The 144,179-nt window shown below is 35.1% G+C and overlaps 7 protein-coding genes and 2 long non-coding RNA genes across 16 annotated transcripts; 4 read left to right on the forward strand and 5 right to left on the reverse strand.

Annotated features, from left to right (window-relative positions):
- The first annotated feature begins 1,301 nt into the window (after positions 1 to 1,301).
- On the forward strand, positions 1,302 to 9,822 carry LOC117930446 (SNF2 domain-containing protein CLASSY 3-like). Its single transcript, XM_034851108.1, has 5 exons — positions 1,302 to 1,305; positions 1,392 to 2,329; positions 4,439 to 4,597; positions 5,148 to 7,184; positions 9,425 to 9,822. Exons 1-4 carry the CDS (start codon positions 1,302 to 1,304, stop codon positions 7,074 to 7,076), a joined length of 3,030 nt encoding a protein of 1,009 aa, XP_034706999.1. The 3' UTR covers positions 7,077 to 7,184; positions 9,425 to 9,822.
- A 1,412-nt stretch (positions 9,823 to 11,234) lies between these two features.
- On the forward strand, positions 11,235 to 14,519 carry LOC117926594 (60S ribosomal protein L37a). Its single transcript, XM_034845747.1, has 5 exons — positions 11,235 to 11,337; positions 13,183 to 13,222; positions 13,849 to 13,948; positions 14,053 to 14,124; positions 14,207 to 14,519. Exons 1-5 carry the CDS (start codon positions 11,335 to 11,337, stop codon positions 14,268 to 14,270), a joined length of 279 nt encoding a protein of 92 aa, XP_034701638.1. The 5' UTR covers positions 11,235 to 11,334; the 3' UTR covers positions 14,271 to 14,519.
- Positions 14,520 to 16,288: 1,769 nt separating this feature from the next.
- On the reverse strand, positions 16,289 to 23,801 carry LOC117934439. 2 transcript variants are annotated; one of them, XM_034856121.1, is made up of 3 exons: positions 22,245 to 23,801; positions 17,884 to 18,145; positions 16,289 to 17,205 (listed from the first exon to the last, which is right to left on the reverse strand). In XM_034856121.1, the coding sequence occupies exons 1-3, from the start codon at positions 23,396 to 23,398 to the stop codon at positions 17,026 to 17,028; spliced, it is 1,596 nt and encodes a 531-aa protein (XP_034712012.1). In that variant the 5' UTR covers positions 23,399 to 23,801; the 3' UTR covers positions 16,289 to 17,025. The 2 variants fall into 2 exon arrangements, with proteins under 2 accessions (XP_034712012.1, XP_034712021.1); XM_034856130.1 differs by having other exon boundaries at positions 17,884 to 18,142; positions 22,245 to 23,799.
- A 4,171-nt stretch (positions 23,802 to 27,972) lies between these two features.
- On the reverse strand, positions 27,973 to 36,725 carry LOC117932258 (putative casein kinase II subunit beta-4). Of its 3 annotated transcripts, XM_034853419.1 has the most exons (6): positions 36,457 to 36,724; positions 36,160 to 36,370; positions 31,347 to 31,565; positions 29,703 to 29,812; positions 29,440 to 29,605; positions 27,973 to 28,523 (listed from the first exon to the last, which is right to left on the reverse strand). In XM_034853419.1, the coding sequence occupies exons 2-6, from the start codon at positions 36,332 to 36,334 to the stop codon at positions 28,393 to 28,395; spliced, it is 801 nt and encodes a 266-aa protein (XP_034709310.1). In that variant the 5' UTR covers positions 36,335 to 36,370; positions 36,457 to 36,724; the 3' UTR covers positions 27,973 to 28,392. The 3 variants fall into 3 exon arrangements, with proteins under 3 accessions (XP_034709310.1, XP_034709319.1, XP_034709302.1); XM_034853428.1 differs by having other exon boundaries at positions 29,443 to 29,605; positions 36,160 to 36,725; XM_034853411.1 differs by having other exon boundaries at positions 36,160 to 36,723.
- A 2,566-nt stretch (positions 36,726 to 39,291) lies between these two features.
- LOC117933298 (coiled-coil domain-containing protein 97) lies at positions 39,292 to 51,835 on the reverse strand. Its single transcript, XM_034854670.1, has 3 exons — positions 51,537 to 51,835; positions 50,782 to 51,332; positions 39,292 to 39,725 (listed from the first exon to the last, which is right to left on the reverse strand). The coding sequence occupies exons 1-3, from the start codon at positions 51,724 to 51,726 to the stop codon at positions 39,465 to 39,467; spliced, it is 1,002 nt and encodes a 333-aa protein (XP_034710561.1). The 5' UTR covers positions 51,727 to 51,835; the 3' UTR covers positions 39,292 to 39,464.
- A 412-nt stretch (positions 51,836 to 52,247) lies between these two features.
- On the reverse strand, positions 52,248 to 64,498 carry LOC117932458 (decapping nuclease DXO homolog, chloroplastic). Of its 3 annotated transcripts, XM_034853715.1 has the most exons (13): positions 64,106 to 64,495; positions 62,973 to 63,205; positions 62,455 to 62,520; positions 62,277 to 62,355; positions 62,090 to 62,169; positions 61,973 to 61,996; positions 58,562 to 58,686; positions 56,921 to 57,137; positions 56,736 to 56,789; positions 53,791 to 53,837; positions 53,385 to 53,469; positions 52,862 to 52,925; positions 52,248 to 52,674 (listed from the first exon to the last, which is right to left on the reverse strand). In XM_034853715.1, exons 1-13 carry the CDS (start codon positions 64,434 to 64,436, stop codon positions 52,571 to 52,573), a joined length of 1,509 nt encoding a protein of 502 aa, XP_034709606.1. In that variant the 5' UTR covers positions 64,437 to 64,495; the 3' UTR covers positions 52,248 to 52,570. The 3 variants fall into 3 exon arrangements, 2 of the variants coding, with proteins under 2 accessions (XP_034709606.1, XP_034709613.1); XM_034853722.1 differs by lacking the exon at positions 62,455 to 62,520; XR_004654184.1 differs by lacking the exons at positions 52,248 to 52,674; positions 52,862 to 52,925 and adding an exon at positions 55,199 to 55,261 and having other exon boundaries at positions 53,442 to 53,469; positions 64,106 to 64,498.
- A 28,431-nt stretch (positions 64,499 to 92,929) lies between these two features.
- On the reverse strand, positions 92,930 to 98,231 carry LOC117928504. Of its 3 annotated transcripts, none has more exons than XM_034848398.1 (3): positions 97,894 to 98,231; positions 97,658 to 97,814; positions 92,930 to 93,536 (listed from the first exon to the last, which is right to left on the reverse strand). In XM_034848398.1, exons 2-3 carry the CDS (start codon positions 97,710 to 97,712, stop codon positions 93,127 to 93,129), a joined length of 465 nt encoding a protein of 154 aa, XP_034704289.1. In that variant the 5' UTR covers positions 97,713 to 97,814; positions 97,894 to 98,231; the 3' UTR covers positions 92,930 to 93,126. The 3 variants fall into 3 exon arrangements, with proteins under 3 accessions (XP_034704289.1, XP_034704283.1, XP_034704274.1); XM_034848392.1 differs by having other exon boundaries at positions 92,948 to 93,536; positions 97,933 to 98,231; XM_034848383.1 differs by having other exon boundaries at positions 92,948 to 93,536; positions 97,911 to 98,231.
- A 3,642-nt stretch (positions 98,232 to 101,873) lies between these two features.
- Positions 101,874 to 103,560, forward strand: LOC117927307. Its single transcript, XR_004653317.1, has 2 exons — positions 101,874 to 102,345; positions 102,659 to 103,560. It is a non-coding gene; the product is annotated as an uncharacterized LOC117927307 (long non-coding RNA).
- A 7,721-nt stretch (positions 103,561 to 111,281) lies between these two features.
- On the forward strand, positions 111,282 to 112,801 carry LOC117928753. Its single transcript, XR_004653655.1, has 2 exons — positions 111,282 to 111,557; positions 111,800 to 112,801. It is a non-coding gene; the product is annotated as an uncharacterized LOC117928753 (long non-coding RNA).
- The last annotated feature ends 31,378 nt before the right edge of the window (positions 112,802 to 144,179 follow it).

Here is a 144,179-nt window from a genome sequence, read left to right on the forward strand (position 1 = left end):
TGATTATAATTCATTTTCTCTTAATTAAATTTTATAAAATATTATTTTAAAAATAATTTTTTAATTCTAATTATTTATTTACTTATTTATATTTATAACATGTATTAAGATAAAAGATATGCTAAAATTTTAAAAATATTTGATTAAAATGGACAAAATAATTCTCAAATTGTGAATTTAACTATTCTCATGTTTTATTTTTTTTTTGAAAAGTCACATATTTTGACATAAAATACCCTTTATCATTTCAAGTATTTACATATAAGTTTTCAAATAAACGATTATGTTTATAAGAAAATAATGAAGACATTTTTGTCAAAATGAGATAAAAAAAGAACAAGAAAGTTAAATTTCAAAAATTGGGTTTTCGTTTAACCTTTTAATCAAATAACCCAAAATTTAATTTCATTTTTCAATAGTAATATATATATATATATATATTAGTCCCTTATAGTTTTATATTTTTTATATAAAAATATTTATATTTTTTATAATCTTTATATTTATATTTATATATTAGTCCCTTATAATCTTTATATTTAATTATTTTTTATATTTCATCTCACTTTTAAGTTTTTTATTTTATTTTATATTTAAATGTGATACCCTAAATTAAAGATCCCTCATAGTAATAATTTATCTCTAAATAATTTTATCAGTCCTTGATAACAATATTGGATTTTTATAATGTTTCATTCTTAATTTTTCTTGCTTTTGTAGGAATTATAAATACATAAATATTTTTATTTATTTTTCAATAAAAACTCTTTCAAAGTTTTTATTTTATTAATAATTAATTATTTTATTTTATTTTGTTAATGATGGCAATAAAGAAGAAAATCAAAACTTTCCTTATCTTGAAAAGGTTTCGGCATGATCGCTAGTACGGGAGTCCGGACTTGATTTGCTTCCCAAATCGTGAAAGTGAAAATGAGATGTAAGTTTCAAAATCAAAGGAATAAATAAATAAAAGCATTGAATTATAATAAAAATAATAATAGTGATGATTGAAAGGAAAAGAGTCCCCACAGAAGCAAGCGCCACTGGAAAGTGGTCAGTTGTCTACCCACGAAACGGCGATTCCACTGCCTTATTCGGCTTGCATGCAATTGGTTTCGCGCCCTTTTGCCATTCTCGGCTTTCAGTCTCACTCCTCTTCCGTTCTCTGTCTACTCCTCTTTCTCTCTCTGAAGTTGTCCGTTGTCTCTCGCTTGTTGCTGTGTTCTTGCAGGCGAGGCGGGTTTTGCTTTATGTTTTTTTGTTCTTTCTTTTTTATTATTTTTATTTTTATTTTTGCGTAAATGGGTGTGTTTATTTATCTTGGTTTGGGTTTTCTTTTATGAGTTTGAATTCGAATTTGTTGGTGATACGTGTATTGTTTGATGTTGTAGACTGGGAAAGACGGAAACTTTGGCGGAAGAGTATGGATTTCTCTTCGCCGGTAGCGAAAAGGACGCGGCTTCAGGAAGCCCTAGTCTACAGGAGGTTGTATGAGGAGAAGAAGAGGAATGCGGGTGTGTCGAGTAGTGGGAGTCACAATGACGATGGTGTTGAGTTTTTGGGTGAGGCGGGGGTTTTTGATTCTGTACAGAAATTTGTTGCTGAGTCAGATGGGAAGAATAGTGATAGAAAGAATAGTGGTAGGAAGAAGAATGGCGGGGAAAACAGTGGCGAGGATGTTACTGATGTAGTTTCCATTTCAGATGACTCAGAGGCCTCTGACTACGAGGAGGAGGAGGATGATGATGATGATGATGACTATATAGTGGATCCTACCATTGACAGAGACGAAAGAGGAAATCAAGCTTCAAAATTAGGGAAAAAGAAAGTGGAACTTGGAACTTCCAGTCATCCATTTTGTGTTGATGTTGATGAGGGTCAGGGTGAGGGTGATGGTGATGGTGAGGGTGAGGAGGAATGGGAGGAAGAGGAGGAAGAAGAGGAGGAGGAGGAGGAGGGGCGTGATTCCTCATCTGGGCATGCTGAATTCCCAAAAACTATTGGTAGAAAAGATAAAGGGGAGTTAGGGAAACACACCAAGAGAAAGCGAATCCGTGCACTGAAACATTGCGATGCTTTGAAGATTCTTGTGGATTCCATTTGGGCAAAGAATAGCGGGCTTCTGGAAGAACTGGTTTCTCCTAGAGGCAGTGATTCCATCGAAGAGACAGAGCCTGCTTTTACGGAGCTTCCGTTAAAATTCAAGTTTGGAGTGGATGAGTCAATACCATTGGGGAAGTCCCAACCCGAGATAGGAATGAATCAACTTTGGGCTGAGTTTGATTTTGTTCTTAGATCGGCTGAAATCGGCTCCAAGGAAACTAATGTGGTAGGTTGGCTTTGTAATTTTATTCATACACTTTACTTTTATACATTCATCTCTGTCATTTCATGCAAATGAGTTGGGTTATATGAGTTTGGTATTAGAAACTCCTCATGGATCAGGTGTACATTTCATCTTCCCACTAAAAATTTCAATTCAAAATAGTTACCAGTCAGTTGAACTAAATAATCTGCCTCTTCAGTTTTTGCTTCTTGGCATAAAAAAGTTCGCTTGATTAGATATCTGATCCTTTCACTTCATCTATTCCCTTTGATTTTGAGTCAATCTTAGAGTCCCAAGCCTAGAATGGATATTATTGTGGCAAATGGCAATTCCATTAGTTATATTATAATTTTCTTTACTAAGATAGATTAGAACATGCTTTGCCTTTTGAGGTAGGAATTCTCGATTTATAGATTGGATATAATTATGGGAAGACAATTTTTTAGTTCATACGAATAAAGCCCGTGAAAGTTAACATAGGCATGCTACCATGTGACACAGTCATTTTCTAGTTTTATAGCTATCTATTAACTTGATGATATCCATTATTTGACCCCTTCCTTAACGGCCTAAGCTTTAGGGACAACTGGTGGTTTAACATGTTATGAGAGTTTTAAGTTCTAAAGTGTCCAATTGGAGCCTCTCCTTCTGTATTTTCCCCTGTTTGTTTATCCTTGATCTATTGTTTTCCCCTTGACGTGAAAGTTGGTCCGTTACATGAGAAACTGTGTTAGATTGATATCCATTATTGATCAATTCCTTAGTATTTCAAGTTTGTAGGAAAAGCTGGTAACTTGACATTTTGTTCAATTTAAGTAGATTTGAGGCAATTGTGGCTCTTTAGTTTAGGTGATTGGTGTAGTTTGGAGTTCAACCCTAGTTGAATCCAATCGCATCTTATATCGAAAGGTTTTCAACCAAAGGTCTGGTTGTTCTGTTTACATAAGTGATTTTTATTTCTTTGTTACAAATTATGTGCTTTGCACCCATTAAAACCTTAGTTATGTTGCCCATAAATCATCCAAAGGTTAGAAGTGTGGTTTACAAAATAACGCGTGTGTGTGTGTGTGTATTTGAGTTGAAATAATTACAGAGAATAATTTAAAGCTAATCTTGAGGCCTGAATGAATTGGCAATGGGTTGGGGTGGGGATGAGCAGGTTCAAGGTATGATACTATTTAGCAAAAAAAAAAAAAAAAAAAAAAAAAGGAAAAACGTGTGGAAAAAAAAATCATAGAACTTGTAATTAATATGTTTCGTTTTAGAATGAACAATCGAAATTAGTTTAACTTTTTTTTTTTTTTTCCAAATCTCAATTGTAACAACTGGAAGCAAGGTCTATTTCTGCTTTGTAGTTCTACAACTGGATGTTTTGTATATATGCATCTCATCATTTCAAAATCTGGAGCATATGTGGCAAAAGTAGAATGAACAACTTACCTTTCTTAAATGTCAGAGGTTATCAGTAATCTGTTACAGATTTAGATTTTTGTATGGTTTTTAATTAAAGCATTAAAATTTGACACAAGGAGATATGGTGATATGATATAAAAATGTATGTAAAATAAAAAATGGTAACATATTTGATATGCATGTACTAGGATTGATTCAGATTTGGTTGCGCAATTCTTAACACAACCCTAAGGGCCTAATCCAATCTTATATAGGGTTGGATTTTTTATCCCAAGTGTTCCTCTTTTCTAGTTGCATTGGATTCAAATTTTACAAATTGGAGTTTTTTTTTTGAATTTAAGGTTTCTAATTGCTAGTATTAGCGGCCTTCTAAAACATTAAATACAAAAATTTATGCTCAGAATTTGCTTACAGAGACTGAGAGAGAGGATTGTTTTATTTTTTTATTTGTCGATAACATGACATGCAATTAAGATATTATTTCATTGTCATGCAACTTTTGTAGGACATGTTATTCCTCTCTATTGATAAGTTGTGACTTGTCTTTTTGTTTCTTAGCTACTTACATGTTTCTCTTTGTTTTGCTATTTGTTTTTTCAATTTTCTTTGAAAGAGGTCTAGCTCCACTTGGCCCTTCAAAACTGATTTATTGTTTCCATCTATCCTCTTGAAATTTAAGGTCATTATGGTGTCCTACAGGATGGCGAAGAGGACTTTGTATCTGCAGAGGTTGAAATTGATCAAGCTGTCCTTTGTCATCAAGGGAATCATCAGCTTGTTCTTGATGAACAAATTGGAATGACATGCAGTTTTTGTTCTTTTGTTCAACTGGAGATCAAGTACATCTTACCATCGTTTGTAAGTTGATCAATCTTCTTATTTGCTTATACAATAAGTACTATTTAATAAGCTCTGAGATTTTTCTAATGTCATTAAATTCCATTAGATTTTGGAGGGTTTGATTATGATGCAATAACCGAATTCAAAGCCTAATTATAAGAAATATGAGATGATATAATGCTATTGTTAATCAAGCTGCGTAGAAGGTTGAAGTTGGAAAGCACTTGCCCTGATTTCTTGTCTAGTTTTATCTTGTGTGCATGGGTTACTAGTGGTCAGCCCATAATTGGAGTATGCTAGGTATTTCCAGCCTGTGTGAAAGGGTCCGGTCTTTGTTCTTGTACCCAATTGATCTGTGTACATTCTACTGTTACTTTTACAATATCTTGGACAATTCCAAAGCTGAGGTGAGGTCTTCTTGAATTGAGTATGTTAGTTTTCATAATAAAAAGTATTAGCTGATAAGTCATTCTGTGCCTACTATTCCTGTTTCTTGCATTCAAAATTTTAATATCTGTTCAACCTCAAATATATGACTCTGTTTTACTTCTGTTTGTGCATGCTAAAGAGTAGAAATCCTTGGGGCAGATCAGAGAAGGGGAATGCAGAAGAAGTGGACTGTAACTCCATTTTTGATGAGCTTCAGTTCCAGAAACCTGGTTGTGGTTCTCAGTCTGGTTCTGATCATGGCCTTCATCCTGAAGGCACGGTTTGGGACATTATTCCTGGTATTAGAAATAGTATGTACAGACATCAATGTGAAGGTTTTGAATTCATTTGGAAGAATGTGGCTGGAGGCATTTACCTTGATGAGTTGAAAAGATCATCCTTTTCTGATGGTGGCAGTGGCTGCATTATATCGCATGCTCCTGGTACAGGAAAGACCCGTTTAACCATAGTCTTTCTCCAGACATACATGGAGCTTTATCCTGCATGCAGGCCAGTCATCATTGCTCCTCGCACCATGCTCCTTACATGGGAAGAAGAATTCAAGAAATGGAATGTTGATATTCCATTTCATAATCTGAACAAGCTAGAGTACTCTGGAAAGGAAAATATAACTGCTTTGAATTTTCTGAGGAGGATTAGCCATCAGGGACAAAGTGCAAAATCTATTCGTATGGTAAAGTTGTATTCATGGAAAAAGGATCGAAGCATCCTGGGGATCAGCTACACACTATTTGAAAAACTTGCTGGAGAACGAGTTCTTGCTGACCAAGAAAATAAGAAAATTAAAGTACAGGATTACACTAAAGTGCAGGTAAGAAAAATCCTCCTCGAGCTTCCTGGTCTTTTAGTGCTTGATGAGGGGCACACACCTCGCAATGAACAAAGTCTTATCTGGAAGGCTTTGTCAAAAATTGACACAGAAAGGCGCATCATCCTCTCAGGAACTCCTTTCCAGAATAATTTTAAGGAGCTTTATAATACACTCTGCTTGGTGAGACCGAAGTTTGCTGACAGGATCGCTGTTGAACAGTATGGAGGCTTTCGTGGTAAGCGTGGGAGGAAAAGTAATGTAGCAAGAGGGAAATGGGATTTATTGACCAGTTCCATTGGCAAAATTGCCGATGATAAAGTAGAGGAACTAAGAGCCATGATCGAACCCTTTGTTCATATACACAAAGGCACAATACTTCAAGAAAATCTTCCAGGGTTGAAGGACTCCGTTGTTGTTTTACAACCATCTGATTTGCAGAGGAGGCTCCTTGAAAGCATTCGAGAAAAAAAGAACCCACTTGAACTGGGGTATTTAGTGTCCTTGATATCTGTACATCCCTCGCTGTTGCCCTCTGATGAAAGAAAACTGTTTTTTGACCAGACTAAGTTAGAAAAGCTTAAATTGAATCCTGATATTGGTGTCAAAACAAAATTCCTGATGGCATTTATCAGGTTTAGTGAGACCATGAATGAGAAGGTTTTGGTCTTCAGTCAATTTTTAGATCCGTTGACCTATTTAATGGACCAACTTAAACATCATTTCCATTGGATTGTGGGAAAGGAGGTGTTGTACATGGATGGACAGCGTGATGTAAAGCAGCGCCAGTCCTCAATTAATACTTTCAACGATCCAGCCAGCCAAGTAAGGGTATTACTTGCATCAACAAAGGCTTGCTCTGAAGGGATCAGCCTGGTTGGTGCTTCTAGGGTCATTTTGCTTGACGTTGTTTGGAATCCATCAGTGGAAAGACAAGCTATTAGCAGGGCATACAGGCTTGGGCAGAGAAAAGTGGTGTACATATACCATCTGCTTACATCAGGGACAATGGAAGAGGAGAAGTACTGTCGACAAGCTAAGAAAGACCGACTATCTGAGTTGGTGTTTTCTTCTAAGGACAAGACTAGTGCTGGGAACAAAATTTCATCCACAGTTTCAGAAGATAAAATTTTGGAAGAGATGGTCCAGCACAACAAGTTGAAAGATATGTTTGATAAGATAATAAACCAACCAAAAGAATCAAATTTAATTGAAACTTTTGGTTTGGTGGATATCTAGTAAACGTATTAGTAGTGGCCAATGGTATCCTCACGGACTGTTTCATTCGTTCAAAAAGTTTGGTGGTCCTTGATCCTGACAGTTTTCTTCATGGAGTAACACAGAATGGTATATTTCCTAACTATTAAGCAGTTCTTTATGATGAAGCATTTATTTATTTTTATCTCTTTTATATATGGTTGATTATGTAGTCTGAATTTTAGTAAAACAAATTCCACAATTCAGGGCTGTGCCGAGAATTGGGACATGTCACCAATTCTGTTCCTCCTTATGGATGTTGTCTGGCAACGATCAACTCCTTATGACTTGTGATGATGATCATCATCCTTGATTACTTGTAGATGTCTTTGAGATCTGATGATCTAAATGTTTGTGTTTTATGGTTTTCCTATATGGGAGTGATTCTTGTGAAAGAACTTTTATATGTAGTGCTTTTGTTAGTAGTGCTTCCGTTATAGTATTTGGATATAAATTTAAAAAAAAGCATGCTTTGGTAGTGTTTTTGGTAATATATTATATAACAAAAATGTAATTGTTGGAAGAATCACATACTGAGTGATTATCTAGGAATCACTTTGAGTGATTTTCCTGATTTTTAGAAGGACTTGCAAGCATTAGGAAGTGCTTTTAACCCTATCAAAATCACTCTCAAACGAACTCTTAATGTCTCTCCCAGCTGGAAACTTGGACCATCTTTGTTTCTATTCATTGAATTTAAATATATAGACAAATGTGTTGCCTATGGTATAGTGGTATAGCAGATATGCTATAACAGTTATCTTCAGAACTCAAGCTATATATAATTGGTCTTATTATATTTAAGTTTATCAGTAAGCTTTGTGCCCACATGTAATGCTGTTCTGCAGTAGGATGTGGTTCTATCACAAAGTCAATTATATGGAACATAGGTAGAGAGGAGACTGAGAGAAGGGAGAAGAGGGAAAAAGTGAACTGGTTTAAAACCCTGTCCCATCATGATTTTTAGAGATCAATTAGCTTAGGCAAGGAGACTTCTGGGAGATCACTGGTTGCATTTGGTAAATGGGATTGTGAGTCAAAAATTGTATTTTGTTACTTGGATATGAGTTTACATAACCCTGAGGGGTAGCTCAGTTGGTCCGGCCTTGGGTTTGCTCCCCAATGGTCACCAGTTCGAGTCTCCTCAGGGCCACTGGAGGTTTACCCGGTCGTTAACTTCAGGGCTCCGTGGGATTAGTCAAGGTGCGCGTAAGCTGGCCCGGACATCCAAAAAAAAAAAGAGTTCACATGGCACCTCTAGTAGATGGGAATGCAAGTCAAAAATGGTGTTCCATTAATAAGAATGAAATATCTTGTAGTTTGCCTGTTGCTTCAACTCTGCTTCTAGCTTAGTGTAGACTCCTTAGGAATTGACTTTTAGATATGCCTGCTTTCTTTATTACTAAGACACAAACTTACTGGATATACTCATCATTTACATTTTAAGATATTTGTAGTTTGCCTGTTGCTTCAACTCTGCTTCTAGCTTAGTGTAGACTCCTTAGGAATTGACTTTTAGATATGCCTGCTTTCTTTATTACTAAGACACAAACTTACTGGATATACTCATCATTTACATTTTAAGATATTTGGGGTTGCACATGTCTGTTTAACTAAAACAAAATGGTCATGTGCACCATTTTTAATCTTCTGTATGAATGGGAACAAATCCTTAGGGAATATGATATTCAAGTTGGGAAGGATTTACCAACCCAAATGCACGAACATGCAAAAGGACTTAGATAGCCATTCCCAATCTCCCTTCCGGCAAGCCAGAAGCATCCATTGCTTAACAAAAGGTTTTGAAATATGGGTGGAGGAGGGCTAAGAGCAGCCAGAAGATGGGTGAAATATTAACTGTATTCAAATCCTTCTCTCTTGTACTCTCATTTATTATTTAGAAACCAAAAAAAGCTTAAAGGACTTGTATTGTATAAACTCATAAACCTATGATTGAATCATTTTATGATGGACTGCTCAACATCTCCTCCACTCCCTTCCTGTCTGGCTGGTGGTAAAAAAGGATGTGATCAAGTAATGGGCAGCATGATAAACATACTGAGAGTTCAAGCCTCTCAACTTCATCAGTGAGGATTGATTTCCTTGCAGCTAAATTTCTAGGTTGGGTTTTATACATTCTTCATATCTGAAACTGTTCTCTTCATATCATATGATTTTTAGCGTTCAAGCTTTATAATATGAAGCAAGTATGGATTTATTACTCTGACCTGCATGTATTGCAATTTCTAATTAACTAGGCCATGATCTTAATGGATTCAAAGTTTTTTCTGCAACTTTTAATTCCCTACTTTTTTGTCTCTGCCATGCAGATTTTTTGAGCCATTCCCATTGCCATCTCTGATATTGAAGAAGATTCTTTAGATCTGTTGAGGGTATGGTTGTTTTTGATATCTGGCCAATGCTTCTCCTATATCTGGTAAATATTTTTTTATCCTCATAGAGTTTTGTAAAGCTTTTAGCATATGATGGACATTAGGTAGCTTCAATTTTTTGTTTACATAAGGTTTCTGTTCATTTGATTTTACTGTAAAGCTACAAAGTCCATACCTTTTAGGTCTTTTCTTTTCTAGCTTCTTCCACCTTTTTGAAGGAGAAAGTTTCCAAATTGTCCTGGAAGTAAATATGCTGACCCCAATTATAGTACTGACATTCTTTTGGTTCAGAAATATGATGGCAAAGTCATAGAGCAAAGGTCATTTATATTAAACAGTCGTTATCTGCTTATCAGGACTAATTTCTAGCTTTTATTTATTCATTTGTCGATTTATTTATTTATTTGCATTTACTTTGTTGCACTCCTCGAGTTGGTGTTGGGCTATGGTTTGCATTGACTATGATCAAGGAGTGTACTCTAGGCCATCTCAATGAATTTAATGCCCTTGGTTATGAAAAAGAAGGGGGTTCAGTTTGTATGAAGAGTCTGTTCTGACTTCTGAGGACCATCAATCTCCATTTTGGAAATTTTGTGCCTGCTGTTTGGGACTTTAGAGAAATGGCTCCAGGGCATTTTGCGCCTGCCTACCCTAGCCAGTCCATGTATCACCGGCAGCATGATTCATTTGAACTGTTTTTGAATACTTTGAAAAACATGTAGTTTCAGACATGACATTATCAAACATGGCCATAAGTTTCCCATGTTTTCAGCAGGATACACAAGATGTGAAGTTGAACCCAGGTGGGAAGCTTTCAAGTCTATTTGGGAATTGCTTTTAAAAATAGAAAACTGTTTCGAAATTTCTTTTTGACACGGTTTTTTAAGAGCTTGTTCTGAAAACATGATATTTTTAAAAAATGTATTTTAATTGTTTTGAATTGTTTTCATTTCTATTTTGAGTTAGATTAGAAAAATAATTTTATAAATGTACAAAGTTATTGAAAATAAAGTATTATAAATAAAAATTATTTTTAGAAAATATTAGAAAACATAGAAAATAAATTAAAAATATTTCAGATTTTTAATTAGACTTTTATCTTATGTTTTATTTATTTATTTATTTGTTTTTTTGAGAACTAGTTTCTAAGCCTGCTTAAAAATCTCAACGGATGATATTATCAAATGGCAACCCTTATGGGATTAAAATGATGAAATAATTCCAAATTTATAAATTTAATCTTTAATCAATTTTTGAACGGCAAACAAGAAAAAAAAAAAAATCATATTTTTTAATAAAAATATCTCTCATATTTTTCTTATAAAAGTGACATTTTCTTTCAAAATTTGTATGAAAATCAGTCCAAAGATAAAAGGGTGTTTATTGGAAGGGATTACCTTTACAATAAAGGGATTATTTCATAATAAAACAATTTTGTAATTGGATCATCAAATCATCTTAATATTTGAACATTTTATGAGAAATGTAAATTAAAAAATAAAAAATAAAAGCCACATATTGACTTTTCAATTTACATGGTATCTTGTATCTAAATGCCATGCCATGTCTAATGTGTAGAAATAATAATAATAATAATAAAAACAATAATTTTGATAAAACTAACGTAGCTTTTATAAATGGGGCAGCCTAGAGGTTTGAGCCCATATGTCCTACCAATTCATGTGGGCCAATTCTCTGAAGCCCACGGCCCATGTGCCTATTTTCTAGGGTTTAAAAAAGGAATGGAAAGAGGGTTAGGGTTTGCACGATTGCATATAGAGTTGCTTCTTAGCCGCTCTTCCTTGGCATCTCCATCACAACTGTAGAGACCCTCCAAGCCCTCCAAAATGGTATGCTCTCTCTCTCCCTCTCTGTGCTATTATGTATGAATAACCTCCGTTTGTTTCCACGGAAAATTGGTCCCAGAAAATTAGACGGGTTTCTATGGGAAAATCACTCCAGTTTGCTTCTCTGGCCGATTCAGTTGCATGCCATATGATTTTTGTACAATCTGAGAGAATTTATTAACTATTCCTTTCCGGGGAAGGAGATCGGGGAGTTTGTCCGGAATTTGTAGCATCCCTCGTTTTTCTATTAGGCTTTATTTCTGTCTATGGATTAAGTTTAAGCTCCTCTTGTTTCCAACCAGAACTACCGAAAATCTTGTAGGAAAGTTTACTTGTTTTTTATTAGGACTCCATTCATCCAAATCCAAAACTAATATCTGCTATGAGGAAATTTACTTCTAGAGGTTGGCATTTGGAATGTGGTTCTTTTCTTAGAGAGGGCCTTCTTTGGGAGTATCTTCCTTCTAAACAAAGAGAATGTTAGCGAAAATGTAATGTTCTTCCTGATTTTTTTGTGGGAGGAGTCTGGGGTTGTGTTGTGGGGGAGTTGTTTTCCTTGAATCCTATGATAGAAGGTTAATAGATAACTTTGAGTGATCTGAACTTGTTTACTTTTTTAAAATGTGAGTAATATGAAGAAAATTTTCCTGTGTATCTAACAGAGCTTAGATTACTTAGTTCGACTTATACTCCATTGAATAGAATTCACAGGCTGATTATAACATCAATGCGGCTTTTATGATGTACCCTTGAGTTGAAGCAGCAAACATGAGATTTCTTTTCTGTACGTTATATATCCTGTGGTTAAAGCTATATATGATAGATTTGGGGGGTTGTGTACTAGGACCTGATTGGTGGACTAGGGCCTTTTATATATCTTATAGAAGGGTATTAAAACGTGAAATGATACGGTTGCCCTGTCCATTGTTTTGGTGCTTTAAGCCATTTCTGACTTCAATCTTCTGTGAAACAACATTGCCCACTTTTTCTGAGTAGTATCTCTTCAAGAACATTAAGGATGACTAGGTGATTTATGCATTTTTCTGGTTCTATTATGACCCTCTTATCTCACTTGTTCAATCTATGAATGTACTAGTTTGGGTTCTAAAATGGCTGTCCTAATGAAGGAAAAAGTGGATGATCTGGAGTGGGGTCTTATATCCCTTTGTCTGTCTTAGTGTTGTTTACCACTGCTCTAGAGTAGTGCAGGAAGGTCGAGGAAAAAAACATTTGACTTAGGTTCCTGTGTTGTTTTATTTCTTAAAGTTAATTTTAGAGCAAGAACTTGCACTCATAGAGACCCATTGGGAGAAAGGGGCCTTTCCCTATGGAAGGATAATTACAAATAATTCTTGTAAATTCATTCTCCCCGCTAGATAAAAGATAAAATTTGATTCAAAACCCTCTCCATAAAGGTTTAATGAGAAATAAATTTAACTATAAAAGTATGTACATGACTGAAGCTAAGGGAAGGGAGGAAGGAACCAAATGATCAGGAGCAAACAGGTGCAAAAGGGGGAAATCTATATATTTATTTATATTAATGATTTCATGTGTCTGTGCAGAGTCTTTGTTGGACACCTGAAGTCACTTGACTCCAATGTCTTGTATGCTGAGTATGGCATCAGTGCATCATATCTTTGTATCAGATTTAGTCCAAAAATATTTTATGATTGATTTAGTTTTAAAAGAATTTGATATTTGTGATTGACTTATGAAGAATGGATGCAGATTTTCCCGATTTGAATTCCCCTATGTTAGTTTGTTCTCATTTTCTCTATTTTCAGGTGGTACTATTATGATAATAGATGAAAAATTTTATATTGATTTGTTTGTTTTTTGGTGCAGACTAAGCGAACAAAGAAGGCTGGTATTGTTGGGAAATATGGTAAGTGCCAAGAAATGTTGTCAAATCAGATATTTCCATCTGCAGGGAATGTATGTTTACCTCAGTCATCATGCATTTAGATTGTTGTACACTGCAGTGAGAAATTTAATTGTTAATTTCAAATTTTGATTGGATGATGAAGATTCTTACTTTGTTGAGGTTCTTACTTGTCTCATAAGTAGCCAATTCTTCACTAAAAAAAAATAAAGTTCTAACAGAATGTTCTCTTTCAATTGTTACCTAAAAGCCTCATGCAATAATATGTAAATGTTTGAGTGCTTCACCAAGGATGATGATAGACTCTCGAGGTTCAGAATGTTATTGTCTTTATAGATGGCATAGGTTCATGAATTAATTAAAAGCATGTGGCATTTCAGTTAGTGCAATAAAAGTTCTAGTTTGTGTGTGTATATGTATATGTATGGAAAATTTTGAGCTATATGCGCAATTCAATATGTTTGCGCTCAACACTGGTTGAAGAGTTTTGAAGTAATTTTAAAAATTGTGTATATTTTGCACATATTATTTATGTGTGTTTGTGTGTTTATAGTTTTTGTTTAACCCCAAGTTCAGATCATCCTTGCTCTGAAGAATTCCTGAAGCACCTATTTTGCTTCTGATTTCAGGTACCCGTTATGGAGCTAGTCTGCGTAAGCAGATTAAGAAGATGGAGGTTAGTCAGCATAGCAAATACTTCTGTGAATTTTGTGGAAAGTATGCAGTGAAGTATATTTAATAATAGTCTTCTTTTCCCTATTTATATCTTGTTTTCATTTTATTTTGAGGGACTTACCTTCCAAGAACCTTTGATTGTTGCAGTATGCAGTGAAGAGGAAAGCTGTAGGGATCTGGGGCTGCAAGGATTGTGGCAAAGTAAAAGCAGGCGGAGCCTATACTTTGAAGTAACTATCCTCATGGTTCTTTTTAAAAATTTCTTTTATAATTCCTCCTAGAACTTGCACTAATTATGTGTTACTTAAACAGCACTGCTAGTGCTGTAACTGTCAGGAGTACCATTCGGAGGCTGAGGGAGCAAACTGAGAGTTGATCTGCCTGTTGGCATATTTTACGATCTTTTATTTGCATCTAGGTCTTAGGTACAAACTACTAAAGCAGATTCTGGGGACAGTTAAACTGTCTTCTTGCTGTTTGTTTTGATTTTTGAAGGGCTACTAAAGGCAAAAGAAACCTATGGAACTTGATTCTAAATTATGAGACAATTATTGGTGATTTTTCTGATTTTGTAAGACAATTTTGTTTGTCCTTAGAGAATGAACTATGCGATTTCTTTAATCTGCTTGTGGTGTGTAGTTGCTCAATTATGGAAATTATCGAGGTAACTGGAGGGGATGTGACCAATGGTCATCACATTCGAGTGTGTTTTTTGGGATTTTGGTGGTTGGTTTTGGTTCACTGTTTCTTACCTGGATTTCTTGATAAGTTTTTTTTTTGGCCTATCTTCTTGGTTCCTGTCTTTATTTATCTCACCGGAGTGCAGAGTACACCATAAGATTATAGAGAAAAATGATGCTCAAGTAAGTATTTGTGTTAAATATTTATATTAATTTTTATTTTTAATTTTAGTGATAATTTAAAATTTTCTAAACAATGTTTTTAAAACTGGATTGGTCATTGAACTAGAAAATTTATCGGATTATGGTTCATTGGTCAGATTGGGTAGTGGAATCGGTGATGTTATAAATATACAATTTATAATTATTAAAAATTAAAATAATTATAAAAATAATAATTTATATATTATTTAAAAATTAAAATTTTATTTAAAATTTAGAAAACTAGTTTTTAGAAATTTAAATTAATATTATAATTTTAATTTAAAATTTAAAATTTTAATATTTATTTTTAAATAAAAACATTTATTTTAAAATGAAATTTATTTAACATTGTATTGTTTTTAATTTTACTATTAAATCATATCGCATATCATCATGTGAATCTATATAAAAGACATTTTTTACATTATCAATTTGAGCTCCCAATCTCCCACCCTTGCATAGCACCATTGCTGTGAAGACTAAATAAATAAACAAAAAAAAGAGAGGGGGGGCGCTTTGACCGCCAAGGGGTGGGATGGTTTTTTGCACAGGGGGGGCTAGACGGGTGAGCAGGGAGACTGCCGATGGGAGCTGGCGTGGGTGTCGTAGTGTGGACGATAGCTATTTCACCTTCGGTTCAAATAGAGGAGAAGGGGTTAAGGTGTTTTAATATCATCTAAAATGACGTCGTTTTGATATTGTAAAAATTACAAAAATAAAATTAATTGAATCGATTGATTCGTCGATCGGACCGTCGATTCAACCAGTCCGATTCAGGTTCAACCTATTTATGGGCCAATTAACCAGACCGGACCAGAATCGTGACCGATCGGCGATTTGACCAGTCCGTCCAGTTTTTAAAACCATGCTTTTAAGTTTTTATTTGTTATAATTTTCAAAGGTTAATTTTATTCATCATTTTTAAATTTGAGTAACACACACATGATCATCATTGATTTGAGATTTTCATCATATACCTAGTGAAAGGAAACGGGAGGTAAAATTATCAAATGAGTATGATAAGAAAGTATTAACAAAATTTTAAATTAATGATAATTAATTATATTTAATCAAATCCGGTGGTGGGTGGGTGGGTGAATGCAGGCAACTACAATGCCCATGCATGGAAGAAATGATTGTGGCTTTCTCATGAAGATAATGAAATAGGAAAAATGAGTACTTTGCCACTAGCATGGACCATGGTGCAACACTAATATATTGATATTTTGAAAAGCATCAACATTAGATATTATTTATATTAGAAATTGACATTATTTTTCTTAGAGATATCATAAAGGCATCATACCAACCTTTCAAGAGTGGCGTGTTCTGACTTGAGGGATATTACTTGAAACTTAAAAGAAAAATTAAAAATATTGCTTCTAGGAATTGGCAACACAACCTCCTCTTAATTTTTTCATGAATGATGAAACCCATAGGCCATAGCTTTCTTTCAGAACCGTACAAGTTACAAATACGACTCTACTTGGATTGCAGTGCAAAAGGACAACCAAGAAGAAGAAACTTTGTATTATATTATTACATTACAGAAGAAAGGAAAGGAATAGGAAAAGGTCAACCGCATCAAGGACAAACCATATTACAAAAGAAGGAAAACAAGAGGAAACCAAGCGAAACCAGATGGAGACAGGGCTTTACTCATTATATCAAACAAGTAGGAAAAACAAGAAGCAACTGAAACCAACCCCCATGGAGAGAGAGGAAGGGAGGTGTGTAACATCACATCCTCCCTCCAGATTTTATCATAAAAGCCCATGGCTTGCATACAACACTTGCTGGGTAGTTTCATATGGACACCAGCACTTAAAACTAATTACATTTACAAAAAGGAACCAAAAAGGACGAGGGGAAAAAAAAAAAAAAAAACCCCTAGATTTAACTCAGGCAGCTTTTAGTCAGTGCCATCCTTCATCCATACACCTCTTACACAACCTATGTACATATTATTGAAGCCAGAAAATGTGAGGAACCCATCCTGCTCCTCAATCAGCCATTTGCTTCAACTGAGTGCGGTTCCAAGCGGGTACCTCACAACTACAACATCTCTCTAAAAAGGAAAGCTAAAAAAGTTAAAAACAGTAGAGTATTAAACAGAACATAAAAGTGAAGAAAGAAGCACTTCTATGGCATTTCCCATTTTTCCTTTTGTTCTCTCTCAGCAGGAAAATTAAAATGCTAGTAGTCAGTTCATAGCAGAACATAATGCTCGAACTGTCTGTGTTGTAATCAGACAATTGGTAATGGTGTGTCACTACTGTCACTGTTATGATGCACTCTCTTTTGTACGGCCTTTACAGCTGCAACTCTTGCTGCATTAGCTGCTTTGTTTGCCAATGCTACGGCTTTGTTCACCCTCTCATCCACTTTTGCGACATCAAATGCTTTCTCAGCAGCACGTCGGGCCTCCTGATAACATAATGAGAAAACTCATTTAGCTGTTCTCTCAATGAATATTATGTTTTTTCGGTCCTGCAACTGAGAAGTAGCTTACTGATTTCGCTTAAAACAAAATAAAGTAATTTTTATGGAAGACACGCATGGTACTCCCAAGGAGTAAATATCAAGAAAAATAATGTTAACACAAAAGGCTAAAATATGCTTTATGGCTTATGACTTGTGCAGGCAGCTCATTGTACTCACATCACCCTCAAAAACTTGCAAAATTTTTTAAGCAAAAATACCCTGCAAGTCATTTTTTTAACCAAACTTCACAAGCAGCAGGTTCTGAGAATTGTCATCACTACAACCTACAAATGGGATAGCTGCTTGAAGTTCAACATAATCTAAACCAAACAAAATCCATGGTTTTGTTCTTCACAAATTTAATTGGTTTCATGTCTCAGACGAAGATTCAATCAGCACAAATAGACAAGACTGTGCCCACCCAATGGGTTAAATATTGACCAGAAATATCACCCTGTTGTTGTAATTCCATTCAACCAATTGAGACATCGCGAAATTTCTCAGTGTCAGCAATCAAGAAATTAAGATTATCCTACATTATGGGTACTAAAAAGCATTGCAATCAGGTTTGCAGATAGTACTTTTTGTGTATTTTGATTTTTATTTATAATTTTCAGTTACCTGGACTGCATTCAGAACTTTGGAATGGCTAACAGCAAAAGGAGATGCAGGATGGGTGTTCTGAGTGCTAGGAACATCAAGAACCCCATTTTGCCAGTGACCAGACTGAGCCTCCCCATTTCTGAAAGTATACATACCAAGCCCCTGTCTTCTTCCCTCATGCCAGGCTCCCTCGTATCGATGTCCATTTGCAAATCGGTATACCCCAAAACCATGCATCTTGTCAGCAAAATATTCTCCAGCATACATGTCGCCATTTCTGCTATATATTACAGAAACTTGGTCAGAGAAAAGAAAACATTAACACCCAAGTCAGCATTTCTGCTATATATTACAAAAGCTGGAGAACATATATTACAAAATATTCTTCAGCATAGATGCTGCCATTTCTGCTACAAATTACAGACACTTGCTCAGAGAAAAGAAAACATTAACACCCATGCATTAGTATTTAATAAGACTTGCTGCTAATATCTATCTTTCTATAATAACAACTGCTCAGTGACTCTTTCGTAAAAAACTTAAAATAAGCTAATACCAAATTATTGGATACAAAGTCTAGAAAAGCATTTGAGTTTGGAAATATCAAGGCTGTCTTCTTCCTACAAATATCATTTTAGATCATTTGCAAATAATTTGGACATTTACAAATATGTAGCTAGTTTTGAATTGTTTGCAATAAAACCAGATTATGTACACCTGATGGGAAGGCGGATATAATTTGAAACAACTGCAATATGTTGGAGAATTTTTATAAAGATCACAATTGACATGAAAACATGGGGTGGTCCTGCAGTTTTGCAACACCTTTAACTTTGTTACCTTTTTACCTTAAGAGGTTGAATATCTCAGCACGAAATCAACATGTAGCAAAATTGTGCAACCAACAATACAAGGAATTGTGTGGCAATCTTCAGGCAGCATGGTACTTGCAGAAATCAAGGTCAATTTATGGGATTCTAGACACATAGAACAAGCAAGGAAAGGCACTTAACACTTCTTGGAGGACACTTACAAAAGGATGCATATGTGATTTAGAATGTAAAAGATATCTATTTCTTGGATTTGCATCACTGAAAGAAAGGAAAACTGATAAGCAAATGGAAACTGCTTTCCTGGAGCACAGTGAGTTTGAAAAATGTTCTCTCAATGAAGTTATCTCCTGCACACTATATATTTTTACATGAGTCTTTCTCTTCAGAGTAATCTCCTGGTTGTTGATTAAATAAAGAGGTTTTGCTTCCCAAGAAAGTTCTAAGACAAAGGTGAACTAGAGGGTTTATTCATAATTTGGAGGAATCGAGGATAGAATCCACATAAAAATACAACAGCAGTTATGCCTGGAGTGAACCTATTGACACTCATACTTTTACACTCCCAATTATCCTAAAGACATGCAAGCGTATTCAGACAGCAAATGAATATTCATTACACTGTATGAAATGTATATATAAATAGTTCAAATGATAATTCTACAAGCAAGTGGTGGGTTGCTTGGATAAAACATGTGATGATTAAAAGCAAGCATAGTGGCTCAATGTCACAAAAAGCAGTGGGGAGTCTGGGACTACCATTGATGAACTAACACTAGTGTTCCTGGAGCTTTTACTTGAGATAAGGACCAGTTCTACAAAAGTGATGACTCCTAGAGCTTGGTTAAAAGTTCTAAATTGCGTAGTTTAAGACATTTTATAGTCAAATAGGGGTTGCTTTCTATTTAAGATATACAAGCATCTTCAACCATTTTTCAAACCTACAAGAATCATCATGCTTATGGAGAGGTTCAGAAGCTGCCTCCAAGAATATGAAAAAGTCAACATAAAAGATGCCTGTTGACTGTCTATGCAACCACATATATTCACACCATGAAATCAACAATTTGATAGCAATGAACCTTCGTATTTAATCAGCTATCACTCAAAACAATACTAACAACAAAACCACATGTTTATCAGATCATCCAAGCATGACTTTTTAAAAATATAAACTAATACAAATTTAATTATTTCAATTGCATTAAAGTTTACCCTGAAATTCTATGGTGGTTTGGATTGCAATTTCCTTCTGTATTTTACACTGACATTAAGTCATTAGGTTACAAAGATGAAGAATGGATTAGGAAATATCATCCTACATTTGGAGCACTCAAATCTCCATCCATCAAATTCAAGTAGATGATTAAGTACACTGATACAGAGTTACTTGTTCTCTAAAGGGCAGTTTTCAGAATAGTTTCCTTGCGAATTGAAATTATGTCATGAACATAATTGTCTCAACTATCCTTTTCCAGTCATTTCAATGAGATGTCTCTTGCTAAGTTTTGTAACTGAAGCCCAAATCTTGCAATTTCTACAACTTTGCAGGAACACAAATATAGACATACTTCCAATAGTCATTCCCTTAAGAAGTCCACAGATTCCCAATCAGAGACATAGGAGAGGGCGCACACACACACAGAGTTTCAGCTTCTTTTTCTCTTATCATGTCAAAAACCAATTGACAAAAAGTTAAGCAGATATTACAGACACAGAGTGTTGAATGGCCAACCCAAACTTCAAACAATCGCCAGATTCAGTATAGTGTAGGTAAACCTAAAGAAGGAAGAGAAGAACATAAAAAACAGTAAATGAATAAATAAAAAATCACCTAGACATCCTCTGCACAGTGTTGGTGCTATAGAACTAAAACCCATTACCCAGTGAAGAGGGTTTGGGGCGGGGTGGACTGATACTGGACATATACATTCAAATTTTCTTTCTTTTCTCCTTTCTTTTCCCCTCATGATGTGACCACTGAAGCCCCATATTCAAGCTTGACAGCCCAAGCAGTTAGCATTGCACTGAGTAATGGTCACTAGGATTTGTACTGAAGAAATACTAAAGCAAATAAAGGCACAAAATATGGAGGAAATAACACAAAAATGCTTCAAATTCTGTTCTAACAAGCATCCTGCTAGTAATGCAAATAAGTGAGATAGTCCAAGTATCTATCAATAAGAACTCTATGTGCATTGGGAAAATTATGAAATCGGGGCCAAAAGCATTCAAGTCATGAATCAAGTAGGAATGCTGCCCATAATCATAAATAGCAATGGTCCAATTCATCTTAATCCATGCAATTTTATTAAGTGAAGCCACCCTCCTATTCTACAGAGGTGTCCACACCAATTTTGTCATCCTATTAAAAAAGAACACCCTTTCTAATGCTTTCTTATGAAGTAAGAATAATTATACAAAGGCAAGATCCATTAACTCACATAAATTATGCGCCCCCCACCCCCCCCCCCCCAAGTTTCAACTCATATAAGCAGATGCACTAGTAGCATGCTTTCTTCCTGTGATGAACCTAGAAATGCAAATGCTCCACGAACAAGAACCCAGTGGGCGTTCAACACATTGTCAGTGATATTTATGACAAAATGAAACACCAAAGAATGTGAAACCACAAATGGAACATGTAACGACCCACACCCAACCGTGTAGATATTGTCCGCTTTGGACCCAAAGGGCCTTCACGGCTTTAAAACGTGTCTACTTGGTTAAGAGAAGCCTCTACATATGTAGCGCCAGGAACATTCTCCCCTATCCGATGTGGGACATCACAAACACCCCCCCATGCAGACACAACGTCCTCGTTGTGTCCCATGGGATTGCGGAGCCAAACAAACAAACACCCCTTACGGAGCCAAACAAACCCCCACACCGGGGTCGGGGATCGGCTTTGATACCATTTGTAATGGCCTGCACCCAACCGTGTAGATATTGTCCGCTTTGGACCCAAAGGGCTTTCACGGCTTTAAAACGCGTCTACTTGGTTAAGAGAAACCTCTACATATATAGCACTAGGAACATTCTCCCATATCCGATGTGGGACATCACAGAACATCCAACAAACTTTAAAAAGAAAAAAAAAATATAATCTCCATAATGATCCTTAACGACAAAATGAAACACCGAATCGCGTCACTCATGGAACATCCAACAAACTCCAAAAAGAAACAAAATAAATTCTAAATCTCCATATGGCTCTCCCTAGCGGGTACAGGAGAACTCAAAACCAACAAGAAAAAACCAGAAACTTCAACAAGTCATGTGAAAACATCAGCATACGAAACAAATTACAAAGTATCAAATCATCCAATATTGAATAAGTTAGATTCAGGCATCAGCATAAGACCAAATAGAAACCTCATAAATTCACAAGTGCATGGAACCAAACATATATAAACCTGTCAGTAGTATCAAAGAATCCAATTCTGATAATCCATATTCAGGCATCAGCATAAAACCAAATAGAAAACATGGAACTCAATTAGTGTTCAATCAATGAAGATAACCAATAAACAAACATCTAAAATTTACCTGAAATGGTAATGACCAAACCCATGTTTGACACCCCACTTGAACTCCCCCACATACCGGCTCCCATCCTCACAAGTGTGAACTCCGCAGCCATGAGTCTGCCCATTCGACCATTCTCCAGCATAAACATCACCAGTGTAAAACCTATACACTCCAATCCCATGTCTTAAACCCTGCCTATATTGCCCCCGGAATCGACTCCCTTTCGCCCAAGTCTCAACACCATACCCATCATACTTCTCATCAACCCAATCCCCCTCATACCTCCCACTCATATAATAATAATAAACCCCACTTCCTGAACACTTCCCTTTGTGAAATTCACCCTCATACACATCCCCATTGGTATACACTTGCACCCAAGAACCCGAATTTGTCCTCTTCTCCGATTTGGGCTTTGATCCAATAGACCAAAGCACGGGTTGAGAAGGTTTCGACGCAGAAGAAGCCGACGAACAAAGCTTAATTGGGAGCGAGCGCGCAAGAAACACGCGAATTGAGGGCAGCCTAGGCAGCGCGAGATTGAGGGAAATCACTACAGCCGCCGAGAAAGCGAGCGCCGATAAGAAATCGAGCACCAGCGAGCGGCGAGGGCTCCAAGTGAAGAAGTAAAGGGGTGGCAGAGAAAGTAAAATAAAAACCCGCAAGTGGATTCGCAAGGAACCCGCATTGCGAAAATGGTGTAAGAGCTTGAAAGCCAATGCCTTTGCGAATGCGACCAAAGAAGTACAAACAAACAACTGAGAAGCAGACGGGAGCGGCGAATCCAATTGTGTCTGATGCTGGTGGTGATGGCGGTGGTTGTGATTAAGAGAGGACAGCGTTGGGGAATGGGAAAGAGCAGAGGGCATGTGAGTCATTATAGGCCTCTTGTGGGGATGCGAAAGAATGGTTTTGGGCGTGGATGGATGCTCATGAAATTGGGTTTGGTGATGACTTTGATGTTGATGGGTTTGCTTCGACGGGTATTGAGAAGAAGAGATTCGGGCGTGAGCTTGTGGCTGATTTGGGGGGAGATGAGTTTTGCTCTGTTGTATCGAATGGGTCTGAAACTGAATTGGAGGAGGAGGAAATCGTGGTGGGGTTGGGTTGTAATCGGAAGAGACGCCACTGCTTTCTTCTCCGATCCGTGCCTGAGATTTCTTCAGATGCATTTACATACAAACCTTCTTTTCTGTCTTTTCACTTTCTCTCACTTTCTCACACTTTTTCTCACTTCCTCTTTCTCTGTCTGGTTCCCTGGAACAGTTGTTATATAGAAAACATATATAAACTTGATATATACGAGTCTGGGTGTTTGGATGAAGCAGTTGCTGGCCGCAGGTGATGATGGTGTGCATAGGTGCCTGGTTTTGTTGCAGAGACAAAGGGGGCAGATGGGGTTGGGAGGATGAGATGATGCCTTCTTATACATTAAGCCTGCCTTCTTCCTTATATTTACTCAAAATGCCACTCCCCACTTTTCAAACAACACTTTCTAATATCACATTTGTGGGGGCAATCCAAGGAAAAATTGAAAATAAATGATGGAAAGGAAAATGGATGTTCTTCTCCAGGTCTGTTCTTCCACCCATTTCCTTTTCTGTATTTTTTTTTTCCTTTTTTATAACATTTGGGCAGATCATAGTTGACTTTTTCTCAATTTTGAATCAATCCAAAATCATTTTGATTAAATTAGAACCGATTAAAACCAATTGAATTATTAAACCAAACATTACCTAATTCAATAATGATTCGCCTATATCTACTTTTTTTTTTTATATTTTTTGAAAAAATGATAACTTAAAAGAACTTTTTTCCGCACCAAATGACTACAAATTTTATAATAATAAAATATTTATAATATTAGTTGTCATTATTAAAACAACGAGAATCAAAATAATAATTTTGACTTTCATCAAATCATACAAAAAATTATTTTGATTTAATTTTTTCTAAGTTGATGTATTTGAGATAATATTGCATCTTGGACAAATTAGTGGATAACTCATGTCTAACCCAAATTAAGAAATAATCAATTTAAGTTCAACTCAACCCGATCTCCAACTCAAAATACTCGATCATAATCTAATCTAATATCATTTTTTTTCTAAACACGGACTTATTAGATTTGGGGTGAATTAGATGATAAAGATTGTGTAAGTGTCGGTACCAAAAGTATGATGAAATTATTGGAATGATGTGTTGGGCTTTTATCCACCTTGATTGAATGGGGGTGGTAGTACTAATCAAGTAATGTTCATATTAGGTTAGAATTATGGTAGCTTAAATGTTTGGAAGAAAAGGAAGCATTAAATTAACTAAAAAGCAAATTTTGTTTAAAAAGGAGATTTAATCCAAACTGCATTGAGCAACTAACTCTAACTTGACCCAACATAATCATTTTTTTTTTTCCATCAATATACCCATCACTTCAAGAAAAAACAACCGTAGGAGGAAATTATTCATCAAGGGTGACTTATACCCTTTTTACCAGCTAATTTATTAGTCAGAGGCATTTCGTAAATTTGGAAGCATGAAAGGGTATTTAGTTAAAGATGTTAACCATGGTCAAGTGAGCAGGTTAGGCTTAGAATAGTAGTGTAAAGTAAAAAGGCCCGTCTTTTTTCAAAAACGGAAGCTCCGGTTAACGGTCAGAATGTCCACGTGGCTTACTCTCGAAAAAGCCACGTTGCAATTGCGCCTTATAGGTAGTCTAATTTCTATAATTGGAAAATAGAAAAGGGTACGCTTCCCGTACGATAATCGCAAGAAAGTCATCCCCACCGCTCCCGGAGTCTCTTGTGGATCAAGAAAATGAAAATCAATGATTTAAGATGGTGGTGAAGTCGTTTCAACCGAATTAGTTGCCCCCTCGATTTGCTAATTTTTCAATCATGTATATAAGATTCACACTTTAATTCATTTTCAAAAAAATTCCTAAAGACACCAGAGGTATAAAGATTATTAAAAAATCGTTTGATAGTAATTTTAAAAAATAATTTTTATCATTTAAATATTAAAAATATTTTTTAAAATTACTTTCAAACCCATTTTAAATATTTATAATTAAAAAAATTAAAAGGAAGCGGAGCAAGAGTGAGGGAGGTGCGTGTAAATTAATCGATCTCGAAGACAAGGAGGAATAATAGTCACGCTTCCATTCATTTTATCTGTCTAAACACGTGCCGTCCAACATGTGCACGCTCCCCCATCAAATCCCACGCCGTTTCTATCCACTAAAGGCTAAAGACCACCCTGGTGATGCTAATCTTCAGCTCAGATTTCACTGAAAAGGAAATTTCATTTGTTTTTGTTTTTGGTCTGTTTTTTTTTTTTTGGAATTTTCGTTTTCAAAACATCCTCAAAATGGTGAGGCTCCATTCAAAGTTGATAACCTAATTGTTTTGTTAAAAACTGAATCGGATTGCTTGAATGTGGATAGATTCATTGTATCTAAGTTATCCAAGTGGTAGATTGTTGGCTGGAGTTTTGTCGCCAACCAAATCAATTCCATTTTTGGTCCTATTTAACAGGATTATTAGGAAAAGAAAAAGAAATCAATAATTAAAGGGTGAAGCTTCCACGTCCATGGTGGCCTCTCTAATTTGTTCTTATCCAGCCTCCAGCTTTGCCCTCTCTTTTTCAAGTAACCCACACCATTGTCCTTGTCATTTCTCTCCCTCCTTCTCCATGTCCCATGGTCCCTTTAAAAGGGCACTTTTTTTTCCCTTTTTTTTTTTTTTTTGGGTTTTCTATTTATTTATTATGGGGTTGAAACCAGCATCATCTCTAAAATATTTGTTCTGATGATTTTTGTTTTAGAAAGGGGAAAATAAGAACAAAATGAGAGGAAACACCCCATCTGTGTGTCAGTGACAGGTCTTTGTACTTATCGCGAGTCAGACTGGGGAAGGGAGAGAACAAAGTTTAGAAAAAGGATGGAAATATGGGGTCATGCAATGGATGCTTGAGGATGAAACCAACTTTTAACTGGTTTCATTTTCACATGGAATAGTGGAAAGCCGTAGACAGATCAGATCCCCGGAAGTTATTGAGATCAGACGGCTGGGATCATCACTTCACCACGTGGATGATTGAAGAGATGAGCCTCACATACGCTACATGAATAGATAGTTATAGTTTTAAGTTATGCAGTCAATTCAAGCATCAGTTGTGCATGCGGTGAGGGCGGTGGAAAATGGGCAATTGGGTATGAAGAATATGGATGTTAATCTCGTGAATCAATGACAGCTTAAGTTTCCATCATATAGTCTTATCGAATTAGGGGCTCGCCACTCGTAGAAACTTTATATGCACGAAAAGAGGTAATGTCGCGAGACACATCGGGCAAGCCTCAATTGTCAACACCAGCCTATCAATAAGCAAAGCGCAACTTCATCTAATGGTCTCATGGCTTGAACGTTTGCCCGCCCACCCTTCAACCGAGAGAAGTCGGCCTCTCGTTCACGCTCTCCCATTGGAGGGTTTTGAACTTTTCTTTTTCTATTCTTTTCTTTTTTCTTTTTAAGTTCATTTTTCCCTTTTTGCGTGCGTGTGTTAAAATAGTTGTCACCTGAAGTTCACAGTTCAAAAGAGAGGAAGAGAAACACAGAGAACATGCTGCTCTTCTATACAATAATAGAAGAAAATCAAGATACGAACCAAGGGAATATCCATGTGCCATGGCCTTCCACACTTGGGCAGCAATCGGAATAAAATCTTAATGCCTATTTAGGAACTGCTTTTAAAAACAATTTTCTATTTCAAACTCCAAAACACATTTAATAATATTTTAACAAAACAATTTTTTTTTTTGAAAGAACAGAGAATTTAGTATATGCTGCTCTTTCATACAATGATACAATTTGTCTGTGAAAACGTTCCAAACAAATCCTGATATTTTCAAAAACTCCATACAGCTTTTACTAAGAGGTTCAATGTGAATGAAGTAGTGGTTCCTAGTGAACTTCCCTAGAATGCAAGGGAACCCAAAAATCCCTGTGCCTCATATTGTTGGATCTAAATACTCCCTAATGATAAAAATCTTTCCCTTTTCAGTCCCAACACTAAAAAGATGTGCCATAGAGAGGTTACTGGAAACTCCTAAATCAGCAATTACTTGTACCACCACTGAAGGATAGGACTTTCAAAGTCTAAGGAAATCGAAATTCTCTAAAATGGTCTATGGCTTCAACGAAATGTCCAAACATGTTCCATAATCACTAGAGAGAAAGGGGAACTTCTTTCATTTCGATCTAGGAAAGAAGAAAAAGGAAAATGCTAAAATTAGCTCATTTAATCATTTTCAAGTAGAAATTGAAATTTTGTAAACTTGTCTGGCTTCAACGAAATGTCCGAACATGTCCCCCATCATCACTGGAGAGAAAGGGGAACTTCTTTCGTTTGGATCTAGGAAAGAAGAAAAGGGAAAATGCTAAAATTAGCTTGAGATTAAAAATCATTATCAAGTTGTTTTAGCACATTCCTTCCCTCTACACTACATATTCTGAGACAAACGCAGAGCCAGAAGGGATTGTATCACACAGATTCAACCAAAGCCAGGCTATATCCGTGTGTGTGTTTGTCAAAAGCAGCGCCAGAAGGGCTCGTATCACACAGATTCAACCAAAGCCGGGCTATATACTCATATGTGTGTGTGTGGTCCTACATTATACACACTTGTCATATTCTGAAAATTGAAATCACTGCCTTCAAAAGTAAATAAAGAAGCACAATGTTTGGAGGATAGTGCAAAATAATGGAATTCATGTGGTAAACCTTTGTGTGCATTTGATGACAATTTTGAAACTGAAAATAGAACAGAGAAATCTGGATGGAAGGTGCTAAAAGACAATTTAAATACTCGCTTAATCAAGAAAGAACAAGGCTTACATCAGCTAAAAATTGAAAAGAAATACTAGCTCCCAATATAGACCAGATTTTGCTATTTTGTATTTTCCTCAACATATAAAAAAGGTGGACCTAGTTTGTGATGTTTTTGGGAAGCTTTGAACTCAGATTCTTGAAATCATTACTTCCAAACAGAAGCAAAGCAAGAGAATCACCAAGTTTCCAGACTGACAAAAACTCACTCAAATGTCAGCTTGGTAAATCCAGCATTCAAATGCGCTTGAACATTGCTCCCACGTCACTTGCAATTCCAGAATTAAGGCTTGTGCATCTTGAATCCAAATACTCTAGGAACATAGCTCTGAGATGCCTTTTGTGGTTTGAGGTGCCCATATGTCATCAAGAACAGGTGAGGAAATGTGGTTCCAAAATAGGCTCCATCAATGTCTACGTATAGTTAAGGAAACACATAAAAAGGACAAAAAGACATCACAAGGAGAAATGCTTGCTTAGGCTGCGATTAACACAATATAAGAAATAAGTAAATAGCAATCTATCGGGCAATTGTCTCATGTATGAATTGAGACAAATGCCACCATATTGTTGTACCAGCTACCACAAAACAATTAAGTATTTTTTTTATGATGCAACAGAAAAATCCAATTTCCCTAAAATCAAATGGAAATAGAAAAAGAAAAGAAAATAAATAATGAGTATTTTTTAGTTCAAATTTTAGGAAGGATGTTTTCCACTTGGAGTTAGGTTTATTATGAAGTGGAAAATGAAATTTATGTCAGTGTACAATGATGGACACTTGCAGGAGTCTACCAAATATTTAAAATCCAAAATGTTATGCATCAATAACATAGACCCATGTAAAACTCAACTCTTTGGGTTCTACATGCTAAAATTAAATGTTTACTTATTTCATATCATCATATCATATCAGAGACCAAGGTTGTATCACAAGCTTGGTTCCTCAGGCCTACATATTGAGATTAAAAACATCGACATTTAAAGGAGTTTTGTTTTGCTTTGTGTGTGCGCACCTACATATTGAGATGACAAACATCAACATTTAAAGGAATTTGTTCGCTCTGTGTGTGTGAATTGTTTGGTGGGAGAAGGGATAAGCACAGTTGAAGACAAGAAGGTATTTACTAAATGGTTTTAGTCAGTCTCCCCTCTTTTCTTCCAAAAGATGTTAATGCAAGCCCGACAAGCAAATGCATGGAGATTAATATGTAAAACAGAAAAGAAATAGCTTTAGAAAAGCCTGATTATGAGAAATGCAAGCTGAAACACTCCACAAGTATATGCAGTAAGAACTTGAAACATTTTGGCACAATGCAATTCAGGATACCACCTTGGGACTTGGAACGAGGATAGTAAATATCTTCGCATTTGGGACAGTAGACATTTACTGTGCTTGATCGAGGAATGTCTGATAAACCTACTGGAAGGCAGGCTTGTCCGCAGCAGTAAACTCTTGGGCATCTACCAAAGTCACAGTCCTTGTACTTGTCCAGCTTTATCATTTCCAATAGCATAATTCAGACATGGTCCAAAATACTATAGTTTTGAAAGCACAGAACTATTTAAAAATAATTTAAAGAAAAATCTCACCATTGCAGCCAGTCCTTTGCTGGTCAATATGTAACGGACATGAATCAAACCATAAAGCATCTCTGCTGCTGATTCCACTAATTCATTTTGTTCCTCTGTGAAGGAATCACCTAGGTATCCATACCAACCCACAAAAATTGTTATAAAGATTCAAAGACATAAAATACTGTGAGAAAAAAAATGAATACGAAACTTATATGAGATGAGCTGTTGGGAAGTGATGTTAATAAATCATCAAAATCAATCACATTCCTTAGAAAAGCTACATCATCTTTGAACTCAATAATCTGTCTCAACAAATACATTATCATCTAGCATATCACAATCTCAATTATGATATCAGCAATTGCTTGCTTTGTAAACATATCCAGTCTTTGGACAAAGAAAATTAACCAACTGGTCACAACGAATGTATGCATACTGCACATTAAAAGTTCTAATATTTTTTTTTTTTTGATCAGTACATTAAAAGTTCTAATATGTCCTCACATGAAATGAAAAGATATGTATTTCCACTACTATCCTACATAAATTGATCCTAAGAATAGTAACCAAACCTGTAGCATGAACCAAAACTCTATAAACCTTTCTGGCATTTCCTAGGCTGACATAAGAACACAACTCTCCACCATTTTTTAGTGATTTCTTCAAGACATCATGTGGATCCTCAAAGTTGGTAGCAACTACCAAGACATGAAATTCCTGAGTGGCTCCAAAAAGGAAAAAAAAGGCCACCTTGCTATCCGCTCAAGAAATGACCACCCAAAATACTGGGCAGTTCTGCATTATTTCTTAGGTAGAGAGCAAGAAGGTTTTTTCCCATGCATCTGTGCTGTAGGGGGAATTTGATGTGGTAATAGGAATTTAAAAGTTAACTTGTAGATTCAACTTTATTGCAGCATAGACCAGGGAAGACTGGACTAGAGTTGTATAAAACATTTCAAACTGTTTTTATGGATTGTACTTAGTCACAAGTATATGTATTAAGATGCCTATTCTGTAATCACTGAACCACATCTCTTGGGCTATGGAATTTAAAATGATCCCTAATACAAATTATATATGCATAGAAAGACAAGTGCTTGTAGATCTGTACAGGTATAGAAAGATGCTCAAAAGCTTCCTTTTTTAATTTTTTTTTAGATTGCTGCTTCTGTGCTCTGGCTCTCTGGCTCTCTTGCTATATGCTCCACTGGCTTAGATCTACCATGCTTATATCTTGTTTGAGGCTATAATCAATTTTCTACCCAAAGTGATTCACTGAATATTTCCTAGTAACTAGTTCAACAGCCCCTTACTCTTTGATTCCGAGTAGTAAAAAATAAAAAAGATTCTCTCTTAGTTAATCAGATCTTTATACAATGGACATGATTGATAAAAAAGAAGTTGTAGCATTTGCCTAAATTGCTTCAAACCTTAGATTTTATTCATAGGATCCCAGTCAGATGCATTTTAATCCAAGGAAAAAACAGACTGTAAATAGCTCCACATCTCTGGCAATAAGTGCATGGCATTGGAACTGATGTGAACAGATTTACAGCACAAATAAGACTAGAATCACATTAATTTATAGCCCAACCATGAGAAGAATAATCAATTTTTTTTTTTAAAAATGCGTAGTATCTAAGAAAAGAATAAGCTTACCATGCGAGGATTCAACATCCAAAATCAAGTCAAGTGCATAATCATAATAAGGAACTTGACTGCTCAAACCACAGAGGTTAAAGTCATCTTGGATGTAATCATCGTCAACTTCACAGAAGAACTCATGCCCTCGCATATGGCAAAACCATGAGATCCATGATGCATCATCCCCATCAGAGCCACTAACATCTGACTCTTCAGTGTCTGTTTCAGATTCCTCTACAATTAATATAAATAAGATTCAGATCAGCAAATCAATGAGAATGGTGACCCATAGTTAAAAAAAAAAGAAAAAAAAAAGAGAGAAACAAACACCTTAAAGAAAATGAAACATATCCTGTGCTATGAGATTAATTTGTCATACAATTCACCGAAGCAAATCCAAAGTCACAAAAATCAAACCATCAAATTGCATAATTTACAAAAATTTGGCAGTTGATTGATCATCCCTAGTGAACGTGTGTTATTGCCCAAACATATGCTTTATTTATTATTATTATTTTTTTCACTTGTCTTTTTCCCCTTGTGAACATGGTTCAAGTTCACTTGTAAGAAGTGACAATAAAAAGGACAACAGGAAATCTTTACCATGAGCAATAGAAACACAGCCATATACAATAATCACTCTCAACGAAACAAACTAGGGACTTCTAAGGAACAAATTGAAGGATCCACTAATTTGAGTAACCATCTAATAGCCAAGTACAATCTAACCATTAGAACTATAAAGACAGCGCCAAGTCCTTATTACAACAGCCATTAGGAAAATAATACCACCACCTTTATCAGGTCCAACCCCCTTTATATCCACTCACCATGTTTAGCAAGGCTCTTACTGCAGGGTTTGGGTACTCCAGTAAATAATATCCCCATAAACATCAGCAGCCGCTCTTACATTTCATAATGTCATCATACAGACTGTGTAATAGAGCATATGTAAATTAGATGGTAATGTTTGGATGTAGTTAACTTTTTATACTCGTCAATTTGTTCACAAGTCATCTAAGGTGAGGGCCAATAGCTTGATGACTACTTGAGGGGCCCCATTATGTTGGTTGAAAGAGGGCTGAGAGTGGAACTCTCAGTAGATATTGATGGGGGCAGGCTCATTTTGCTTTTACACAAGGATGAGGAGGAGAACTGTGGGGTTGATTTCAAGAAGCCAGGCCAGGAAAATGACCCATCATGGGAGACTTTTCGGTAAAAGATCAAGCAACCCATGACTTGGCCCCACCATAGTCAGGCTTTGAGGTATGCTCTCAACCCCCTATAGTTAAAAAGATCAAGCAGATGAGGAACAGTGAAGTGGGTTATATTCAATCCTTTTCTGCTTTTTAGAAATATTCATGAAGAGTTCAGGTGGCTTGGAAAAGAACAAACAGTCCAGCAGCAGGCTTGAATGATAATAGGTCTGGAACAGCATGTGAGATCCCTAGGTCTATTCAAACTGCCTGCCACTGCATTAGAGGGGAGGTTAATCCCCCTTTCCCTGAGGTCCATCCCTTGGTCTTGTTGAATTAACAAGTGCAGAATTAGACTGAAACGGGAAACTGACGACCAGCAAGAAGATCAAGTTAAGAGTCTGAATTGATGTACTAGAAAAACTTCTCTACAATGCTGCCCCTGAGTTGGCTACTCAAAACTGACCGATGGAACTGGGATACAACTTGCACCCCTATCACAATGATTTGATGTGGCAGTGGGGTACAATGCATTGAAGCTGGTTCCTGAAATTTTCAAAAAGGAGCATTTGAAAGATGTGCTAGAGGCATTGGCCTCTTGTGCCCTGATCACCAACCTCTTCAAGTGATTGATTGGAGCACAGCAAACCAAGTGCTATATAAAACACAAATATATACACAAAAAATAGGCTATTGGAGAAAGAAAAGATACACACTTATTTACTCAGTCCCTTCAAACTTGAGGGACATCCACAGATCACAACAAATTCCATTATATAGGCAGAAAGAAGCCAAAATACAATACAATAGCTTGCTGGCAGCTAGGCGATTATACATGACCTGCAAATAATTTTGGGCATATAGAACCAAAGAAAAATAACCAAGATGCCTCTCAAGAACTTCTTGGACTGTTTCTTACAATCCCTTGGTGACCTCCCAGCCCCTTGAACCCATGTAATCCAATTTTCTAGGCCAAACATCAAGCTCAACATAACATGACACAAAGCCATGAAGATTATCAAAATGGAAACCCAATTGTTTATGGCCTCTTTGGGGCTTTCCTCAGTGACTTTGAACAACAAGAATAATCCAAGAAGGCAACAAGTTTGTGCTTATTGTCCCATAATTACTCGCCAACCTTACACCAAGTGGCCTTAATACCTGCAAGAGATGGACCCTAAGTTCGCAAGGAAGTAATAGCCCCATACTTAAAAGGTTGACCTTTTTGTTCTTATTAATGAAACTTAAATATTTAGTAAGACTGTGAAGCAGGCTAAAAAAAACCTGTAATTTCTATCTCTTCCAAATCAATCTAGATGGGAGATTTTACCAAGAGTCCCTAGCTGGAGGAGGACATCCTCCAATGCAGGGTAGACCCATCCAATGTTGCAATAACTGAGTGGATGTCTAGACTCCAATAGAAGCATAAAAGAGTGGAGCCAACTTTTTCTAAGAACTGCTAGAGTAAGTGGAGGCCTCAAGGGAACCATAGATGTGAGATCCTGTCATTTTTAAACCATAAGACTTCAAGCATTAACTAAATCTTCAAAGTTGGCAAACCTATATTTCTTCCATGTCAGGATATTCCTTCTGCCAGGTTTCTCTCTCAGGTAATTATGTAGCAATAGTGTTACTAAAGCATGGAGCAAGATATTTGGTATCTTTAGTAAGATACTTTTTACTTTCATTAGTAGTAGTGGACATTGTAGTAACCAATTTGACCTGTGCAAAAAGATTTGACTTTTTGACCTGAGCAAGATAACGTGTTGCTACAATACATTTATTTTCCTTTTTTAATCAGATCTATAGAGGATTTTGTACTACTCAGAAGAATTTCTTCTCTTTTTCCTACTTACTATCTTAATGTGATTAAATGATTGTTTCTGATAAAAAGAAAAAAAAAAAAATTTTTTTTTAGCACAATGCTATCATCGGGAGGGACAATGGGCACAATGCTATCCTTGTATTGCAAAATCTACTTCATCATGTCAAGAGTAACCTTGGATCAACCCAGAAGAAGAGAGTGGTTTTTGGAGAGTTATTTTATTGTATAAGATGCAGAAGAATTAATTGACATCTCCTCAACCATTAAGGGAAATCTAGGGGGCAGTGACACTTTCTGTTCCCCTTATTTGGCATTTCTTGGGTCCTCTCTCCTTTGGTGAAAGAGTAAGTGAGTTGGCATAGAAGTTTGTTGTGTAAGAAGAGAGGGGAAGACTTGAAGAACAACTCCTCTTTGCTTGTTTAGGATAATCTAGTAGGGGCATAAGTGAAGATCCTTTGTAGGGGTACAACATCCAACCAATCTCTGAGGGATGCCCTTCTTTGTAACTGGTCTCTATAAGATGGTTTTCAAGCTGGTTTTCCAATCTTGCTAGACTTCATTGAGTGGCTGTGCTTTAAGAAGTTAGAATATTGTTGTGGCAGTTGGTTGAGTCTCTTTCCAGTTTTTAGGTCCCTTTGTATACTTCTTGTAAACTAGAGGTGTGTCCCCCTTTTTTAATGGGTGTTTTTAATATATGCTTATTTACCTATCTAAAAGAAAAGTAAATGAACAGGGGGATCAGGAAACTTGGAAATTGTTGAGAAAAATATAAAAGAAAAGGTCATTTCCTTTCTTCCAAATAAAAAGACTTGAAAAATTCATCTTAGCAATATGCCAGAACAAAATGGACCATGAGTATAAGCTAACAAGGACTTTGTGAAGCACTTAGGTGATTACTTGAGTGGTACAGAGAAAAACCTGAAACAAGGTTGAAGCAACTGCAAGAGTTAATTCCTGACCCAAGACCAAAGTGACAGCAGCAAGAGTTAATAGCTGAGCTAGAAAGCTTATATATGGTATGATTCCCAGAGGTTATACACTTGTAATTGTGGTTTTCTATCAGTTCTGGTATTCTAGGCGTGCACTCTTGAGCATCACCAGAAATTCTCACGTCATCCAGCCAACTGAAAGTTGCTCCTTGAAATTAACCATATAGACTATTTTTACATAATTTATCCACTTCTAAGTAGTTCAATGCAAGTTTTGGCGCACTTCAGATTCGCTGATGAAAAAATGTTCACAGTAATTGAGGAAGAAAAGAATTAAAATTGAGCATAAATACCAAGAAAACAGAAAAGTAGCACAAAATCCGTCAATAAATTGTTTACTCAAATACAGTGTTAAACCGTAAATATAACTTGATAGGATACCCATATTCTTGTCGAATAAACAAGTGCAAAACTAATATCAAAGAAGATGAGGTGGTGTTTTCTATTTTCCCTAATCCTCTGTTTGGTTTCTGAGAAATTTGAGTAAATAGGAAAGGAAAAGAAATTTGCATCTCAGATTTCTCCGTCAAAATAAAACCAAAAAAGAAAAGAAAAAAAGTATTTTTTTTAAAAAAAAAAAAAGCAAATTCGATAACTCACTACCAGTGCTTTAATTGAGTTAATCTTTTAAATCCCATTTACTCGGAAATTTAACAAAGAAAACCACAAGAGCAAATCTTGTTTCATTTTCTTCTCTTTTCCTCCAGTTTCTAAGCAACCAAACAGGATACAAGCATAAAGCTATACACAAAGACATATAGAGAAACAATCAGGCATTTGGACAATAAGAGAATCATTGTGATGAGGTGGTGGCTTGCCTATCAGAGTAGACTGCGCCGATACTCTGTCCTTATCCTTGCCGTTCAATCCCTTGGACGTGGAAGGCGACGACCGCTCCAAGTGCTTGTCCAGCGCATCATTGATTCTCTTCCGATCAATTGAGGCCATCTCAGCCTTGGATCCAGCAGCGGCAACACCCCTTTCCCTGTACATGCTCCGCTCCGAAACCCTAGATTTCAGATGCACATACTGGAGCGTGATAGAGGGAGAGCGTTATAGAGTGAGAAACTAGGGTTTGGGAGGATGGAGAAGAGAAAGAGAGAGAAGACACTAACCCATTTTCTCTCTCCTCAAATCCTAGTGAGAGAGAGAGGGAGAGAATGTACCGGCGGGGGCAAGGGCAACTTGGGTGTCTTTCTATTGGGCGTGCATCATGCGTAATGGATTATACTTGTGTTATAGGAATGCGGAACACGTGGCCTTCCAGGAGAGCATCAGGGTCCACGCTGGAGACAATCCACGGTGCGCAAAGGTCTTGAGGTGGGGCAGTTGATTGGAGCTGTTTGTTTTGATCGGGCGGTTTGGGGTAGAGGGGCGGAGGGGATTTTTTGGGGTGGAGTCTGGAGAGGTGTGGCAGAAGCAAAAAGAGAATCATGGGAGAGTGCAGTATTTATACTGACACACAGTAGTAGCGTTGGAGGTGCGGCACATTCCAGGCAACCAAACATTTGGCAGGTGCCACATGTGTTTTACAACACGTGTTTCATCATGGGAATAGACTTCGTTAGGTGGTTTAGGTTTTACGCCTGTTTTTCTCTCGTGGAAATATCTCTTTTTCTGTTTTGGACCAGAATAATAATAATAATTTTTAAAAATCCATAAGATAATTCCCGAGGTAAAGCTTTATTCAAGATCATGTTAATATATATTTTTTAATTTTTATTTAAAACACCTACAATGGGCTAAAACTCTTTTTCTTATCTATTTATTATAAAGCCTTTTTTTTTTTTACTCTAAATTATAAGAATATATTTAAAGACTATTTTTTCTTTAAAATAGAAAATAAAATTTTCAACTTAAAACTCAGTTTGATGTTTCTTATAAAAAAATTTTTTATATAAAAATATTCATTTTGAAAATCGTTGTTTTTTAAATGAATTTAAAATATTTTTTATTATCATTTAGAGAATATTTTAAGTAACAATTGAAATATTTTTATAGAAAATTGGTTGATTTTTTTTTATATTTGACCTTTTTAAATATAATTTTATTTTTAAAACCTAATTTTAAGGGTTGTTTTTGAAAACGTTGATTCTTTGAATAAGATTACTTAGAAGAAAATTCTTCAAGAATAAGTGAAATTTCATTCCATCGTTTTGTCATTTGCTGAATACAAAGAATGATGTTTGTCAAGGGGAGGATCTCTTTTCTGCAGCTTGAAGTTTCATCATCTTGTTTAAGTTTTTTCAATGGTAGTTTCGTTGATCCTCTAAGTCATGGTTTGGGGGTTTTCATAGTGTGTTAGTCTGCTCCGAGGGACGGGCCTTCCACTCCTTCAGCTTTATTCCACATAATGCCAAATGGTAGTTGAATTATTTTCTACAGTATCAGGTCTTGAACCTGAGGTTGGGTAGTTGAAGGATAGTGCTTCCCCCGAGAGTAGTCTCCTCTTCTTCTAAGACGAAAGGCTTGAAGAGTGGAGGCTATTTCTTAGGAGAATAATGCCAGGAAATGATGATTATCCAAACAATTGCTTCTTATGTTGGTCCTCTCTTTAAAAAGAGGGGTAGGTTTGAAAGACTAAGTTGGTTGTCTTTGATGAAACTTGCTCGAACTTTGGTTTGGAGACCTTTGCTTTGAGTTTGGTTCTTGTTATCGTGTCACGAATTTTATTGGACAGCTCTTGGTAAAGTTAGCTTAAGTTGAGGATGGTGGCTTATTCATGTTTGATATTTGAAATAGTTTCTTTCTTTATCACTAGCCTTCTTCAATTTCCTAATTGTACTTGATTTTTTTCCATTTCATTGTGGTGTTTAAGTACTATTATGATGGAGATGCCAAAAATGTTAAGTTAGTGTTGAGTTTGTTCCAAGTGTTATAGTTGAAATTGCTCGAGAAATATATGATGTAGCTTTCAAGGGTTTGGCTGGTGATGATGCAACTCTTTTGAAGTCTACATGATGGGTCATGCTTTTGAAGGATCACGAGATTTTTTTGGTATTTGACACGAGCTTGTCTGTGAATAAGACTTGATCTATTTTGGGAATAGTAATAGAGAGAAGTCCTCTGTGTAAGATATTATAACTTTATCATGGGTTTGATGCTTATTGATCAAGTACAATGGTCTTTCTCCTTTTCTCCTGTATGTATGAAAAAGATTTTTAAGGAAAGCATTTTACACCCTAAAATAAGTTTTATTTCCTACAAAAATAATTAATTAATTAATATTTTTCTAAAGAATGATTAAAATACTTGCTTTATCATTTTTATGCATTTAAAAAAAATATGACATGTTTTCTCTTACATACACTTTGATCTTTGGATTAAACTCATCTTTAGATGAGAGTTTTACCAGACAATAATGAGAATTTTTTATTTATTTCTGATTAATAATTTTTTATTTTATTTTGTTCTATTATTATTATTAATGATAGATTTTCTCTAATTTTTTTTTATAATTTGATCCCACTTGTTTATACTTTCATCCAACCATCAAGATTTCACCACACTTTTTTAACAGTTGAAATTGCAAGTTCTAGTAAATACCAAATCGCCCTAAAATTTCCTTCTAGTTGTATCTTCGTTCAAACAAAAACCAAAAGCTATAAAATCTATGAACATTTTCATTTTACCCCACACAGAAAGGCACCAAATCACCAACTGCTGTAAGCCCCTCTTTAGCTTCTTCCCCCATGGCTGAAAACCATGTCCTTCACCTTCAGCCAAACCTAGCTCCTGATGGTGGACTTGGATGCCTTGTGTTCTCTGCAGTTCTATTTGCAGCAACAACAATAATTTGTTTTTTAAAAATGAAAAATCACTAACACGCAATCATTAGGAATATGTAGTCTAGGAGTCCAACTTGGATAGGTTTCATCCTTAATCCTTGTTCCCTTGGGTCTATTCCCTCTTCCCCCAACTTGTTCTAGCAATTCTCTTAGGATAACAAATGCAGAATCAGAATCTCCAATTGGAGAATAGCAGGCATCTTTGAGAAAGTGCTGGTCACATAAGTACATGAGCAACAAATGAACTTTGGATTTGATAATTACAGAAGAGTATAACTCACCCTTTGAGAAAAAGGAGCATGTAAGGACTGGTTAATTGAAGCTACCATTATTCTTCATTCATCTTCAGCAAAGTACTTATCCTCAGCATCATAGTTCGCCTCTCTTAGCCAGTGATCATCCAAAGTTTCATCATCATCTATTTTTGAGTAGTCTAGATAATCACGATCTTCACCTGACAGAAATTTCTGATGCATAATGTGGGTGAATTGGTCCATCTGATCTTGCATTTCCACTGCAGATAGAGTTGCTTTTTGGTTAGACTCCATATCGGAGGATTGGCTGCCATTGACTAGGCCATCATGATCCATGACCACCTAAAAGAGGTAAGATAAAGACTTCAAAATATTAGAAACAACCCGCTGTTATTCTGTAGCAACTGAAACTCCCATCTGGCAGAAATATCCAAGAATACAAGAATATGAGTCATTTAGAACATCTCATAATACACCTCCAAGAAATTAATTTGAGTTCAAAAGTCATAATTTGAGAGAAGGATTCATGAACACTCACCAGACATTTAGTAGAATGAATTATTTGAATCCATGTTAGATATACTAATAGCATTTTACATTTCTTGGTGTGTACATTGTATTGCAACATACAGGAACCTACTAGAAACACCAAAGATAGTGTGCACAACTTTTTTTCCTCTCATTTTTCTATAGTTCATCCTGCATGACAAGAAACCCGAAGTTGACTAGTAGTGATTTTGTTACATGCAAAGTGAAAAATCTATGGCAATGAGTTTCATTTGTGAGTGAAAAACCAGATTGGCACAAAGAAAAGTGTTGCTGACATTTTCATAGCAAATGGTGGAAGAAATCTTGAGTGGGATGCCAAGCTAATGGAGTAGAGATTCAACCCGTGCACTCAGTTGCTGTGGAGGCCACTGCACGGTACTCAACCTTAACTGAACATTGCTAGTTGAAGCTCTAGGAGATCGGAGAGCTACCAAGAAAGATAATGTATGAATTTGTGGAGCTTCAGTCATCAAGATTACCAACCCAACCAACATTTAAATAGGCATGCAAGTAAAGTGGTGAACCATCAAGGACCGTAATAGATTGTGTGTTTGAGGCAATGAAGCACTCTCTTAGTTGTTTTCCAATGAGTATGAGAGGGTTGGTGCATGAATTGGGCGAGTTGGTTGATAGCAAATTATATATTCAGCCGAGTTGTTGATGAGGATTGGAGAGGCCTAATGACTTTTCACTATTAAGTGGAGTCAGTATGTGGAGATGCATAACAAAGGAATTAAGGCGTCAAAGTGGACAAGGAAGTGGTCATTTCTTTGGGTTCAGTCATGTTGTGCTGCCAGAGGAGATCTCTTATATATTTATGTTGAGAGACAAGTTCATTTTAATAGGAAACACTTCAACCCCGAGAAAATGGTGGAGAGACCCAAGATCCTTGACTGAAAATTGGTGAGGAAGACTTGGAATAAACGTTGAAATGAAAGTGTAGTGGTTGCCTGTGACAATAAGATCGTCCACATAAACAAGGAAGTAGATGATGGTGTTGTGCTTGGAGTGGATAAATAGTGAGGTGATGGATTTGAAACTTTGAAATTCAAATTATACAAGAAACTTACTAAGTTCTTGATACTTAGCACAAGGAACATGTTTGAAACCATAGGTAGCCTTATGAAGCCTGGAAACATGTGTAGGATGATTAGCATCAATGAATACAGGTGGTTGAAACAAGAATACCACTCCATTAAGTGACAGATGGAGAAAAACATTGTTGATGTTGAGTTAATGAATAAGTCAACCATGGGCAAGGGCAATGTAGAGAACTACACAAATTGTGGTAGGCTTCACAACTTGATTAAAAGTGTCATGATAGTAAACTCCCAAGTCTTTGATAAAATCCCTTTGCAACAAGGCGTGCTTCGTAGCAGTTAGTGCTCCCACTAGGGTGTCTTTTCATGCCAAACAGCCATTTGCAACCAAGTTTTGATTTGATGCAAGTGGAACAAGATCCCAAGTTTCATTTTGAAGTTAAGCATCAAATTCAATGGACAATGCAGCTCACCATTCAAAGTGTTTGAGAAACTGAGGTAAGTTTAAGGGTTTCAGGCATTAGGTGTTTGGTGATAATATTTAAAGTTTTAGGCTTGAAAATATTGTTTCTTTTTACCATGTTTGCATGAGGTGAATATTTTGTGATCATGGAAGTCTATAAAGCAAGGTAGGAAGGTAGAATAGAGGGTTGGCATGGGTTAGATGGATAAGAAGAAGAAGTGGATGGAGAAGTGGACAAGTTACCTTTGTTGGAGGCAACATAAGGCAAAGGGTTGAACAAGGTTGATGTTCCTATGGCAAAGGCTTGACCTGAACTTATCCATTAAAAAAAAAAAGGCCTGACCTGAACTTGGCAGAGTAGTGTGCTCAGGTTGTGAAGATGAGAAAAGAAAATGAGTAGGTTGGTCATGGAGACTATACTAATTGAAGAAAGTATCAAGTGTGAATAGGTTGATGAGAAGCAAATGGAAATGAATTTTCAACAAAGTGAACACAAACATAATTTGTGTGTGAGAATCAAGAGATTGAAAGGCACTTTGTGGTTTGAGGAATAGCCAAGAAAGATGCATGGGCAAGATTTGGTTTCAAGTGTGTGAGAGGTGTAAGGTTTTAACCAAGAATAAGACAAGCAACCAAAGACCCAAAGCTTATTGTAATTGGGTGGGATAGAAAAGAACTTTTCAAAGGGTGATTTGAGATTTAACAAGGGATTTAGGAGACAATTGATTAAATAGGATGTTGTTGGGAATGGATGAGACCAAAAATGAAGAGGAATTTATGTTTGATGCAACAGGTTAATACGGTTTCAATGATATGACAATGTTTTTATTCAAATCTCCCATTATGTTAAGATGTGTGAGGTGGAGTGCAAAAGGTGTCGAATACCCTAAGATTCAAAGAATGGTCTAAGGTTTTCATATTTCACCTTTGTCAAAATAAACGCTCACAATAGAATCTTTAATAAACTTTCGACAAGTTTGAAGCATTTGAAAATATCAAAGACGTATAATTTTTTTGTGTATTAAATATAACTAGATATATTTGGTAAAATGATCCACAAAATTACATAATATAAAATCCATCACGTGATTGAATAGAAGTTGTTCCCAAACATTAGTGTAAATAAGATCTAAAGGATGATGATTAGTAAGAGAAGAGATATGAAAAAGGAAATTTATGACTTTTATTGCATAAGCAAGAATTGCAAGAAAAATGTGAAGAAGAAGAATGCAGAAGCTTTTGGTTGGTGTTGGGAATTTTGATAGATTGATGACTAAGTTTATTATGCTATTTAGGAGTCAGAGCCTTAAGGCCAAGAAGAGCATCACAAGCTTTCCCACGATTGGATATGGGTTATGGCCACTCATAAACATCATTTTTATTTTGTCCTTGAAGCTATGGTGCTCCCATGTGAAGATCCTTGACCTAAAAATGAAAGGAAAAATTCAATGCAAGCATTTTGTGAACACAAAAAAAATTAGAAATTGAGATCAAGTTCTTTTGCATTGAAGGAATAGGGAGAACATTATGAAAGGGTAAGGTTTGGTTAGAAGACGAAATAGGAAGAGTGGTGGAACTAGCATATGTGATTGAGAGGTTTGCACCATCACCAAGAACGATATCATCATAACCACGATATCTAGAATGTTTAAGTCGGCAGTGAAATGGTGAGAGGCATTGGAATCAACAAGTGAAGGAGCGGTAGTTGGGCAAATGAGTGGTGTGATTTGTCGTGGCATTGGTAGGGCGTGAGAAAAAAGCTTGAAGAAGCATTTGACAGTGTGACCACATTTTTTTTTATAGAATTGACAATTGTTTAACTTAGGTTTTGGTGATTGGTTGCTGGAATATGGGTTTGGTTTTTTGGAGGAGAAAAAGGAGTTGTTGTGGAGTTTTGGTATTGAGGGGATTTGGAATGTTGAGTGAGGTTTGGAGTGATGGGGACGAGTTCAAGGCAAATGTTGTCCTACTAAATAAATTCTTCATGGTCCACCAATTGATCATGAAGCTCTTCAAAGGACATAGAAGAGGCTTTGGAGTGTAGAAACCACCACTTCCCTATAATCTTTCCCGATACCATTCAAGGCATCCATGACTAGATCTTCTTCGTTCAGGGTTGCATTGGAACGAGCAAGTTGGTTATATAAATCTTTGAGAGATTGCAAAAATTTTGAAATAGACTTATCTCCATGAGGTTGTTAAAGCAAGTTTTTATTTGAGATAAAGGATATGAGTTGCACAAGTTTAGGAACAATTGGCATAAAGTTGAGTTAATTTGCACCAAGCTTGTTGAGAGGCAGTCACAAATGCTATGAGTGGCATAACTGATTGATACCATGAAAGATGAGGTCATCTTAGAAAAATCAAAGGGGAATCAATAACGGGAGAATATGGTAGAGATACATCTGCATAATCTAGGAGATAATATAGCCAAAAAGCAAGACATGAAATTGAGCATGTCACACTGGGTAGTAGTTGGCAGTCAATTTCAAAGGGAGTTGAGCATTGGCATTGATGGAGATGTGGTTAGTTGGAGGATCAATAATGAAGGTGGTAAGGGAGGGCATGGTAGCAAAAGAATCAGGTACTGGTGAATCGCCCACAGTAGATCAACAATCTTAATGAGAGCAACCTAGAGGCTTTGACACCATAAAAAGAAGTCAAATGCAATAAAATGATGACTATGCTATTCATTCTCATATACAATTTTAATATATGAAGTCAGGAAAGTTGACCAGTCCTAAACTACAAGAGAGAATTACAGGATTTACAACCAAATGATGATCACAATTTATGGGGATATATTTGATAAAGCTTAAATAAGATCCACTTCTGAATAATAGGAGACAACTGGAAATTTACATTTCATATTTTAGAGAGTGTAAAAGGATTACACCTCCGCTATAAATAGCTCAATTAGAAAAAGAGATGCATGTACTAAGTGTGCATTTGGATGACTTAAAGTTCTTTTTCCACTTGTGGTGGTTACAATCATAATCAGTCCAGTCTATTGTTTATGGTTTCATAAACTACTGTGCAAACCTACCATCATGAATCAGACCAGTGCAGAAAATGACAGTCAATAGAATGGGGAGAAGTCGTTTTGTGGTGGAGTCCAAATTGTTTGAGATTGAGGTTGAGGAGTCGGGTGGAAAGTTGAAAGGATGCATATGGGAGAGATGCAGAGGCTTTGATTCTTGGGTTAGATTTGGGGAGGCTAGTCTTCGTTTTCTGTTGGAAGGCATTGAAACATGTTGTAGAGAGGCGGATGATCAAAGATGGGCTATTGAATGGTTGGAGGGAAACAGAAAGTTCAGAATGGAGCGACGGATGAACAAAGCAGGGAGATTCATCCTATGCTTGGTCCGAGATATGGAAGCAAAAAGATACAGCATCATCTTCCCTGAAGGGAAGGGTCAAGCCAGTGGATGGAATTTGTTGGCTGTAAGGTTGAGAGGGTTGGGTGTGATTCCGACAGAAGGATTAAAGCTCACCAATATGCCAGAGGCTCCGTTGAAGCCGAAGGGAGTCCTGAAGGTTCAGTGGAAGGAAAAGAGGGTGGAAACGAAATCTTATGCAGATGCTGTTAAATCGACTCCGAGAAGGGCGGGTGAGTCAGTGTGGTTAGAGGTAGGGGATAAAGGGGTGCGTGGTAGACTTGAGCATCTGAAACATTGTCTAATAGGGAGGTGGGGTTCAATCTCAGCTCTTTTTCCTGAGTTGGATTACGTTAGATTTTGGACCCGCCAAAACTGGGAGGTTAAGGGGAAGTTGTCTATTATCGGGTTGGGTAGGGGTATTATGTTGTTTGATTTCGAGCAGGCTCAAGAGGCTGAGAGAGTATTGGCCAGAGGCATAAGAAACATTAAGGAAAATTGGCTCTTCTTGGACAGATGGAATCCTGAGGTGGGATGTTCCCTTAAGGACTCCTTTGCCGCAGAGTCTTGGGTTAGGGTGGTCGGGCTCCCACTCCATCTCTGGAGCTTTGAGGTGTTTAAAAATATTGGAGATGGGTGCGGAGGATTTTTAGCAGTGGATGAAGGCACCAGGTCTATGTCTGAGTTGCAATGGGCGAGGATTTTGGTGAAGCGTGTGGATTGGGAGGTCCCTAGCTCTGTTCATATTGTTCTGGGGACGGGGTGCTTTTCCCTTCATCTATGGTGGGAATCTGCACCTTGGTTCTCGCAGGTGGTTCCGACGGGAAGTTGCTCCGGGAAGGGAGGGGTAAGGACAGGGGAAGAAGACGCTGGGTCTCATCGGGTGGCTTGTTGTGGGAGTCAAAGGAAGGGGGTGGAGCAGTTGGGGGTGTAGGTGGAGGTACAAGACGTGGCGCGTAATGGAGGAAATCCACTCTTTCACTCTGATGAGGCCTCTGCAGAAGGGACTGTTGAGAGGAGATGGGTTGATGGTTCAGCCGTCCTAGTGGGAGGGGGTAGGGAGTCCCCTCCTATTGGTATGGACATCAGTGGAAGTGGGCTGGCAGGCCCTAGCAGGAGCTGCGGCCCTTCAGCTTTGTATTGTGGGGAGGCCTAAGACTGTTGTCTTGTTAGCCGGGTGGACTTGGGCCAGGTTCCAAGGCCCATTCCCTCTTCCTTAAGTGATGGTGTATTGGGTGAGGCCTGTGGGCCTGGTCAGGCTGATGATGGGGCCTTTTATGGAAACAAGTCCTCAGTCTCGTTTCCTAGGGCTCGGGATCTGCTTCCGCCCCCCACATTCAAAGGCGCAAGTCAAGCTGAAAGAGGAGATGTTGATCCCCTAGTCGGGTTGCCGCGAGACTCATTGACGCGAGATTCCTCTCAGTTGATGGATCGGGGGCTCGTGACTGACGAAGCTCTATGCGAAGAGGCTTCCAGGTACGCTGTTCTCTGTCATATTCCTATGGGGGGTCGGGATTTCTCTTCTCCTTTTCCTTCTTCTTTCGGACGGATGCCGTTGAATGAGGGGTCCTTCGGGGTATCGGTTTCTGAGGTCAACGAAGAGGAGCAGAATCCGCTGAGTATCATCCTGGCTGACGGTAGCAATGGGGTGCTAGCCTCTAAGGGAGAGAAGCCAGTGGCTGGAGAAGGCCCGGGGGAGGAGTTTGAGGGGATGCTTCAGGATCTGGATGGGTGCCGGTGGGACGACAGTTACTTGGCGAGGTTTAGTAAATTCTTGGGCTTTTCCACGGACGGTTTTGAAGGCGAAATACTAAATCTGCTCCTAAGGACTAAGAGAAGAAGGGAGCAAAACTTGAAGAAGGGCTCGTCAGGGACCACTAAGTTTGACAGGGAATTGAAAAAACTTGAGTGGTCTATCAATTACTCTGGGGCTAGAAAGGAGAATTCTGCGGCCAGAGTTGGTGGGGATAGAATCTCGACAGTTAGATGAGGCTAAAAATCCTATCCTGGAATGTCAGAGGGGCTAATGACAAGAATAAAAGGAAGGTTATCAAGGCCCTAATCAGATCGCAAAAGGTGGATTTGGTGTGCTTGCAGGAGACCAAAATCCAAGAAATGTCCCAAGGGGTCATTCACAGTCTTGGCGTGGGAAGATTCTTAGGTTAGGGAGCTGTAAATGCAAGAGGGGCAGCTGGAGGGGTGGTGGTGTTCTGGGATAAGAGAGTGTTGGAGTTAGTAGGCCTGGAAGTGGGAATTTTCTCAATCTCGTGTCGTTTCAAGAACTGCGAGGATGGGTTTATGTGGTTTTTCACTGGGGTTTATGGTCCTACTACGAAAAGGTATAGAGAACCTTTTTGGGAAGAGTTAGGTGCAATTCGAGGTTTGTGGTCTGATCCCTGGTGCATCGGTGGGGACTTCAATGTTATTAGATTTCCCAGTGAGCGGAGTAGAGCAGGAAGACTGTTTGGCTCCATGAGAAGGTTTTCGGAGGTTCTAGATGAGTTGGCTTCAAGAGATTTGCCTCTTCAGGGGGGTCCTCATACGTGGAGTGGGGGGTTAAACGGCCAGTCCAGGTCAAGACTGGATCGTTTCCTGATTTCGGAGGAGTGGAAAATCATTTTGGTGGAGTATCTCAGTGCACTCTCCCAAGGCCTGTGTCTGACCACTCCCCAATCCTGTTAGATGGGGGTGGAGTTAGGAGAGGTCCTATTCCTTTCCGTTTTGAGAATATGTGGCTGAAGGAGGAAGGATTTAAGGAGCTTCTGAAGGGATGGTGGCAAGGTTTTAATTTCAGTGGCTCATATAGCTTTGTCCTCTCAGAAAAACTAAAGGCTTTAAAAGTTAAGCTGAAGAATTGGAATAAGGAAGTCTTTGGTAAAGTGGGGGTGAATTTGAGGATGGCTTTGGGCAAAGTTTCTTTCTGGGATGAGCAGGAGAGGCAGAGAACATTAAACGAGCAGGAGTTAGAGGCTAGAAAGGAGGCCAAGGAGGAATTTAAAAAATGGGCGATTATGGAGGAAATCTCGTGGAGGCAGAAATCAAGACAAATTTGGTTGAAGGAAGGTGATAAGAATACGGGATTCTTTCATAAGATGGCGAACTCCAACAGTAGAAGGAATTGTTTGAAAAAGATTAAAGTCGGAGGTATCTGGCTTTTAGACGATCAAGATATTCAAAGGGGAGTGGTGAGGGCCTATCAGGACCTGTTATCGGACCCTGGTGGCTGGCACCCAAGTATGAGCAGCTTGGAGTTTGATAGAATTGGTAGAGAGGAGGCTGCCACGCTGGAGGAAATGTTCTCCTTGGAAGAAGTGTATTTGGCCCTTTCGGAGCTGAACGGGGACAAGGCTCCTAGTCCGGATGGATTTCCCATTGCCTTTTGGCAGTTTTGTTGGGATTTTGTCAAAGACGAAATAATGAGATTCTTTAAGGATTTTTTTGAGAGGGGGAAATTCGTTAAAAGTCTTAACTCCACGTTTCTGGTCTTAGTCCCCAAGAAAGGTGGGGCTGAGGATTTACGTGACTACAGGCCCATTAGCCTGGTGGGTGGGTTGTACAAGATTCTCGTCAAGGTTCTAACCAATAGGCTGAAGAAAGTAGTGAGTAAGGTGGTGTCTCCTTCCCAAAATGCCTTTGTTGAAGGAAGGCAAATCCTTGACGCAGCGTTAATTGCAAACGAGGCCATAGACTCGCTGCTGAAAGGAGATGAAGCTGGTGTGTTATGCAAACTTGACCTGGAGAAGGCTTATGACCATATTAACTGGGACTTTCTGATGTCAGTGATGCAAAAGATGGGTTTTGGGGAGAAGTGGGCTGGCTGGATCAGGTGGTGCATCTCCACTGCATCCTTCTCAGTTCTGATCAACGGCTCGCCAGCGGGTTTCTTCCAGAGCACTCGAGGGTTAATGCAAGGGGACCCTATTTCCCCCTATTTATTTGTCTTAGGAATGGAGGCCTTAAGCTGCCTCATTAACAAAGCGGTTAGGGGGGGCTTTCTTTCCGGTTGCAGATTAAGGGGCAGGGGTGGAAGTGGGATTCAAGTATCTCATCTGTTATTCGCGGATGATACGCTGGTCTTTTGCAAGGATTCCCAAGACCAAATGGCTGTCCTAAGTTGGCTTTTAATGTGGTTTGAAGCCATTTTTCGTCTGAACATCAACTTGGAGAAGAGCGAAATTCTGCCGATGGGAAGAGTTGAGAGTGCTGAGGCCTTGGCTTCTGAATTAGGCTGTAAAGTGGGTTCTCTTCCTTCCACCTACTTGGGGCGGCCTCTTGGTGCTCCTCACAAATCGGTGGTTGTGTGGGATGGTGTGGAAGAAAGGATGAGGAAGAGACTTGCTTTGTGGAAGAGGCAGTTCATTTCTAAGGGGGGGAGAATCACGCTCATTCGGAGCACTTTGGCTAGCATGCCGATTTATCTTATGTCCTTGATGCGTATCCCAAGGGTTGTAAGATTAAGGCTTGAGAAAATCCAAAGGGACTTCCTTTGGGGTGGGGGTGTGTTGGAAAAGAGGCCTCACCTTGTAAAATGGGATGTGGTTCGCTCTCATAAAATGAAGTGTGGCTTGGGGATCAGAAATTTTTCTACCCTCAATAGGGCCCTGTTGTGTAAATGGAGCTAGCGCTTTGCGGCTGAAAGGGAGTCTTTTTGGAAACTTATTATCAGCATGAAGTATGGGGAAGAAGAAGGAGGGTGGATCTCTTGTGAGGTTAGGGAAGGCTATGGGGTGGGGTTGTGGAAGGAAATCAGAAAGGAAGGCGGGCTGTTGTTTAAAAACGTTTCCTTCACCGTAGGGGATGGTAGAAGGGTGAAATTTTGGAAAGACATTTGGTGTGGTAACATTCCCCTTTGTGAGGCATTTCCTTCTCTGTTTGCATTTGTGGTCTCCCAAGATGCGTGGGTAGAGGATTGTTGGGATTCTATGGGGGATGTGGGGGGATGGTCTCCTCGTTTTTCTAGATCATTTAATGACTGGGAGCTGGAGGCGATGGCGAGCCTCCTTTCGGTCCTTCAAGGTAAGAGACTCAACGTTGGGATGGAGGATAGTGTGGTGTGGAATGCTTCTAAGAATGGGATATTCTCTGTAAAATCCCTGTACAATACTCTTGATTCTGGTGGTGCAGTCATGTTTCCGTGGTGAATCATTTGGAGCCCTTACGTGCCTACTAAGGTGGGTTTTTTTTGCTTGGGAAGCTTCTTGGGGGAAGGTTCTAACCCAAGATCATCTCAAAAGGCGGGGCTGGTCTCTAGCAAACAGATGCTTCTTATGTTGTGATGATGAGGAGACAATTAACCACATCCTTATCCATTGCCCCAAGGCGAGGGTGCTGTGGAATCTTGTGTTTACGTTGTTTAGAGTTAATTGGGTCCTTCAGCTCACGGTTAAAGACATTCTCCTTGGCTGTTCCGCTTCCTTTGTAGACAAGAAGCGTGGGAAAATCTGGCGGGCAGCCCCCCTTCGTTTATTTTGGACGATGTGGAAAGAAAGAAATAGGATAGTGTTTGATAATGAGGCTTTGTCGATCCAAAGATTGAAAGCCTCCTTCATTTGTAATCTTTTCTCTTGGACAAAGTCTTGGTTAGATGGAGAGCCCCGTTCCTTATTTAGCTTTGTAGATTGGTTGGGCTCTAATTGAGGGTTGGTGAGTGTAAGCTTCTTTGTGCTTTTTGTTTCTGGGGCTTCTCGTGTATACTCCCTGTATGCTTCGGGTTGCCTTCTTGCTTCCCTCTTTTAATGAAAATTTTTCTTTGTTTATCTATCAAAAAAAAAAAATAACAAAATAGCAACACAAAGTTAAAATGGGCCATCAGATCATGAAACAGCTCATATACCACTAATTATGCTGAAGGATCTCCTTTTATTCAATGGGCTCATATGCATGAAATATTTATGCTCAGATTCTATGCAAAACAAAATCAAAATATTCAATCTCCAAGGCACAACAAAACATGGCTTAAAAAGAATTACCCTGGACGAATCTGAAACCCTACTAGCCTTTCCAGCCTGCTTTTCGTCTTCTTTTTCTTCCTCTTCTTCTTCTTCCTCCTCCTCTTCCTCTTCCTCTTCCTCTTCCTCCTCCTCCTCTTCTTCTTCGTCTTGCTGGGACCTCTCATTACCAACCCAGTCCCTCTCAGCAACGCCCAACCTCTGCTGCTCCCCTCTGATTTTTGCAACCAACATCGCTTCCTCTGACCGCCTGAGCAATGTTTCTGACCATCGCTCCCCCGGCCTTGCCATACTTCTCCCACTAGGATCCTGAAACCTCCCCACATACTCGTGATGCAAATATGGTTCTCTCTCCCTCATAGCATCCTCCGAAAAGTACTGCCCATCATAAATCAACTTATTTAGATATGCCCGTCTTCGGTTCTTCACAGACACTGACCTTGATTTTAACTCCTCTGAAGTTGGACTCATTACACTCCGGATGTGCTTCAAGTGCCAACAGACCTCATAGTCATCTTTCAAAGAATCGAACTCCCTGAGCTCATCAGAGGTCAATTGCGATCCATATCTCTCTGAATCAATCAATCAACAAAAAGGGCAAAAAAAGATAGAAAGCAGTTTGATTACTGAGAAAAACGATGAAGAGTGAAACACAAATCATGTGTTTTCTACTATCAACAATTTCCGGGGCTTAGTCGATAAAATAAAATCACAGAAGAAAATAGATTGCGTTGATGAGGAAACAAACAGGAAATTAGGGTTGGAAAAGGGCGTACCTAAGAAGACGGCGGGGTCGCGAGAGAGGAGGTCGAGGAGGATGGATTTCCGTTGTGGAGGAGTCGTGGCTGTGGCTTCCAATGCTCTTGGAAAATAAAGGTTGTCTTTACACGATAGCCTCTCCGTCATCTTCTCCATAGCTTCCTCCCTCTCCCTGCTCACACCTTTCTTCATCATCTCTCCTCCCATTTGTTTCAGTCGGTTACACTTCTATTCATACAGGACTAGCGCACGCCCGTCACGTGACCTATCGGTTTATGAAGGCTGAAGCCATTTGAAAAATTTGGATTTGGTTCTGAACTTGGGCGTGTACGATTACCATTTCTAAGCCATTATATTTGCATTCGTCAAACTCTATTTGTATCCACCTTTTAATGAAATTTTTAAAGAGACAAATGTGCATTGTTGAAAATAAATAAATAAATAAATTTAAACCTAATAAAATATTCTCTTTTATCCTTTTTAAATTTATTATAAGAGCAAAAATTTTAAAAATAAATAAAACTTTACAAAATTTAAATAATTTTTATACCAACACGTTCAGTATTCTCAATAAAAAATGGAAGAGAATTTTCTCCCTTTTTCCTCCTTACCCTGAGAATTCCAGGAGACCAGGGCTCCTCATTGCATAGATTGATGTGAAAAGTTGGAAATCCATGCTATAATTTGAGGAAACTGTTACAATGGAGAAAGCTAGGACTCCATCTAAGTGAGATACTGAGATTTATATTTTTCATTCATTAGAAGCTTAAAAAAGCAACTTTACATGGGTCAAACATGTCACTGGAAAACTGATATACAAGGGACTCCCGTTTGGGGGTGGCCAAACTAAGCCAAAAAGAAAGGGAGAGGGGGCAGCTCTTCATATTCGTAATATAATGATAGCAATTGTTCTTGTATACCAAGATTCACAACAAAAGTAAACATTCAAGCCAATTTTTCTTTCCTTAAAATAATCTAAGTCAATTATCTGAAACCCCATCTCCCCACCCCTCTTTATACTCGTTAAGTATACCAAAAACCCTCCCAAGGTCTACAATTGCTGGACATGGTTGCTAATTGCATCTGGGCATGATTGGGCCTGTAGAAGCTCTAATCGGGTGAAAGGCGGAGCAAACTGCAATATGTAGTCTTCATCTGAAACCAATAATATAACGTGTTGATTATAGTTTGATTGCCAAGAGGGAGGGAAAGGCAAGAAATATCTGAATTTTACAACTAAATGGCATTGAAATGAAGGGTCAGGTTTAAAAATTGTTTCATCCATCCTTCTACCTTCCCAGAAACTATAAATGCTGGAAGAGAAAATGCGGATTAAACTTACTCTCTTTGACTGTTCCATAGAGCCAGCATAACACCTCGTCAGCAAATGCAAGGCAAACTCCTCCCTGCCAACAAATTGTAATTCATTAGCGCCAACAAAACAGTGATATCTGATGTTTATTTGCAAAAAATTTTTACAGACTAATTGATCCTAACTTTAAACCATTATATAAGAGCTCGTGTAATGTTGTCCCCAATCTAATAACAGAATGTCATCAGCTATTATAAAAATGCAACAACGTAATTAATCAAAATGATCTATCCTTGTTTTCACAGTTCTAGGGCACGCAAGCCATAGTTTGAAGATGTGCATATGCATCTATGCATATGATTGAGGGGCTCCCCATTTTCCCAAAAAGGAATAACAAGCGAATCACCATCATATTGTTTGTTTCTTGGATGAGAAGATGGCCTTATTTTTAATGAATATAACGAACCATGAAAACCATGAAATAGAGGAGATATATGCTCCAGTGCAAGGAACCCAAGTTGGTGTGCATGAAATTTTTGCACAAAAGCATTACCTGCCAGTAGTTCTTCATTTTTACTCTTTGTGTTATGTCTTTGGTTCTTAGTCTCTCCGTGCGGACAAGTCGACCCCCATCATCCCTGCAGTATAGACAACATGACATAATTGGATACACTTGGGGAAAGGTAAGATAATACCCACAGACAACCGTCCAGCTGCATGGAGCTTAACATGACATGCATGAGAGTGAGTGAGAAGGGGAGAAAGAAAGAGCAAGAGAATTAACACATTTTTTTCTCCTCCTAAAATACAAACTACTTTGTAGCCCAATTCTCTTTCTCCCCTTAACTTTGGATCTAAAGGCAAGTGATAGTCAAATCACAAAGGCAACATTCATCTTGCATTCAAAACAATATAGTCCTCAAGCAGAAACAGGCAGATGAAGTAGCAAAGGGATTTACCTAAATCCAATGACAATATAGGGTACACCTGCTAAGAATGACTGGATCTGCAATGAGAATGGATAAACACATTCAATAATGACCCATTTATGAGATTAAAATTCATTCACACAGCAACCCTATCAACAAGGGTTAAATTAACTGGAAATGAGAAGGATGCAAATTCCGATGATACAATTTCTACAAATAGAAGATGCCAGGGAGAAACATCATCTCAGCTCAACAAAGCCTTGAATTCAAACAGTTTGGTATGGGCTGCATGATTTTTACATCAATCACCTCCATTTAGGGGGAACATTAAATTATATAACACCCAGTAAATTGATGGGGCAAAAAAGACTTTTTTTAGCAAGCAAAATAAGGAGCTCTCAGCATGCAAATGATGATTCTGCTTTGATATTCATGAATAGGAAGGGCAATTGGGCTATTACGGGCTTCAGTCACATTACTTCATCTGAACAATGATGAAACTTCATGCAGTTAGGATAGAGATACAGCCAGTCATCATATTACTACCAGTAAATTTGAAAGCAAAAGCATGTTTCTCACAAAACTGTGGTTAAAATTTAGACTTAAAATACCCTTGTAAAACCTTTCCAGAGCAAAATAAAGTACTGCTTAGACGATTCCATCTTTCAATGTGGACTCAACTCAAAAGGATTTCCTATTGACACCATGTTTGATGAGTTAAAAATATGGTTGTAGGACAGCATATCCCTCAGAATGGCTTTATGAACAGAAAAGAATCTAACCACCTGAGTGGACGAATAAAATGCATTTTATGCCCACGCTAATCAGAACTAAAGCTTTTTTATTTTTTATTTTTTATTTCTTGATAGACAAGAACCCAAAACAAGCAATTGTTAACACAAGTGCCACTCTTGGAAGAATCCCATGCACATAATTTTACTCCCTGAAACCACAGTAAAGGCCTTACAAATTCTGATTTAATATTTTTTTGATAGGCAAACAAAAATATCATTAACAGTGCCTTAGCAATAAAGGGAGAACCAAAGTACTAATATTATAATTTTCAAGAAGCTAGAAAGTGGTAAAGAAAAAAAAAATGGTTAGAATTGTTTGTGATTTCAAGAAATTAGCTTTTCCTGCAAACAAGTTAGCAACAGCACTACAGATTTGTTTTTGTTTTTCCTTTTTATAGGGGATTTCAGCAAATAAGTAGAGAGAGTACCAGAAAAAATGGTAATTCAACTGATATTCATCCACAATAGAAACTCAAACTTCAAACAACCAGTAATAGGATGGATTTGTATAAAAGGAACAAATGCTACGCACTAGCTCCCTCAAAGTTTAAAGAACGACAGCTGAAATTTCTTATCAGAATCAACTTCAAAATGAAGCAGGGAATCTAAAGCACAGTTCTGTGCAGGACTAGGGATTGAAATACCTCTACTGCTGATAAATTGGTCCTCAGTCATTAGAGACTTGTTTCGAAACAATTTGAGCAAACCTAAAAAATGAAAACAAACGATCCTAAAGATCCTTCAAAAGCATGTCATTTGATTATAAAATAATTAGTTGAGACTTCATTTATCCTTGCTAACACATAGTGAGGCAGATGGTGGCTAACATGGATTTTTTTTATAGACAAGCAAAAATATTATTAACAGGGCCTAGCAAAAAAAGTGCACCAAAGTACAAAAGACTCATATAAAGAATGCCTAAAGCCAAAAAACAAGTAAACAAAAAATAACACCCTCCCCTTAGTGAGAACCTAGCCCATCCACAAAATCTACCATAGATACTGACATCCGATTAATGAAATTGCATGTTCCACCATTTATCTTGGAATTATATGGGGAGCACCTTATATTTTTAGGTCTCATAAAAAAGCAAACCTCAGGAAATTGATTTGTTGGACATAGGGGGATAGTATTGGCACCTTAAGCTAATGTTGGTAGGCCCTCATATAAAGAATGCCTAAAGCCAAAAAACAAGTAAACAAAAAATAACACCCTCCCCTTAGTGAGAACCTAGCCCATCCACAAAATCTACCATAGATACTAACATCCGATTAATGAAATTGCATGTTCCACCATTTATCTTGGAATTATATGGGGAGCACCTTATATTTTTAGGTCTCATAAAAAAGCAAACCTCAGGAAATTGATTTGTTGGTCATAGAGGGATAGTGTTGGCACCTTAAGCTAAAGTTGGTAGGCCCTTCATTGGCTAGAGCATGTATAATTTAGGCAAATTCAGGGAGGAGAATTCCCTTCTTCTATTTATGAGAGGGAGAATTCTTGGTATGAAGTCTCTCTTTGAATCTTTTAGTAGAACCGATGCAGAGAAATTTATATTTATAGAAGGCATGGATTACATAGCTTCTTAGGAGGTTTTTTTGTGTTGTCAGCCTCCTTGGATTCCATCCAAACTGTAGACCGGAGGGTTGTGTTTATTACCAATACGGCCCATCAGTTCAAACTACAGGCACAGAGGGTAAATCATCTCAGAATCCATTATTGGGCAGCTGTCGAACTTTCATAATTTTTTTTTCTCTAATTTTGGATTATTGGTACTTCCAGAGTTAATGCTGGGCCACTTTAATCGCAGGAGATTCTGGATGCCTGAATGTATTCCTCACAAATTTGAGGCCCCACTTTTCACCTTTTATGGGGCATTTGGAAAGAGCATAACTGAAGGACTTTCAAGCATTCTTCTTCCAAGATGAAAAGCTAGATCTTGCAATCCCAGTTTCTTGGAGCTTTGCTTTAAGAGTTAAAAAGAATCTGTCTTTGACTTGTTAAGACATTTGATGCTTAGCAAGGTACAAATGGAAACAGGTCAAACAACTTTGCATGCCAATAAACAAGCACTCTGAAAGAAAAACACATTTCTGAATGTGCAAATAGGATTAAAATAATAAGTAGTATTGAATGAAAGGAAACATATAAACCATAGCTAAGATAGGAATAAAAATATACCCAAAATTTTAGCAGTTTCTCCCTCTCATATCTTTCCTCAGTATGATAGTCCAGCTGTGAACAGTAGAAGAAAAATTAAGAAGCTAGAAAAGAGAAGGTAATAAATAGGTTGAGACATTGACAAGCGCCAGAACAAACCAAAAGTAATCACAGAATAATGGAATAACAAAGATAAACATGTTGACCTCACGACTTGTCTTTAACTCCACATAGAACCTTCTTCCATCATCAGTTGAATCACAGCAATCCATTTCAGCACCCATCAAAATCCGATGAGCCCCTAATTTGGTCTTAATCACAGAACAATATTCGGCATTCGCATCAATATGGTGTATCCCTTCTCCATCAGCTCTTCTTGGATCTTCAGTGGCAAGGCTCTCAAAACAGTATCCCCAATAACATCTAATTTTAATAAGAAAGTTCAAAGGTATGAATGAATTATGATAATGATTTTTGATAAGTAAATAAAGAGTGTATTAAAAAGCACCAGAAAAGTGCTACAAAGTATACAGGGAGTATACAATGGGTGCCTAAGGCACCTCCAAAAAACAAAGAAAAACACCAAAAACAGCACCCCTCAACAAGACCCTATCCAATCCACAAAATCTACAACCGAAGAAGGGCTAGGTGCTATAAACAAATTGGACCATGCCCAAAGATTACCGAAAAATATTGATCTTGCCATAAATATCAAGACTGACTTGTCTGTACAAATTCGCCAGAAAGACCAAAAGGAAATGATGCTCACACATCAATACATTTCCAAAAATTCGAATTAATGAGCTGGAGTCCAAGAAAGTAATATTTTATAACTACTAGTAAATCTGGTATTGTAAACCTCTAATAAATAGCAATGACAAACAGTACGGAATTATCATTGGCTATTTTCCTTCCTATCTTTCTCCCTAACTTTTTGCTATTTCAATCCCAATCCATAAATAGAGCTTCTTCTCCCCCATCTTTCTAAAAATAACCCTTAGGCCCTGTTTGATTTGCAAGATGGAGGGCTGGAAATGGAAATCCCATCTCAATTACAGTGTTCCAACTTCCCATTGTGTTATGTGCTTTGAGAATTCACATCCAATGGAAAATCATAATCAACAAAATGTGGGTTACAAAGATACATTCGCACTCCTATTGTTTATAATATTTTGAAAATGACAAGTGCACCACTTGTCTTGCTGCTTCAAATTTTATAATGTAACATGTTCCATCAACACTCGAGTAAATGACCAAAAGAGGAGAAGGCCATTGGAGAAAAAGAGGAAAGGACAGCACATGCAAGCACAACTGACCACCAGGTCAAATCCATAATCAAGTTTGTTTTTGTTGGACCACCACATATGGCTTGCTTGCTTCTGCATCTCTCATTTTTCTGCCCCTTGCTATTTCAATCTCAAGTCAATATTATTCTAGTATTGGTTTTGTTCTAGATGGGCAGAGGTGGCCAAGTTACTCAAGTGCTTTAAGATGTTACCTCAACTAAATATCAAGTCAGTCTCTCTAAAAGTTTATTTAAATTTCAATTGACAAGAAATTCATCTGAAGACAAATATAAATCATGGTTTTAAACATTTTTATTACTTATAAATCTCTAATTGCATCCACTCAATAATAAAGGCAATAAACAGTTTCTCACCTCATTCTTGGTGTTTAAAACTTTGAAAGGATTGTTGATTTGACTAAACTCTTAACCAATCATTAGGTTTTTAAAATTTGAAATTTTAAAAGGTGAGAGACCAACTCAACACTCTCCCTATTGGCTTTAAGCTAAAAAACAAACGCATCAATATGTTTACCAAAATAAGATAAGAAAAATCTAGTACCTCCGACGATCCAAGTCACTTTGTGGTCTTTCTGGTAGTTTATGCACATCAAGATACACAACTCCATTCCTTTTATGCACCCCCATTTCCCATGCCTCATGCCTGATATAAGCAGTAGCCAGTATCTGCAGGAAAAAGTGATGCAACCAGTTGAAATACTTTCAATCTAAACCAATAGGCTCCCAGGTTGAATACCAGATAGACATCTAGTTGATAAGGAAAAAAATATAAGTTGCAAAATATTCTGCTCTACTTAGATGAAAAAATAAATAAAAGGACAGACATTTCCAGTTATAAAATGTATTTTACAATGTTCCATATACAATTTTTTTTTTTTTTTTTGATAAGTAAACAAGATATGCATTAGAAAAGGCTAAACGCCACAAAGCATACAGGAAGTATACAAGACGGCTACAGCCTCAAAAAGAGAAAAAGGACCAAAAAGAACTACCTCCCCTCAAGTGGAAGCTATCCACTCCAAGAAACCTATAAGGGAGAAAGACTCCTCACCTAAATACACTTTGACCCAATTCCATAAGTTATAGACAAAAGAATTCTTTAATCTCTGAATATTCAACGCACCCCCCCTAAAGGCTAACCTATTCCTCTCCTTCCAGACCGTCCAAAAAATACACAACGGAATGGATTTCCAAATCTTTTTCCTTTTCTTCCCTACAAATGAGCCCCTCTAGGAGACTAAAGTCTCCTTTACAGTTTCTGGAAGGACCCACTTAATATCTATCAACCCAAAAATAATATCCCAAAGGACTCTAGTCACTATACAGTGTAAAAGAATATGATTTACATTCTCTTCTTCACAACCACACAAAAAACAACAATTTGGAAGTTGCACCCCTCTTATCTGGAGCCTATCCAGAGTGAGCACCTTCTCCCACGTAGCCTCCCAAGCAAAAAAGCAGACTTTAGTTGGCACCCTATCCACCCATATTCTCTTTGCGGGAAACACTGTATCATTAGGCTTGTCCAACAACCTGTAAGCTTCTTTAACCCTGAAAAGACCATTTCTTCCTTGCCTCCATTTAACAGAGTCATCCTCCAGGGAAGGCCTATGACCCCTCAAAGTATGGAGCAAATCACCAACCATATCCATCTCCCAGTCATTGAAGTCCCTCACAAAAACAAGATTCCAATCTCCTTGGCCCGAATCTTGGTCCCACATCTCCTCAATCGTGGCGTCTCTATGCACAGCAAGGACAAAAAGATGGTTGAAGCATTGGGACAACGGAGTGTCAGTGCACCAACTATCTTTCCAAAATTTGATTTTGGAACCCTTCCCAACTAGAAAAGCCAAATTCTCCCAACACCATTCAGATTCTTTCATAATCTCCTTCCAGACCCCTACTCCAGCCGCCCCATTAGCCTTCTTAGACCTCCAGCCATATTCCTCTTGCCCATATTTCGTAGAAATCATTTGTTTCCAAAGGTTATCCTTTTCACAAGCAAACCTCCAAGTCCACTTGCCCAGCAGGGCTCTATTCAGAGTGGCTATTCTCCTTAATCCTAGCCCTCCATTGTGTTTTTCTGTATAGACCACATCCCATTTAACTAGATGAACTTTTCCCTCCAAGTTTCCACCCCCCCATAGGAAATCTCTTTGGGTTTTCTCCACTCTTTTAGCAACGGACTTGGGCATTCGGAAGATAGACATTTGGTAAATTGGCATACTAGCCAAGGCACTTTTTATGAGAGTGATCCTTCCCCCTTTGGAGATGTACTGTCTTTTCTAAAGCGCTAGTCTCCTCCTGACCCTCTCTTCCACTCCATCCCACATAGAAGAAGCCCTATTGGGGACCCCTAAAGGGAGACCCAAATAGTGGGAGGGCAAAGATCCCACCCTGCACCCTAGCTCAGCTGTCAGCTCAAGAATCTCCTCCACTTCTCCAACTGGGATGATTTCGCTTTTGGCTAGATTAATTCGAAGACCCGAAGCCGCTTCAAACCAAAAGAGAATCCAGCTTAGATAAGAAACTTGCTCTTTGTTCGCCTCACAAAACACAATTGTATCATCAGCAAAAAATAGGTGGGAGATATTCAATGAATTTCTACTACCGCCCCGAATGTTGCACCCTGATAGATATCCCCCCTCCACCGCTCTCCTGATCAGAACGTCCAGAATCTCCATTCCCATAACAAAGAGGTAAGGGGATAGAGGATCCCCTTGACGAAGCCCTCTAGTGCTAGGGAAAAACCCAGCTGGCACTCCATTAACAAGAATAGAGAATTTAGCAGAAGACACACAGCTCCACATCCATCCCACCCACTTGGTCCCAAAGCCCATTTTTTGAAGGACCTTCATTAAGAAATTCCAATTGATGCTGTCATACGTTTTTTCTATATCCAATTTGCAAATAATGCCCTTTTCTTTTCTCTTCTGCCACGAATCTATCACCTCATTAGCAATTAAGGACGCATCCAGAATTTGTCTTCCCATTACAAAGGCATTCTGAGCGCTAGAGACCACCTTACCAATCATTTTTTTGAGCCTATTAGCTAAGACTTTAGCCAAAAGTTTATAGAGCCCCCCCAACAGGCTAATAGGTCTAAAGTCTCCCAGATCCTCCGCCCCGCTTTTCTTAGGTATCAACACCAAAAAAGTATTGTTGAGGCTCCTAACAAAGGAATTATGCTCATGAAATTCTTTAAACATCTCCATGATCTCCTCTTTGGTAAAATTCCATGCGTTTTGCCAAAAGGCTACAGTAAAACCATCCAGGCCTGGGGCTTTATCCCCATTCATCTCAATCAACGCCGAGTGAATCTCAATCTCTGCAAATGGGATTTCCAGACTCTCTGCTTCTTGCTGGCTGATGCAACCCACCTAAATGCTACCAATATCCGCCTGCCAAACCATATCTTCAGAAAGCATCTGCTGAAACGAATTCACAACTCCTTCTCTCACCTCCTGCTCCTCTACCAGCCACTCCCCATTAACCTTAATTCTGCCCATAGCGTTGTTTCTTCGGTGAGCACTTGTCATTCTATGGAAAAACCCCGTGTTTCTATCCTCCTCCCTTAACCAAATCTCCCTTGAGTGCTGTCTCCAATGGGCTTCCTCCAATAGGACCCATTTCTTAAAGGAGTCTTTAGCTTCCTTTTTTAAATCAGCTTCCTCCACAGTCAAATTTCTCTCGCTTTCCACCCGATCCCAAAAGTCTACTTGTTCCATATACAATAGTTATCTCCAAAAAACAGAAACTCTAGAACCCATAAAGGAACTGGTACACGGTTTGGACAGCCTTATCATACAATTTGATCTAGGCTAGGAAACACAGCTAGTTCTAAGACTTTAAAAACCTTGTTTGAAGAAGATGAAACAAGGAAATAATCTATTTAAATTACTGAAGAGAATTTGAATAATAGTTAAGTTCATATAAAGAAATTAGCAATTACCTTATTCAGGTTGTTACGGAAAGTCTGGAAAAAAGAAGAAAAAGGTTGAAATTAGTAATGTCAACAAAAGCATTAATTGGACACATGAAAAAGCAAGAAGCATCAGGGACCTCATACCACAAAATGAATATTTCCAAGTGGGATGTTTCTGTTTCTGATAGCAGCCAGAAGGTCACCAAAACCCTCAGAACCCAAATCTGGTTTAGGGAGGAAAAAAGGAACACATAATTGACATCTTTAGTTTTACAAGTGTCACATCAAAATTTGTCAAAATGATTATTGTGATTTTTCCAACAAAGTGCACCTTTTTTCTCGATAAAAGTATCATAACCTTCATTGAGATCAGCTCCAACATCTTCAGTAATAAGACGCTTAAAAAGTCGCTGATAAGATAGGGTGAAAAATGATGTAACATTCAGAATATAGTCCATGAAGGAATAAATGGAAAAACCTACTGAGTGAACAGGCTGTGAAAAGCTTACTAAGCTGCGGTCATCAAAGCAGACATCTCCACCTTCTACACGACTATAGCAAGCAAGTTCACATGGCTATTGAATTAAATTGGACATTACACCATAAAAAGTAATGAGATAATTAAATTACAAGGTAACCATCAGGCAATCATGAGAATAGTTGAACAACAGCCTACTGAGCACCAACACAGATGGAACACATGCAAAGTGTTGGAAACATCTCAAATTCACATCACAAAGAGATTATTTGACTGAAAATAAACCAAATAAGACAATTAAACTCTCTAAATAACCTTAGTGTGCAGTTTTTTGTCTCCTAAATATATATATGTGTGTGTATTAGAAATTAAAATGACAGGTATTGAAAGAAATGCTACAACACCTAAAAAGCTAGAGCCTTGATTGATCTAGATCAGCGCCATACAATGGTGAGACATGAATCCCTCACTTTGTAGCATTACTTATACAGTTTGTACATCCATGGTGAAAAGCACTTGATGGATCGATAAATTGATAAAATGTCTTACCTCTTGAAATGCAATGCATTTTCTTGACAATGTTTCTTCACTCTTTGAAAGCTTTAGTTCAGAAACAAAACGTTCATCATGTCGGTTATTAAACTTAGAGCCATAACCATAGTTATGCCTCTGAGGATAAGGTCCAGGTCGAGGAAGAATTCCCGCTCCTCTATCATTTTGCCATCTACCACGCCCAAAACCGCCTCTATTTTGGTTGTTATTATTACGAATGGTGGGCAAAACTGCAAAACACAAAAAATACTTCAAGAAAATGAAACCAACGATTCACTGGTAATTCCTTCACATAACTGACTAATGCAAGGAAGATTAAATAATTAGGAGGACTCTCAAGCTGACGTATTGAAGTTACGGATCAGAATTGATGGAAAAACAACATTGCACATGATAAAAATGCCTCCATATGATAACTAATTCCAGGAGGATTATTAATTGGAATACAACAAAAAACATGATATATTTAAGTTACCCTGCTATTGCTTCCAAGATGAAGCAAAACAATATCTACATGCAAGAAGATAGGGTTCTGTGCAGCATGTTTCTAAAATTTAATTGCTTAAGATACAATCTCCATCAATCGGATCAAAGTTCAAACTTCTTCATTATTTCATGAACCGTTCCGAATTCAAGGAAATTCCTTGGTGAAAGGACATCTGCGATGACGACCCTATAATTCTGGCTGTAATTCTTCATTTGCACCACTAAGCTGTTTCTAAATACCATATGCACCGCCGGTAAATGGGATATAATTTAAGGTCAGAAAAAAAAAAAGGTGGTTTCTCATTAATCATGATGATTCATTGTCAAAAGCTCCCAGCAATTAGAGCATCAATTTTCCAAGTAGCCACTGGAATTTATTTTTTTATAAAAAAGGACAAGAATCTAGGGTTTTGAGAAAAATGAAATGGGTAATGCTTCAAAATCAATAAGTCAAACTGAAGCCAGCAATCAAAATGCCTTAAGCTTTAAACACTAAGTGATGAAAAGAAAAGAAACAAAAAAATCACCTGAAACCCACGCTAGGATTTTGAGAGAAATCATAATGGAATGTTTTGAAATGCATATACAACTAGTTTTAGCAATCAAACCAAATAGAAAATGAATGAGACGTGAAAGGAAATTACCTGGAACCGGATAAGGGCTAATAGCTAGGGTTTTGCAGTAATCTTCATTATCAGAGCCAAACAGATCCTTCTCATCACTATCAGAGCCAAAGAGATCTCTCTCCTCGTACCCATGAGTCCTCTTGTCCACTTCTTCGCCGTTATCTTCTCCTTCGCTGCTGCTTCCGCTTGCGCTTGCGCTGCCGCTGCCACTGCCGGCGCTGCTGGTCTCGCCGCCGTCGCTGCCGTTGGACGAAGATCTTGATGAAGAGGAAGACGACGACGACGATGATGACGATTGGCGGGCTCCATCTCCTCCGAAGTTGTCCACGTCTTGCTCCGAGAAATCCATTTTCCCTAGCAGAAAATCCCTGTTTGGATTGTGGGAAATTTTGTACCAAATGACTTGGGTGCTTGGAGCTCGAGCTTATATGTATACTGGGTCAGTGGAAGATGACTCGGAATAATGACTCGGTTTGGGTCTGGTGAGTCGGGGCCAAGTAAGTGAAGTAACCTAGGTGAGTGGACTCCAGGGTTAACATTTACATTTTCTTTTTTCTCTTTAATTCAAACAAGCTCTAGAATTATTTTCTTCTTCAAAGATAGAGATAATGAAAATAAATTGAAAAAAAAAACAAAACAAAACAAAACTAGTGACAACATCTTCCAACAAGAATTTTATAACAAGTTTTCTTAAAACAATTTATTTTAAAAAAATTGTCCATATATGGTCTCGAAAAATATCATATAAAAAATATGAAAAAAATAATATTTAATTTTATTGTAAAAATATATAAATATATTTAAAATTTATTTAATCTTTATATAAATATATAAAAACAATTTACTCACTTTAAATTTATTTTTTAGTTTTTCTAGAGTATTAGAGCCCTCTCATCATATATGATGGAGAGTGGCTGAGAAAGAAAAGGGTAATTAGTTTGGGTAATATTCAAATTGGGATCCGGAACTCGGATTGTTAGAGTAGAAGAAACCATGACAGGCATCTTCAGCTCTGATACCAAGATTGAGTTGCAAGCAAGAAAGAGAAGAATAGAGAAGCAAAGAATAAAGAAACTTCTAGGAATTCCAACTCAAAGAAAACGAGCATGGAGGCAAAAATATATTTAGTAAAAAATGAACATTACAGGAGAATTTCTATAACAAACTATACAAGTGTCAAAGCCGGAGACCCTGAAGAATATTTCCTATAACTAAGTATATACAAAATAATTACATTGCTTAAGAGAGATTATTTATAATTAGGTTTAGCTTCATGATCACCTGGTCACATATATAAAGCTTTAGAAGAAATTTCCCTCACATTATTCTACAACCATCCTCATTGTTGGTGTCTGGCTCCACACCAACACTCATGATGAGTAAATTTGCTAGGCGGACTAGCAAGGAAAGTGACCCTTTGCCAACCATTTTAGTTCTTATAAAAATATCGAGGACTTGGAATTATTCTTGGAAGTTAACTCCGAAAGTTGGGTTCTCAACCTGGGTATAGACTTGTGGAAGAAGCAAGCCAAGAAGCAGTTAGGAATTGGAATAACTCTCCCCTGATGCGGAAATTCGTGTAGCCGGCCAGTATGGATTGAAGCGGTGAAAGAGACTTCAATGGAGGTGGATGAAAAAGCAGCCAGAATGAGAAGAAACCAAGAGAAGTTGGTCCAGGCAGCGAGACGAGGCCATATGTGGAAGGAATCCCAATCCCAATCCCAATCCCATCCCCATCACTCCTATATGGGATTTTACCATGTTTATCACAATCCCATTCCCATCACTCCTGTATGGGATTTCACCATGTTTATCACAAAGGAACAAAAAGCCCTAGATCAAAGCTCTACATCGTTTTACCTTTTTGCTTGTTACTGTAGATGATGGGAATGCTTGGGAGATTCATTTCACCGGACCATCCTACTAGACAAATAGGAGGCGACAAACTCTTGAAGTCCTACGATCCCTTTCATTATTATGTTATTTTAGAGTAAGGTCCTGGATAACAAGATTTTATCTTCTTTGATGACAGTGATATTATGATGCCAATGAAAAATATACTATTATATAGGCATCATATGATTAATTGGATTATTATACATACGTGAAACATTGAAACCTCATAATGTTCCCCATCAAGTATACTGATTAAAAGAGCACAGGGAGGAAGATAAAAGAGAAGGAATGCAATTCCAACACCAATTTTTGCCTTCAAACCTAATTATTAAAAGGCTTGGAACAAGTGCCAGGAAGGTTATATATATTAAATAACGGGAAAAATATTTTTCAAATACTCGTACGAAAAAATCACGAACTAGAAACCTAAATTTATAAAATACAAAATTCAAATAATTATCTAAAAATAATTAATGAATTTTTTTTATTTTATCAAATGTATTATTTTTAACAATTCAAATACTACATTTTAATGATATAGATACAATATTTAATCATTCTGGTACCTTTAATCAATGAGTGTATGAAATTTGAATTATTTTTAAAGGATTTTTATTTTATGATTATTTTTATATAACTATATGGAAATTCACTTTTTCCTTAAAAGCACAAATTTGCAATTGGTCATAGCTTCTTATAAAAGGTATTAGGAAAAAAAGTTAAAAATAAGGGAAAAGTGAGTTTCATACACTTTTTTGATACAATACCTTTGAAAATGTCTACTCCCTCTCTAGGTTAACAATACTTCGTGATCTTTAGTGGATACTTTGATACTTAATGGGATTAGCAGATTGAACACCTTCTTTTCTCGTTGAAAAGATCTTTTAAGATTACTCTTGAAAGGTTAAGAGATGAAGTAAGAGGGGTAAGAGATGACTATATTCTCCTGGTATTTATACAAAAGTCTAAACTAAGGTTTTGGTAAATAATTCTATTTTTAATTTTATAAAAATACCCTTTTTCATAATAAGCATTTAAACATCATATAAGGAACATTTGAACATTGACAAGAGGGGGTGGGGGGAAGGATTTCAATGTTCCTAGGCACTGTTTGAACATCCTCTAAGGTGTTTCCAACGTCATGCCCACCTTGAAGCTTTGTTTTTTCAAGTGTTATATCCAAAAATATACATCTTATGATCATACTATAGCTACTCCTTTTACTCACAATTTAATATGATAAATCTTTTACCCAAGTTTCATGGGCAGGTATATACTTAGTTGATTTTTCTAAGCTGATCCAAGGTATTTTCTTGGGCACGCACGGAAACAGTTGGTTGATATTTTCTAAGCTAATCCAAGTTATTATCATAAGCAAGTAGCTAGATACTTGATTTTTCTAAGCCATGGTATATGCTTTACTCACTGGCTAGTCTCTATCCAATTTTTGTTTGTTAATTTATTATTAAATATTCCCTCATGTAATCAAAGAATCAAACCACATAGTCTGCGTACCCTAAACATTGGAAGGAAAAACAAGAACAAAAAAACAAAATGTACGAGTAAAACAAGAGTAAAACGGCAGCAGCAAGCTTAATGGAAAAGAAAGAAATAACAGACGACATGCCTCCAACACAGCAGGGGGCTCCTCTTTTTGTGCATGGTGTACGAGTTATGGCTCCATTTTTATTCATGTACATATGACCAATCTCTCAAAACAAATACATTACGCAAATATAGGAAAGAAAAATCAACAAGAATAACATAGAGGTCACAGCTTCAAACTTCATTCACAACGTCCCACTGCAGGCCTACATAATTATTAGCTTCTGAATCTCCAACTTCTGAACCTGCAGGCTCGTCCTGCTGGGAGTCTGGCTCATTGGCTACCATGGCTGAAAGCTGTGGTGGACGTGTTGCACTGATGTTGATCTCATAAACTGGAATGGTAGAGGCCATGCCTCGTATCCACTCTAGAAAATGGGCAACCCAAGCAGGCCAAAAAGGTGCAAATATGATAATGAGATAGATGAACCAGAAGAGGGTCTGGGGAAAAATGAGGGAGGCCATCAATGATAGGGTCATGAGGAGGGAGAAGTTCCCTATCCGGAGGCGGATGAAACCAGCTGCTGTATGGACTGGACAAGTGTGGGGAACCACAATGGAGGTGCAGGAAAAGGCAGTGAGAATGAGAAGGAAAAAACAGGACTTGATCCAAGTGAGACTATCCATTGTACGGAATGGATCCCAATCCCAAGGCATGGCCACCATGGACTTCAGGCTGTTTATCAGGAATGGAACGCACAACCTCAAATCAAAGTCGTACATATTTTCTGGGTCGTTGGTTGCTAGATTTGAAAGAATTTAAGGACTTGGTGATGGGTGGCCGCAGTTCATGAGGGTGGGAGAAGGAAGATAATAGAAAGGGACTTTAACCTAAAATTAATGAACATGCATATCACCAGCATAGCTTACACCACCAACCACAGCCAGCCTCTTGAAAAGAATCCTTGTATACATTAAAAGCCGGCTTTGAAGTTTATACAGAAGACACAAAAATCATTGTCTATGACGTAGGGAATGCTTCAAAAATGGATGCATAGGAGCCATTCACACATGAACTTGATCGTCTACTTGGTTTGGAACACTTTCTTATTTGGACACCAAAATTCATGGTGAGAGAAGTAAATCCATCTGGATCCTTGTCCATTACTGGGTTGTTTTCAAACTTTGCCTTCACTTGTGGATTTGTTGGTTGCTTTTGAAGTGAATGGTGGAATGGTCTCCAAAAGGGCGGAAGTTACAATGTGATTGAATCTATTTCCGGGAAGTGGAGTGAAGGGCTTCTCAGAATCCAAAGCATTAAATTAATCCTTTCAGCATTTGAGGTTGGCAGTGTAGTGAAGTGGAGTGAAGGGCTTCTCAGAATCCAAAGCATTAAATTAATCCTTTCAGCATTTGAGGTTGGCAGTGTAGTATAAAGATCTCTGTTGATTCGTCAAGACTCTCTTGATGCTTGGCAAAAAAGGAATATATATATATATATAGAAACAGACACAAAGCCATTCAAAGCCATTCAACAAAACAACAATCCGTTGTATCGCGTGATGGCCGAGGGGAGCCCAAAAGCACTCTTCGATAGAATGTGGTCATCCTGCTTACTGCAGGAGAATAAACAACAAATATATATATATAGGCAGGCCTACATTTTTAGCTTCTGAATCTCCAACTTCTGAACTTGCAGGCTCCTCCTGCTGCGGGTACATGGCTCAATGACTTCCATGGCTGCAAGCTGTGGTGGACGTGTTGCACTAGTCTTAAAACATAGAATAACTATAAGAGATCTACAAAAAACCGACAGATGAGTTTGATGGGAGATTGTGGTCTATGAATTCATAAAAATGTGTCAAATGATTGAATAATAATTATTGTGTGTATAGATACTTTCGATCCGTATTGATAATGCCCGGTTCGTTTCATTCAGGTTTGGGTCAATCATGTAAACTTGGTTAAAGTCATTCGGCATTCGACAACATCCAGAATGCGGGTTTTATAGTAAGTGGCGTTGTGTAATTCTAAGCGCATGAAGATGAACGTGTCATTAAAGCACACAATCAGAGAACATGTCTCTATGTGCGCAATAGTAAATCAAAATAATATCAGCCTATAAAAGAGAAAAAAAGTCCATTGTCCCCATGATCCTCTTTGTTCCAATATTTTGTGCACCAACAATTATGAATAAAAATAATTGAAATATAAATAATTATGTATGCTTAAAACATGGAATAATTATAAAAATTCCTTAAGAGACGGGCATATGAGGTTGATGGGAGATTGAGGTCTACATGAAGATAGGAAAAAAGATAAGTTACGATAAAAATGTAATAAATTTAAAAGAAAATGGTCTACCCATTTCAGTGAAACTCTTTTCAAGTTTATTTTCTAATATCAATTTTTTTATCCATGCACATAAGTCCAATAATATTTTGGTACTCCCAATTTTTTATCAATTTGATATTGGATTTGATCTGTTATTTATTTGGGCTTAATTGATATAGGCTTTAGCTGGTTTGGATAATTGGATTTGGGCTGGAAATGTTAACTCCTTTGGGCAGACTTTTTATTTTGCATGGGTATGTCCATTGGCTAAGAGGTGGCTATTGGAGGAGAAGCAAGCGGAAAATTATATAAAGTAATAAATTATTATTATTTTAAATAAAATGATAAAATCCATTTTTAAGTCAATTTTGAAAAGTTTTTCTTCAAAATAAAGTTACATAATCATCTCTTAATAAAAATATAAAATCTTTTTTTAAAAAAAAAATAAAAATAAATAAAGTTGAAAATATCTTTTTAACAAAATAAGGGTAAAATCTTTTGAAATGTTTTCTTTAAATAAATTTGAAACCTTTTCCTCTTAGATAATAAATTTTTATTCTTTTTAACAGAATTGAAATAACGTTCATGGAATGAAGTGAGAGTTCTTTTTAATAAAATTGAAGAACTGTATTTTTTTATTTTTTGCGAGTTAGATAAAGAAAAAATCATTTTAGATTATATCTTTTCTAATCAAATTAAAAGTTCTAAAAATCATTTTCTTAATAAAAAATGTATTGAAACATTATTTTGTAAATAAATTTGTAAATATCTTTATATATATATATATATATATATATATATATATAAATAACCTTATAAAAAAATCATTTTCTTAGATAATAATTGAATCAAAACATTTCTTCAAAATAAATGGTAAAAATATTTGTAGACCCCCATTTAGGCATGGATCACCTTTTCCTTTATTTTGTTTTTGCAGATCACACTTTTAGCCAGGTGTCACTATCCCAGTGGGCCACATGTCACGTCCTTAGTGGCCATAAGGAATCAACCTCGCTTTTTGAAGCTGCAGTAGGACTTTGACACGTGGAGGAACTTTCTAGAAGAGGGTCCCGCAGGCCGTCAAGGGGCGCGGATGAGAGAGAAAAAAAGGTGGCGGTAGAAGGAGTGGTGCAGAAAAAAAGGTGGCTGCTGTAGAGATTGTTTGAGAGGACAACATTGTAGAGGAGCAGCAGGGAGGGTGGTTGGGGAAGCCATGTTTGCTGACCAGTGAACGGCGGAAGAGAAGAGATAGAGAGAAAGAAAGGAGGTTTTCGAAAAGAAAAGGAGAAGAAAAAAAGGGCAAATCCAGAGAGAAAAGGAGAAGAAAAAAGGAGAAACAGGAGAGAACAGAGGAGGTTGAGGAAAAAAAGGGGTATTGGAGAGATTTTTTTTAGAGGAGGGAGTACTCGTTTAGCTGAGGGGCAGCAAACTGTGAGAGGTGAGAGACTTTTGGGTGTTGGTTGGAGAGATATTTTTGAGGGAGAAGGAGACCTTTTCGGCGAGGGTTTTTGGCTGGTTTTTGAGAGAATGGTTTAAAGAGAAGAGAGAAGAGTTTAGCCAGAGATGCCTAGCTGGAGAAGAAGCTTTTAGGTATGACTATCACTCTTTTACATCTCTTGTGAATATTTGAATACTCATTGATCTGTTTGGGGTGGATAATGAAGGCCACCAGTCTGCTTGTTGAAGTATGACCCTGCATTTGTGTTTGTCATTGTCCATTTTAACTTGCTCTGATCCTATTGTGATTATGAAATGCTTGAAAATCATGAGGGTGGTTGCATTTGATATGGTTTACCCACCTGCTCAGAAGATTCATGGATGATTCATGAAATGGATTTTCTGAGATTTTTCTTTATTTATTCGTCTTCTTTCACGCCCTGTTTCTCTACTTCCCCTGTTTCTTGATATCCGTCCATGGTATGCATCCGTTTTCTCATTCCTACTCGAAAGAGATCCTAGAAAATCTGGAGTGGTTGTCATGGCAGCAAAGCTCACCTCATCAGCATCCCCATACCCATTTTCGTTTATTATTCATCGATTTATCCAGCACGCCTACGTCCCCATCCGTCACTCCACTCCTATTCTCGTTTATCTTCATCATGCGTAAACCCCCACACATGGCATTGCTCATTCCACCCGGACATATCGCATCTGGAATCCTTCCCCGCCTCATTCCACCCGGACATATCACATCCGGAATTCTTTCCCCCCGCCTCATTCCACCCGGACATATCGTATCCGGAATTCTTCCCCCTGTCTCATTCCACCCGGACATATCGCATCCGAAATTCTTTCCCCTCCTAATTCTACCCGGATGTATCACATCCGGAATTCTTCCCACTGACGTTCCACCCGGATGTCTCACATCCGGAATCCTGCTCCGCCGCCATTCCACCCAGACGTCTCACACTCGGATATTTCACAGCCACCATTCTGTCCGGCCAACATTCCACCTTCTCCGGATGTCTCACATCCGGGAATTCTGCCCGACCAACATTCTACCTTATTCGGATGTCTCACATCCGGATCTGAAGGTCAACTTCTTTCCACCTCGTGACCTTAAGCATGTCCATCTGTGCATGGCCGCCTTTCCCAAGTCCAACTGTGTAAATGTTTTCTCTAATTCAGGTTATTTCAAAATAATTTCAAATCATCAAAATTTTCTATCCTTCATCCTTAACATTTTTCTTTAGGTTTCAAAAGTCCACTTTTCAGTATAACTTTGCCACTGTTTTCTTTTCTAGCGAGCAATCCTCACATCTCCTCTGTTTTTAAAATGTTTTTTTTTAATAAGCAAGAATTCATCCCGTGATTCCGAATAATGGAATTTATGGAATTAATTCATGCGAAGATAAAACGGGCTTTGGTGGGGGCCCCACATATGTGTCTGATCGATTGATTGACCGACTGATTGACTTAATTGCAATGTATGATTGATTTATCCTATTCTTCGATGTGCATGCTATTATCCTTAAATTGTGCGCTAACCCTCCCTCTTGATAGCGCATGGTAGCTCGTCGCCCAGGTACGTATCTATTCCCATTCTGGTTTTTCTATATACATGTTTTGATTCTCATATGTGCATGATAGTTCTGGGTATTCATTGTTTTCCTCATCAATTGCCACGTCAGCTTCATTTTATTAGTAGAGACCCATTTTAGGGACTTAGAGGGGTGCTACGGTCTTTACCGTACCTTCCCGATAAGTAACCTGACCCCCGAACCCGATCCGGTTTTTCGCAGATCACCTTTTTCCAAATAAGGAGTCACACTTATGGTTTTCTTTCTTATTTTGTTTACCCTTTAAAAAAATAAAACAAAAATAAGTGGTGACTCCAAGTCATTTTTTTTAATAAATAAAATCAAATTTTCAAATAAAAATCGAGCTCGCCATCGAGTGGGAAACGCATGAGCCGAAATGCGGGGTCCACAAAATGGCGACGCATGCCGTCAAGGGGCGCGGATGAGAGAGAAGAAAAGGTGGTTGCAGAGAAAAGGTGGCGGCAGAAGGAGTGGTGCAGGAAAAAGGTGGCTGCTACAGAGATCCGGGGGGGGGGCATATCCAAAGAGAGAAGAAAGAAAAGCGGAAGAAAAGAAGGAGAGGGCGGAACAGAAGAGTTTTTCTGGGAGTTTTGAGGGAGAGACTCTGGAGAGAAGAGGAGATATTGGAGAAGCTGTAGAGGGAGTGAGAGGTGTTTCCATGGTCGTTTGAGAAGGATTTTTGAGCAGAGCACCCACGAAATATGAAACAGTGAGTTGGAAGCCTCAAATATTCAGCAGAGAAAGGGATTTCCAGGTACGTTTACCAATCCTCTATATCTTTTATTGACATTTGAATGCTCAGTGATTTGTTTGGGGTGGATGTCAAAGGCCATTTGTTTGTTTGTTGAGATATAACCATGTGTTTGTGCTTGCTATTGTGAATATACATTTGGTTTGCCTCTATTGTGATTATGAAATGCCCGAGGATCATGCCCATGGTAGCTTTTGATATGATTTTCCCACCTGCTCGGAGGACTCACTGATGATTCATGAAATGAAGTCTCTACAGTTTTATCTATTTATTCTTTTTCTTTGGTGCTCTGTTTTTTTTTCCGTCTTCCTCTGTTCCTGGCGCCTGTTCATGGGATGGGTTGTTTCTCTGATCCTTGCTTGAAGGAGATCCTAGAAAATCTGGAGTAGTTGTCATGGCATCAAAGCTCACTTCACCAGCATCCCCATACCCGTCGTTCGTCTATCCACCTCTCTCTCTAGGTCGTCATACCCATTTCCTCACTCAAGCTTGCAGGAATCAAGCATCCTCCACCACACCCATCTTCCTCATCATTCATTCTCCATCCCACTCCCTCATATACATGGAGTCTCACGGGTGCATGCCATCCTTCGCTCCTTCACATACCCATTAAAACCACTCACCCAAGCCCCCATATCCATACAACCCATACCTATCCTTCATGCTACTCATAACCACATTCCATCCGGACATATCGCATCCGGAATTTCTCCATTCGCCGCCATTCCACCTGGACACATCGCATCCGGAATTCCTCCCTCCGCCGCCATTCCACCCGGACATCTCACATCCGGAATTCTTCATCGCACATTTCACCCGGACATATCCGGAATTCTCCCCTCCACTGCCATTCCACCCGGACATATCCCATCCGGAATTCATCCCTCCGCCGCCATTCCACCCGGACATCTCACATCCGGAATTCTTCATCACGCATTCCACCTGGACATATCGCATCCGGAATTCCTTCCTCCGTCGCCATTCCACCCAGACATATCGCATCCGGAATGCCTCCCTCCGCCGCCATTCCACCCGGACATCTCACATCCGGAATTCTTCATCGTCCATTCCACCCGGACATGTCGCATCCGGAATTCCTCCCTCCGCCGCCATTCCACCAGGACACATCGCATCCAAAATTCCTCCATCCGCTGCCATTCCACCCGGACATCTCACACTGGAATTCCATTTTGTAAATTCTCTTAAACCCTGGTATTCAGATAGTCCCAATTGTCTCATACTTCATCCTTAGAGTTTCTTTAGGTTCCAAAATCACATTTTTAATAAAACTTTGCTGCCACTTTCATTTATGGCAAGCAATTTTCATACTTTCCTCTGTTTTTTGAAATGTTTTGAAGTAAGCAAGGAATCAAATTCCGTAATTCCGAACAATGGAGTTATCGGAATTGATTCAGGCAAGATAAAATGGGCTTTGGTAGGGCCCCACATATGTGAATTCGTGACTAATTGATTGATTGATTTATTTATTTATTTATTTGCCATGCGTGATTGATTTGCTATGTTCCATGACATGTATACAATCAACCTGTGTTTGTTCACTAACCCCATTCCATGATAGCGCATTGTCGTTTGCCGCTAAGGTACGCATTCTCTCTTACCCTGTCCATTCCTTATGCATACTTTGATTCTCGGTGTGTGATCATATTGATATTCATTGATTTTCCTATTGATTGCCATGATTGCTTCATTTTATTAGTAGAGACCCATTTTAGGGACTTAGAGGGGTGCTACGGTCTTCACCGTACCTTCCCAATAAGTAACCTGACCACCGAACCCGATCTGATTTTTCGTAGACCGACCTTTTCCAAAACAAGGAGTCACACTTAGGGTTTTTCTTTCTTATTTTATTTACCCTTTAAAAATAAAACAAAAATAAGTGGCGACTCCAAGTCATTTTTTGTTTTAATCTATTAAATCATTTTTTTTTTCAAAATAAAAAATCGAGCTCGCCATTTGAGTGGGAAACGCATTGAGCCGAAATACGGGGTCCACAAAATGGCGACTCCACTGGGGAATCCTAGAGGGTCAAGCTTGAACTTAGAGTGAAGCAAACGTGGCATTCGATTGGACGATCAGTAGATGCTTATCTCTTGATTGCACATTGAGGATTTCTTGATGCATGTTTAGATGTCATATTCATTTGAGATTTTGACATGCCGGATTATTGATGATTGATCTTATTGCATTGCTTAGCGTATTTATTCTGATTTTGGCATGATTGTTCGGATCACTTCACATGCATACACTTACCATTGTATATCACTCAGCTTGTTGTGCTGTTTTCTCTGGCTTGCATATTATCTTGATCATCTTTGGAGCATGATGTTCATATCGCTATTCATCCTGATAGTTGTAGCTTTTTGTGTGGACATGAGTGATATATCCTGTACTCTGCCTGACCGCGTGTCGCATGATTGCCTTTCTTCTGCATGATTGCATGTTGTTTGTCTATGTGGGTCGCACATCTATCTTCTTACCTCCAACTCTCTTGGTTTCGGTCATTCCTTTCATCTCGGTTTTCACTATTGCAAGTGTGAGGCCTTCTGTGTGCTTGCTCTTTGACCGAGCCAGATATTAAGAGTAAGGTCTAGCGACGGGCTATATCGATGCACAGGAGCATTCTGGAGGAGAGCGACACTTTGATGTCGATTGGAGTCTGATCATTGAAGACCTGTATAGCCCGGAGCTAGATTTCATGGATATTTGTGTGGCCAGTGTGTTCCATTTTCTGTTTTAGCTTCCTAGGGTTATCGGATACACCCACACCATTTACTGTGCACTCTAGTCGACCATTGAGCGTTGAGAGTTTGAGAGGTTTCACCATAGGAAACCCCCTGGGATGTCGAGGTAGTGCATGTGTGGAGGTGATGACCACCTTGCATGGAAGCGCCCCGTCTCTTCGGAGGTGTGCAGAGGGTTGCGTATCGCCGAAGGGTACGATCGCTTCTGCTAGGGATCCTTTGAAGTCCACCCATATCCATTTAGAGCCACCTTGACCATGTAGGTTGAGCCATCGATCCTCCGATTAAGACTTCCTCCCTACACGTGGTTGCATCTGAGGGCCTTCAGAGCCTCTTTAGTTACAGTTCGGATTCGGTTTTCCCTCTTTTTAGTTTCCAGTTGAGAGTGCTTGAAGATCGATATGAGTTTGAGTACGGTCGGACAGTCCGTCTTAGTCTTGGATGCATTTGCCCGTTTCAGTTCAGACTATCATTCCTCTCATACTTTTCCTATACCTTATCCTCATTCCGCTTCTCATCTTTCCAAGATCGGATTTCGTTCACAGTCAGGATACACCTTCTTGGGTCAGAGTTGAGGGGAGATTAGTCCGATATTCAGAGAGACAGAGTATGGATCAGCAGGTTGTTACTATGGATCAGTTCACGGCCGCCATGACTTCTATCCAGGAGGCTTTGGCTAGCCTCAGGCAGGAGATCGGTGGTCAATAGGGTAGACCACCAGCAGTTCAGGATGAGACACCGTATGACTCACATCCACCCCCACCACCCCTACCCGTTCCTTCAGTGCCTCAGGGATCCCCATATGTACTACACGGGCATTCTGAGATCGCTCCACCCGTAGTCGCCCAGGCCACAGTCGTTGATGACGCGCATGCGCGCATGGACCGCATCGAGCAACGCGTGAGGCAGCTGAGAGTGTCTGATGGATCTGTTGTTTGGGATGATTTGGAGGGTATGCCGGTAGCCAGCTTGCCGGCTAAGTTTAGGATGCCTGATATTGAGAGGTACACTGGTATCGGTTATCCACGCATCCATCTCCGACTGTATAACACCGTGATGAGGGCTCATGGATTGGACGAGCCTCAGATGATCACTCTTTTCCCCCTGTCTCTGAGTGGGGCGGCTCAGCGCTGGTTTGCGTCTCTGGAGTCCTCGAGACGCCGTACATGGGATGACTTGGCCCAGGAGTTCCTACGACAGTTTTCGTTTAACACTGTCGTAGATGTATCGAGGAGAGAGCTTGAGGCTCTGAGACAGAGGGCAGAGGAGTCTGTTTCTTCTTTCATTTCCTGCTGGCGCTGGAAGATAGCTGAGATAGTGGATAGACCATTAGAGAGAGACCAGATTCAGATGGTTTTGAGGAGCCTATAGCCGAGGATCGCCAGACATTTGGTCGGGGTCCCGTTCGCAGATTTTGGGTCTCTGGTTATGGCTTTGTATGATGTCGAGGACAACATCTCGAGAGGTTTATGGGCAAATTCTTCCCCTAGTGATGTTAAGGGGAATAAACCATTCATAAGACAGAGGTCGACAGATGTTAGTGCTATCAGTTCATCCAGTCAGAGGCCTCCTAGGCGTCATCAGCCGGTCCCACAGCTCCTCGAGACTCATTCGTCTTACACGCCTCAGCAGTTCGGGCCACGGGCACCTCACCCAACTTTTGATCAGACATATCAGGTTCAGCCATTGGCTCTACCTTACTATGCCATTCAGGGCATTGAGAAGCCTCCTGTTTCATACACGGCCACTGGACAGCCATGCTACGCTGCACAGTTCACTCCGAGGCCCACACCTTCATACCCTAGGCCTCGAGCTCAGCAGACCTCTGCACCCTTTGCTTTGAGGACGCAGAGACAGTTTTACAGATAGGCATGCCGTTGAGCCAGGCTCTTCGGAAGCTCACAGAGGCCGGTTTGTTGACTGCACTCACTCCGAGACCGCCCCCTCAGCCTCTACCTCCTCAGTTCAGGATGGATTTGCACTGTGCTTATCATTAGGGGTCTAAACATGAGACCGATCAATGCACTACTCTGAGGCACGCTATTTAGGATCTGATAGACCAGGGTTTGGTACACTTGGGTCAGCCGAGTGTGACCACAAACCCGTTACCGACCCATACCACGCATGCAGTTCCTCTCCCAGTCGGTGGTATTCATTTCTTGGACTTTGATGAGACCGACGATCATGTCCATATATTGAGTTGGGATGATTCAGATCCAGAGCTTATCATGTCGGCCGAGATTTATGAGACGAGTGGGGTGACTCTAGAGCCATAGATGCCCACTCCATTCCAATTAGTTCCCGAGGCAGCGTCTGTACCGGCCACCACTTTCGAGCCTTTAACATTCACACGTTATAGCGTTCATACGCCGTGCATTCTGATCCCGGATATTGAGAAGGTTCGGGCTCCATATGTTGATATTTCTCAGACTCCAGACATCTAGTATATTCTCCGAGGGAGTAGAGTGATGCAACAGCCACCTCCCGCTGCACCTAGGCCAATTGAGGGTACATCTGCTTCCGAGGAGGTCAGAGTAGAGGATGACGAGATCTTGAGGCAGCTACAGAGCACTCAGGCCCATATCTCCATTTGGAGTTTGTTGGCATCTTCGAGCACTCACCGAGATGCATTGATTCGAGCCTTGAGCCAGATCAGAGTTGAGACCACCACCACTCCTGAGGGTTTGATTCACATGATGACAGTTGGCCGAGCCACATGTATCATATTCTCGGATGACGATTTGCCACCAGAGGGCTCGGACCACACTCGTCCGCTCTACATATCTGTTGGCTGTTCAGGCCGCCGAGTCCCATCTGTCATTTTGGATAATGGCTCGGCCCTAAACTTATGTCCTCTTGCCACTGCCATCGCCCTTGGATACGCTCCTTCTGATTTCGGTCCGTCTACTCAGACCGTTCGAGCTTATGATAGCACTCGGAGGGAGGTCATGGGTACCCTTGAGATTGAGCTGACGATAGGTCCGGCCACGTTCATCACTGTATTTCAGGTTTTGAGGATTCCTACATCCTTTAACCTGCTTTTGGGCCGACCTTGGATTCACCGAGCTGGGGCTATCCCTTCTTCACTTCATCAGAAAGTGAAGTTCATTCATGAGGGCCAGGTCGTTACCGTACAGTCGGCAGGTGACATGCTTATTTCCGTTGAGCCCGTGCTTCAGATCAGTCATAGCGACGATGATTTATTGCTGATCGGGTTCACTTTTGATGAGGTATAGACCTTGGAGCTAAAGGACTTTTGCTGGGACTTCGTAGTTATGTCCTTTAACTAGCATGGGAGCATAGTGATGCTTGATATCATGAGAGACATGTCCTATCTACTCGGCATGGGGTTGGGTCGACGTCAGCATGGACCGAGCGAGTTCATCATCGTTCCCGATCATGACGTACCATTTGGGCTCGGGTTCATCCCCATTGAGGCTGATTACCGATATATGGCGCGTTTGCGCAAGGAGAGGGTGAGGGCTCGACTGACTCATACTCCTTTCTATTATCCTATGCGTCCGTACACCAGGAGCCTAGCAGATTACTTTGTGAGGGCATCAGAGCCGCACGCACCATCTAACGGGATCATTGGAGGACTTAGCACCACCCAAGAGACCGAGCTTCAGCGCCTTGTCCAGCAGTTACGATTGAGGGATGGAGCCCCTGGTCCTTCGATTTCGGTGTTGATTGCTCCTTCCTCTCCGGATCGCACAAGCCTTATGACGCTTTGTTTCCCTGATGAGATCGATGATCATGGGGCGTTTGCCGAGGTCAGCGACATAGTGGACGGGGCCGTGCCACATGATGAGTATATCGATGAGATGCTCGCGATGAGCCTGAGCCCGATCGAGGAGAGAGTTCATCCTGGGCTCACTTCACCATTCGATCTTTTCGGGGTGTGCTTCATCGAGATCGTCGAGGAGATCCAGACTGCCTCTGCTCCGGAGATTGTTGAGGATGCTACAACTGTTGTTGATTTGATTGACAGCCCTGTTAGCCTTGTTGAAGGAGTGTCCGACTTTGTGGGCTTACCTCTTTCATTTGATGTTTTATCGGGATTTGTCTCCCGTCTTGATTATGTTTCCGACTTTTCATCTATGGATTTGAGCATTTTTGAGTATTTGCCTGTCTCTCGTGATATTGATTTGTTTACACCATCTTCACCCACATCACAGATTTTCGACATTGATGATGAGATTGCACAGCGCGATTCAGACGATGACTCGTCTTCTATTTTCGATTCGGATCCCGTTGACGAGAGAGTTTCACCTGCTGTAGGGGACACGGAGATCGTTGATTTCGGCACAGCAGATCAGCCTAGAGAGTTGAGGATCGGATCAGATTTATCTGCTGATGAGAGGGACGGTCTCATCCAGTTGCTCAGACCATACTTGGACGTTTTTGCATGGTCTTATGAGGACATGCCGGGCCTTGATCCGTCTATCGTCCAGCATCGTTTGCCCCTTCTGCCCCATGCTAGACCGGTTAAGCAGAAGTTGAGACGATTGCATCCTCGATGGAGCCTGTAGGTTAAAGAGGAGATCCAGAAGCAGCTTAGTGTAGGATTCTTATCAGTGATTGAGTACCCGGAGTAGTTGGCCAATGTCGTCCCTGTTCCCAAAAAGGACGACAAGGTTATTATATTTTCCAACTTAGGTTTTGAAATTCTGTTATTATACTAAAACATATTTTAATTGGCTTTTCAATAGTTACAGTTCTTGTTTAACATAATTTAATTAAAAGATATATTGCTTTCAACAAAAGATTAAAACTAAAGTGATAGTAATGAATTTTTTCTTAGGCTAGGTTTTGTTCAAAGTATGGGCGTTTAATGCTTCCCCATTTGGAAATAAATTAAATAATAGATTTATCGTGGGTGCCTATTGTGTTTTTTTCTATATGTTTTTTTTCTCTCTTTGCGAAAGAGACTATAGTCAAAGCATCATCCTCAATAGCGCGAAAGAGACTATCATGAAGATACCATCATCCTCAATAGCGCGAAAGAGACTATCATAAAGATACCATCATTAATGGCGTGAAAGAACCTACCGACAAGATGTTATCCTCAACGGACCAAAAGAGATTGCTATAAACATGTTTAATTGAAACATTTAACCATAAAAAATATATATATATAACATAATTTAATTTGATTATTAAATGAATTACATATTCTATTATCTATTTAATAGTTAAATAATATTTAGATTTATATTTTTTTATACTATTATTATATTTAGGTCAATTTATATAATAAAATACATAGACTTTGACCAGATATAAAGACCAACATGACCCATCAATACTAATTATCACCCAAAAAATTTATTTCCCCTTTACATATAAATTGGGAGTTGCATAAATAGAAGAATGAATACATTTATTATTTATTTATTTATTTTTGTAGTTCTTAAGTTGTGTTTAGAGACATCCAATGGATTGTGTCAGGCGGGCTATACCCAATGTTTAGCGGACTATTATAGGTCATCATGTCAGGTCACACGGCCCACTTAAAAATCATGTTGGGCCGATTGAACCCATACAAACCAAATAGGTGACTCGATACAACCCATAAACTTGTGGGCCAATTGTGTCATGCCAACCATGTCAATCGTGTCATGTTGGTGGGTCGTGCTAGCGGCCCATGGTTGTTAAAATTTTTAATTTTTTAAGTTATTTTATCTTAATTTTTTTCATTATTAAATGAATTTTTTTTTGTTACTTTAAACATTTTTAATAATTATGCTTTTTGTATTTTATTTTTATATTTATACAGTTTGTAATTGTAAAATTTATAGAAATGTTAATTTTTTGTATTTAAAAATAGTAAAAAAAATCATATTTAAATTTGGTTTTTTTTTAATCAAATAACTATAAATTTAAAATAATTGAATATAAAAGGAAATAAAATATAAAAAATAATTTTTTATTCAATATTTTAACAAATTATATGAAAAAATAGGGAAAGAGAAAAAAAGCGAGAATTGCATTTGAGATGTAATAAAAAAGAAAAAAAGTAAAAATTGATATTTGAAAGGGTCAAATGAGCTAAAATGATGGCTTGCATGATGGCAAGACGGGTCGTCTTCTTATGCTCAACACGACCAGCTCCTTTGGGCAAACAGTAAATTGAAAATAATTGAATATAAAAGGAAATGAAATATAAAAATAAATTTTCATTCAATATCTCAACAAATTAGGGAGAGAAAAAAAAGATAGTAAGATTGCATTTAAGATGTAATAAAAAGGAAAAAGAAAAAAGATAAAAAAGTAATATTTGAAAGAGTCAAATGACCTAACATGATGGCTGACATGATGGTAAGAGGAGTCGTCTCCTTATGCCCAGCACGACCCGCTCTTTTGAGCCGTACCGGCCTAGTCTGCTACAGTAATTGAACTATGTTAGTCTAGCCTTTTGGCGTGCTTGGTTGTGGGCCAAAATGGGCAGCCTTGGCCTATTGGACACTTCTAGTTGTGTTTGATCGAAATATGTACTTTAGTTTTTATTTTATTAAAATAATTTTTACTTCTTATTTTTTAAATGACATTAATTACGTAAAATGAAAATTGTAACATTCGATAAAATCTTGTTTAATTTTGGGTTTTCACTAATATGAAATATGAGAAAAATATAATTAAAATATTATGAAATGTATTGATATTATTCTTTTATATATCCTAACCTAATAAATAAATAAAACATTTATAGTTTTAAGATGAGATTTAATTTCAAATATATGTGATATAATTTTTATTGATATTGATATTTATTTTATATGATATTCATCTTTCATTTATATTCTTAGTCCCATAAAGTTTTTTCTGTGCTTTTATTTCTTCTTCATTTTTAATTTTAAGAAAAAAATTTCACTCTTTATAATTAATTTTGAAGGCACCACATTCATATTTTCACTTTTTTCACTCTTTGAGCTTAGGTTTATTTATTCTTATTTTTATTTTTTTTTATTTTTTATTTTTTTAAAAAGAAAATAAAAAAAAAACACCATCAAACCAATGTGTAGAACACTTAAATTATCAACCCATTCTTTTTTAAACTTTTGGCCCATTTTCTCTAAAGCCCAACCCATTCACCCACTAGCAACTCCTATTTAAGCTATTTTAGGGTTTGAGACCCTCTTTTTCTTCATCTACCTCCATCCGCCAGTCCCCCTCTTCTCTTTATTCTCTCTACTTTCTCTCCATCCAAACACCCATTTCTTCCCTCTTCTTCACCATCTTTCATTTTTTCTTTCTTTCTCTCTTTTTCCCCATTCTCTTTCCATACCCATTTTTTTCCTTTCTTTCCACTGCCGGCACCACTGATACGACACCACCGTCGGCCCCACTCCCGCCGACCACCCCTGTCACGCCCCAAAACCCACTCCAGGGGCATGACGGTCATTTCACACTTCAAGCCCAAAAGCCTAAAGTGTAATTTGACCCAATATTCATTTTGTAACTAGAAATTTCCCATTTCCCAAATTCCTGTTCAGAATAATCAGACAAAATTCTACAATCTTCCAAACTCATAAAAATTTCAATCTTCAACCAAATTGCTAGTGTCCAAAAATGTTAACCTTCAATACTTCAATTAAATCCAAAGAAAATAATTTAAAGTCTAAATATTGTCCAAACAATGTCTAAAGCAAAAATCCTAATAATCACAAACTTTCCCGCTTAGTCATCACTCCTCGCTCGAACTAAAGGTACCTGAAAAATTTTCAACAATTGGGAATGAGCTCACAACCTAATAAGGAATATTAATGCAGTTCATGAATCAAATATTTTCATTTCAAATACGAGATATATATATTTTTTTTCTCATCAAATATTAAAGTTTCAAAAATACCAATATATTCAAATTTCAACCAACCATTTTCATATCAAATTCAAACACTTTCATATAAGATTCAATCAAATCCATTCAATTTTCATTACTCTGGTTATCAAATATCAAATGCCCAGTTAGGTGACACTTTTCAAATGGGTGGCTAGCCTCAAATTGTTCCTGGTGGACGGAACCAAACACTACTAGTACTAGTAACCTCTAACCAAACTCTTAGAGGCTGGGGTCCAAATCAATTACATTCCCACCATGAAATGTAAAGGTCAACTATTATATCCCGTTGACAGGGCCGAATAGTCAACTATTATATCCCGTTGACAAGGGCCAAATAAACTAGAGTGATGTTTTTGTTCAAGTATTCAAATTTACACAACATAATATCTCCATATTTTGTGTCATAAATAAAACAAAATATTCCAACATAATATTTAGTGCAAAACAGTTTGATCCATGCATGGTAACAAAATATCATTTTCTTTTCCACAATTCAAAATAACATATAAAATAATTTAATTTTATAAATATTGCATTAACTTCCCTTACCTCAAAACATGCAAAGACCTTGAAGGAAAAATAACCCTGAAAAGTCTACTCCTCACCTAACACAATAAAAAGACAACTATTACTATTTACCTCAAAATATAAATCTGATAATCCTAAAATTTCTAAGTGTTAAGATTAATATTTCTGATTAACAAAGTAATAATTTAATTACTATATTCCTTATTTAATTATAATTTTTTTTTCTAATTTAAGTCAAAGAACACCTCATAACTTAACTATTTACTATTTATTTTACTAATTAAATTTTATTCTATTTATTAGCTTAATTTTACCAACTAATCTTGTACTTCACTTTATTTACATAAACCTGTATATATAAATATTATTATTATTGCACTTCCTAATTCTCTGATTTGCTACCTCATTTCTTAATAAAAAAAAAATCTGGTTTATTATTACTTAACAATTACTAGCAAGAACTTGTACCTCATCAAAAGTTCCAACACCTAGTTCCATATTATACTGGTCTCATACTCAGCATTACTATCCATTCCTAACACCTGTACCTCACTTTTTCTTTTTCTTTTCTACCCATTACTACTTTATTAATATAATATACATATGAAAAACATTTTTTTTACACTCTCTGCCACTCCAGCACACGAGAATTTATTTTTTATTAGTAAAGGATTATTTTCTCAATCTCTCATTCTCACTGCACACTGCATAACCAACAAGTCTTTTTTTTTTTTTTCACTCACTTACCTAGTACGCACTCTCTTTCTCTATTTTTTTTTTCTTATTCTCTGGCTATCACCTGCTGCCACAACATACCCAAAAATTTCCTTCATTTTTTTTTTTTACTCAGATTTATTCTTCTAAATTTCAAAGTTTCTCAATTTCCAACAATAAACTACCCCATGTTCATAATTTAATTTAATTTTTTTTTCTAAACATTTAGAAAATTTCTAATTTCTAAAATTTCCAAATTTTTTACCAATGAAATAATTCATGTTCATGAATTTTCAATGTTTGATTTAAAAACTAAATAGACAAACCCTAATCTAGATTTGAATTTTTTTTTTTTCAAAAACATCTAATGATTTCAAACTAATTCGTTAATCTAAACTAATGATCCAAAAGTTAAAAACTTACCTGAAAAAAAAAGTCTGATCTTTCAATCCCTAAACTCCAAAATCTCCAGCCCTCCGTTACCTGTGAAAAATAAATTTTTTTATTTATTCAGAGAACAAAAAAAGTCACTATTTATACTTAGGGCTTTCTAAAACATGAAAAGACCTATTTACCCTCATTAACTAATTAATTAATTAATTAATTAATTAACCTAGTTTTACTAATTTACCCTAAAAAACAGCCGGGGTGTTACAACCCCTCTTCCCCTTCTCTCTTTATCTCATTCACTTTCCTTCTCTCTCATTTTCTCTTCATCTCTTCTCACCCATGGAAAACCATCACCCCACCACCCATTCCCCCTCGCACACCACATTTCATTTATGGCCACTGTATCTTCGTGCCCACTACTGCTCCATTGCATCTTCTTCCATGGGTTCTTCAATTTTAGGTGAGTTTTCTTTTTGTTGTTTTCTACAATAATTGATTTTGGTTGCATAATTTTGATGTGGACTCGATTTTGTCATTAATATGGGTTTTAGTTATATTATTGATTTGTCATGAGAACTGGGAACTTGTACCTTGATATCGTATTGCATATTTTTTAGATTATTGATTTATCTGATCGAGATTAAATTTTTGTTTGGATTATTGTTTATTGAAATGATGAATGTTCCGCTCTGGAAAACTCTGTTACACAGCCACAGGTAAATGGTGCTTGCTGTGAGAGTCAAAGTGGGACCCCGACACTACCAATATCCTCCACCCACTTCCCGATCACCCCACCACCTAACCTGCCTATCTGTACCTTGCCACCCTTCTTTCCACGTATAACAAAGAAAGGAATTGACCCACTACAGATCTATAATTTTCCAGGAAAACACATTTATACAAACACGATGCTGAAACATAAAAACACTTCAAATCATGAGTGCCTGACTGCTACACTCTCACGCTGGGCCCAATATTGGCTTTTAAATCTTGGGTTTCTGAACTCGGCTCATCTTGTTGGGGATACGGGTGATTCATGACTTCCACAGCTGCACTAATGAAAATATCATAAACCTGATTGATGGGGTGACAGCCTGTAGCGAACGAAGAGCATGGTCGACAAGCCGAGCAGTGGGGTAGAAGGATAGCAGTAGGAGAACAGCATAAACATACCAGAAGAGTGGCCGCGGGAAAATGAGTGAAGCCATGAATGAAACAGCGGTGGAGAGCGGGCTGTTTTCAAATCGCAGACGTATGTGGAGTGTGTGGAATGAACAAGTGAAGAGGGTGATGGGGACTTCAATGGAAACGAATGAAACGACAGCTAGAGAAAGGAGAAAGCAAAAGAGGTTGGTCCTAGTGATCACATCCCAACTTATCTCTCCTATTTGGGATTTCACCCTGTTTATCACGGCTATGAATCATTGATTTTTGATAAGAGGACTGTAATTTTAAAAAGTAATTCTTAAATTTCCCTAGGAAAAATAGTAGAAAAAATAATTTCAAATATACGATAATTTTTACGGGGTAAGCGGGAAAGATATTTGTTTACTTTATCAACTTAGAAATTTGTTTACTTTATCAACTTGGAAATCCTCTTTTCAAAGAGGATTTCCAAAACAAATATAAAAAAAAATTAACCACTTAAAAATCGTCTTTTGAAAAGATGATTTTCACCAAAATAAATATATATATATAAAAAAAATTAACCACTCAGAAATAGCATTTTAAAAAAACAATTTCCATCAAAATAAATATAAAGAAATCATATTTTTAAAAGATGATTTTCACCAAAATAAGCATATAAAAAAAAATTAACCATTCAGAAATTACGATTTCCACAAAAACAAATATATATATATATATATATAAATTAATCACTCAAAAATCTTCTATTGAAAAGACGATTTTTTTAAAAAAAACCACTCATCTTTTCATTGGAAATCATATATTTTGAAAAAAAATAAAAATAAAAATAAATTAGAAATTGTCTCTGGACCAAAATTTTAAAATTTAATATATTTTAATACCATTAATTATCCATATATCTATATATTATATAAAAAAATACAATATAATATAAAAAAATATTATAAATCCATTTTAGAATTAAAAATTAATTATACTTTTACAATGATTATAAATATATATTATAAAATTAATTAATTTAATTTGCTAAATTTAATATAAGATAAATAATATTTATCTATTGTTTTTTTTTCTTTCACTTTGTAATTAAAAAAAATTATTAACAATTTACGTGAAAAAATGAGTTTAGAAAAACAAATTTGTTATTAATTTATTAAATAATTATTTATAAAATAAATAATTTTTTTTGTTTTAATTTTTAAATTAATTTTATTATATAAAATTTAAGATTAAAAATATTAATTTTTAAGTTAAAATTTTACTATAAAATGAATAAAATATAAAAATAATTTTAATTGTTCTTAATCTTTAATTTTTTAAAATTAATTCAATTAATTACAACTAATAAAATTAATTTAGTTTGATATTTTTTTATTTATAAGATAAATAATATTTATCTATTTTTTTGTTTATGTGAAAAATGATTTCATAAAAAACAAATTTATTAAATACTTATTTATAAAATAAATAATCTTATTTCGTTTTAATTTTTACATAAATTTTATTATATAAATTTTAAAATTAAAAATATTATTTCAAATTTCACTATAAAATGAATAAAATATAAAAAAATAAATTAAAATAAAATATCAGGATTATAAAAAACCAATAACATTATTTATTAAATATTAAAAAACAAACAAACAACCCAACAATTAATAAAATATCAATCATGATAGAAATTCAATTATTATTGTAAATGCAAGAAAACCAATAACCTTATTCATATCAACCATCAATAAAGAAAATATATATGTATATATATTAACCGATAACTTGTATTAATATGTTCAATTACTAAATAATCAAATTATTCAAATAATAAATTATCAAAAATTAACTACTATTATGAATAAAATAGATAGATGATTTTCAAAAAAATAAAAAAATAACAATTTCTGATCTCATTGATGCCAAACTTGAAGAGCATCAGATGTGTGGATCCAAGCAGTGCCCCAATTGACGGACACAAGCTCGAAACAAAGCGGATGGATATAATTTCATCATATTCTTCCCTTCAACTACAAGATTCTCATAGAAAAAATAAAGAAGTCATTCATCCGACTTTGCTGGTGTTTTTCTGAACAAAAACCATATTTGAATCCACTTTCTTCTTGCATTTTTGTTTCCATTTTTACCCGATTTTGATTTTCGGATGGGGTTTGCAGGATGGTGTCATGTTAAAGTATGATTTTCTCTGTTTTTGTTTTTGTTGTTCATTACCTCCTCAAAGGTCGAAATAATATTATACGACCGTGCATATGAAAGCTGTTGCATATTTTTGTCCACCCTCCCTGTGATCATGAGCACGAACTTCGAGTATACACGCCGTGTGCTCGTTAAAACGAACAATGAGTAGGAACCATTCGTGGACGATCTTGAAAGGAATATTCTCTGTTATGGACACGTTTTTTAAGACATGACACGCGTCCACCTCAGCTTTGTATAAAAAGTACAAACTGAAAGGAGACTCTAGAAGGCAACTTTTTTCACTATATCAAAGCTTAAATAGGAAAAATTTTGTCCCACTAATGCACAGAGGTGGCCCTTCGCCCTAGGAGGAAGGATGGGTCCGAGAAGGTGGGTGGGAAAAGGCTCCTTCAGCTTTTGGAATTTTATCAAGTTATTTCTCCTTTTTTTTAACATGTGCCATTGTCTTGCAAGTTGCAGCATCAGCCTATGCTAACCAACCATAAATGTTGCCACATAGAATATTAAATCATGTTTTTTAAAGATAAAAAAATTAAACCACGGCAGTCAATGATCAAAAGCTACTTCCAATCCATATTTTCAATTTAATCATGTGTTGCCACGAAGTTTCAAAGAATTTTCCTTCATTTTTAAATTAAAATTTTTTTTACACGAACTCCACCCACACCATGCCCCCACCTCAGTTTAGAGACATTGACTTAGCCGTGGAAATTTGGTCCCCAAATGGAAATGTAAAACTAAAATGATCATGGCTTGCCCACCAGCTCTAGGCCGCTGATTATTGTTTGATAACAGGAAAAATGCCAAATCCAAATTGTTTATTAGATATGAGAATAATAATAAAAAAAAACATTCGTATACATATAAAAATATTTTTTTGTTAAATTTTATTTTTTTTAAATTATATAGCATTGTGATTCATCTTCAACTTTATTTCTATCCTCGTTCTTATTTTATTAAATTAAATAAAACATTGTCTTAGTGGATGCTTAATAGTTTTTAACTATCAATTTTCTTAAAAATTTAACATTAGACAGAATTATGAATTCATATCCAACATAGGGAAATATACGAAACCTCCTATATATGAAAGCAAACTTTGATACCATGTTAGAATTACTAATTTTCCTAAAAATTTAGATTTATAGGATTTAGATTAAATGTGTATATCATATTTTTAACAAATATAAGTGTCTAAATAAAAGGAAATAAAATTATGAAAATTTAGTTGATTTTGCAAAATATGTTATATAATTTAATTTTTTTTCCTATATTAGATTATACATGTACCATAAAACGTTAATCCATATCTATGGGCTAGCTAAACATCCCTAAGTAAAAATGTAAGTGGCTTATTAATATACATGTACTCGATTGGCGTTGTATCAATTAAAAAATTAGGACATTCAACGATTTTTGAGCATCATTAAGATATTAACACATCAGCTCGTAAAAATTTCTCTTCAAAAGCAAGATACCTCTGGCATAATATTGAAATCATCCACATACTTGGACAAATTTTGGCCACTGCCAATATCAAAACAGAGACTAGTCCCCATTCCAAACTGGGGATAATTTTGGATGATGAATTAGGGTTGTGGAAATGACACGTGAACCGACCAAAAGACATTCAACATCCGGTGAAAAATTGTCTCATACGATTTATTAAATCACTTTATATGCACCCCATCACCTACATGCCTTTTTTAATTCTAATCGGTTGAATATGTACTACTTTGATATAAAGTTTGTGTTCCATATTTTATAAACAACATCAAGTCCCCCAAAACCTTGCCTTGTTAAGATATAATTTTTAATTTGATCCATGGAAAGTACACTTGAAGACAATTATAAAAGTGTTATATTTCAATAAATATTTTAAAAAATGACTGCATTTTCAAAATCCTTTCCGGCATGAGTGGGGTTGCAAAGCAGCGTTGACCCAGGTCGTTATAAATTCTTAATAATCCAATCTAAAGATTTTAGCTTGAGTAGTGGGATAAGTCCCACCGAGTCGGTCCTGGGGGCGCGCAATCTAAGGGTTGGGAGCCAGTCCGCACAGTCTGGCGATGCGGTAGGGGTTTGACGCGAAGCCACAGTCATGGCAACCACATCACGAATTCAGCACCGACCTTTTTGAAAAGGTCAAGGAATTTTGGAGATTTTGACAACCGTCAACATCAATCAGCTTTTACAATAACAGTCAAAAGCCACATGAAATTGGGACAATTTTAACCACTAACAGATGGGCTAATCCCGATTCAAAGATCTATTTTTGAAATTGCATGTAGAGAGAAAACGCCAGACAATGCCACATCAGCTTCAAACGCGTGTCCTTGTAATACCTATTTAGGTGTAGGTTTTAAAATAAAAGTTATTTAAAAGTGAAAATATTTTTTTTAATGGGTTATTTTTCAGGTAAAAGAAAAGGATCGGGGCTTGTTTAACCATGTTTGTTTTTAAAAACCATTTTTAAGTTAAAAAAAAAAAATTATTTTTTAGTTGTTGACAAATTGTTTTTTTTTTTTAAAAAAAAAAAACTTGTTTAGATAATTAGTTAAAAATAATTTTTTTTTGTTTTGATTTTGTAATAACATTGTAGATTTAATTTATATAATATTAATTAAATTTAATTTAAATTTTATTTAAAATAAAATAATTTTTATTTATAAATCAATTAAAAAAATAAATAGCATTTAATAAATAATAATAATAATATTATAATAAAATCATAAATTATATTTTTTATAAAATAATATACTATTTTAATATATGTTAAAACATAAAGATATTGTATTTTTTTTGTTAAAAATGAATAATAATAATTTTAAAATAATAATTATTAATAATACTTTATTTAAAAAAAATGAATAGAATTTAACTTTTGAACACGTAAATAAATCAATTTTTTTATTACATATACACATTTAGTACTTAATTATAAATATAATATTTTAAAATAGTTTGATTAAATTTTTAATTAATTAGATTGATTAAATATCTTTTTTTTTATCTCACACAACATCAAGAAATCAAACCATCCAATCAAAAAGACCTTTTTGGGTGCATGCAACCAAGAGGTAGTTCATGCTTTTTGTTCAGCCCGAGGTCTAGAGTTGATGTGGATAAGAAAACAAACGCCCTTATATACATAACTTACCCAAGCCATGTGTGTAGCACATGGAATCAAGGTGCACCCATTCAATGGTGTTTAATTGAAGGCTTGGGATTTTATTTGGGCCTCTTGGAATTAAAAAGGAGGGTAAGCTTGGGTTTAAAATTGGGCCCACTTAATGAACGAATAACAGGGGACCAAATCGTTCGGTTCATGTGGAACAGCCCAGTCCAAGCGGTTCACCGGTTCGGGTCGCTTGTGAATGGTTCAATTGCCCAACGATTTAATAAGGAGGACCGGAAAGTCCATCGGTCAACGGTTGGACTGATCGGTCCGGTCCCAATTTTAAAACAATGGTTTTTCGTTTATTGATTTTTCTTAAACTAATACTACTCCCACATCGGATATTGACAAGAAAAAGCATGCTGTTATATGATGGCTCAGCCTTCATGTGTAACTGTTAGATTTCAGATGTAGCCCACTGAGTGAAAACTTATTCTGTGCTTTTTCTCAAAATGGAATACCACTCGGTTCATGGTGAACCTGCCCCAATAAAAAAAATCTAACAAAAAAATCTTAGATATTTAAAAATTATAATATCAATCTTCATACAATCACCAAAACACAACAGTGTAACAGAAAAAACATGGTGTCTTACTCGACTTCTTATTTTGCCACAAACACGATTCACAGACCTTATTAGCCTAAACACTGAAACACAAAAAGCAACGCGACGGTATAACAGAAAAAACATGGTGACTTACTCGGCTTCAATATTGGCTTCCAAATCTCGAGTTGCTGAACTCGATTCATCTTGTTGTGGTTCATTCGTGACTTCAACAGCCGCAGTGCTAATGAAAATATTATAAACCTTATTGATGGGGAGGACAACCTGTAGCGAACGAAGAGCATGGTCGCGAGCAGGGGGGTAAAGGGATAGCAGTAGGATAGCAGGGTAAACATACAAGAAGGGTAACTGCGGCAGAATGAGTGAAGCCATGAATGAAACGGCGGTGGAGAGCGGGCGGATTCCAAAACGTATCTGTAGTGTGCGGAATGAACAAGTGGAGGGGGTGAGGGGGACTTCAATGGAGACATAGGAAAAGGCAGCTAGAATGAGGAGAAAGCAAACGAGGTTGGTCCAAGTTATCAGATCCCGACTTATCCCTCCTACATGGGATTTCCAAGCGTTTATCAGCACAATGATGTATACTCTCAAATCGAAGTGGGCCATTTACTGACGATGTAATGAAAGAATTGCAGAGGATGATTAGCTGAGTGGGTTGTGGGATATGTGTTTTAAAATGAAGGGTGGAGATTAGGAATGAAAATGGAGGGTTGAGGTAGGTTTCCGAGAAATGTGTATAATGGACCTAAAATTGAATTACCTCGAGCGGGTATAGATAAGTCTAAAAAGAGGGTTTTTGTAAAATATATTTATTTTTATTTTTATCATTTAATTTGATATATTAAATATAAAAATAAAATATTATATATATATATATATATATATATATATATATATATATATAATTTCTTATAAATATTTTAAATTTTAATAATATATAAATTATACATTTATGACGTCACTAATTTAATCTCGATTCATTTATCAATTCAATCAAAAACCATAAATAAGTAATATTTTTTATTTAATAATCGATTCAATTATGAAAACATTAAACTTGTTGACAATGGTGCCGTTCGGGAGGTAAAGTAATTAATTATATTGGGCATAAAAAAAAAAGAATTTATAATATGATAAATTAAATAACAAAAATATTAAAAAAAGTTTTAGATTTTATTAAAAAATCAAATAATATTTACAATTTTTTTTTTAAGATAGCAAGAAATTTAATCAAAACATTTTTAATAATTTTTTAGAAATATTTTGCTAAAAAACTTGTAGAAAAATTTAAACGTAAATCACTTGATAGTGATAAAATTTTTATTTAAAAGTAGTCAACTCTAAATTAATAAATATTTGATTAAATTTAAAATTCTAAATATTTATAAAAATCTTTAAAATAACTAAACATAACCTACCAATAAAAAAGATGTTTAATAAAATATCAAGTATTTAAACAAATTAAATTTTATCAATGATTAAAATAATATATATTTAAATAATTGTGTACATATTCATAAAAGAATAACTACTTAATTAAATCTAAAAGTCTAAACATGTAAAAAAATCTCAAAATTAAACAAAACATAACCCGCAATAAATAAAAATAATAATAATAAAATATCAAATACAAAATCATAAAAAAAATTATTTTTTTAGATTTATTTTATGTATATTAGGATTCAAATAAATTTAAATTTATTAACATTAAATAAAATTAAAATAAAAACAAATAAATATTTTATAAAATCTATTCAATATTCATGATAATCTAATTTTTTATTCTATTTATTTTTTCACACGCAAAATTAGTTTTTTAGGGGGCAAACTTGCGTTTTTATATTTTTCACTTCTAAAATTCCTAAATAAACAAAATAATAATAATAATAAATTTGATTGAATTGGAGAGGAAATAAATAAAAGATTTTGATGTTGCAAAAAAGCTTTGAATGGTCACTCACTCTCCTTTTCATTTCTTAAAATGACAATAATTAATTTTAATTTGTTTTTCAATACTTAAAAGGTTCTTGTTTAAGATAATGAATTAATTTTATTAAAAGATATAGCTTTTGAACAAAAGATTAAAAATAAAGTGATAATAATGAATTTTTTTTAGGCAGTGTGACCCAGTTTTGTTTAACTGAAATCCCACATAGGAATATGGGGTTACCCTTAGAATCCACTATTGTAGTTGTTTAAGGTAATTTTTAAAGTATATATAATAATAATAATAATAAAAATAATTTTAAAAATATTTTCAAATCTACACCTTAAAAAAATTAAATTAAAAATTATTTTTTTATGAAAATAATTTCTTTTTGTTACCATTCCTTACTTCATTTTTAAAAGGGATTTTTTTTTTTTTTTTAAGAAAACTATCAAGTAGTACTATAAATTTTTAGAAATAATATTTTATTTTTAAAAATAAAATTATTTTTAAATCACTCGATAAATAACCTATAGTAAGTAAGGTGGAATGGTACACTTTGAAATTATTTGAGTTAATTTGTAACACTTTTATTAATAACATTTCTATACTATATTGGTTACTTTGTTTTTTGTTTAAGAATAAATAATTTGAATATGAACAAAAAAAAAAGCGCTTTCAATATTATTTTTGATAATATGTTGTATGATAAAAGTAATATTTTTTTTAAAAAGAAATACTTATAAAATATTAATGCAATAATCACTCAAAACGATTGTTTAAATTTATAAAAACATTCATTTTCTAACCTATCACTCGAAACACCACAAATCACCATGCGAAATACATGTTTGAACAAAAGATTGTTTTCATTAGCTCTGAATGGTCAACTAAATAATTCTGGTATAACTTCACCCTTAAGGCAACAAAACCTCTACTTGCCAAGAATTTTCCTTGGGTAAGGGTCTGTTTACCGAGTGAAACTAGCCCGCCATTATAGACTTCACTAGCCCGCCATTATAGACTTAAGAGGGCCGATCACCACAACCTAGACTTTAGACATTGAAACGCATTAAAGAATTTCCTTTGGGCTAAGGGTCTGGACCCGGCTCTACCGACTTGATGGCCCACTAGGACCACCACAATTTTTGATAATATGTTGTATGGTAAAAGTAATTTTTTTTCTAAAAAAAAATACGCATAAAATATTAATGCAATAATCACTCAAAACGATTGTTTAAATTTATAAAAACATTCATTTTCTAACCTATCACTCGAAACACCACAAATCAACATGCCAAATACATGTTTTGAACAAAAGATTGTTTTCATTAGCTCTGAATGGTCAACTAAATAATTCTGGTATTACTTCACCCTTAAAAGGCAACAAAACCTCTATAAAGTTAGAGGCACGAAGTTGCCAAGAATTTTCCTTCGGGTCTGTTTACCAAGTGAAACTAGCCCACCATTATAGACTTAAGAGGGCCGACCAATCTAGACTTTTAGACATTGGAACCGCGTTTGTTTTGTTTCTTTCAGTTTTTTTCCACAATTTAGAAGTTGCTAGGAATTTTCCTTTTTCCTTGGGCTAAGGGCCTGTTTACCACGCGGCTCTACCGACATGATGCCAAGGGTCAATTTAGACTTTAGACATTGAAACCGCGTTTGTTTTGTTTCTTCAGTTTTTTTTCCACAATTTAGAGACACGAAGTTGCCAGGAATTTTCCTTTTTCCTTGGGTCTGTTTACCAAGTCAACTTATAGACTTAAGAGGCACGAAGTTGCCAAGAAATTTCGACGCGGCTCTACCGACGACATGCGCCACTAGGACCACCACGATTTACACTTTAGACATTGAAACCGTTTGATTTGTTTCTTCAGATTTTTTGCTTTCAGACGACGGTAGTGTTGGAGACTCAGTTTTATGCTTTCAGACGACGGTAGTGTTGGAGACTCAGTTTTATGCTTTCAGACGACAGTGTTGGAGACTCATTATTTTGGAATGTTATGTAAATATTTCCATCTATCCTGGAATCAGTTTATTCTTATAAAGTAGCCACCATAATTATGACAAGTGACACACCAAACAGTGAATTTTTCAAACCTTTCCTTCAATAATCCAGTCTCTATATTTAGGTGGTTTATTTTTTAATTTTTTATAATTATTATAAATTTTTTATTGAATAAAAAAAATCAAAATATTTAATTTTTTTTTTAAAATATATATATTAATTTTCTTATTTTTTAATATTTAATAGAAATAAATTATTAAAAAAAACGTTGATTTACGCTGATGTATCAACAAACAGCACTATATATATCTTTATATATATTTTGAAAAAGTTTTCATTACATGTGAATCGTCAGCCAAAGAACTCTGTTTATGATGCTGAATCTGATTGTGACATTGGAGCAAACCAGAGTTATTTGGTTCACCATTAACAGGCAACAAAACCTTCTTCAAAACATATACATATATTTATCTTCAACTGATCATCACAACATGGTGATCAGCCAGTTATGTTCCATTCTTTTCCTCATCCGTTTTGTTATTCTCTAAAAAGACACAGTTGGCTTTCTTAGTAACATTAGCTATGGATAGGAAAGAAGGATAATAGATATATATATATACATTTTGACCTTGTAATAAGCTTGAAAAAGCTAAGTATGCCACATATGATACCATAATGAAACGATAAGCTCCTTAAATTCAAATCGATATTTCAGAAATTCATACCTCTTAGGTCATCGATAGTCTTCAGGTTTAGCAGAAGGGTACTTGAGAAAGGCATTTTTAAGTTGTGTGGGATTTTGAGGCGTGGACCCAAGGATACTTCATTGACGGATCTCTTGGGAATTTCCTGAAGTTCAGAAATGGTGCCTAGAGCATCACACTACACAGAGGAAGAGCAAAATAATTGGGTTAGTATAAGGAAGAACCAAACTCTCCATGGAAAGAAGATGAAGACAAACATGAACTGCAAATACACCTCCAGCAGGTTTCTCTCATACCATCTTATCCTAAGCCACTTCATGCTGATTGCATGCAAACCACCCAAAACCATAATCATCTGGATTCAGTTCCAATAACACAAGAGAATGATGTTGTATGGATCCCAATCCCAACCCAGTATCCCTTCCTGGGCTACGGTTTGTAGTCTTCTTGATGGAGACGAGAGATGAGCACAAAATAGGAGAGTGGAGTAAAATATATCCCAACCCAATATCCCTCGAGAGATGAGCACAAAATAGGAGAGTGGAGTAAAATATATCCCAGGCCAATATCCCTTCCTGGGCTACGGTTTGCAGTCTTCTTGATGGAGACGAGAGATGAGCACAAAATAGGAGAGTCGAAATCAAATATATAAGGGAGGAGGGGGGGGGGGGGCGGGGCGGGATGTTAGCGCTGGGGAAGGGGGAAAAAGACGGGCGGGGGGGGTGGACCTGGCAAAGGAAGCGGTAGGGAAGTCACTCGAGAGCAGAGGCTTTGTTGAGAGAATAGGGGCGATAGCGGTAAGAACTGGTTCAGAAAGTGGGCAGGACTTTTCCCTATTTTTTTTTTTAAGGGATGGATGAATTTCGGCACGACACTTTTCCCTATTTTTTTTTTTAAGGGATGGATGAATTTCGGCAGGACACTTTTCCCTATTTTTTTTTTTAAGGGATGGATGAATTTCGGCACGACACTTTTCCCTATTTTTTTTTTAAGGGATGGATGAATTTCGGCAGGACACTTTTCCCTATTTTTTTTTTTAAGGGATGGATGAATTTCGGCAGGACACTTTTCCCTATTTTTTTTTTTAAGGGATGGATGAATTTCGGCAGGACACTTTTCCCTATTTTTTTTTTTAAGGGATGGATGAATTTAGATAGTGATGATGGTAGAGTTTGAACTTTTCCCAACTAATGCGAGGAAAGGAACTGAACTACTATTCTCTAGGAAGATCTTGACTAAGAAAATTCAGATAGAGAGTCTAGGGTTGGTTGTACATGCGACTGACATCGAATTTTATAATCTGATGAATTATTTTATAAAAATTTAAAAATTATTAAATAATTTGTAAAAATAAAAATTTAATTTCTACAAAAAGAAATTAGAATTTATTTTATTTTATAATATAAAGTGATAAACTGAGGAGGTGAAGGAAAAAAATTTAAATAAATTAAATCTTGTAAAAAATAATTCAATAACATAATTTATAAATTGAGAGTTAGTTAATTTATTTTATTTTTAATTAAAATTATTTGTGAAAAAATTGGATGAATATTGAAAATGTAAAAAGCAATATAATTAGTTTATAAAATAAAAAATAAAATAATTGAATAATTTCAATGAAATGCAAGTCTAATTAGACGATTATGAAAAAATGAAAAAATGAAAAAAAATTAAATAAATTTAAATAAGTATACATTGCTTAAACATGAAGATAATTATGTACTCAACATTAATTGAAATTTATATTAATCAAATAATTATTATAATTTAAATTTAATTATATAAAATTGTAGACCCCATCTTGGGGCTTCTTGTTTTTTTTTTTTCATTTCATTTGCTGCAGCGTGTCGTCCCTTGATGGCGAGCGTGATATATATAGGGTTAGCCAAATACGAGAGATGGAGGTACCCTTTTGAATGTTAGCGCTGATGTGATGATACGTGGTTTCCAACTTGGCAACTCCCATGCCAAAAAAAATAATAATAATATAATGTTAATGCAACACAAAAGTTTAATTTTCTGTAACATCCAATTTTATAATCTGATGAATTATTTTATAAAAATTTAAAAATTATTAAATAATTTGTAAAAATACAAATTTAATTTCTACAAAAAGAAATTAGAATTTATTTTATTTTATAATATAAAGTGATAAACTGAGGAGGTGAAGGAAAAAAATTTAAATAAATTAAATATTATAAAAAATAATTTAATAACATAATTTATAAATTGAGAGTTAATTAATTAATTTTATTTTTAATTAAAATTATTTGTGAAAAAAATTGGATGAATATTGAAAATGCAAAAAACAATATAATGGGTTTATAAAGTAAAAAATAAAATAATTGAATAATTTCAATGAAATGCAAGTCTAATTAGGCGTTTATGAAAAAATAAAAAGAAAAATTGAAATAAATTTAAATAAGTATACATTGCTTAAAGGTTAAGATAATTATGTACTCAACATTAATTGAAATTTGTATTAATAAAATAATTATTATAATTTGAATTTAAGTATATAAAATTGTAGACCCCATTTTGGGGCTTCTTGTGTTTTTTTTTTCATTTCATTTGCTGCAGCGTGTCGTCTCCTTGATGGCGAGCGTGATATATATAGGGTTAGCCAAATACGAGAGATGGAGGTACCCTTTTGAATGTTAGCGCTGATGTGATGAGATGTGGTTTCCAACTTGGCAACTCCCATGCCAAAAATAATAATAATAATATAATGTTAATGCAACACAAAAGTTTAATTTTCTGTAACATCCAATTTTATAATCTGATGAATTATTTTATAAAAATTTAAAAATTATTAAATAATTTGTAAAAATACAAATTTAATTTCTACAAAAAGAAATTAGAATTTATTTTATTTTATAATATAAAGTGATAAACTGAGGAGGTGAAGGAAAAAAATTTAAATAAATTAAATATTATAAAAAAATAATTCAATAACATAATTTATAAATTGAGAGTTAATTAATTAATTTTATTTTTAATTAAAATTATTTGTGAAAAAAATTGGATGAATATTGAAAATGCAAAAAGCAATATAATGGGTTTATAAAGTAAAAAATAAAATAATTGAATAATTTCAATGAAATGCAAGTCTAATTAGACGTTTATAAAAAAATAAAAAGAAAAATTAAAATAAATTAAATAAGTATACATTGCTTAAACGTTAAGATAATTATGTACTCAACATTAATTGAAATTTGTATTAATAAAATAATTATTATAATTTAAATTTAATTATATAAAATTGTAGACCCCATTTTGGGGCTTCTTGTTTTTTTTTTTCATTTCATTTGCTGCAGGTTACAATTTTTTAAGCCAGGTGCCAGCATTGCAGGCAGCCACGTGTCTCCTTGATGGCGAGCGTGATATATATAGGGTTAGCCAAATACGAGAGATGGAGGTACCCTTTTGAATGTTAGCGCTGATGTGATGATATGTGGTTTCCAACTTGGCAACTCCCATGCCAAAAAAATAATAATAATATAATGTTAATCCAACACAAAAGTTTAATTTTCTGTAACATCCAATTTTATAATCTGATGAATTATTTTATAAAAATTTAAAAATTATTAAATAATTTGTAAAAATACAAATTTAATTTCTACAAAAAGAAATTAGAATTTATTTTATTTTATAATATAAAGTGATAAACTGAGGAGGTGAAGGAAAAAAATTTAAATAAATTAAATATTATAAAAAAATAATTCAATAACATAATTTATAAATTGAGAGTTAATTAATTAATTTTATTTTTAATTAAAATTATTTGTGAAAAAAATTGGATGAATATTGAAAATGCAAAAACAATATAATGGGTTTATAAAGTAAAAAATAAAATAATTGAATAATTTTAATGAAATGCAAGTCTAATTAGATGTTTATAAAAAAATGAAAAAAAATTAAAATAAATTTACATAAGTATACATTGCGTAAACGTTGAGATAATTATGTACTCAACATTAATTGAAATTTGTATTAATAAAATAATTATTATAATTTAAATTTAATTATATAAAATTGTAGACCCCATTTTGGGGCTGCTTGTTTTTTTTTTCATTTCATTTGCTGCAGGTTACATTTTTTGGCCAGGTGCCAGCATTGCAGGCAGCCACGTCCTTGATGGCGATTCCCTATTGGTGGTTTGAAGGAGACAATCAGAGAATGCCACGTGTCAAGAAGATTCTGGAAAAAGTTGAGGCCGTTAGGAGGAGCGTAGGAGAGAGAGGATATTCTGGCAGATAGGAAGTGGTGCGTTTGGGGACGGGTGCTGGGCAGGAGATATTTTCAGCAGAAGATTCTTTCTTGGGGGGCAAGTCTGGACAGAGAGGAAAGGAGGTGCGTTTTTGAGAGGTGGGCTGAAGATTTTGGGAAGGGAGGAGTGTGTTCCTTTGGTTTGGGAGAGCAAGCTGAAGGGTAGCAGAGGATAGGAGACGTTTTGGTCGCTGGAGATATTGTTTAGGGGGAGCCTTAGAGAGTTTTGGGACGGAGGAGCATAGTTTGGTAGGGGGAGCAGGTTTCCTGGGAGTTTCTGGGCTAGTTACAGGGAGGAAGAGGAGAGTATGAGAGATTTTGAGCGGGTTCCTTAGCTTGAGAGAGGGTGAGACCGAGAGAGAAGTTGAGCTTAGAAGAGAGAGCTAGTCAGAGACAGGAAGAAACACGTAGGATAAGCATCTTGAAGGAGGGTGCTACAGGTATTATTTCCATAAGCTATCGATGTTTTTGTGTTCATGTCATTTTATGGTGTTTTCTGTGTATTATGAGATTCTATTCTTTTAACATCTGAGCATGGGAAATCCTTACATATTGTTTTTTTAACATCTGAGTTTGATCACACCCATTCTTATGTTTGATTTCTAACTTGTCTTCTTGGCTCCATTTTGAGATTTCATTTGAGGTATTTGTAGTCATGTTTTGGTTTCCCTTTTGAAACTCATTTGAAATCCCTTTTTTTTTTTTTTGGCCCAACCCCTGCATCTGAGCTCATTGATTGATACATGAAATCAGGCTCGTATGGGTCATTTTGGTTCCTGTTATTTGTGCTTTGTTTTTTTGGCCCAACCCCTGCATCTGAGCTCATTGATTGATACATGAAATCAGGCTCGTATGGGTCATTTTGGTTCCTGTTATTTGTACTCTGTTTTGCCATTTTCTCCTGTTCCTGGCACTTGGCTGTGGTCTGCATCAGATTCCTCATCCCTGCTTGAGAGAATAAGGAACTACAAGGGTTACAGGGCAAATATATAGGTTGCAGATATTCAGGTTTTTCTACAAGGATAGGGTGATTGTTTTGGTAATCGGTTGTTTGACTGAAAATGATAATGTGAGAAGGAAATTCCTCCAGCCATTCTTTCTAGATTCACAAGATAATGGTTACATGAAAATTGACTCCTGGACCTGGGTATTTCTGTCTCTGCACCATTGGTGGAATGCTCAGTGCCGGAACCACCCATGTCGCTATCACTCCTCTTGATGTCTTAAAAGTCAGCATGCAGGTATACCCCATCAAGTATGACACCATCTCCTCACGTTTTATTACCCTGTTGAGGGAACAAGGTCCTTCTGCCTTCTGGAGGGGTTGGCCCACCAAGTTCTTTGGGTATGGTGTTCAAGGTGGATTTCAATTTGGTCTATATGAATATTTCAAGAAGCTTTACTCTGAAATGCATAGTTGGTAATCCCTTTAAGAAGAGCATCGAACAAAGACCTCAGGTGGGTTCTCATGCAATTTGACAGGATCCTTGGTTGGATGAAATCCGATACTAAGGCTGGGGCAGTTCTTGAAGCTGGAGTTAGAAAATTCATCCCCAAAAGCTATTATATTCAACTCATTTGTCTTCTTGGATGATTACAATAATATGGTAGTTGCAAATGAAAGGATCTCTATTCCGGTGTGGTCCGTCTGGAAATCCAAAGACTCTTGAAGAGTTGTTTCGCATCATCAAGGAGCGGTAGAAGCAATCCCGATATGACATAACTGGTAGCATCTTGGAAGTTTATAATGAGCAAATATGGGGTTTGTTAGTTACGGGAACTCAACCTGGAGTTATCACAGAGAAAGCGTGAGGACATTGTAGCCCTTTTGTTCTCAACCATTCTCTGCAAAGATCATACAGTGCCGACACAAGCTGGTAAAGGAATTCTGCTACAACAAACAAACTGAATGGGGGGATAATTTCTGTGTCTGGGTTAGCGTTCTGACTGTTCAGATGTGGAATAAGCTTCGTGTCACTGGTTTTGGGGAGAAGGTTAAGATCATGACTCAGAGAATCATGAATATCCCTGGTGCGTCGGGCTCACTTGCAGTCTGCATCTTCTTGATGTAGCGCCAATGCTTGCAATGGTGATTGGTGGAGACTCAAGCTTCGTGTCTCTCTCTCACTATCAATATTTGCATCCGTTCGAGATGGTTTTTTTTTCTGATTATGAAGATGATAGTAATGGAGGACTGACCAGAGATAGCAACTAACAGGTCTTCTATTTAAAACTTATGTTTCATACAATAAATCACTAAAACCCTAGTAACTTAATGGTTAGATTTTGAAGGACTAGCATAATATTCTTATTTCCAAGTACAAATACAAGTAAATTAATAAGAACCTAACATGTATTATTTTTTATGGTGCAACTAAACTAACCATAAAAAAAAAGTATAAAAAAGGGAAAAACGTTCAATGAGCAAGAAAAATATGAATGTCAACTCACTCTCACTTTCATTTCTTAAAATGACAATAACTAAGTTTATCGTATCCATGAATCATGATAATTATATATTTAGTCATTGAAAACAAAAACACTGAATATGGAGTTTTCAATAAAAGTAACTTGATTTAAAAAAAATAAAGTTCTTAATATAAATTTATGTTAAAAACATTTGTCAAAGTAGTACAACATAACTATCAAGTTCCATTTTATTATTTTTATTTTAAAACCATAATTACTAATTTTGGTTTTAGTTTTAAATTTAAAATTATTGTTATCAACATTGGTTTTCAAAATTACTTTTGATAATTGTGATTTTAAATTTAAAGTCAAAACCACGTTTATTAACAGTAGTTTTTTACACTTTAAAAAAAAGTCACATGAAAATTACATTATTATAAATACTAGATTGATAAATATTTTAAAAATAAATTTATTTTTATTATATTTTTCATGAAAAACACTATTTTGACCTAAAAGTCTTGAACATTTCTATGCCAATGAAAAATTAAAATAAAAAATTAGTGATGATAATGATTTTTTTTTAAGGCTATGTGACCAAGTTTTGTTTAACATGGTGAAATCCCACATGGGAATATTTGGGTTACCATTGGAATCCACTATTGCAGTTGTTCAAAAGAATTTAAAATACATATAATGATGATAATTCAAAAAATAATTTTAAATCTACTACACCGCGAAAAAATTTAATTGAAATTTTGTGAAGTCTTCCTTCTTCCGGATGGAGGATGGGTGGGAAAAAGCTCCGTCATGGAATTTTGTGAAGTTATTTCTCTGCTTTTAACACATGGCACTGTCTTGCAAGTTGCAACATCAGCGTATACTAAGCAACCACAAATGTTGCCACATAGGATATTAAGTTATATTTTTGTTAAGAAAAATAAAACCATTGCAATAAGAGAAACAAGTGTATTAATTGGCGGTCAATGGTCAAAAGTTACTTCCTATCCATCATTCATGTGTCGCCACGAAGTTTCCAAGAATGTTCCTTTATTTTTATATTAAATTTTTAAAATTTTTGACACGGTCCACCCACACCATGCCTCCAAGCCCCCACAGCACCTTAGATAATGTTTGTTTTTGAGTTAATAGAAAAAATCAGAATATTTTATTTTTTTTGTTTAATTAAAAATAATATTGATATTATCTAATATAATTAAAATAAATTTATTAGTAATAAATTTAGTTTAAATATATTGGATGATATCAATATTTTACTTTTAATTAAATAAAAAAATTAAATATTTTAATTTTTTCTATTCAATCAAAAAACAAACACCATCGTAGAGATTGGATTCCTGACCAAATTTGGTCCCAAATTGAAAAAGAAAAATAATTCTGGTTATGCTACTCTTATGTGTGACCGTAGCATAGCCAGAAGTATTTACTTCACCCTTTAAAGGCAACAAAACCTTCTTCAAAATATATACATATATATCTATATATACATATATATATATATATATATATATATATATATATATATATATATCTTCAAGTGATCAGCCAGTTTTGCCTCCAAATGCCATGCTCTGATTCTTCTGAACCGGGGTCATCTTCTCCAGGGTCCCTCAATGACTTGTGAAGCGTCTGCAAGTTGTGATTGAGGGGCGGCTGCAGTAATGATAATGTTACAGCCTGGAACTCTAGAGGCCATGGCATGAAGGCAAACCAGAAGATTGAGAAGCCAGGGAGAGCAGAAATGTAGGAGCATGATCATAGGGACGATATACCAGGAAAGTGTTTGTGGGAAAATGAGTGAGGCTATTAAAGAAATAGCCATGGGGATAGAGAAGTACTCGCCCGAGAGACACAGACGGATGTACCATGCCAATGAAGGAGTGAGGGGGACTTCAATGGAGATGAAGTAAAACACAAGGAGGAGGAGAAGAAGCCAACTCACCTTCATCCAACTGAGATAAGCCAGTATTCTTACCTGGAATTTCAGGATGTTGATCACACATAGAACAGAAACCTTAAATTGAAGTAGTATATATCCATGGCTTCTTCTGGATGGAATTGTGTGGTGTTGAAAGAGGGTTTCGGATGATGAATATAAAGAAAGACCCACTTACAGTACTACTCTAGGAAAGAGATATAAAAGTTCCCCTGAAGAAAATTTTAAAGTGCTTATTGCAGAGGGCAACTTTAATATTAAATTATTAATATAAGACTTTTATTATGGAAAATAACTGTTTTTCTTCCCCTCTTGCGTCGCTTTTAACCCTCCGCTACTCACTTTTTTTTATTGGTTTGACAAACTTTTGTACTTGTTTCTCTCAATTAAAATATAATTAATATTATAAAAGATTTAATGAAAAGAAAATAATTTCTCTCACAGGACTGACTTTCTCAGTAAATAATTATTCTGAGTTTTAATAAAATTACTTCAAAAAGCTTTTAACGCTTGAAAAACCAATTAAAATGTCAATCATATATCAACAAGTGAAAGAGGGTGAGGGGGACTTCAACGGAGACGGTGGAAAAGGCAGCTAGAATGAGGAGAAAGCAAAAGAGGTTGGTCCAAGTAATCAGATCCCAACTCATCCCCCTATCTGGGATTTCACCCTGTTTATCAGGAGCATGATGCATAACCTCAAATCGAAGTAGAGCATGGCGCATTTACTGATGAGGGAATGAACCAATCGGGGGAGTTTTGGGGCAAAACAACCCTTTTATGTAAAAAAAATATAAACTAGAGCCCTTTTACAAAATTTATGGTCAAACTAGCCCCTTTATTACCACGTAAGAGCCATGCCATAATTTTTATTTTTTTTCAAAATTTAAGTTTAAGCTTCAGTTATTAATTGAAGCTTCATTTTTTAACTAAAATCTCAATTGATAATTGAGGTTTCAATTATTTTTTTTAATTTAATTAAAAATATTAAATTGTAAATTATTATTAAAATTAAAAATATATATTTTAATAATAATAATTTTTATATTTAAACTTAAACATCTAATATTCCTTCAATAAAGATAAATTGATAAATATAATAATAAATAAATATTTTATTTATCAATAAATTAATAATCTTAAAATAATAAAGTTATATGAAATCTAAGATATAAAATTATATAATTTATTAATTTAAGATATTTAATTTATTGTATTTTTAAGATATTAATTTATTTATATTTTGACAAATTTATCTTTATTAAAATAATAGTATATTCTTAAGTTTTCATATATAGATTTTTTTTATTATTTTAAAGCATATATTTATAATTTAAAATAAAAAAAAGACTATTATTTATACACACAATATATATGCTTGAAGATACATTTTGAAATTAGTTAATGAAATTAATTAGAAAAAGTCTACTACAAAATGTTATTTTTACTAGTTTCATCAAAATCACAAAAAACACCTATTAACATTTATATAATGGAAAAAAAATGTCCCTTCCTAATATTACATGTGATATAACTTAAATTAATAAATTATATAATTTTATATTTTATTTATATGTCATATAATTTTATTATTTTAAGATTATTAATTTATTGATAAATAAAATATTTATTTATTATATTTATCAAATTATTTTTATTAAAGTAATATTAAATCTTTAAATTTAAATATATAAATTTTTATTATTAAAGTATATTTTTTAAATTTTAATAATAATTTAAAATTTGATATTTTTAATTAAATTTTAAAATAAAAAAATAAAATAACTAAAACCTCAATTGACATATCTTATTTAGATTTCATATAACTAAGATTATTAATTTATCGATAAATAAAATATTTATTTATTTATTATTATATTTATCAATTTATCTTTATTGAAGTAATATTAGATTTTTAAGTTTAAATATATAAATTTTTATTATTAAAATATATTTTAAAAATATTAATAATAATTTATAATTTATTTTTTTAATTAAATTTTAAAATAAATAAAAAATTAACTGAAACCTCAATTTGTCAATTGTGACTTTAATTAAAAAATGAAATATCACTTGACAATTGAGATTTTAATTAAAAAATGAAACCTCAATTGTCAGTCGAGACTTCAACTTAAATTTTAGAAAAATAAAATTATGATATGACTTTTATGTGGTAATAAATGAGCTAATTTGAATATAAGTTTTGTAAACTTATATATATATTTTTACATAAACGGCTATTTTGTCCCAAAACTCCCAATCACGGGAAGATGGAGTTCTAGAATTCTATGAGTTCGGAATACTATATATAAATAGCCACCAGATTCAGAACTATGATTGCACATTTAAGGTTGGTCTGAAGTCATCCTAAAGGGTTGGCCGGCAACTTTTAATTTTTTCCCGAAATAGCCTTACTTTTTTGAATGGAAAATCTAATAAGTTGGTGACTAAAATTGGTTGATACTGTCCAAAGACAAAGTTTTGAGGTTCATGATATTGACGACAATTTTTGGAGAGGAAATGAATAACAAGTTTTGATGTTGACAACAATTGGAGTAGTCTGATATGGTCTTTTCTACGCTTGTCCCAAAATAGCCTCACCTTCCGAATAGAAACTGTAATAAATTTGATCTTAAAATTGGTTAAAATTGTCTAAAGGATCTCTACGTGATAACCAATGGGTTCGGTTGTCTCTTTGATAAAATACAATAAGCACAGTATGTTTGCTTTGTGTGATAAGCTATAAAATATTAATTTTGCTCAAGGCTATGTGACCCAGTTTTGTTCAACGTATGGGTGTTTAGCGCCTCCCCATTGAAAATAAATTAAATAACAAGTTTATTGTGGGTGCTTATCATGCCTTTTTCCATTTTGTTTCTTTCTCTCTTTGCGGCAGAGATTACCGCCAAAATATCATCCTCAATAGCCAGAAAGAGACTACCATGAAGATACCATCCTTAATGGCATAAAAAGCCTACTGGCAAGATGTTATCCTCAACGGGCTAAAACATATTGTTATAAACATGTTTAATTGAAACATTTAACCATAAAAATATATATATAACATAATTTAATTTGATTATTAAATAAATTACATATTATGTCATCTATTTAATAGTTAAATAATATTTAGATTTATATTTTTCATATTATTATTATACATGGGTTAATTTATATAATAAAATACATAAAGACCAACATGACCCATCAATGCGAATGGTCACCCAAAAAATTTATTTCCCCTTTACATATAAATAAGGGGTTGCATAAATAGAAGAATGAATACATTTATTACTTATTTATTTATTCAGCCCTTTGCCCAATGTTTAGCGGGCTATTATAGGCCAACATGTTGGGCTGCACGACCCACTTAAAAATCATATAGGGCCAACTCAACCCATACATACCAAATAGGTGACTGGACACAACCCATAAGCTTGTTGGCCAATTGTGTCATGCCAATCGTGTGTGTTGGTGGGTCATGCTAGCGGCCCATGATCCATAGACTACTCACTTTGTTCAAATTTTTAATTTTAAATTTTTTTCATTATTAAATGATTTTTTTTGTTACTTTAAACATTTTTAATAATTATGCTTTTTTTATTTTATTTTTATATTTATCAAGTTTGTAATTGTAAAATTTATAGAAATGTTAATTTTTTGTTTTTAAAAAAGTAAAAAATATATATTTAAATTTGGTTTTTTTAATCAAAATAAAAATAAATTTAAAATAATTGAATATAAAAGGAAATGAAATATAAAAAATAATTTTTATTCAATATTTCAACAAATTATATGAAAAAATAGGGAGAAAGAAAAAAAAAGTGATAATTGCATTTGAGATGTAACAAAAAAAAAAAAGATAAAAAATGATATTTGAAAAGGTCAAGTGAGCTAACATGATGGTTGACATAATGGTAAGACAACTCGTCTTCTTATGCCCAACATAATCCGCTCCTTTGGGCAAACAATAAATTTAAAATAATTAAATATAAAAAGAAATGAAATATAAAAAATAAATTTTTATTTAATATTTCAACAAATTAAATGAAAAAATAGGGTGAGAAAAAAGAGAGTAAAAATTGCATTTGAGATGTAATAAAAAGGAAAAAAATAAAAATAAAAAGTAAAAAGTAATATTTGAAAGGGGCAAGTGAGCTAACATGATGACTGACATGATGGTAAGACAAATCGTCTCCTTGTGCCCAGTATGACCCGTTCTTTTGGGCCATGCCGGCCCAGCCCCCTACAGTAATTGAACTATGTTAGTCTAGCCTTTTGGTGTGCTTGGATGTGGGCCTACATGGGTAGCCTTGGCCTATTGGACACCTCTAGTTGTGTTTGATTGGAATATGTACTTTTAGTTTTTATTTTCTTAAAATAATTTTTACTTCTTATTTTTTTTAAATGACATTAATTAAGTAAAATGAAAATTGTAAAATTTGTAAAATCTTGTTTAATTTTGGGTTTTCACTAATATGAAATATGAGAAAAATATAATTAAAATATTATGAAATGTATTGATATTATTCTTTTATATATACATCCTAACCCAATAAATAAACAAAATATTTATAGTTTTAAGATGAGATTTAATTTCAAATATATGTGATATAATTTTTATTAATATTGATATTTATTTTATATGATATTCATCTTTTGTTGATATTCTTTGTCCCATAAAGTTTTTTATGTGCTTTTATTTCTTCTTCATTTTTAATTTTAAGAAAAAAAATTCACTCTTTATAATTAATTTTGAAGGCACCACATTCGTATTTTCACTTTTTTCACTCTTTGAGCTTAGGTTTATTTATTTATTTATTTATTTTAAAAAAAAGAAAATAAAAAAAACATCATCAAACCAATGTGTAGAACACCCAAATTATCAGCCCATTCTTTTTTAAACTTTTGGCCCATTTTCTCTAAAGCCCAACCCATTCACCCACTAGCAACCCTTATTTAAGCTATTTTAGGGTTTGAGACCCTCTTTCTCTCTTTTTCCCCATTCTCTTTCCATACCCATTTTTTTTCCTTTCTTCCCACTGCCGGCACCACTGATGCGACACCACCGCCGGCCCCACTCCGGCCGGCCACCCCCTCTTCCCCTTCTTTCTTTATCTCATTCACTTTCCTTCTCTCTCCTTTTCTATTCATCTCTCTCACCCATGGAAAACCATCACCCCACCACCCATTCTCCCTCGCACACCACATTTCATTTATGGCCACTGTATCTTCGTGCCCACTACTGCTCCATTGCATCTTCTTCCATGGGTTCTTCAATTTTAGGTGAGTTTTCTTTTTGTTGTTTTATTTTGGTTGCATAATTTTGATGTGGACTCGATTTTGTCATTAATATGGGTTTTAGTTATATTATTGATTTGTCATGAGAACTGGGAATTTGTACCTTGCTTGATATCGTATTGCATATTTTTTAGATTATTGATTTATCAGATTGAGATTAAATTTTTGTTTGGATTATTGTTTATTGAAATGGTGAATGTTCCGCTCTGGAAAACTCTGTTACACAGCCACAGGTAAATGGTGCTTGCTGTGAGTGTCAAAGTGGGACCCCGACACTACCCGATCACCCCACCACCTAACCTGCCTATCAGCACCTTGCCACCCTTCTTCCCACGTATAACAAAGAAGGGAATTGACCCACTACAGATCTATAATTTTCCAGGAAAACACATTTATGCAAACGAGATGCTGAAACATAAAAACACTTCAAATCATGGGTGACTGACTGCTACACTTACTGGGCTTCAATATTGGCTTCTAAATCTTGGGTTTCTGAACTCGGCCCATCTTGTTGGGGATACGGTTCATTCATGACTTCCACAGCTGCGCTAATGAAAACATCGTAAACCTGATTGATGGGGATGACAGCCTGTAGCGAACGAAGAGCATGGTCTACAATCCGAGCAGCGGGGTAGAAGGATAGCAGTAGGAGAACAGAATAAACATACCAGAAGAGTGGCTGCGGGAAAATCAGTGAAGCCATAAATGAGAGAGCGGGGGGTTTCCAAACCGCAGACGTAAGTGGAGTGTGTGGAATGAACAAGTGAAGAGAGTGAGGGGGACTTCAATGGAGACGAAGGAAAAGGCAGCTAGAATGAGGAGAAAGCAAAAGAGGTTGGTCCAAGTGATCAGATCCCAACTTATCCCTCCTGTTTGGGATTTCGCCATGTTTATCAGGACTATGATGCAGAACCTCAAATCGAAGTAGCGCATGGCGCATTTGGTTCATAAACATGGCGAAATCCCAAATAGGAGGGATAAGTTGGGATCTGATCACTTGGACCAACCTCTTTTGCTTTCTCCTCATTCTAGCTGCCTTTTCCTGTTTGTATGTGTTTGTGGAAAATTATAGGACTGTGGTGGGTCTGTTAGTATGTGTTTTTGTGGAAAATTATAGGACTGTGATGGGTCCGTTCCCATCTTTTTTTAGAGGCTCTTTACGTGATTGTCTCACTATTCATATTTATAACATTTGAAGCGCTTTTAAAGTTTGAGGTACTTCGATGATACCCTTACCTTTTTTTCCCCCTCTCTTCCTGGTCCATTCAAAAAAATGGCACAAGCTGTGATCTTCACAATCATCAAATCGTGTGACTATCCTAAGTTCCCAAAGGTCCTTACTTTGGTAGAGATTTAAATAAGCTATGATATTGAGAATCTTCTAACCCTGTGATTACAATGAGTCCCAAATGCCCTTATTTTTAAGAGAAACTACAATTAGCTTTGATGTTGGCAATCATCAATTGTGATTACTAGTTTTTACGTGGGTAATGAATAAAATTATCAAAAGGGTTCGGTAAATGCTATCTCTTTTATTTATTTGTTTTCTTTAAATAAGGCGAGTCATTACCCTCAACAGAATCTATGGAATCATACTCATGGGAATGCTTTGAGATGTTATTCCTAAAATGCCCTTGTCTTTAAAGAAAAATTACTATGTTTTGACTCCGACCACACTACATTGGTATTAAATCTATGTTTTTGTTGTATGCAGTAGCGTCCAAAAACCCTCATATGCCAAACACCATGTATTATAATGAACATGCTTGTATTGAAATATGACGGTCATGGCCATCATCACCCTTTGTTACAATAAAACAGTCTGCAGTGATGTTAGGCAGATTATGTACGTGGCTTGTATGGATGCAACAAGAGGATTCTGTGTCTTTTATCTCATTCCGTATACAGGAAAATGAAGCCAAAGCAAATAAGAAGGATTAAAGGTGATTGACAATTATATAAAATAAAAAAAATATATGTAGCTTTTGTAGCTTAACGTGTTAGAATATTCCATAAGAAAAAAGAGAGGTGTTGATAATGGTTACAATCATGAAGGTGAAAATTAATATAAAAAATTCCCCACTAGAGCCATGTCAAATGGTTGCCAAGACCAACGGCCCTTCTACATGATTAAGCTGTTTGAGCCCCACCCAAATCTGGCTCAACAATGGTCATACGAAGTATCCTGATTATTATTTTTTAGTCGCTGAAAGTACAAAAGTTGACTTGTCAGATAACGTTTCAAATAAGGGAAGCTTGTGTTTCCCTTCAAATAAAGCCAAAAAAGTTGCTTAAAAATTCTTGGAAAGAAAGAAAAAAGAGAAAGCAGGGTAAAGTGAATTGGCATCATCCTATATATGTATATAATACTCCATTGGATTCCACACCTGTAAGTTGTGGTTGACGGCTTCCACTGATGATGTCATAAACCGGAACAGTAGAGGCCATGGCTCGTATCTACGGGAGAATATGGACAAGCTAGGGAGACCAAAATTAAAGGTGCTAGCATGAGAATGGGATAGCTTTACCAAAAGAGTGTCTCAGGGAAAATGAGGGAGGCCCTCAATGAGAGGACGATGGGGAGAGAGAAGTCTACTAACCGGAGATGGACGCAGCTAGCTGATGAAGTATGGACATAGACATTGACATGTTCAAGAATTTAAAGTCAAAATAGTGTTTTTTTTTCTTAAAAAAGAAAAAAATAATAGAAATAGGTATATTTTCAAAATATTTATCAATCTAATTTTTGTAATCACATAATTTTTAAGTGACTTTTTTTTTCAAAATATAAGATACCGTAGTTTGTAACTATAATTTTAACTTTAAATTTAAAATTAAAACTACATTTACTAATTATGGTTTTTAAAAACCAACATTTACGATGTTTTCATTAGCGCAGCTGTGGAAGTCATGAATGAACCGTATCCCCAACAAGATGAGCCGAGTTCAGAAACCCAAGATTTAGAAGCGAATATTGAAGCCCAGTAAGTGTAGCAGTCAGTCACCCATGATCAGGGCGGAGCCAAGAAAGTGGTTAATGAGGGCATTATATGAAACTTATTTAATGGGGGCAAAATAGCGCTAAACTTTGTAGCCTGGTGGTAAGGCAGTCAGTTTTTCAGCCCATGATTTCAAGTGTTTTTTGGTGTTTCAGCATCCTGTTTGTATGTGTTTTTGTGGAAAATTATAGGACTCTGGTGATTCCCGTCTTTTTGGGTTTTTGCTTTTTAGAGGCTCTTTATGTGATTGTCTCACTACTCATATTTGTAATATTTGAAGCGCTTTTGGGCTAGTGGCCTAGTTGGATGACTCGGATCTGGGTTTTTATGATCCTCACTGTGCCTTTTTTTGTTCAAGAAGAAAAGAAAAGGGCGTCTACTTTAAAACTTTTCCATTTGCTCTGATGTTGAGGATCATCAAACCGTGTTAACTATAAAATTTTGCGCTTATTGTTCAGATAAATTACAATATGCTCTGAAGGGTGGGTGACGTGCTGCTATTTTCATCTCTTAAAATAAGATCAATTAAATTTATAATCTTTAAATCATGATAATTATTTTGTTAGTGATTAACAACAGAAAAGTTGAACTTCCTACATAACATTGAAAAATCAAAATCAAAGTTAGTGACAAAAAGCCCGGTTCAAAAAAAGAAAAAGAAAAAGAAAAATCTTATATTGCATCATCTTTTGCAATATCATTTTCTAAATTACTAATTGATACATGATTGAAACTTAGGCCATAAAACACTTTTATTATTCTAAGTCATATTTTAATTCATTTTTCAACAGTTAAAAGCTTTTTTAAGTAATTTTATTAAAACTCAGAATCATTATTTATAGTGAAAGATTTTTTTGGTCATGTCAATCTTGTGAGAGAAATGATTTTGTGTTCATTAAATCTTTTATAATATTAATTATAATTTTATTTTAATTGAAAGAGACAAGTACAAAAATATGTCAAAACAATAAAAGAAGTTAGCGGTGGAGGGCTTAAACGAAAGTTACACTTCCTATTCTTTATAACACTTGAAATATTTTATTATTTAAGTATTAAAAATATTAAAAATATTAAAAATACTTCATATAATTACTAGCTGTTAAGAGGGGGGAAAAAAAATTCATAATAAAAGTCTTCTATTAATATTAAAGTTGCCCTCTGCAATAAGCACTTGGGGAGAGGAGGAAAAAATATAGGTTTCAAATAAGCACTTTAAAGGGCTTAGCAAAATTTCTTACAAAAAATATAGTCAGCAGCTCAGCATTCTGTTCCATGTGAAAATGTCAAAAAAGCTAGCCAAACGCAATAACGAAGAAATTACAAAGAAATGGGAGAAAGCAACGAAAGGAGAGTTGGGTGGCATTTGAGGACCTGAAGGTGACAAACTCTATGAACGCATATTTTGTGGTCCCATTGACCACTACTAGACTCCAGAAAGGGTAGATGATAGGGGAATCGGGCATCTCACATACACACATACAAACAAATTGTTCACTACTGCCCTTCAAAAAGGGCAAATATGAATTAGGGAGATGATAGGGAATTGGGCATCAAGCATACACAAAAACAAATTGTTCCCAGAAAATACCACACCAAAGTATATCATTTTTCATATACAAATTGTTCCGAGAACATGCCACAAACATATATAAATATAAAAACACGAAAGTAGTAGTTATGATAACATCTTCTGGAAATCATCAGTAAATGCTACACCTGCGGTGCTACGATTACAATATTAGCTTCCAAATCTTCGTCTTCTAAACTCGGCTCCTCTTGTTGAAGATATGGCTCATTGGCTTCCACACCTGTAACTTGTGGTTGACGGCTTCCAATGACTTTGATGATGATGATGTCATAAACCGGAATGGTAGATGTTGATGCGTGATCAACTGAGGTTAGATCCTCCTTTCGTTGTGCCTCTCAAAACTTCTACCTAGCAATTGGGGACTAAGTGAGCTTCTTCTTAGCACAAAGGATGTCTGGACAGGTGGTCCAGATACGCCCCTCTGAAGCGTAAGTTAGGTAGAATAGACTCTTTCAAGGAGAGAGTGAATATCTCAACTTAAGCGCACGTACTTGGCTTATACTTCAGGAGGGCTTCTTATAGTGATCGGGAGAAAACCACTATAGTATTGAGTAGGCACTTTGATCTTCTTTGTAATGATGGTTCTCATGCAAGTGGTATGACAATCATTACAGTTTAGGACGGCTAACAGATGCCATCAGATGGTGTGTAATGATGTAGCTGCCCACCGTTTCAACCTGTTTCAGGTATGGGATAGTGTGTAATAATCCATTGATATGGATGTAAGGGTTGAGGAAGATCCCATCAGTCATTTCCATGTCAGATGAAAATGATTACACATAGCAAAGGGGAACTTGAAGGCTGGTTGGAAGATGTGCCCACTTAGGCGGTCCGGTGCTGTTTGCCATATGCCTATGTGGTACCGATGGAAGGTTCCAAACACTGTGGCAGTTATTCAGGCAGTATCGAGGAAAGTGACATGTGGACTGACACGTGGAGGGGGGTCCCCACAGTAGAATGTGAACAAGCCAGGGAGACTAAAAAGGTGCTAGCATGAGAATAAGATAGATATACCAAAAGAGTATCTAAGGGGAAAATGAGGGAAGCCATTAATGAGAGGGTAGTGGGGAGAGAGAAGTCTCCTAACCGGAGATGGACGCAACTAGTTGATGAAGTATGGACTAAAGCAGTGTGGAGAACTGCAATATTGACGGAGGTGATGTTGGGATTGAGCCACATGGTCCCACCATGGTTGGCACTTAGCACTTCCAAAGAGAAGGCCAGAGGCCCAAGACCGTGGCCCCTCAAATCCACCAATTGTTTATTTGTCCCAAATGGGGCGTCCCTAGGAGGAATCGAGACTAGGAATAAACCTTATGTCCAACCAACTAGATGGCGATGTCGTCTTTCAGATATACCATTTTGTTGTGGAGTGTGTGGAGCAGTTGTGTAATGACTAATCCCATGAACGAAAATATAGGATTTGAGGCCAACATATTCCCCACCATTATCGGAGTAGAGACTTTTTATTTTTGTGTTAAACTTATTTTCCACAAGATTTCGGAATTGCGAAAAAATTGTTTGAACATTTGATTTATGAGTCATGGGATAAAGCCAAATGTATTTGGTATAGTGGTCAACAAAAATAACATAATATTTTGAACCATCAATACCAATATCATGAGATGAACCCGAAACATCCATGTAAATCAACTCCATGGGAGCAGTGCTAGTAAGACCATGAGTATTAAAATTTGGCGATGAGCTTTATTTTGAGAACATGAAGTACAAAGGAATAAATGGCCATTTTTATTGGTGGGTAAAGAAAAAACATGAATTAAATGGTTGACCAATTTTGACAATGGATGACCAAGTCGTTTGTGCCATCCATCGAGTGTAGTACGTTCATGAACATAGGCAACGACATTTTTGGAAGTTTGAAAATAAAATTTAAGAAAATAGAATTTTGAAGAATTATTTGAGAATAGAATTAAAAAAATAAATAAGTAAATAAATAAAATAATAATAATAACAATAATAATAATAATAATAATAATAATAATAATAATAATAATAATAATAATAATAATAATTAAATAAATGTGAAAATTGGAATTTTGAAATTGGAAATTAAATTTGGAAATTGAAATTTTGAAGAATTATTTTAAAATGGGAATTTTTAAAATTATTTGAAAATTGGAGTTGTGAAAATTATTTAAAATTTGAAGTTTTGAAAATTATTTGAAAAAAAAATGGAATTTTGAAAATTAAACTTTGATATTAAAAGAATGAAGAAAAAATATATAAATAAATAGAATTATAATAATGACGAAAATAATAATGATTAAATAAAAAATATGAAAATTAGAATTTTGAAAATTGGAAATTAAATTTGGAAATATTTAAAGATGAAATTTTAAAAATAAATAAATGAATAAATAGAATAGAATAATAATAATAATAACGAAAATAATAATTATTAAATAAATAAAATATGAAAATTGAAATTTTGGAAATTGGAAATTAAATTTTGAAATCAAAATTCTAAAGGATTATTTAAAGATGAAATTTTAAAAATAAATAAATATAATATAATAATAATAATAACGGAAATAATAATGATTAAATAAATAAAATGTGAAAATTGGAATTTTGGAAATTGGAAATTAAATTCGAAAATCAGAATTTTAAAGGATTATTTAAAGATGAAATTTTAAAAATAAATAAATAAATAAATAGAATATAATAATAATAACGAAAATAATAATGACTAAATAAATAAAATGTGAAAATTGGAATTTTAGAAATTGGAAATTAAATTCGAAAATCATAATTTTAAAGGATTATTTAAAGATCAAATTTTAAAAATAAATAAATAAATAGAATATAATAGAATAATAATAATGACGAAAATTATAATGATTAAATAAATAAATGTGAAAATTGGAATTTTGGAAATTTAAAAATAAATTTGGAAATTAGAATTTTAAAGAATTATTTAAAAATTGAAGGTTTTTTTTTAAATTAAATTTGAGATTCCGAATTTCGAAAAAATTATTTAAGAATGGAAGTTTGAAAATTAAATTTAAGAAAATAGAATTTTGAAGAATTATTTGAAAATAGAATTAAAAAAATAAATAAGTAAATAAAATAATAATAATAATAATAATTAAATGTGAAAATTGGAATTTTGAAGAATTATTTGAAAATTGAAGTTTTGAAAATTATTTGAAAAAAAAATGGAATTTTGAAAATTAAACTTTGATATTAAAAGAAAGAAGAAAAAAATAAATAAATAATTAAATAAATAGAATAATAATAATGACAAAAATAATAATGATTAAATAAAAAAATTTAAAAATTGAAATTTTGAAAATTGGAAATTAAATTTGGAAATCGAAATTTTAAAGAATTATTTAAAGATGAAATTTTAAAAATGAATAAATAGAATAGAATAATAATATTAATGATTAAATAAATAAAATATGAAAATTGGAAATTAAATTTTGAAATAAGAATTTTAAAGAATTATTTAAAGATGAAATTTTAAAAATAAATAAATAAATAAATAGAATATAATAAAATAATAATAATGACGAAAATAATAATGATTAAATAAATAAATGTAAAAATTGAAATTTTGGAAATTGAAAATTAAATTTGGAAATTAGAATTTTGAAGAATTATTTAAAAATGGAAGTTTTTTTTTTTTTTTAAATTAAATTTGAGAATCCGAATTTCTAAAAAATTATTTAAGAATGAAAGTTTAAAAATTAAATTTAAGAAAATAGAATTTTGAAGAATTATTTGAGAATAGAATTAAAAAAATAAATAAGTAAATAAATAAAATAATAATAATAACAACAACAATAATAATAATAATAATAATAATAATAATTAAATAAATAAATGTGAAAATTGAAATTTTGAAATTTTGAAATTAAATTTGGAAATTGAAATTTTGAAGATTTATTGAAAAATGGGAATTTTAAAAATCATTTGAAAATTGGAGTTGTGAAAATTATTTAAAATTTGAAGTTTTGAAAATTATTTGAAAAAAAAAACAGAATTTTGAAAATTAAACTTTGATATTAAAAGAACGAAGGAAAAAAAAAAAAAAAGATGAGTTGTGGTTGGAAGGGATGCCAAAGGTGGCCACGCATACACCACAGTGACTACCTTGTTCCTTTATATCTCGGAATTCCTAAGATCCATGAGATTCTTCTGATCATTTTCTCTCAACTAACCCAACTGCTACCCAGCTTAGCCAACAAAGAATATGAAATCCTGAGATTCTTCATCAGATTTGCGGTTTCATCCGGACTCCAGAGACCCACCGAAGTACATGGAACAACCATGCAAAGATGGTTTTCAGGTCCAGATTAGTGGCCTGGTAGAGACGCAACTGCAGGTTGCTGCTACCTAGGACACGAATGGGTTTCAGTATAGAGTTGTCTGGGGATGAATGAGGTTTTACGCAATTCGGTATGTCTCCGGGTTGGGAACGTGTGATGAACGTAAGCTCATAGATATGTTGCTGTGGAATCGGGATGAATACCTCGTCTGCTTCTTCACCCCGCTTCGCCACGTGAATTGCTGGTAGGTGGAGAGATGGAAAGGAGCTGATGGGACCGTGTTTAGTCGGTCGGGATTCTGAATCTCGATTGGTTCAACACATCCATTTATCTCCCAAATAGTGGCCCATGTGATAGAGTGAGGTAGCTGCTAGCTTTCCTGCAAATCCCCAAAGGACGGAAACTTCCAACCGTAGACTAGCCTTTCCAGCTACACTGAGACTTGCAGTGCTGGAAATAGAGCTTTCGAGGCTCAATTGCCCGAGATTGTTGGCAGTTGGCACTATAATGATCACTTCTAGTTCTTCCACGTGGACCCATAAGAAACCATAACCTTAGAGTTGATACGGACTTAAAATTTTAGCTGGAGCCGACTCTAAATCGCTTGGGTATGTTACTCGAAATCTGCAGTACTCCTTTACTATCATCATCCATGAGAAACAGGAGCTTTGGGTCATTTGGATACCTGCCACGCACGCGGTTTATCGGCTTCGGATGGATAATCAGGTGGGAAAACCAGTGTAGAATCATCCATTTCGGCTTTGACTCCAGATTTTCGTCTTCCAATATTAAATCCTCAACTTCTGTAACAAGACAAGTAAGATCCGATTCTTTTCTTAGAAAATTGTGGGTGTAAAATCATGTTTTAAAACTAGAGTCTTTAGTCTTAACCCTTGACCTCAAACCCGTTTTTGCCGAAAAATTGGCGTTTTAGGGAGACTATGTCTGGTCAAAAAGGGGGTATTACCTTGACACGAAGTGATGTTTTAAAAATTTTGAATTTTACTACCTCAATTTTTGAGATATCCGATTTCAAAAACTTAATTTTTATACGTTCAAGATTTCAAAAACTTAATTTTATACGTTAAAAAACTTTCACTATAAATACAGAACCTTAAGTTAATAAAATATTAAAATATGTTATTTTAATAAGTGTTTGAAACAATTTTATATTAAAATATTAAGTTTTCCAAAATGTCTGAAACCTTTTAGGCTTTTATGTTATTTTAATAGATGTTTGAAACTTTTATGTTATTTTAATAAGTCTTAGTAAATTTTATATTAAAATATTAAGTATATGAGAAAAGTTTATATTATTTTAATACTAGCAATAAATGTGTTCACACTGTAATTCAATAAAAAAACTTTTATTAAACTCTCAAACTCTCACGGAGATTTCAAGAGAACCTTGAGTAACAAACCGTTGTTGAAACTGCTTATTAGGAAAAGTCTGGTGATGGGAAAAGTTGTCAGGTGATGGAAAAAGTTGGTATCAGAGCCTTTCTCTATGTATTGCAGTATATTAATTAGGAAAGGAGACTATAGATTCGTTCAAATTAATTTTCAGAGTACCGAACTTTATCTTACCCCATATAAAGTCTGATTAATTTTGCTTAATTTATTTTGAATCTTTATTTGCTCTATTTACTTAGCATGAATTAGTGTCATAAGAATTAATGTCTTTTATTCCTTATCCTTCTGGTATATATAATATAGATTATGATCGTGTAAAAGAACTTAATAATAGGTTGTATGCTCAACGTAAAGAATTTAGAGAAACTTGTGATAAATTACATAATTTAAGAACTATTGTAAAAGATTTAACCATAGATATTAAAAACTTAACTTCTCTTAAATATTTGAATGAATACGAAGTAGCTATACAAGAAACTTTTGACGAATTTTTGCTACAGAAACCATAATTGGAAGAGAAATTGTAAAATATTATATTGATAATTTATATGCTAGCTCATCTAATTAAAACATATTAAAGATAATGAACCCTCGTCTACAAACCCAAGAGGTAAAGCAGTTAAAATCTTTAGTAGAGACACAATTAAAAATAACAAACGATGTATTACAAGAACAAATTCAGAAAGAAAACTAAAATAATATAGATATTTTAAAAGAAATCCAGAAAAGACAAATAAAATCTGTAGAAAAACTAAACACAGTCTTAGGAATTAGAAAAGAAGCTAGAAGACTTTAAGAACCATAACTTGCTAAGAAATAACTTAGATTATATTAAAGAACAATTAGCTAGAGAAGAAAATTTTGTTAGAAAGGAAATAGAACAAATAAAATTAGAACAACAAAATTTAAAAGAAATTTTAGAAAAAATTAACCAAAAAATAGATAAACTTTTAGAACAAAGAAATATAGTAATATCAGAGGAACAAAAATTAAATAACCTTTTAAAACAATTTGAAAACATTAATTTAGGAGAAAAACCAATAATTAAAATAGAAAGAAAAATAAATCCTTTTGAACCAAAAAATCTAGCAATAAAACCATGGAAATAGTAGAAGCAATAAACCCTCGAGATAATGTAAAAGAATTTATTGAAGAAAAATTAAAAAAGGCAGTAAAGGAAGTAACACCTTACAAAAAACAATTAGTTCAAAATTATAAAATAACTAGATTTTTAAATCAACATACTATAAGTTCAATAGGAAATATTATATATTTAGATTTAGTATCTCCAGAAACAAAACACAAATTATTAAAAAATAAAACCGATAAATATATGCACTTAGGAATAATTCTGATAGGAATAATAGGACTTCATCGTAAAGAAATTGGAGCACTTATAAATATTAACCTTTTAAATACTAGAAACAATACAGTAGGACGAGCTCTTTTAGCTAGTGCAGAAGTTAATATGAACCAAAATTACGCAGTTATTGGTTGTATACCTCAATTTTGTATAGATCTTAAGGAATTCACAGAAAAAATAAAAATAATTGTAAATACTAAAGGTTATGATATGGAATTAGGAAGTAAAAACCTTAGCATAGCTATAGGATTTATAGGAAAAACTACTAATGCTTTAAGTTTAAAATATATGATGGAATTCGATGATATAGTAAAAACCTTTGGAAGTAAGACAGTAAATATGATAGAAGCAAAACCTGTAAATATAGACTATTTACTAGGACGAGAGTGGGAATTACCTCAAATAAATAAACCAATAATAAAATATCCAACATCCAGTAACCTATATGAAAACCAAGATGGAAGTGCAAGTATAACCTTTGGAAATTATAAAACTGTAAATGTAGAGGTAGAGTCAGATAGTGAGATTGAAATTGTAAATGTTATACAAGAAGATATTTTACTAAACATTGAGACAGTAGAAAACTTATACAAAAACTCAGAGTTAGTAAATATAATGTTAGAGGAATTTAGTAATCCAACATTACTAGACGAACAAGTAGATCAAGAAAACTTTGTTAATATAATGTGTAACAACTATACAGATGACCAAATAATAGAACAACTCTATAAAACCAATTTAATCAAAAAACTTATAGATATAGAAATGATAAATCAATTTACTATTCAACCAAAAGTTAACGAAAACATAGAAATAATCTCAAACGAATCAATAAATACAATAAATGAAGAAAAAGAATCTGTAAATGTAAAAAGTGAAATAGTAAAATATAATAAGCCGTATAGCAAGCCAAAAGGACCTCAATGGAAAACTAAAACAGAACCTTCTAGTTCTTTGCAACCAGTATATAATTCTTTACAAACAGTATACGAATATGGAACAATATTAGATATAGATAGTGCGCAAGATCTTAGAAAAACCATAGAAAATTGGGAGCAATCTTTAAATTCAGCAGGTATGGTAGTATCCTTTGAAAACCAACAAGAAATTTATGAATTTTGTAAAAGCACCCTTAGAGGAACTGTACTACAATTTTTTAGAAACATGGAACAAGAGAACAACAGTTATTTTCAAGAAATCAGAAATAATTTTAGCATATCTGTATTTATAAATCTAATAAAACTTTATTTTTTAGGAACAACACAAGAAGATGTAAAGGAACCTGCAATATACCTTCATAAGTTAGAACAATTGAAATTATGTAACCTTTCATATATAAGAGAATATGAACAAAAATTTAGGAAATATGCAATCCTTGCTAGAGTAGACAGAACCCCTGAATATTTAAATAAATATATATTAAAAATACAAGGACCCGTAGGACTTAGACTATGGAATGAATTTACAACATCCGAGTATAAAAACTCTCCTTATATAGGTGCTAGAATAGAATTTGTAAAAAATTGGTTAGAAAGAGAATGTGTAAGCATAGGAGAAATAAGTCAGATAAAGAAACAAGACATAAATCAACAACTTTGTAGAAAATTACATATAGGAGAAAATCTAGATATAGGATGCAGAGAATATAAGTTTAGAAAACCTAAGAGATATAATAAATTTTTAAGAAGAAAGTCAAGAACTTTTTATAAAAAAAACGACCATATCAGACAAGGTATAAAAAACCTGGAAAGTTTTGGATAAAAAGAAAAAGAACCTTAGAGAGAAAAAGACAGTGTAAATGCTATTTGTGTGGTCAGGAAGGCCATATAAGACCTGAATGTCCTGAACTTAAAAAACCATTAAATGAACGAAATAGAAAAACACAAGTAAAAATAAACCTAATAAATGAGTATCAGCTAGATAGTGAAGAAGAAGAACTTATCAATGAATTAGACTTTGAAAGTGAAAATTCAAGTGTATATAGTATAGAAGATAGTGAAAATGAAAAAGAAGAAATTTGTATGATTATTGAAAAAGAGGAAAATCAAGCTAAGAAAATCCCTTTAAATTTAGAAAACCTTGTACAACCTTTAGAAAGTAAAATAAAACCTTATAATATATGGAAAGATTTACAAAAAATAATCAAAGGAAAAATTTCAAAAGAAGAAGAAGATAGTTGTTCAAAACCTAAGGACACAGAAGAACCAAAAAGTCCTGTAAAAGAACCAATGAATCTTGAAAAAATAACCAACTTTTCCCATCACCAGACTTTTCCTAATAAGCAGTTTCAACAACAGTTTGTTACTCAAGGTTCTCTTGAAATCTCCGTGAGAGTTTGAGAGTTTAATAAAAGTTTTTTATTGAATTACAGTGTGAACACATTTATTGCTAGTATTAAAATAATATAAACTTTTCCCATATACTTAATATATTAATATAAAATTTACAAAGACTTATTAAAATAACATAAAAGTTTCAAACATCTATTAAAATAACATAAAAGGTTTAAGACATTTTGGAAAACTTAATATTTTAATATAAAATTGTTTCAAACACTTATTAAAATAACATATTTTAATATTTTATTAACTTAAGGTTCTGTGTTTATAGTGAAAGTTTTTTAACGTATAAAATTAAGTTTTTGAAATCTTGAACCTATAAAAATTAAGTTTTTGAAATCGGATATCTCAAAAATTCAAGTAGTAAAATTCAAAATTTTTAAAACATCACTTCGTGTCAAGGTAATACCCCCCTTCTAACCAGACATAGTCTCCCTAAAACGCCAATTTTCCGGAAAAAAACGGGTTTGAGGTCAAGGGTTAAGACTAAAGACTCTAGTTTTAAAACATGATTTTACACCCACAATTTTCTAAATAACCCGAATTTTATTTTATTTTATTTATTTTTTTATTTTTTTATGTTGATGAGAACATTATGTAAAAAGGATCCATGTATATTACATATATTAACTAGTAAAGAAAACTTTAAAAATAATTCAAATAATTTTCATTTCCCTACTTTACCTTTTTACCCCTTTTTACCCCCTAAGGGTAAGAAAAATACATAATAAATTTAAATGAAGGCAAAAATTTAACAGAAAATTCTTACTTTCTTATTGATTACTGATGAATGTACAAGGCTGAAGATGAAGCTTCCTCTTTTTACAGACAACTTTGCACACTATTGCACACACCTTTTTTCACACATACTCTCGGGCACACTTCTACCACTAATTTATAGGCAAAGTATTTACAAGTGACAGGTGAGAATTAATTTCAAGTGGTTGGATGGTAGGAAAAATATTTATGGTGTTCAGAGGTTTGGTATAAATACAAAGACTTTAATAACATTTACTTTTGACTTTTGTTTATTCATCCGTTCTTCTCTTCCTTCTTGTCTCTTTCTCTTGTTCTTTTCTTCTCTATGCATAATACGTGGCTTGTGGATGTTTTTACTGCTTCTGAACTTGTACTGCCACATTTAATTTTTGTAGTTGAAGACGCATTTACTGCTTTAATGTCGTCATTGCTGACATCATCCTTCCATTGCATTTTGTAGATTATGATAACTTTCATCGTCCAGGTTGTCCCAAAATAATGCGTCATCACTGAGGTAGGAAGATGGTTCCGATATATCTACACTGAGTTCGGTTATAAAGTCCTGTTCTTCAGAAGTAATAAAAGGGTTTGGAATAATAATGTGTTCTAAAGGTTTTACTCTCCATATAGACATGGTTTTTGTTTCGCCAATGAGATGAAATAATTTATTCCGGGTTGGTTTAAGATCATAGATTTGAAAAGCTCTAAAGCGAGTAAAAAATTCTGAAAATTCATCTGAACGGGTCATTTCCCATTCTGGTTCTTGTTGAGGGATAAGTGGTTCTTTATTATGTTTTATATATACATGGTGATAGGCTGGTACTACTGATCCATCTGGTTGAAATAAAGGTGGAATGGTTTCAAAAGAAATATCTATATATTTTTCGGCTTTAAAAAGATAAGTTAAAATATCTTTCAATTTTTCTGGGAAATTTTCAGGGATTTGAGATATATGGTTCATAAAAACATTCTTTAAAATTTTCTGATCCATAAGTTGCGGTATTAAATCAAAATTTTCTTTATTTACAACAGACATATTTACATAACCTAAATATATAACAAAGAAAAATTCAGGGTCGTGATATGCCATATACCCTGTTTTTATCCCGACATTTTTGGTTCCAAAATGTTTATACAAAAGTTCTTGATTTTTAAATACTTTATTATATTGATTTTGTAGGAAAAAGGTTTTGACGAAAGAGTAGTTATCAACTCCAATTATGTTTTTAACAACAAGCCTTTCATATTGTTCAGTCAGAAGAGCTGATTTCTTAATTAAACTAATTACTTCAGGTTGACTGTTTGAACAGCTGGTTTGATTGGTTGACACTCTACTGGTTTTTAAATCTTCTATCAGTTTTTCTTGATTTTCTTGGATTTTGAGGTTTTGGAATTTTTGGGTTTCTAAAGCAATCAGTTGGTTTTGAAGGTTTTGTAAATGTTGGGTTAAAGCTGACACTGTTTTTCCATAAGCGTATTCTAAATTTTGGTTCGAAAAACTCTGTGGTTTTAGAGACCAAAAATTATCTACAATAACCTTATGTTCTTCAAAAAGGTTTTGAGAAAATAAAGAGTTAAACCTTAGATTTGGATTCAACACTTTGTTCAGACATATGGTTCCGTATTGAAAAGTTCTAGCTTTTGTAGGTTTTTTTTTTAGCCATGTTCCTGTAATCATGAAATCAATCATTAGTATTATCAACATTATTAATTATTTGTCTACTTAACCAGTCTGCTAATATATTATCTTTTCCTTTAATATGTTCAAATTTAGATTTAAAACCAATTAAAGAGTTTTGAAACTTTATCCATCTTTTGGTGGACAGTTTTGAAGAATTTTTGTTTTCAAAGAATTTTTTAATATTCTCACAATCGGTTCTTAAAGTAAATTGTTCTTGGTTCAAAAATAAATGAAATTTTTCTAAGACTAATATTATTGCTTCAATTTCTAAATCTGTAGAACTAAAGTTCTTTTGATAATCATTAAAAGTTCCACTACAATATCTACAAAGTTTTTCTTCTCCTATATTAGTTACTGCTAAAAGTATACCTCCCCATCCTATTTGACTAGCATCAGTTTGGACTATTTTATATTCATGGTGCTCTCCCGAAAACACCCCCAGCCAAAATGGCTAACCTCAAACGTAATGCCCAACACTCCAAAATATACCCAAAACAGAGGAGAAAGTAAAAAAAAACAGAGCATGCACAAACGTAAATAATACTATTAAACCTAGCTCCATTTAATAAAGATCAATGGGTTGGATATAGGTGGAATCAAAAGAAAGCAAGAACGTGGTCTTCAAAACCTTATTCAAGCATCAAGATGAAATCAAAATTGGCAGGAAATGAAATGGAACAAACCGAAATGGGAAATGCAAAGCATGCTAAAATCATACCTGGACCAAAACGACAAGCTCTTCCTCTGCTCAACTCGGACTGCCTCTTTCTCCTATCTCCCTCAGCTAGCTCTGCTTCCCCCACTTTCCCCTTCAAATCATCCCTCAGATATCACCCCCCTGTACATCCCATGTTTCTTCCTTCCCCCATAAGCTACCATCTGCTCCACTGCTCCTTGCTCAGGGAAGATGTCATCACCTTAACCACCACCATGGCGAGTTGGTGGCGTCTTCTACTCACGTCTCAGCATGCAGCTTCATGGAAGCTGTTCCCCACTTCAAATGAAAAAAACTCCAACTGTGATGTCCCACATCGGATAGGGGAGAATGTTCCTGGCGCTATATATGTAGAGACTCCTCTTAACCAAGTAGACGCGTTTTAAAGCCGTGAGGGCCCTCTTGGGCTCAAAACGGACAATATCTACATGGTTGGGTGCGAGTCATTACAAATGGTATCAGAGCTGATCCCCGACCCCGGTGTGGGGGTTTGTTTGGCTTTGTCTGTTTGGCCCCGCAATCTCATGGGACACAACGAGGACGTTGTGTCTGCATGGGGGGGTGTTTGTGATGTCCCACATCGGATAGGGGAGAATGTTCCTGGCGCTATATATGTAGAGGCTCCTCTTAACCAAGTAGACGCGTTTTAAAGCCGTGAGGGCCCCCTTGGGCTCAAAGCGGACAATATCTACATGGTTGGGTGCGGGTCGTTACACCAACTCCCCCGGCTCTTCCCAATCCAAAGAGAGGTGGTAAAAAAGAAAAAATAAACCTTTGGTCCATTAAGGGGTCTACAACATGTTATATATAAGAAATACATTGGATTTGAAAATAGTTTCAAATCTACCATATTTAAATTAATATTTTAAAAGAATGGTATTGTTATCAAAGATCCCTATTCAAGCCAAAAAACCACATCCCAACAAGACGAATCACGTTCAGAACCCAAAGATTTAGAGGCTAAGGGTCTGTTTGGTTCGATGGTGTCATGTTAAAGTATGATTGTAACGACCCGCACCCAACCATGTAGATATTGTCCGCTTTGGGCCTAAGGGGGCCCTCACGGCTTTAAAACGCGTCTACAGGGTTAAGAGGAGCCTCTACATATATAGCGTCAGGAACTTGCTCCCTTATCTGATGTGGGACATCACAAACACCCCCCATGTAGACAAACACCCCTTATGGGGCCAAACAAACCCACACCGGGGTCGGGGATCGGCTCTGATACCATTTGTAACGACCCGCACCCAACCATGTAGATATTGTCCGCTTTGGGCCTAAAGGGGCCCTCACGGCTTTAAAACGCGTCTACTTGGTTAAGAGGAGCCTCTACATATATAGCGTCAGGAACTTGCTCCCTTATCCGATGTGGGACATCACAAACACCCTCCCATGCAGACACAACGAATTAAATTAGAAATGTGTTATTAGAAACAAATTGGGAATTTATTAATTATAATTAAATAAGGAATAGAGTAATTAAATTATTACTTTGTTAATAAAAAAATATTAATCTTAACATTTAGAAATTTTAGGATTATCAGATTTATATTTTGAGGTAAATAGTAATAGTGGTATTTTTATTGTGTTAGGTGAGGAGTAGACTTTTCAGGGTTATTTTTCCTTCAAGGCCTTTGCATATTTTGAGGTAAGGGAAGTTAATGCAATATTTATAAAATTAAATTATTTTATATGTTCTTTTGAATTGTGGAAAAGAAAATGATATTTTGTTACCATGCATGGATCAAATTGTTTTGCACTAAATATTATGTTGAAATATTTTGTTTTATTTATGACATAAAATATGGAGATATTATGTTGTGTAAATTTGAATACTTGAACAAAAACATCACTCTGGTTTATTCGGCCCTGTCAACGGGATATAATAGTTGACTATTCGGCCCTGTCAACGGGATATAATAGTTGACCTTTACATTTCATGGTGGGAATGTAATTGATTTGGACCCTAGCTTCTAGGGGTTTGGTTAGAGGTTACTAGTACTAGTAGTGTTTGGTTCCGTCCACCAGGAACAATTTGAGGCTAGCCACCCATTTGAAAAGTCCCACCTAACTGGGCATTTGATATTTGATAACCAGAATAATAAAAATTGAATGGATTTGATTGAATCTTATGTGAAAGTGTTTGAATTTGATATGAAAATGGTTGGTTGAATTTTGAATATATTAGTATTATTGAAACTCTGATATTTGATGAAAAAAAAAAATGATATCTCCTATTTGAAATGAAAATATTTGATCCATGAATTGCATTAATATTCCTTATTGGGCTGTGAGCTCATTCCCAATTGTTGAAAATTTTTCAGGTACTCTTAGTTCGGGTGAGGAGTGATGGCTAGGCTGAGGAATAGTCATCATTAGAATTTGACTTAGGATTTTATGTTGGATTTTGTTTTAACTGTTAGTTATGTTCATTTGGATCATTTGATATTTGGAAGTTATTTGGAAATTGAATTTGAGGATTTTAGATTTTGTTCTGCTACTCTGAACAGGTATTTGGTAATTGGTAACATCCAGTTACAATATGATTGTTTGGGTCAGATTATACTTTAAGCCTTCGGGTTTGAGGTGTGAAATGACCGTCACACCCTTGGAGTGGGTCTTGGGGCGTGACAGAGTGATATCAGAGTTGATCCCCGACCCCGGTGTGGGGGTTTGTTTGGCTTTGTCTGTTTGGCCCCGCAATCTCATGGGACACAACGAGGACGTTGTGTCTGCATGGGGGGGTGTTTGTGATGTCCCACATCGGATAGGGGAGAATGTTCCTGACACTATATATGTAGAGGCTCCTCTTAACCAAGTAGACGCGTTTTAAAGCCGTGAGGGCCCCCTTGGGCCCAAAGCGGACAATATCTACATGGTTGGGTGCGAGTCGTTACAAATGGTATCAGAGCCGATCCCTGACCTCGGTGTGGGGGTTTGTTTGGCTCCGTAAGGGGTGTTTGTCTGTTTGGCCCTACAATCCCATGGGACACAACGAGGACGTTGCGTCTGCATGGGGGGGTGTTTGTGATGTCCCACATCGGATAGGGGAGAATGTTCCTGGCGCTATATATGTAGAGACTCCTCTTAACCAAGTAAACGCGTTTTAAAGCCGTGAGGGCCCCCTTGGGCCCAAAGCGGACAATATCTACATGGTTGGGTGCGGGTCGTTACAAATGGTATCAGAGCCGATCCCTGACCCCGGTGTGGGGGTTTGTTTGGCCCCGTAAGGGGTGTTTGTCTGTTTGGCCCCGCAATCCCATGGGACACAACGAGGACGTTGTGTCTGCATGGGGGGGTGTTTGTGATGTCCCACATCGGATAAGGGAGCAAGTTCCTGACGCTATATATGTAGAGGCTCCTCTTAACCAAGTAGACGCGTTTTAAAGCCGTGAGAGCCCCCTTTGGGCTTAAAGCGAACAATATCTACATGGTTGGGTGCGGGTCGTTACAAATGGTATCAGAGCCGATCCCTAACCTCGGTGTGGGGGTTTGTTTGGCTCCATAAGGGGTGTTTGTCTGTTTGGCCCTACAATCCCATGGGACACAACGAGGACGTTGTGTCTGCATGGGGGGGTGTTTGTGATGTCCCACATCGGATAGGGGAGAATGTTCCTGGCGCTATATATGTAGAGACCCCTCTTAACCAAGTAGACGCGTTTTAAAGCCGTGAGGGCCCCCTTGGGCCCAAAGCGGACAATATCTACATGGTTGGGTGCGGGTCGTTACAAAATTTTCTCTATTTTTGTTTTTGTCGTTCATTACCTCTACAAAGGTGGAAATAATATTACACGACCGTGTATATGAAAGGTGCTGCATATTTTTGTGGACAAAGGAAATAGAATGTGATTAAAAATATCATATTTTTTATATTTATTTTTTAATTGATATTGAAAAAAATAATATTTGTTTTATTAAAATCCTTTTTTTCTTTTCATTCATTCACGTGTACAAGCTTCATAAAAACACACACAATAAAAAAAGGTTGGAAGACAGAAAAGACCGGCATTTAATGTTCCTTTTTTTTTTTTTGATATCTCTTTGTATGGGAATTTATTCTCCTTTGCATATAAATGGGGGTATAAATAGAAAATTGAATACATTTCTTATTTATTTATTTTTGTTGCATTTGGTTGGAAAATATTAATTTTTTTTTAGTTTTTATTGTCTAAAAATATTTTTTTTATGTGTTCTTATTTCCGTTTTTATTTTTAACTTTTAAAAAACAATTTTCATTCTTTTTAAGAAAATTTTGAAAACACTAAATTATTGTTCTCACTTTTTTTTTTTTTCATTTTTTGAGCTCAAATTTTTATAAAAAATGAAAATGAAAAAACACCATCTAAACAATGGCAAAAACAAGAACTTTTCCTAATAATAAGCATGAATGAATTTTAGAAATAGTTAATGATAGGATTCAAGTACACCCTCCATGTGCTCATGCGCACGAACTTCGAGTATACACAACGTGTGGAACTTTGACCCAAAATAGTGCGTTTTAAAAAAAAATTCCAAAAAATAAAGTTGTTTTCAAAATAATGTCCGATCTAATGCGTCTGTGCCACATAAACTGACATATCATAAAACCATAGTTGGTGACTACGGTTTTATTTTTCTAAAGTGGTTAGAAACCGTAGTTACCAACCATGGTTTTAACTTTAAGTTTAAAGCCGTAGTTGGTGACTACGGTTTTGACATTTTTTTAAAATGGTCAAAGCCGTAGTCACCAACTGCGGTTTTAACTTTATATATATTTATATATAACTTTAATTTTTTTAATAAAAATATTATATTATTTTGATTTTAAATATACTTATTTCATTATTTTAAAATAATAATATACGAAATTAAATAATTGATATTTTTAATTTGATATAAAAATATATTTTTAAATTTTATTAAAACAATAGGCACTATATTTAATATAAATATAATTAATTAATTAAAATAAAATATAATAAATTATATTATTTAAAATAAATAAATTATAAATGTCTATTTAGAAAAATAAAAAAGTAATATAAATTATTATATTAATTAATAATTTTTTATATATTATATATAAGTGGTATATAATACCTCACACACACACACATACACACATACACACACACACACATATATATATATATAATTTATCACATTTTTATTTAAATATATAAATAAATTTTATTAAAACAATTGACACTATATTTAATATAAATATAATTATTTAATTAAAATTAAATATAAATAAAATATAATAAATTATGTGTATTTAAAATAAATAAATTATAAATGCCTATTTGGAGAAAAAAATAATATAAATTATTATATTAATTAATAATTTTTTTTATATATTATATGTAAGTAGTATATAATATCACACACAATATCTATATATATATATATATATATATATAAAAGTTTAATTTAAGTTTAAAATTTAGCATATTTATTTAAATATATAAATAAATTATTATCATATCGATATAATATTATGAACTTAAATTAAAATATGATAAATTTTAAACTTAATTGAACTTATATACCTATGACATTATATACCACTTACATATAGTATATAAAAATTATTAATTAATATAATAATTTATATTATTTGTTTTTTAATAGGCTTTCATAATTTATTATATTTTATTTATATTTAAATATAATTAACTAAATATATTTATATTAAATATAGAGTATATTATTTTAATAAAATTTAAAAATATATTTATATCAAATTAAAAATATCAATTATTTAATTCCATATATTATTATTTTTAAAATAATGAAATAAGTATATTTAAAATCAAAATAATATAATATTTTTATTAAAAAATTAAAGTTATATATAAATATATATAAAGTTAAAACCGCAGTTGGTGACTACGGTTTTGACCATTTTGAAAAAAAATCAAAACCGTAGTCACCAACTACAGCTTTAAACTTAAAATTAAAACCGTGATTGGTAACTACGGTTTCTAACTATTTTAGAAAATAAAACCGTAGTTATCAATTACGGTTTTATGACATGATAGCTTATGTGGCACAAACGCATTAGATCGGACATTATTTTGAAAACAATTTTATTTTTTGGAATTTTTTTTTAAAACGCACTATTTTGGGTCAAAGCTCCAACGTGTGCTCGTTAAAACGAATAATGAGTAGGAACCATTCGAGGACGATCTTGAAAGGAATATTCTCTATTATGGACACGTTTTTTTAGACATGACACGCGTCCACCTCATGTTTGTATAAAAAGAAAAAATTGAAAGGAGACTCTAGAAGGCAACTTTTTTCACTACAACAGTAACCTTGTTATCATTCAATAAATTACGTACTTTTAGGCTCTAATCATAAATAAATACGATATATCAAATTAAATATTTGTCCTATTTCAAAGCTTAAATAGGAAATATATATCATTTTTTGTCCCACTAATGCACAGAGGTGGCCCTTCGTCCTAGGAGCGAGGATGGGTCCGAGAAGGTGGTGGGAAAAGGCTCCTTCAGCTTTTGGAATTTTATCAAATTATTTCTCCCTTTTTTTAACATGTGGCATTGTCTTGCAAGTTGCAGCATCAGCCTATGCTAACCAACTATAAATGTTGCCACATAGGATATTAAATCATGTTTTTTAAAGATAAAAAAATTAAACCATTGCAATATGAGAAATGTCGGCAGTGAATGATCAAAAGCTACTTCCAATCCATATTTTCAATTTAATCATGTGTTGCCACGAAGTTTCAAAGAATTTTCCTAAAATTTTTAAATTAAATTTTTTACGCGACTCCACCCACACCATGCCCCCACCTCAGTTTAGAGTCATTGACTTAGCCGTGGAAATTTAGTCCCCAAATGGAAATGTAAAACTAAAATGATCATGGCTTGCCCATCAGCTCTAGGCTGCTGATTACTGTTTGATAACAGGAAAAATGCCAAATCCATTTAATTTTCATTTAATTGTTTATTAGATATGAGAATAATAATAATAAAAAAACATTCTTATACATATAAAAATATTTTTTGTTAAATTTTATTTTTAAAAAAAAAATTATATAACATTATGATTCATCTTCAATTTTATTTCTATCCTCGTTCTTATTTTATTTAATTAAATAAAACATTATCTTAATGGATGCTTAATAGTTTTTAACTATCGATTTTCTTAAAAATTTAACATTAAACATAATTGTGGATTCTTATCCAACATAGAGAAATATACGAAACCTCCTCTATATGAAAGCAAATTTTGATACCATGGAAGAATTACTAATTTTCTTAAAAATTTAGATTTATAAGATTTACATTTAATATGCATATCATGTTCTTAACAAATATAAGTGTCTAAATAAAATGAAATGAAATTATGAAAATTTAGTTGATTTTGCAAAATATAATATATAATTTATTTATTTTTTTTCCTATATTAGATTATACATGTACCATACAACGTTAATCCATATCTATGGGCTAGCCTTATCTAATGATTTTAGCTTGAGTGAGGGAAGTCCCACCGGGTCGGCCTGGGGGCGCGCAATCTAAGGGTGGGGCGCCAGTCGGCGCAATCTGACGATGAGGTGGCGGTTTGACGCGAAGCCACAGTCACCTGTGGTGGCAGCCACATCACGAATCCAACACCGACCTTTTTGAAAAGGACAAGGACATTTTGGAGATTTTGACAACCGTCAACATCAATCAACTTTTACAATAGCAGTCAAAGGCCACGTGAGATTGGGACAGTTTTAACCACTTCCCCATATGAAAAGATAGACTAATCCCGATTCAAAGATAGGGGGTATTTTTGAAATTGCATGTAGAGACTGCCCCTATGAAAAGATAACCATATAGTAGTTAATAAGAACTTAACAGGTATTATTTTTCATGATTTAGTTAAACTAATCATAAAAAATAGGTATAAAAAGGGAAAAAGGTTGAGTGAGCAAGAAAAATAGGTATGAACGTCGCTCACTCTCCCTTTCATTTCTTAAAATAATAATAATTAAGTTTACCATGCCCATGAATCATGTTAATTATTTTCTTAGTGATTAAGAATAAAAATATTGAATATGGAGTTTTTGATAAATAAAAAATAATTTGATTCTTTAAGAATATGTTTGGTTCCCAAAAAGTATTATGAAAAAGAAAAAAATATAAAAAAAATGGTTTTTTTTAATAAAAAAAATATAAAAGAAAATATTGTAATATTTTTTCTATTATTTTTCTTAAAAAATAATAAAAGAAATAAGAGAAAAAGAGAAGGCAAAAGAGGAGGGGGGGAAGGTATGACATTGGCAACGGTTGGGAATAATATACTAATCGTAAGATCTTCTTCCAATATGATTTCTGCAATTCCCAAAACAGGAAAAAATAATTGTGGCACTGATGAGTGATTAGTGCACCAACTTTTTTTAATTAATGAGCGATTATTTTCAAATTTGCCTATACAAAATCAAAAGCAAGGACGATAAGAAGGTGGTATGAGAAGGGGTAAGATTGTCTTCCACCAGGTGGGTCCGTCCTCGGAATGCATGCACGAAAGTAATAGAAAAAAGAAAAAGAGAAGAGAAGGAAACACGCAGCACAAAAAACACATAGAATCATATGATGACTTGAAGAAGATGGCTTTCTTTAGTAGACATGGACTGAAGCGATGCAGCTATTTGTCTCTCTTTGCTCATGTGAGAGAGTGTCGAGCGGGTGAGAGTGGAATCACCCTTTCTCTCTCTCTTTTTCTCTCCAGTTTAACATGGTGTAATCCCACGTAGGAATATTGGGTTACCATTGGAATCCACTATTGCAGTTATCCAAGAGAATTTAATATATGTATATATATATATATCATAATGATAATTCAAAAAATAATTTCAAATCTACTACACCTTGAAAAAATTTAATTGAAATTTTGTGAAGTCTTGCTTCTTTTGGAGGGAGGATGGGTGGGAAAAAGGCTCCTTCATGGAATTTTGTGATGTTATTTCCTTGCTGCTTTTAACACATGGTACTGTCTTGCAAGTTGCAATATCAGTGTATACCAAGTAACCACAAATGTTGCCACATGGGATATTAAATTATATTTTTATTAAGAAAAATAAACCATTGCAATAAGACAAATAAGTGTATTAATTTGATCAAAATTACTTCCTATCCATAACTTCAACTCAATCATGTGTCGCCATGAAGTTTTCAAGAATTGTCCTTTATTTTTATATTAAAATTTTAAAGTTTTTGACACGGTCCAATACTTCCTATCCACAAGTGTTTTATGGCCTAAGTTTCAATCATATATCAATTAGTAATTTAGAAAATGATATTGCAAAAGTTGATGCAATACAAGATTTTTCTTTTTCTTTTTCTTTTTCTTTTTTTGAACCGGGCTTTTTGTCACTAACTTTGATTTTGATTTTTCAATGTTATGTAGGAAGTTCAACTTTTCTGTTGTTAATCACTAACAAAATAATTATCACGATTTAAGGATTATAAATTTAATTAATCTTATTTTAAGAGATGAAAATAGCAGCACGTCACCCTTCAGAGCATATTGTAATTTATCTGAACAATAAGGGCAAAATTTTATAGTTAACACGGTTTGATGATCCTTAACATAAGGGCAAATGGAAAAGTTTTAAAGTAGCCGCCCTTTTCCTTTCTTCTTGAACAAAAAAAGGCATAGTGAGGATCATAAAAACCCAGATCCGAGTCATCCAACTAGGCCACTAGCCCAAAAGCGCTTCAAATATTGTAAATATGAGTGGTGAGACAATCACGTAAAGAGCCTCTAAAAAAACAAAAAACCAAAAAAAAGATGGGAATCATCACAGTCCTATAATTTTCCACAAAAACACATACAAACAGGATGCTGAAACACGAAAAAAAACACTTGAAATCATGGGTTGAAAAACTGACTGCAATAAGTTTCATATAATGCCCTCATTAACCACTTTCTTGGCTCCGCCCTAGGTGACTCACTGCTGCAGTTACTGGGCTTCAATATTGGCTTCTAAATCTTGGGTTTCTGAACTCGGCTCATCTTGTTGGGGATACTGTTCATTCATGACTTCCACATCCGCGCTAATGAAAACATCGTAAATGTTGGTTTTTGAAAACCATAATTAGTAAATATAGTTTTAACTTTAAATTTAAAATCAGAATTATCTGATTTTTAAAATCACCATTAATAATTACAATTTTAAATTTAAAGTTAAAACCATAATTACAATCTATAATCTATCTTTTACACTTAGAAAAAAAAAAAAAGTCACGTAAAATTTATGTGATTATAAAAATTAGATTGATAAATACTTTTAAAATAAACCTATTTTCATTATTTTTTTCTTTTTTAAGGAAAAAAAACACTATTTTGACTTTAAATTCTTGAACATGTCTATGTCTATGTCTATGTCCATACTTCATCAGCTAGCTGCGTCCATCTCCGGTTAGTCGACTCCTCTCTCCCCATCACCCTCTCATTGAGGGCCTCCCTCATTTTCCCTGAGACACTCTTTTGGTAAAGCTATCCCATTCTCATGCTAGCACCTTTAATTTTGGTCTCCCGTTGATACGACCCATGGCCTCTACCGTTCGGGTTTATGACATCATCAGTGGAAGACGTCAACCACAACTTGCAGGTGTGGAATCCAATGGAGTATTATATACTCTACCCCTGCTTTGTCCTTTTTCTTTCTTTCCAAGAATTTTTAAGCAACTTTTTTGGTTTTATTTGAAACGTTATCTGACAAGTTCAACTTTTGTACTTTCAGCGACTAGAAAATAATAATCAGGATACTTCGTATGACCATTGTTGAGCCAGATTTGGGTGGGGCTCAAACAGCTTAATCATGTAGAAGGGCCGTTGGTCTTGGCAACCATTTGACATGGCTCTAGTGGGGAATTTTTTATATTAATTTTCACCTTCATGATTGTAACCATTATCAACACCTCTCTTTTTTCTTATGGAATATTCTAACACTTTAAGCTACAAAAGCTACATATATTTTTTTTATTTTATATAATTGTCAATCACCTTTAATCCTTCTTATTTGCTTTGGCTTCATTTCTCCTGTATACAGAATGAGATAAAGACACATAATCTGTCTAACATCACTGCAGACTGTTTTATTGTAACAAAGGGTGATGATGGCCATGACCGTCATATTTCAATACAAGCATGTTCATTATAATACATGGTGTTTGGACGCTACTGCATACAACAAAAACATAGATTTAAAACCAATGTAGTGTGGTCGGCGTCAAAACATTGTAATTTTTTTTAAAGGCAAGGGCATTTTAGGGATAACATCTCAAAGCATTCCCATGAGTATGGTTCCATAGATTCTGTTGAGGGTGATGACTTGACTTATTTAAAGAAAACAAATAAATAAAAGAGAGAGCATTTAACGAATCCTTTTGACAATTTTATTCATTACCCACGTAAAAACTAGTAATCACGATTGATCATTGCCAACATCAAAGCTAATTGTAGTTTCTCTTGAAAATAAGGGCATTTCGGAACTCATTGTAATCACAGGGTTAGAAGATTCTCAATATCATAGCTTATTTAAATCTCTACCAAAGTCAGGACCTTTGGGAATTTAGGATATTCACACGGTTTGATGATTGTGAAGATCACAGCTTGTGCCATTTTTTTGAATGGAACAGGAAAAGAGGGAAAAAAAAGAAAAGTAAGGTATCATCGAGTACCTCAAACTTTAAAATTATTACAGAATGGAAGGGCAGCTTGTATTGGTTAAGTGAATTCAACTATCATACTCGAGTAGCCTGAATCACTCCAAAACATATCATTTATCCTACTAGCCCAAAATCCCTTCAAGTATTATAAATATGAATAATGAGACAATCACGTCAAGAACTTCTTAGAAAACAAAAAATCAAAAACCAAAAAGAAGGGAATTGACCCACCACAGTCCACAGACCTATTATTTGCCACAAAAACACGTACTCACGCGATGCTGAATTGGAACATAAAAAACACTTAGAAATCATGGGTGACTGACTGCTACACTTGCTGGTCTCCAATATTGGCTTCTAAATCTTGGGTTTCAGAACTCTGCTCACCTTGTTGGGGAGACGATTCATTCATGACTTTCACATCTGCGCTAATGAAAACATCGTAAACCTGATTGATGGGGATGGCAGCCTGTAGCGAACGAAGACCATGCTCGACAAGCCGAGCAGTGGGGTAGAAGGATAGCAGTAGGAGAACAGGATAAACATACCAGAAGAGTGGCTGCGGGAAAATCAGTGAAGCCATGAATGAAACAGCGGCGGAGAGCGGGCGGCTTCCAAATCGCAGACGTATGTGGAGTGTGCGGAATGAACAAGTGAAGAGGGTGAGGGGGACTTCAATGGAGACGAAGGAAAAGGCAGCTAGAATGAGGAGAAAGCAAAAGAGGTTGGTCCAAGTGATCAGATCCCAACTTATCCCTCCTATTTGGGATTTCGCCATGTTTATCAGGACTATGATGCAGAACCTCAAATCGAAGTGGCGCATGGCGCATTTAATGATGATGATGATGGAATGAACCAATTATGGGAGGATGGAGTTGGTGAATTGAATACTATATGTAGATAGCCACCAGATTCAGAATTATGATTGCCCTTCCATTTGTAAAAATTACAACGTGGGAGGTTTGTCTGGTTCTTGTGCTAAAAGTCATCCTCAGAACCTAAAGGGTCGGTCGGCAACTATTAAGTTTGTTCCCAAAATAGCCTTGCTTTCGTGAGGAAAGCAGTAAAGCAGTTTTGATGCCGAGTCATGGCATTGACGATAATTCAGATTATGGTCGTTAATCACTTTTTGGAGGGGGGCATGTGCAGCAGCGCAGACCACAACTTTTGCTAGGCATCATTTGTAAATTGTAAGCTAATTAATGGTATTTTTATATTATTATTAAAAAACTAAATAATTTTAAATATTAATTATAAAAATGTATCAAATTAATCAATCACGTACTTAAAACACTTTAAAAAAAATAGATTTTATATCAAAAAAATTACCAAGAATATTTGAAGGAAACTTTCAAAAGAATTAAACAATAAAAAGAAAATCATTAGAAATTGCCACTAATTTTAATATTTTGTTGCAAAACTTTTAAAATTATTTTAAAGAATTTTTTAATTTCTGCTATAAATTTAATATTTTTTTCAAATGGAAAAGACGTAGTCCTTTTAAGTCCCATTGTATTACAACTTGATCTTTTACAACATCATAGAGACGATTTCTCATCATTCTTATGTTTTATTCTTTCTTAATAATAGTAATAATAATAAAAAAATAACAATTTGATCTTATTTATTTATACCTTAATTTTATTATTTGTATTTACATCTAAAAGCCTAGGTTTTTTTTGTGTACTTTCAAAAATGAAGATTAAGATTTTTATAAATACCAAATCAATATCCTAATTTTTTTTCTTCCTTTTTTCAAATAAGTAAATATAAGATTGTTGAAAATAAAGTCTTTTATTTAAAACTTATGTTTCATATAATAAATCACTAAAGTCCTATGAATTTAATGGTTAGATTTTGATGACTTGTGTTATATTCTTATTTCCAAGTAAAAATATAAGTAGTTAATAAGAACTTAACAAGTATTATTTTTTATGATTTAGTTAAACTAACCATAAAAAATAGGTATAAAAAGGGAAAAAGGTTGAGTGAGCAAGAAAAATAAATATGAATGGCCACTCCCTCTCCCTTTCATTTCTTAAAATGACAATAATTAAATTTATCATAGTCATGAATCATGATAATTATTTCCTTAGTAATTAAGAACAAAAATGTTAAACATGAAGTTTTTGATAAAAATAACCTGATATTTTTTTTAAATTCTCAATCTAAACTCGTGTTAAAAATATTTGTCAAAGTAGCATATTCCTACAATATCAAGTTCCACTTTATTATTATTTTTATTTTAAAACCATAATTAGTAATTGTAATTTTAACTTTAAATTTAAAACCATAATTATCAATGTTGGTTTTTAAAATCACTATTGGTAATTGTGATTTTAAATTTAAAGTCAAAATCATAGTTACAAACTATGGGTTTTTTACACCGAGAAAAAAAAAAGTCACGTAAAAATTATGTGATTATAAAAATTAGATTGATAAATTTTTTGAAAATAGATCTATTTTCATTATTTTCTTCTTTTTTTTTAAAAAAAAAAAAGTTACTATTTTGACTTTAAATTCTTGAACATGTCTATGTCAATAAAAAAATTAAAATAAAAAAGTAGTGATAATAATGAGTTTTTTTTTAAGGCACATGACCAAGTTTTGTTTAACATGGTGGAATCCCACGTAGGAATATTGGGTTACCATTGGAATCCACTATTGCAGTTATTCAAGAGAATTTAAATATATATATATATATATAATAATAATGATAATTCAAAAAATAATTTCAAATCTACTACAGCTTGAAAAAATTTTAATTGAAATTTTGTGAAGTCTTGCTTCTTTTGGAGGGAGGATGGGTGGGAAAAAGGCTCCTTCATGGAATTTTGTGATGTTATTTCCTTGCTTTTAACACGTGGTACTGTCTTGCAAGTTGCAATATCAGTGTATACCAACTACCAAGTAACCACAAATGTTGCCACATGGGATATTAAATTATATTTTTATTAAGAAAAATAAAACCATTGCAGTAAGACAAATAAGTGTATTAATTTGCTACGAAGTTTCCAAGAATTGTCCTTTATTTTTATATTAATTTTTAAAAATTTTTGACACGGTCCACCCACACAATGCTACTCTTATATGTGACTCTAGCATAGCCAGAATTATTTACTTCACCCTTTAAAGGCAACAAAACCTTCTTCAAAATATATACATATATACGTATATCTTCAAGTGATCATCACAACTTCTTGGTGATCAGCCAGATTTGCCTCCAAATCTCCATGTTCTGATTCTTCTGAACCGGGTTCATCTTCTCCAGGATAACGTCCCTCAATGACTTGTGAAGCGTCTGCAAGTTGTGATTGAGGGGGTTGCAGTGATGATGAAGTTACAGCCTGGAACTCTAGAGGCCATGGCATGAAGGCAAACCTGAAGATTGAGAAGCCAGGGAGAGCAGAAAGGTAAGGAGCATGATCATAGGGTAGATATACCAAAAAAGTGTTCTGGGAAAATGAGTGAGTCTATTAAAGAAATAGCCATGGGGATAGAGAAGTACTCGCCCGAGGAACACAGACGGATGTGCCATGGATTGAGTGAAGGAGTGAGGGGGACTTCAACGGAGGTGAAGGAAAACAGAAGGAGGTGGAGAAGAAGCCAACTCACCTTCATCCAACTGAGATCTCCCATGATGTTGCATGGATCCCAATCCCAAGCCAGTATTCCTACCTGGAATTTCAGGATGTTAATCACATGTCACCATTCAGAGCATATTGTAATTTATCTGAACAACAAGGCCAGCTTATTGTACTTCATTAAAAATAAGGGCTACAT

Source organism: Vitis riparia, chromosome 2, assembly GCF_004353265.1.
Source record: "Vitis riparia cultivar Riparia Gloire de Montpellier isolate 1030 chromosome 2, EGFV_Vit.rip_1.0, whole genome shotgun sequence".
Classification (NCBI taxonomy): Eukaryota; Viridiplantae; Streptophyta; class Magnoliopsida; order Vitales; family Vitaceae; genus Vitis; species Vitis riparia.

Excerpts from the sequence above, each read along its gene's own strand:
- LOC117933298 (XM_034854670.1), bottom strand. The coding sequence starts at position 51,726 with ATGGGAGGAGAGATGATGAAGAAAGGTGTGAGCAGGGAGAGGGAGGAA. Across the intron at positions 51,333-51,536 it reads CGACCCCGCCGTCTTCTTAG|AGAGATATGGATCGCAATTG; the intron begins GTACGCCCTTTT and ends TGATTGATTCAG. Across the intron at positions 39,726-50,781 it reads GGGTTTCAGATTCGTCCAGG|GTGGTCATGGATCATGATGG; the intron begins GTAATTCTTTTT and ends TACCTCTTTTAG.
- LOC117932458 (XM_034853715.1), bottom strand. The coding sequence starts at position 64,436 with ATGGATTTCTCGGAGCAAGACGTGGACAACTTCGGAGGAGATGGAGCC. Across the intron at positions 62,170-62,276 it reads TACTTTTATCGAGAAAAAAG|ATTTGGGTTCTGAGGGTTTT; the intron begins GTGCACTTTGTT and ends TCCCTAAACCAG. Across the intron at positions 57,138-58,561 it reads AGTGACTTGGATCGTCGGAG|ATGTTATTGGGGATACTGTT; the intron begins GTACTAGATTTT and ends TATTAAAATTAG.
- LOC117934439 (XM_034856121.1), bottom strand. The coding sequence starts at position 23,398 with ATGCATCTGAAGAAATCTCAGGCACGGATCGGAGAAGAAAGCAGTGGC. Across the intron at positions 18,146-22,244 it reads TTTGGTCATTACCATTTCAG|CAGAAATGGCGACATGTATG; the intron begins GTAAATTTTAGA and ends TGTAATATATAG. Across the intron at positions 17,206-17,883 it reads AAGTTCTGAATGCAGTCCAG|GAGGCCCGACGTGCTGCTGA; the intron begins GTAACTGAAAAT and ends TTATGTTATCAG.
- LOC117932258 (XM_034853419.1), bottom strand. The coding sequence starts at position 36,334 with ATGTACAGGGAAAGGGGTGTTGCCGCTGCTGGATCCAAGGCTGAGATG. Across the intron at positions 31,566-36,159 it reads GGCGCAGTCTACTCTGATAG|AGGAATCTGAAACAGACACT; the intron begins GCAAGCCACCAC and ends TATTAATTGTAG. Across the intron at positions 29,813-31,346 it reads GGATGTTGAATCCTCGCATG|GTGATTCCTTCACAGAGGAA; the intron begins GTAAGCTTATTC and ends ATGGATACCTAG.
- LOC117928504 (XM_034848383.1), bottom strand. The coding sequence starts at position 97,991 with ATGATTATGGTTTTGGGTGGTTTGCATGCAATCAGCATGAAGTGGCTT. Across the intron at positions 97,815-97,910 it reads ATGAGAGAAACCTGCTGGAG|TGTGATGCTCTAGGCACCAT; the intron begins GTGTATTTGCAG and ends TCCTCTGTGTAG. Across the intron at positions 93,537-97,657 it reads GACTATCGATGACCTAAGAG|GAGGGATAAGTCGGGATCTG; the intron begins GTATGAATTTCT and ends AATCCCATGTAG.
- LOC117930446 (XM_034851108.1), top strand. Across the intron at positions 2,330-4,438 it reads GCTCCAAGGAAACTAATGTG|GATGGCGAAGAGGACTTTGT; the intron begins GTAGGTTGGCTT and ends GGTGTCCTACAG. Across the intron at positions 4,598-5,147 it reads AGTACATCTTACCATCGTTT|AGTAGAAATCCTTGGGGCAG; the intron begins GTAAGTTGATCA and ends TGCATGCTAAAG.
- LOC117926594 (XM_034845747.1), top strand. Across the intron at positions 13,223-13,848 it reads TGGTATTGTTGGGAAATATG|GTACCCGTTATGGAGCTAGT; the intron begins GTAAGTGCCAAG and ends TTCTGATTTCAG. Across the intron at positions 14,125-14,206 it reads GGCGGAGCCTATACTTTGAA|CACTGCTAGTGCTGTAACTG; the intron begins GTAACTATCCTC and ends TTACTTAAACAG.